The following is a 131,820-nucleotide window of genomic DNA, read 5'->3' on the forward strand; positions in this document are numbered from 1 at the left end:
ACCCGACATTATAAATTTGTCATTATATCGATTAGATAATTTTAGGAGGAGGCCGTGGAGTCTAGAAACAAAGATATAAAAAGTTTCGACTAAATCATACCCGAAAAAATCTCGTGTTTCAACAAACACAGACCTTATTAACCGTCTTCTTCTGAGCTCTGACCCTTTTATAACGGGACAGCGAACGTTACCAAACAATAACCAGTAAAGAAAGTCTTAAAGTCGGGCGGGGCCGACTTCATGATACCCTACACCATTTTGCATATTTAGAAGAGCATCACATAACAAATAAAGGTTTTTATGGGGAATTTGTGAGAATTAAATCATACCAACTATGATTATAGTAATAATTAAATGTCCAAAAGAACTAATGTATGGGAAGAATATCCTCCTCTGAATGGATTTCAACTAAATTTGTCGAGGCATTTGAGCCTTTTCAATTCGGGTTTGTATTATCCATTTGGTGCACAATCAACTTGAAATTAGATATATATATTTGATTTGGGCTAATATTACACGTTTGGTGCACAATAAAAGGCAAATCGGACGAAGATATATATTTGAGCCATATCCAAATATTAACAGATCTCGATAAAATTTAAAAAGGGTATTTCTGAGTTATATTTGATATATTCCCTCAAAAATTGTTGTTACAGAGTGCATATTACGGCTGCGGAGGACAAAAATAACACATCGGATGAACAATATATATGGGAGCTATATATAATCTGAACCGATTTCGATCAAATTTGGCATACTTATTTTCAGGTCCAAAAATCATACTATTTGGCTGATATTACAAGTTTAGTGCGCAATATAAGGCAAATTGGATGAATATATATGGGAGCTATACCTAAATTTTGACCGATTATCTCCATTTTCAATAGGGCCTTAAGTCAAACAAATTATTTGTGCAAAATGTAACTTTGATTTAATTTTACATTAAATTGTTATTTTATTTTGTTTACAAAAAATAATCAAATTTGGTCTTGATTTGTATAAAAAATGCTTCTATTTTTGGAGGTACCTTTACAGGGGACTCTATCTGAAGGCGGGCTGTTCCAAATAATTTTCAGTAATATTATTTTTTAACTCCATAGAACGTAAAATGTCAAATAATATTACAATCTAGTGTAAAAATGTGACAAGAATTGGTCAAATAGCCCTTATTCGGGAGGTACGTTGTAAGGGGACAATGCCAAAACATGCATCGACTATATGCATTTTGTCACATTTTTTATTTTTAACCCATCAAGGTACCATAACCAAAGATTCATATTGATATCTGCACTGAAAGTATTTTTGGCCGCTGTTCCCATACGACCTCGACCACTGTGCATGGTAGAAAAATACAGGTGGTCGCATCGATACAGCTGTTGGGACAATGAACTGTCAAACCGATTTTGGAATTGATAATGTTGAATGATCAACATTATCAAGTTTTTCCAGTGATAGGTATTTTTACCCCGGGAAACTATCTTTTTCTTGGAGACGGACCCGGGACCCCAGATTTTTGACCACAAAGTCCGGGTTCAAGACCCCGACTAGACCCGGATCCACTTATAGGTAAGAAAAGGAAAGCTTATGAAAATAGCTATCCAACAAGTGGTCACATGTTGGAGTAAGTGGCCACGGTTCGGAAGTTATAGTCAAATTATCAATTTTTTGGACCCAGATTTTTTATAAAACCCTCAGAAAGTCAAACGACACCTATATTGTATATATCGGTTAAGTGGATCCGGGTCTAGTCGGTATCTTGAACCCGGAGTTTGGCGTCAAAAATCTGGTGTTCTTAATCCCCCAAGAAATAAATAGTTTCCCGGAATCAGGATAAAAATGCCTACCTCCGAAAAAAAATTTCGAAAAAATCGAAGAGTTCTTACTAAACTAAAGTTGCTCCTTTTATTTTAAAATAATAAATTTTTTATTTTTAAATCAAATTTTGCACAAGTCATATGTTTGACCCAAAGACGAGCCCTATTGAAATTGGAGATATTCGGTCAAAATTTAGATATAGCTGCCATATATATCTTCGTCCGATTTGCCTTTTATTGTGCACCAAACGTGTATCTCCATCCCAAATAGCATGGAATTTTGCACATACGATCAAATAAAGCCTGCAAATAAGTATGTAAAATTTGATCGAAATCGGTTCAGATATAGCTATAGCTTCCATATATATTGTTCATTCGATTTGATATGATTGTCCTCCGCAGTTTGGGGAAATATATCAAATACAGCACATAAATGTCTTTTCCAAATTTGGATATAGCTCTCATGTATGTCTCCGTCCAATTTGCCTTTTATTGTGCGCCAAACGTGTAATATTAACCCAAATGGGATGGAATTTGGCATTTACGACTAAATTCTGCTTAGAAACAAGTATGTCAATTTTTTTTTTTTTTTTGAAAATCTGTTCAGATATAGCTATAGCTCCCATATATATTAATCATCCAATTTGTTATATATTTTTTCTACTAAATATACAAAGTGGTATAAGGTATCATAAAGTCTGCCCGCACGACTTTTAGTCTTCTTAACTGGTTTTGTTTTGATTTTGTGAAAGTCCTCCTCTTTCGACTCATTTTGGGTCCTTTTCAAGTAATATGTACTTAGTAAACTCTTTTTACTCATTATCAAAACCATGGCAAGATAAATTACAGAAAATGGTTCTTTCATATAACTTTAAAATCTTTATTTTACTATGAACAAAACATTATAAAAAGGTAATAATATAGTAATTAAAATACGGTTCCAAGAATATTTCGTACAAATTAATACAAAATATCAAGTACGAAGTTATTGTTTGTAATTTACAAAATGTCATAAAAATAAATTGAATTCCGTAGTATTTTGTTTTTGCAAAATAGTCATGATTAATCCCATTATTGTTGCAAAAAAACAAAAGTTGAACTCACGATGGAAGAATACAGATGTTATGCTTCTTTGATTACGAAAATTGATATGTAAAAAATATTTAAAAATTTCTGAAAAAATTAATGGATTGTCAAATGTTTTCTTTTACGATGCCGTTCAGAGGTTAATATGATATGTGATTTTCAAATTGAATAGTTTTTCATTCAAAATTTTTAGGTGAGAATACATAAAACGCATTTTTGACTGGCTTAAGTCATAGGTTGGCTATGTAAATGAACAAAGAAGTTTTAGGCTGTCATAGTTAAATTTTGGCCCATAATTTATACTTGTTCACTCTACGCTCCTTTGTTATTTCTTTTCATAGAACCAATCAAAAAGCATTTTATGTATTTTCACCATTTCACAATAAATCAAATAAATCTTTGGGTGAAAAATAATAATTTCTTCTGGCATAAGTTGAGTTTAGGGGCTATGCTTGGATTGACCTGAAATTTTTACCGCAGGTAGGTATTTGTAACCTGATTACGGCAATATAATTTTTTTGTGGGGGAAATACCCGGTTACCCGGTTATTCGACCCAAAAGTTCGAATACAACATCCGGTTTATATCCGGTTCTACGTAACCGATATCAATAAAATGGGTATCATTTGAAAGCTTATGAAAATACCTATCCAACAAGTGGTCATATGACGGGGTTGCTGGAACCGGTTTCGGAGAAATTTAGGAAAATGTGCATTTTTGTATGAGTAATTTTTGAAAAACCCATAAAAACTCGAAAATGGACCCATTATAGGGTCTTAAAATCTATACACAATATTATAGCTAACACTATTGCCTTTCCAAAATGGTCTCACATGTGTTGATATCTTTTGTAGTTCCGAAGATATTAACTTTTAAAGTCGTTACTTATGAAAGCAGTTTGAGTGAACCCAAGTTTTGTGTCGGGTTTAACGTTCTTGTTAATCTGCTTTGTTTTTAATTTGGTGTTGTTAGAATATTATGGATCGCGTAGTCGGTGTTGGACATATCCCAGAGGAGAAAATCTTAAGCCCCGGCCGAAGGCCGGCTGCTTACAAAAATTACAATTTTTAGAAAAACTATGGATCGCGTAGCCGGTGTTGGACATACCCCAGAGGAGAAAATCTTAAGCCCCGGCCGAAGGCCGGCTACTTTCGAAAACTACAGTTTTTAGGAAACTATTGATCGCGTAGCCGGTGTTGGACATACCCCAGAGGAGAAAATCTTAAGCCCCGGCCGAAGGCCGGCTACTTACAAAAATTACAATTTTTAGAAAAACTATGGATCGCGTAGCTGGTGTTGGACATACCCTAGAGGAGAAAATCTTAAGCCCCGGCCGAAGGCCGGCTACTTACAAAAATTACAATTTTTAGAAAAACTATGGATCGCGTAGCCGGTGTTGGACATACCCTAGAGGAGAAAATCTTAAGCCCCGGCCGAAGGCCGGCTACTTACAAAATGTACAATTTTTAGAAAAACTATGGATCGCGTAGCCGGTGTTGGACATACCCCAGAGGAGAAAATCTTAAGCCCCGGCCGAAGGCCGGTTGCTTAAAAAAGCTATAAAGGTCAAAGTCAAATGCATCTAGACTGGAGAAAAATATAATTTAATGAATTCTATCTCTTATATCCACGGAACCACAAAAGATATCAACACATATGACACCATTTTGGAAAGGCAATAGTGTTAGCTATAATATAGTGTATAGATTTTAAGACCCTATAATGGGTCCATTTTCGAGTTTTTATAGGTTTTTCAAAAAGTACTCATACAAAAATGCAAATTTTCCTAAATTTCTCCGAAACCGGTTCCAGCAACCCCGTCATATGACCACTTGTTGGATAGGTATTTTCATAAGCTTTCAAATGATACCCATTTTATTGATATCGGTTACGTAGAACCGGATACAAACCGGATGTTGTATTCGAACTTTTGGGTCGAATAACCGGGTAACCGGGTATTTCCCCCACAAAAAAATTACATTGTCGTAATCAGGTTACAAATATCTACCTACGGTAAAAATTTCAAAATGATCCGAGCATAGCCCCTAAACTCAACTTGCTCCTTTCTTCTATTCATATTAGTGAGAATTTCATATATTTTCGTATAAATTCCCCTTAAGACCAACAAACAAAATTTTTGAAAAAGGAATTAGTATGCAACAACGTGATTGAAGGTGCAATGAGAACATGGCATAACTGCAAAATTATTAACAGTCGACTATGAATAGTCGCGTACTCGGTTTTTACCCAAGTCCATAGTCGAGTTTGATAGCATTTGGAAAAACGATAGTAGCAGCTAGTTCCGCGCTCTTTAGTGAAGATGTTCAATTTTCTCATGTCTCATTCGTAAACAACAGAGTACCCGGAGTCTTTGCTTTCTGTTTATTTTTTATCAAGTATTGCTTTTTGGCCTTTATATTCGCTTCGTTGGGGCGTTTTTCATTTTTGTTTCCCACGCTCGCAACGAACTAGTTCCGGGCTCTTTTAGTGAAGATGTTCAATTTTCTCATGTCTCATTCGTAAACAACAGAGTACCCGGAGTCTTTGCTTTCTGTTTATTTTTTATCAAGTATTGCTTTTTGGCCTTTATATTCGCTTCGTTGGGGCGTTTTTCATTTTTGTTTCCCACGCTCGCACTTTTCGAAACTAGTCTACTCTACTGTCTACTACCATCGATTGGTTGTGTTTGTTGTCGGAGTGTCAAAAAGGTCGGTGGTCGTACTGAATCTGAAAATTAAAAGTTTGTAAATTATTGGTAAAATTTTGTGATTCATTGGGTAAAGGTGCTAAAGTGTTCAAAAACGACCTGTAGGCTACATAAAATCTGAGTGTACGTACCTTCTTTTATGATAACGTTAAATAAACATCTATTATCTATACTTTATATTTATAGTTAGCCCGATTTCTGATTTCAAAATATACGTCCTTGTAACAATTTCCTAATATTATTTCTTTCTATTTACATATGTAACATGTGTGCACATAAAATCATATGTGTATGTATGTGTAGATGTATATGTTCTTTCTGCTTTCGTTGCTTTGCACAGTATTTGCGGGACTAGATATATCTTTGTGCATAAAGTTGTGCAAGCAGTTTCAATTTTTTTTTTGTTAATTTTCAAATTAAAAAATCATTTAAAGATCTATAGGAAATATTTATCAGATGTTGTTTTAAAAGTTATAAATTGATTGTTCCATTGGTTTTATAATACATTCATTAATTTGTAAAATATTTTACTTTTACAGATTTTGCATATGTACTTTCTTTGTTTAAGGAACAAAGAACGACTCTTCATTACTGTTGCCATTACTCACGTTTCAAATAAAGAAGTTGAAATTTCCGCTTTTGGTAAATCAACATTTGGTAATAATTGCATTTAGTGAGGAAGTAATTACTTGTTGACTGAAAGACGCGAATAAAAACAAACGACGCAAAACAAAAGATGCCAGCTGATTCAATTTCAAGGTAATGACAAAGAGTTGAAGGGGTTTTTTGTAAGCTCATGTACAAGTTAACTTCACCACCTCTTCGCAAGCTCCCTGTATCGCATATGCATGTACATATTTTTTGTTTGAAGAGGAGTATATTTTCAAATCAATAAAGCATGTAGGTATTATATGCATATGTGTGTGCATTTTCATTGTTTGAAAGACGCAAAGCGGCGACGGTTGTGTTAATAAAGAAAAAGTTGAACGCAGTTATACTACGTAATTTGAATATCACTCTCTATTTGTTTTTTCAGAATGGATTCTAATGGCTCTAATGACAATGAAAAAAATATTCCACCACAAAACATTTTGGGTACATCGCCAGGAACATCAAGTTTACGCTCCCGCACGGACAGCGAATGCTCTGACAAGTAAGTACTTATTTTATTTCACGTTGTCCACCAATATTTTGCATTTTTCTCGTGGTGTAGACTAGCCAGATTCGTATTGCCCAGCATGGATGGCAGCCCACCAAAGGTGATGACGCTTGATGAAGTAACTAATGTAGTTAAAAACATACAAAATATGGAACTTGCCCATGAAATTGCATTAAATCCTGAGTTTAAATTACAACCCTATGAGCCACCTGAAAACAGGTTTGCTAAATTATCAATCATCAGTTACAATGAATCTATATGAGTTATTCCCATGTTTTATAGCCTTGAAAAACGTATAAAGGATTGCATGCACAAAGCGTTCTGGGACTTACTAAGGGAGCAGTTGAACTCTGACCCTCCTTCCTATGATTACGCTATACAATTGTTAAGTGAAATTAAGGAATGTTTTCCCCAGATTCTAACCCAAAATAATAAACTCATTCTGGATCAAATCAACGATATCTTAGACGAGTCGGTTATTCGCCAACAAGCTGAAAAAGGAGTTCTCGACTTTCAATCTTATGCAAATTTTATTATTAAAATCATGGGAAAATCGTGTGCACCAGCTAGAGATGACGACATTAAGAAACTCACACAAATCGAAGATGTTGTTGACATGTTCAAAGGTATTTTGGATACAATGGCTCTTATGAAATTGGACATGGCGAATTTCTTATTAGATTTTTCTCGTAACGCCATCATGGCAAACTCAGTCGAGTATGAGAAACAGAAATTTAATGAATATTTGGAATATTATAAATGTATGTATACAATTTATATTTTTTGGGAAATTTCTATAATCAATGAAAAATTAAATTTGGCTCATTTTAGTTGGTTTTCCCGCAACAGAAAATTGGCTTCAACGTAATCTCACCCAAACATCAAATGGCACGCTAATTACTGCAGATCAGGCTATGTCGAATGCTTATATGGAGCTCATGGATTGGAAGGAAGATGTTGATTTCCCTGAAATTCTTTCCACAGACAAGGAGCGTATTCTCAAGTTGGGCCAAAGAGCTAAGCGTTTGTGTGTCGGAGCATCTCTAATAGCCATTTGTTCCGCAGTACCTGTTATATCGCAACGTTCCGAAAATCGAATTGAGTTAGCAAAACAATTTGAAATACTGCTACACAGTATAACGAACGAAAAGTAAGGAACTATGCAAGAATAATGTTTTTTATGGAAATAATGCTATTCTCATTGCAGAGAGATATCAGTGGCTATAGATAATATTTGGGAACAAATAAAAACTGTAATCAATAAGTATTTGAAAAAGGAAAGTCAATCAACAATGGACACAGATGCACTGGACATGCTCCAAACGCAAATAAAGCAAATTGCTAATAGGGATGCTCCAGTTAGGCAACTTATGTGTAAGTAAATAAACCGACTCTTTAGAGCATTCGCATACCTAAAATGTTAATTTTTTAGGGAAACGATTGCAGACATATTTTCGACTAGCACTCCGTTCAAAAGGGGGGCTACCGCCTCCACCACCAGGATACGTTGATTTCAAAGATGAATTAGAATTCTACACCACTGCCCTTAAACGTGTGATAGCCTATAATCATTCTGTATTTGGAGAATATTTTTTGCAGATACTCACCCAGCGTCAAACTGAACCAAATAACGAGACCGTTTGTGCAAGTGAAGGTGCCTCCTCCGAAGCTGAAATGTTACCCTCGCAGCAATGAATTTCTATATCGATGTAGTAATTAATTAAGGAATTCACCCAGCAAACCAGAACCGCAGTTAAGGAAAGCCCATATACAAAACTGTGTTGTATTAGCATTGGCTAACATGAATGGAAATTTATGTAAGAGTATTACCGTATAAGTGATTGGAATATGAAGCACATGTGTAATTCTCAGAAAACTATTGTAAAGAACTTTCTAGACAAAATGTATCCAACTAAAGCACCTTTGTCGTCATTGCAGTACTGTTCAATTTTCAGTGAAAAACTTTTCTTGATGGTGCGAGTTTATGAACTTTCTAACTTTACCAAGGTGCGAAACTTATTAAGCATCAAAAATAAAAATTACCAATGAATATATGATTACTAAACCTTAAAACTAAGCTTAACATCATAACATATGGTGCTTACAAACAATAAACAAATTATACTGGAAAAAGCTTCTTGATTGTATACAAGGACAAAAGGTGGAAATCATGAAACATTCCTTCTCTTCCTTAACATTCATACTAAAGGGCTGCAAATGTGACAATTTTCTCTATTTATGCCATGGAGAGAAAATGCTCGTCATGTTGTGCCCTGTTTGATCAAACGCATAACAGTACATGACATCCAACCAATGGTTGGATGTCTCGTCATGTCGGTCACACTCAAACCCATCGTCATAACATGTAATGACCAATAAAAGGGAATGTTGAATAGTGTGTCATACAAAAATGTTCTATCAAAAAAACAACAACAATTATGAAACAATTGCCAATGAAAAAGCCAAACACGTGATGAAGGCAAAGCGCAATCGCTACCTGTTTTTCCGATATGTGAAATAAATTTTTTGTAATAAAGAATTTCATGGCGAATGCTAAAATATTAAAGGCACTTCCACACAAAACTTTCACATTTTGTGGTTATTGACGAAACAATCTGAAATGTTAATTCTTGTTACAAAACAATAATCCCTTGAAAAATGTTCTTATTTTGATTATAATTTCATAAATTTTTGCCTCCATTATTGAGGTGAAATAAGAATGAGTGCTACTGTAATTACTTCCATTGTTCAAATCTGTGCATATTCTGTTATTGAATGAGAGTCAAATCTCTGCCCACAAACTTTAATTTTAAAAGAACACTATATGTAGATAGAAAATAGACAAACAATATTAACCTCTTTTTTATGACAGTCACCAATAAATTGGGATTGTTCAGTATATATTTCATTTTTTCTATTCATTTGTTGATGTTTATGCACATTTTGTTATTGAACTCAATTTTCTATTTATGCGGTGTTTGTTACTTCAAAATTACAGCACACACAAAAACATATCCACACCGTCGAAAGTAACACACACACACACTCTCTCAATTTAAGCACACGTACACAAATGACACACAATTTGACTATGACACGGTTCGATGTCATCGTTGACACCCTGCATTTATGGAGAACACCATGCAAATATTCGAGTCAGCCATGCCACGATCGAACCTTAGACAATGGCACACATGAATCAAAATGCCTATCAAATACATAGCGCATGATTGAGTAGACAAAGTCAGTGTGTCGAAAAAAGCATAATTCATACAATTCGTCTTGTGCAGGCCTTTAATTCATACCCATTTCAAGGGAGTGCAGGTTGATTAAATTAACTTCAAATTTACTAATAACAAATGCAATAAATTGTTCTGTTTATTTGACGCTTTTCTTTCAATATTCACCTTTATTCTACTCCTCGAAGCCGTCGTCACTTTTAGGATAGCATCACTTGTTGTCGACGGCGAACTAATATGGAGGATATATTAAATTAGCATTTTAGTCCTCACAAAGTGCATGTTCTTGGTTAGCATAGGATTCTATGTCGGTTTAGTCATGTCGGTCCGTTGGTGAAAATCATTATAGTTTCTGAACGATATGAAGTGGTTTAAATTTTGTTGAGATGCATTTTAGGTTCGTAGAATTTGGTTTTGAAAATCGGTCATATAGGTCCACATTTTGATATATCCCCGTCAGATGTAAGATGTTTTAGTCGCCTTTTTGAACACTGTAAATTTGCAGTCTGCGTTCCCTATATGTGGGAAACATCTTTGCAAAGAACCATGGTTAGGGTGAGGGACGCACAGTTGCCTTTCGGTAACCGCTCCACTCGGAGACCTGCTGGTCAATTGTGTTCATCCTAATGAAGAAATTGGAAGAAAGAAGGATAGTGGAAAAAAGTGAATGTATTACTGATGGGATGTGTAGTTATACGGGTGACCCACGGCTAGAAATCTTGCCGTGTCGTCTTTAGCCACTTAAGTCTTCTGGCTAATTGAAGAATTACTGTATGGTCTGTGTTAGAGAACGAAGACAAATTATGTGACACTTTTTCCCCACAAACCTGTGTCTCACGTTAATGAGTGCTGGACAGTGGCAAAGCAAAAATTCGATCGTCTCAATTTCGGATTGACAGATTCTACAGTAGTCAATATCATCGCTTTTTCATTTCGAGGTCATTGCCTCACCTTGTAGTAACCTGTGAATATCCCACCACAAGTTTTAAGTCGGACTTCGACAAGGACAGTAGCGGCTTTTGCTCTTCTCCGAGAGTGTGGGCCAGAGGATTTTGGAGATGTTGCATCTCCTTTCGTCCAGCACAGGGGTGGTATGGCCGAGTTCTCAACTTAAATGGTAGTTGATTCGGACCCTAACCTAGCCAATTCGTCTGCAGTCTCGTTAATTGGAATATTGCAATGACCAGGAACCCAACAGAGCTTGATGGACAACCCATGCAGTCCAAAGCAACCTTAGACTTAATGGTAGATGAGTTTAGGGCCCTCAGCGCCGATTGAATATCGATGCATATAGTCACCGAACTGCTAACCTCGTTGTTGCCTGTGACCAACAGGGGTATGGCTTTCTTGACCGCGAAGATTTCCGTCTGGAATACGCTACTGTCGTTTCTAAGCTTGTAGGATTCGCGAACGTTAAGAGTGTCACAGAAGACACCAGGGCCTCATTTCTTGTTCTATCAAAATGTGAAATGAAAACTTTTATAAAGGAAAGAAATGTCAAATGAAAAAATTTATAAAGGAAATTGTTTTCATTTCATATTTTCATAGAACAAGAATGCAGCCCCAGCTCCCGTTCCCGTTCCGCATTCCATCTTTGAACCATCGGTATAGACAGCTATGCTGCAGAAAGGTGGATTGTTACGAGACCAGGTGTTCCTATGGAGTTCTTGCAGAAGTAGAGTGCAATCAAACCTTTCTTTGCTCGCTCCTCGGTGTTCCTCTACCAGCTTAGTTGGCGATCGAGGATAGTGCCGAGGTATTTAGCTTCAGAAGAATGGTTTAGCGTGACCCCATCTGGCATCGGTGGTATAAATGAATGGCATTTAAGTTTCTTCGTAAAGAGGACGAGCTCTGCCTTTGATGGGTTCACGCCTAGTCCATTGCGGCGTGCCAACCTTAATAAGGTGACTAGATCTCCCTGCATCAGACCAGAGATTGTTTGTAGGAATTCCTCAGCAATCAATAGGGCAACATCATCAGCATAAGCGACTACCTTTGTCCCGTTTTGCCCCAGATCTATGAGCATGTTGTTGATAACCAAAAGCCAGAGCAATGGTAATAGAACGCCCCTAGTGACGATTTCCTGACAGATATTTCCCCAATGGTTGAGTTGATAATTCTGCTACTAAGCATTGTATTAATCCAATACAATACAATACGTGTTGCGCCTCTTCAACAGATTTACCTGACACAGATTTACGTGCTGATGACTGTCGTGGGAAGTAGAGATCTGATTTCTATGTCTATCAGCCTGAGAGACTGATTGGTCTCTAGAGTCTAGAGACCAATCTAGAGTCTAGACCTTAGGAAGGGAGTGACTTGATTACCCAGCTTTTATTGTGTGATGGTAGAAGAATGGTAACAACATGTGTTGTTGTACTACAAACCTAACATACAAATTTGTTTTTGTACGTATCAATTTTTTTCTCTCAAAGATTTTCATTTTTGGAATTTGGATTATCAAATTTAAAATGATGAAAATAAAAATGATAGTTCTTGAAATATTTCATTTTAAACTATCATCTTCCCCTGAATGTACTGTTGCTAGCTGTATATTCCAAGCTATCAACACATCAAACAATCGCTAGAATAGCGTGGAAAAAACAACATCCCTTTCAAATTTAAACCAAACTGCATATACAAATAAAGTATTCTACATTTTACAATTTTAGGAAACATTTGGAAACATGGAACATACGACTTTATTATTTAATGTCATTTCGATGTGCATTATCACCATTGGGGGTTTGTTAATATAACAGGGATTTTTCTATTACTAGGTAAAAATATATTCACATTGTCCTGCAGTGAAATTTTGTATCAAAAAAAGTGAAAAGAAATGGAATTGAGTCACAAAACATCATGTAGAATTTGACACTAGTATTGCTGCTACCTGTAATAATTATACCGTGGGTTGTATGATTATTCTCACTTTAGAGCATGGCAGAAGAATATAGGTAGACGCGTCGGCACAGCTGCTGGGACAATGAACAATGTCAAACCAATTTTGGAATTGAAAATGTTGAATAAAAAATTATTTAAATTTTAAATGTTGAAAACTCGAATTAAAATAATGACATCGTATAAGAAAACATACAAAGATCTACTTATATTTGAAAAAAAACATTTAAATTTTTTTTGTCAAATCAATGTTCCCAAGCATGGCAGAAGAATACAGGAAGATGCATCAATATGTCAAAAAATTTAAATGTTTTTTAAAATATAAGTAGATTTTAATAAGTTTTCTTATACGACGTCATTCGGAGGTTATTATAATTCGTGCTTTCCAACAATTTTTACAAATTTATATAATTTTTCATTCAACATTTTCAATTCCAAAATTGGTTTGACAGTTCATTGTCCCAGCAGCTGTGCCGATGCGTCTACCTATATTCTTCTACCATGCTCCCAAGCGTAGATGCATCTACCTAAAGCAAATAGAGGAAAACCGAAACATTGGCAACCCAGCAATGCAAAAACAAAGGGTGTGGCAACTCTAAATGATTGACATTCTAAACCGTACACAAACGAAGTTGTCAGCACTGATAATGTTTATAAATTTGAAATTTTAATTTGAAGAATTGTGGTGTCAATTTATTATTTACTTGATTGAACTTTAAATGCTGCCTGTTTTAAATATTTAAAAGTGTGTAGAAGGCAAAATGTCTAACGCCAGTGATAATTGTGCTGTAAAAATAGCTGTGAGGGAAAGGCCTGTTCGGCAATCCTTAATAAACAGCAAGGAGTCCAGCGTCATTGGATACCACCCAAATCCAAACGTACGTAAAAAGTATATGAAAAAAGAGTGGTATAATAATAGATCCCTTTGTAGATTTTAATCGTTGAAGAGAGGCCCTTTACTTTCGACTATGTTTTGAGTCCTGAAGTAACCCAGACGCAAGTGTTTGAAGATTTAATAAAGCCTCTGGTGAAAAAATTGAAGCTGGGCTTCAACTGTACTGCGTTGGCATATGGGCAAACAGGTACAGGGAAATCGTATACGATGGGATTAGATTCGACGGTAAGTACAAAATAAAATATTAAATAAATGCTGGAACATTTCTAATGGAGTCTCACTATGCCATTTCAGAATTTTGAGGGCGAACATATCGGTGTTGTACCTCGCGTTTTAAAGGAAATATTTTCTGCCGAGACTCAAGATAAAGATAACACTGAGAACGAACCCGTGTTCAAAAGAGAAATATCAGCCTCGTTTATTGAGATTTACAATGAAAAGGTCTATGATTTATTGGCGGAAAATTCTAGCGAGCCAATTATTGCAAAAGGTAAGAAGTGAAATAAAATTATTTGTTTTATTTGTCAACCAATATTAAGGATTTTGATTTAGCTGACACGCTGTGTTTGCAGCCATTCACGTGCTCGCTACCATGGTTCCATACTTGCTACCATATTGCTTTTAGGCACATAGAGAAACATTTCATTCATGCAAAATGAGGAACAACTTTTACAAAATTTTCATAAGAAATAGTCTTAAAGAAAATATCTCTTTATTTTTTATTATTAACCGTGAATATAAATTAAAATTCCAAAAAAAATATTTCTACCGCATTCATATTAAGTAATTACTAAAATACATTCTTAGACATATATTTATAATAAGAAATAATATATTTTACAATTAATGTAGGTTTCAGGTACACTGGCGGGTCCCGCAAACCTTTAACCGACATAAATGAGTGTCACGCCATACTCACACAAGGTAGTAAAAATCGTCATGTTAGACCTACAAAAATGAATTCCCAAAGTTCCCGTTCTCATGCCATTTTTACTATACATCTACGTTGCATTTTGAGGAACACGAATGGCGAAGAGTCCATTATATCGTCTTGTATGAATCTTGTTGATCTAGCTGGATCTGAAGGCGTGAGACGAACCGGTCACCAGGGTGTAGCCATGTCAGAGGGTGTCAACATAAACCAGGGCTTACTATCCATAGGAAAAGTTTTACAAGCAATGACAATGGGAAGTAAGGTTATACCATACCGTGATAGTGTTCTAAGTTCCGTATTACAAGGTAAGATGATAATAAGCTTGGATATATAGTTGCTAGGACATACAATTGCATATAGGATCACTTTTATTTGTTTTATTAAAACAAAAAAAAAAAATGTATCGTTTTCAATATGTGTGCAAAATTGTGCTTTCGAATTTTATCTATTAGCGATCCTAAAAAATAATATAATAATTTTATTTATCGTAGATTCACTAAATTTGAACTCGTACTTAACATTGTTGGCGTGTATAAGTCCACACAGGGAGGATTTGAGCGAAACTCTCTCCACCCTAAGGTTCGCTCAAAATGCCAAGCAATTGAAAAATACTCCTCAAATCAATAGCATAATTGCAGATATAAAGGTAAGTATAGAGAATAAGCAAGTATAAATGTATGTTGTATTGAGTTTGAATGAAATTAAATGAGACCCCAATCGATGGTGTCGCAAACAACGCCCTTCATTCTTGCATGGAATATATCCGATTTAGCTCCTATAAATCCGGCTTCCATAGCATCAGTTGAATGTCCCAGAGTAACTTTTTCACTAAGTATTTCCAAATCGGGTACATCTTCCCCTTTCGTCGTTAAAATAGGCAACACAATCATTGCTAGAAGTAATCCTATAGCTCCTTTGGCTTTAAATTCTTTCTGAAAAGCCTTCTTCGAAAATATATTTTCAGGTTTCGAACCCAACCTGCAACAATGTTTTTCTTAGTATATGTGATAAGAACCAACCTATTGTCTTACTACATGCCTTTTTAAATGTTCACATGCCGATTCATGGTAAATGTCTAGCATTTCGTAAAAATACTGCGCTCGAAATTCTTTGGTAGTGGACGACATTAAGAAATACATAAGGTCAATAATGGGTGAAGCATATCTCATGATTTGCCAGTCAAGCAAACGAGCATCCGCAATCCCCGCATTCTGTAAAATAATATATTTTTAATTTCGTTTGAAAACTATTTCAATGGCGTACCTCCGTTTTATACATTATATTGTTTATCCAACAATCGCCATGGCATATTACAGAGAGCGGCTCGCTGGTTCTGGGCTCCAGTAACATAAGCATTAAGTTATAAAATGATCCTCGGCTGAAGTACGCATTTAGCTTTTCCCAGTAAAAGCTTTCTCGCTCTCTATCGAAGCAATCCAGAGCAGTCTTCTTAAGACTTTCAAAGTAATCATTTAATTGGGGGTCGTCCTTTCGTTGTTCAAAAATGTCAACTATACATTTAAGATCCTGAATCTTTTCGGGCGATTGATCCTTTATGGCAAGTGATGTTGCGTGCAATTTGCCATAAATACGCATTGTTAGTGCTACATGCTCACGAGTCAAGAGTTTAAAACGGTCATGCATGTAGAAACCTTCTTCTTGTATGTCGCTCATACAGATTGCTTCGTGAAATTCTTCACGTAAGCTGAAGTAAAAACGAGGATATTCAATAAACATTTCATTGGGTTTAATGCATTTAGATTTTTGAAAGTCATGAACTAGAGGAAGAAACTAATATAAAATGTAATATATATGTGACAAGTTTCTTAGATAAATGGTACGTACAATTCGATAGGCTAGTATCTCTCTTTGAAATCCAGGACCAGCAAAAAATTGTTGACGTCTTTGAGGATTTTGCGGTGGGACCTTCATTATGAGTTTAAGGTCATTTTTATTGTCACTGATAGCATCACTATGTACTGATACCGTAATACGGTACACAACACCCATGTAGTTATCTCCCTTTTTTGTAGCCAAATCAATATTATAGTTATACTTATGTTGACCGAATGTCTCATCCAAAAATGTTTTTAGTGTTGCAAGAGCACCTGATGATATTTCAGTGTCCTTTATTTCTAAATCCGACATATTTCTACAAAAGTACCAAAAATGCTTTACTTAATCGTTTTAGAAAAATGCAAAAATCAAACAAACCCCATACAAAATAAAACCACTGCAAAATAATATTGCCAATAGAGCTACACCCCTAAAGAGGACATACTCGGCCATAAACGGAATGCCTGTAAAGTCAGTCATTAAAAGTAATACCTTTTGCACGCCAAAGAAGCAGCGTGCTGAGGTGAATAGATGCAATCAAACAGAAATTACAAGCAGCAAAAGGTAAGCATGTGAGATGAATTTTTGTGGACTATACGTACATATACATTAAATTACTACAGGCCAAAATTGTCAAATGTTGCCATGAATCTGCCCAACATGGCACAGCTGGAATCTACTCACAATCGAGAATCTCTCTTCAATCGCAGTTCAGATTCTAATGGATCGCTTTTAAGCTTAAACATATCTTCTTCCACAGCCGTTGATGGACTAGTTAACAACAACCACAACAAAGGAAATACGAAGTAGGAACAATTCGATATGTCGAAGTTAAAAACTGTCTGTAATTATGTATTTTAGTTTCAGTCCGGTTATTCGCAAATATATGACAGAGTTAGAATCCGGTTTGGAGAAAAAATTCATTGACATCCTACAACGCAATTTACATGCCCTAATGCCACCACAAACTCCGGCTGCCGCCACGATGGCTCCACACCAAACACCATTGACGCAGAACATGCGCCAGGAAATTAAAAGCATAATGAAGGAAGTTCTTCAGGACAGTCCAATAAAAGCAAATGCCAAATGTCAGCTGGTAAGATATGTTATGTCCTTATCTTAGCTTTATTTAATATCTGGTGTTTGTCAATTTTGCAATTTAGTTCAATACGAGTGAAGATATGTTCAAAGTTCCTGAAGTACCACAAGGTGTATTGCATCCACCCAAAACCTCTAGCCCTAACATGAAAAGTGATGAAAGAGTCTCTTTCACGGAGACATTTTTCGCCGGTGTCAACACATCCGATAAAAAAGATTTGAATAAATCTATAAGACGCTCGAGACGTATTTCTGAACGCTTTGGCATTGCGCATTCTGTTATTGAAAATGAATTCCAGATTCCAAGTGAACCAATAAACGAAAGCAGCAACAACACTTCATACCTACGCAGAAGCTCGCGTCGTTCTGTTCTTCAAAGGTATGCGGAAAAACGGAATAATGGACGCCTGACAACACATAAAGAGCTCGATGAAATACCCGCCAAATCAGAAACATCAACAAAAACTCCGAATAACAAGAAAGCCAATAAGAGGCTAAAAGACAATAATAACAGTTTAATATCACAGATTTGCAACAGTTCCTCGACATCGACCAACGCCAAGTCAAGACTGAGTAAACACAGGAAAGGAGTTTTGGAACTACTCAACAAAGGTTCACTTAAAGAAATACAGATCTTACCAATGATCGGTCAAAAGAAAGCTTTTCAAATAATAACACAAAGGTGCGTAAATAGCGATACTTGTAATCGATGTTGTTATCTCGTCTTTAACCAAATTACTACTGGTTTCCACTGGTTGAATTGAGACCACAATAACTATTGCCAGTTATCTAAAAAACCTCTAAACGATATTCTATTTCAGTTGCAAGTCATTTTTTGTGGTTTTCTTTTTTGAGACCGCTTTGATTTTACTTTTTGCTATTTAAAACTTAAATGAACAGTATATTCGACAATTGAAAACACATTTAATAGCAAATGCAAAAATCTGATTGTTTCTTTGTTTTTAATCCGAAATACGAATTCTGGCGATATCATTATGACATAAGACGTGTTTGCTCTTGACAGTGATTTGCGACTCGTTACAAGTCGACATAAAACTGTATTATTAATTTATTCAAAGAAAATATAGAATATTTTTGCATGATTTTTTGGATCTACATATGCATAGCAATATAATGAGGTCTAATTATTTTCTTACTCATAGAACTCTTCACGGCAAATTCAAAACGTGGCATCAAGTCGAGAAACTCCCGGTATGGCGTGGCAATGAATGGCAGCGATTTTCAGAGGTATTCTTCTAGACGTTTTCAAAAGAATCTAAATAACATTAATTCTCTTTTTAGGCAAATTGTTTGGTGTGATTCTTAATAAAATTGAAAAGGCAATAAATATTTGCATTACATTTAATTTCTTTTTAATTCATTTGCTATATTTGCTATAGTGTGATATGTTAAGGTTTATAAAATTACTATAATTAAGAAATATTGTCTATATTAAAATCGTTTTGATTCATTTGTTAAAACATAATTTTTTCGACATAATTTAAATGTTAACTATCAATTTTATCAAATTTAAAATGTAGTGTAATAAACAATTGCGTCAGAAATAATAAACGTAACTTACATATCAGCATTGGAAAAATTTCTTGAATTTCCTTTGCACATACCTATGAAAACTTATTGCTTTTTAAGTAAAAATGGCGGAAGAAACGTACACACTGACGAATACCTCTTGTATGAACTGTATAGTAAGAATGTGTGAACATGTTTTGTACAATTCAAAACAAGCAACACATTATCTCTTCAATTCATATTCATAACATGGTTGAATTTTATGGCAGTAGATAGTTGTTGTTGGAGAATACAACGAATATTGGGAACAAAACAAAAAATCAAAAACAATAACAAATATAAAAAAACATACCAGAATAATAAAATATTTGTTGTGTGTATATATCACTCACACTACTTTGAAAAAAAAAAACATACGATCGACCGGCTTTTTCCACAATACAACAACACTGTGTTAAATCATCGCCAAGCTATTTGCATTGTTAAATGGATTGCATGTATTTGGTGGAGTGCTGAAGAAAGATGTGTGTAACCACGCCATGTGGTAGTGTTGGTTAGCTATACCTGCGCCAATTCAACGGTCGCGTATTAATTGATCTTCAAAAGCAAATCAAGCTCAGTTCAACATTGACTGTTTGACTGTGATCTGTGGCTGGTGAAGTACATTTTTAACGGTGAACCAATTTACTTTTAAAAGTTAGTGAAACGGAACTGGATATTTAAAACTGAAGAGTTAAAGAAATACTTAACCGGCGGAAAAAAGTCATCATGCCTATGCAACCTATTAAATTTTATTATGATGTTCTAAACCAATCTAGTCGTGCTTTATATATATTATTGGAAGCTTCGAAAATTCCCTTCGAACCTGTGCAAATTTCGCTTTTAAAAGGTATGTGATACGTAATATACATGTTCTTTGGTTTCTTTAAATCTATACTTTGCAAAATACAAAGAAATTTACAGCAAATATTTTGTCTAAACAACAAACTTCTTATTTTATACAAATGTATTTACTTGTAGACGGTTGTGATTAAGAATTTTTACGGTTCTAAAACATTGATGTTTCTGATATTTCTAAAAATCTTACTTTGAGTGCAAACATTCGATTGAACAAAATTTGAAATAAATAATTTTTCAAATTATTTGGTTTTAGTAGAAAATACCAGAGACATTGGGGTCTCGCAATGTTGGTAGGAAAGTATATATATTTGTGAAACGTCGTCATTTGACGTATAGGCAATGGAATTGACAGTTGAAATCCACTCCACTAACCCGAAAATACATAATCAATTATTGCTTAGGAAATTTAGTATTATTTATTAGCCGTTAAATTATATCAAAATGATCCATCAATTCTCACAGTTTCCCCCAACTTTTTGGTTTTGTTCAATCTTAAGGAATGTTTTAAAACAACTCGGAAAAGACATAGTCATTTATTGCTGAGGAAAAAAATGAGTGTTATTTTTTAACTGTTAAATTGTAGCAGAAAGGTTTGTCACTCTATTTTTTGTTTTTTTTTTCTTTTGTTTTCATACCCTCCACCATAGTATAGAGGGTATATTAAGTTTGTCATTCCGTTTGTAACACCTCGAAATATACATTTTAGACCCCACAAAGTACATATATCCTTGATCAGTATAAAATTCTATGTCGATTTAGCGATGTCCGTCCGTCTATCCGTCTGTGGAAATTACTTTAGCTTCCGAACAAAATGAAGTAGATTGATAAAATTTTACTTTTGGTATTGAAAATGGGCCATGTAGGTCCACGTTGTGGAATAGCCCCCATATAACGGTACCTCGCGATATTTGGTATTTTGATGATTTTAGCGACATTATTCACCTCACCGGAATTGTTTCAAATTTGGTATTTGAAGTTCGTAATGAAAAAGCCTAAGACAAAAATTGTCTGTGCAGGTCCACGTCTTCGTATAGCCCCCATATAACGGTACCTCCCGATTTTCGGTATTTTGATAATTTTAGCGACATTATCCACCGGAATTGTTTCAAATTTGGTATTTGAAGTTCGTAATGGATTCTACAGTCTAAGACAGAAAATTGTCTGTGCAGGTCCACGTCTTCGTATAGCCCCCATATAACGGTACCTCCCGATATTCGGTATTTTGATGATTTAAACTACATTATTCACCGATTTTTTTTTAAGTTTCGCATTAGAATATTGTAATTTCTTTTGACAAAAGTTACCTATGCAGGTCCATGTCGTCGTATAGACCCTAATATAACAGCTTCATTCTATGTTTTTAAGATTTTAACAGAATTTTTAACGAAGTTTATTGTTTTTTAGAATTGTCAAATTCGTTCTAAATGGTGGAGGGTATTCAAAGTTCGCCTGGCCGAACTTACAGCTTTTTTACTTGTTTTCATTATTTTTAACTCCAACTCTTTTTAATACGTATTCACTCGAAGAAGAGTAAGCAAAAGCATTTTACAAACTACGATTATAATTGCCATGTAGATTTAAGATTTTTAATAGTTATTCGTCTCCGTACTTTTAATGTTTCGCTCTTTTGCGAAGATTTTCACAAAAATTAAGGGAGCGCAGCAAATGTTTGTTACAGCCTACAAGCGAAACTGAGGCTTTCTCTTTTCTAGTTTGATTAGGCCCTTGAAGCAATTATTTTTTGAAGTATTGTGTTATATCCCAAATCTGAAGTGTGATCCTGTAACTCATTTTTTGAATTACCGACAAAAATCGGTAACTTTAAAATCCAAAAATTTGATTTGAAGTTAAAGTTGAAAACATTGGTATCTAACGGTAGGTCTTAGCGACTACTTTGATTTCGTCGCTAATTTATGGAAAAAATTCATTAATTATAAAAAAAATTCGTTAAAATATAATCGGTTATAGAATTCCACTACTAATTTGACATATGCATTGGATTTGAACATTGAATGTAAATGAATTTACAAAGGAATTTATGACGATATAGATATTTTAATATACTTACAAAAAAAAAACTTTTCTGATATTTGCTCTGTTCCGGAAACTACAAGAAGCTACTTGTATTGAAATTGTTTTTGATACCATTAAAGTAAAATCGGCTATCGTAGTAAAAATTTTCACATTCTTGCAGTTCTGAAACAAACCAATGTATTGAATAATGTTATAAATAAGACACAACAAAAAGATGATAATGCGTAAGAAAATGACAGCTGTTTTAAAATGTCTTTATGTTCGAAAAGAATTAAGAGCAGCCCAAGAAGAATGCTTCATTTTTTTAACAACGGTTTCCTAGCTTGCTTTATCAATTTCCATAAAACAGATACGACCTAGTTTTGGCACTTGTTTCATGAATCGTACAATATTTGATAATTTATGTATTTAGTTGTCGATTTAAAGTCGCTTAAACTTATACATTTTATTGTAATAAAAACTTTTAGCACTACACTGCTAATTTATGGATGTGTGATATATTAAGACACGCGTATTTTCAAATGGTAAACAAGTCCATTATTTATTTAATGCAAATTGCAATTATCAAAGTGTAAAAATTAGTTCAAAAATAGATTCGATTGAAAATTCACAAATGATTGTGAAAAACGAAGCTTTTTTCTTCAACAACATACAACACAGTTAATATTATAGAAATTTAATTAGGAAAAAATTCTGTTCTTCAACATTTTTAACGTAAAATATATTGAACATTGGTATTAACAATGCGTCGCCAGCTCTTCAAATGCACTTTGTCCCTAGTCCCCGTTCTGTTGCAACGGGTACAACTGATCGTCTTGTTTACTTTTTACAGTCCAAACTTGTTTTTACTGCATATTTTATTTTTCTTTCTTGTTTATTATTATTATTTTTTATTCCTATTTTTATCTTGTTTATGGTATTTCGAAATTCAACACACACCCCTTTGAATTTGCGTAGGCAACAACAATATAAATATAGCTTGCTGATCGAACTCTGTTTACATGTGAAACCGGCTTATCTTAAATACATACATACTTTCCACATAACAAAGACAAAGCAAGCAAACACACAAATAAAGACGAAGATAAAATCATATTTAATTTATACAGTTTCGAATGTCCTGTCAATCATCCTGTAGAACCAACTGAGAGTGAACTATATAATGCAGTTATAGTTAAAAAGAAATGTCGATTACAAACAATTTGGCCCAATTAAATAAGTTTCAATAGAAAAGGGTAAATAAAGGATATATCTGGTCTAAGTCAAACACAAATATCTACAACCACTAGGTATCAATTTGTTTTCAAAGCAAGCATATTTTGGTTTTATAAATGCAAATCACTAGCTATTATAAATGCATACACATATCGTAGTAAATGTAACTGACATGTTTAATATGACTGCATTTACCTTTTGCACATTTTATCACAAATCCAAACGTATTAGATAGAAATACCACGATATTATCTCCAACACAGTAACAAAGTCATACTTATGAAAAATGTAAATGTTTAAAAAAAAAAAAACAAGCAGAATGTAAATGTTGGCGCCTGTAGTAATGTGTGTTCACGTTCACCTTCAAGGCGTATATTGACATTAATGTTCAAAAGCAAAAAGTTCTTTGAACTTGCATAAATCAAATGTGTTTGCAACCAAATAACCGAATAGAAACTATGATTTCACTTACAGTTGCATGGTTGTATGTATGTAAAGCGCATTGATATTATGTGGATTAGAGGGTAACGGTTCCCTCCTAGCCAAACGAAATTAATTGATTTGGTTCAAACAAACGCACATATATTTTTGATAGCTTCTTTTTTGCAAAAGCTAGCAGACATATCACAAGATAAATTCGGTATGAAAGTGATTCTAATTTCGTATTTAGCTTCTTCAGAAAATGAAAATCGCAACATTTTTTGGATTTGAAACCACTTTTGTTTTCGCAAGTAAAATTGTATTTTTATGAAAACTTGTAACTTTAAACCAGTCTCAAAATACTTTTAAGTAATAATAAGTAAAAAAGCTGTAAGTTCGGCCGGGCCGAACTTTTAATACCCTCCACCATTTGGTACAAATTTGGCAATTTCCAAAAAAAAAAAACATAAATAATAATAATTAAATCCGTTAAGAATTCTGTAAAACCTTAAAAATACCGAATGCTTATACGACGACGTGGATCAGCATAGGCAACTTTTTTCATAAGTTATTACAATATTTACATGCGAAACTTGAAGAAAAATCTGTTTATAATGTAGCTAAAATCATCAAAATTCCGAATATGGGGGGTACCGTTATATGGGGCTACACGAAGACGTAGACCTGCACAGATAATTTTCTGTCTTACGCTGTAGTATCCCTTAAGAACTTCAAATGCCAAATTTGAAACAATTCCGGTGAATAATGTCGCTAAAATCAACAAAATACCGAATATCGGGAGGTACCATTATATGGGGGCTATATGATAACTTGGACCTACATGGCCCATTTACGAACTTAACCTGCCTACTGGCAAAATATACATGTGTGCAAAATTTTAACCTTCTATCTCAATTTGTTCGAAAGATAGCGTGATTACAACAGACAGACGGACAGACAGACAGACAGACGGACATGGCTAAATCGTCTTAGAATTTTACGCTGATCAAGAATATATATACTTTGTTGGGTCTGACATGAGTATTTCGAGGAGTTACAAACGGAATGACAAAATTAATATACCTTCCATAGTATGGTGGAGGGTATAAAAATGTTGTCTTAATGACAAATACACATTTTTAATATTTTTATTCAAAATAATTAGCAAATTTTAATGGTTTCTCAATTGACGAAGGCAATTGTTAACAAAGTGTTGCCACACCACTTTTTTCTTGAAAATCACTTTTTTCGTCAAACAAAAATTATTCATCTGCGAAAACCAAACAATGTGGAATTTTGAATAATAAACTGAAGCAAAGATAAAAAACAAAACAAAAAGAACACACAAAATATGTGAAATATGTATTGTGGAATCCTTTTTAATCAATTAATCATTAATTAATATTTTAGGGGCAGGCACAGGAATTTGGTCCGAAGCATCTCTGAATTCGTAGTTCACCAAATCGTACGAAATCCGAAGAAGGTAAAACAAAATCGTACGATTTTAAATTGCGAAATTCAAACTATTTCGATACGATTTTGTGACATGGCTGTATATTTAATAGTTCCACATTACATGCAATTAAAATCATAGAATTAAATATATTTTTACTATAAATGTGTGGAAAATTGCTTGGAGGCTAGCCGTAGCGACTAATTTAATGAATTTTGTCAAGCAGATTGTGTGCAGAACTGAATACATATAATACTGAACCGTACCGAACCGAAGCAATCCAAAACCACGGTTCGAGCCGTCTGAAAAACCATTTCGCTTTTTGAACCAAATCTTAATTGGACAATCGTAGTTACAATGAATTATTGGAAATATATGGGAGCTGAACAGATTTAGCCAGCATTTTGATATCTTGTGGCGAATGTAATTGTTATGCGGTTTTGTTTGTATTGCGGCTTTGGAGTAATGGAATATCAAATTGAATAAAACATTTATGTAGGAGCTATTGCTATGTCTGTCTCTCACTAAATGTCATTAGCTTGATTCGATTGTATGTGCCAATATACATCCATTTGGTCGAAAATATTTATATGGAGGTATAGCCATTATTTTATTAGTGCCACTTATTTCCATGGGTTTCGTTCTGGGGTCAAAGAAACGAACAGGGCAAAATTTCGCTTCAATCGAACAATAAATGGGATATGCAAATAACTTACAAAATTAGATCAATAGATACCGAAAGTAATTAGTTTATTTGCATGGTACAAACAAATGCCCAAAGAAATATTACCCTGCAGCACAGTGTGGCGCAGGGTATGAAATATATTCTCGATCGAGTAGAAAATCAGTTTAAAAAAATTATTATGTGAGTACTTATGGATAGATGTTATAATTGATAGTTCTATAAATTTTATCGCCAAGTTGTTTTTTTGCTAACAGGAATACATTAGTCATGCAAAAGGTTTGCTACAATAAATTATTGGTAGGTGGATGACTAAAAAGAATACGTTTTTAAACAATATGTATTATTTTTTTCTTTTAAGATAAACAAAAAATAGTATGCGCACACAAAATTCATATAACGTTAAGTACATGTATTATAATAATGGACATTGATGAAATTATCGACGTTATACATGTGTAATAGAAAAAGAATTTGCAAATAAATTAGCTGTTAAAGATGTAGAAACACGTATTTTCCAAAATGGTTGTTAGTTTTGAGAAATTCTGTATGGGGAATTATTACCCAATATAAATACAGTACAGACGTGTATCAATTTGCACAATAACAAAAGACAATCAGCGAGAAAATGGTAAAAAGTAGGCGGGGCCGACTATATGATACCCTCCCTACACCACTCCGCATATTTTGCAGAACTGACTGTGGGGGATTCATGTAAAGTAAATCATACCAATTATGGTTGTTGCCGAATGCGTTATACGGCTTCAGTTCGTTTTAAATTTGAAATCGGATGAAATATATATGTTTATGAGAGTCATATCTTGATAACAAGCATTGTCTTAAAATGTTCAATATTATAAAAATGTTGGAGGTCCCTATTAAATTCCGACATATGATTTCACATTGATATATACAGGACTGCAAACCACTTGTATAGCATTTAACATCTATTTTCAAAAAAATGTTGGAAACTATACACAAGTACCTTCATTATTTTTTTTTTGTATTTATAAACTTTCCTTGTACCAATATTAGTAATGTCGACCCTTTTTTAAATTCCCTGTTAAAATCTGTTGAGAAGTGGTGTAGGGTATGCATATAACGACATGCACATAAACATATATGTTTGTTTGTATGTATGATTTTATTTTCTTTCCAATGATTAGAAATTCCCGTTTTTGTGTGTCAACAACTTTTGACCAAAGTCTTCGGTACAAAAAGACGTTTGTAAGCGATTAAAACACATAAACAAAGAAATCAGTAATTAGTATTATTTTTCAGTTCTTATCAAAGTCTTCGGTACAAAAAGACGTTTGTAAGCGATTAAAACACACAAACAAAGAAATCTGTAATTAGTTTATTTTTCAGTTCTTATCAAATGCTGTATGTTTTTTATTTTTTTTTTAATTAAAAATAAAACAAAATTATCACAATTTTAAATACCCAGTACGACTAAGAAAACATGCTATATAAAATACATACATACATACACATGTGTACGTAAATTAAGAAATTTAAAATCTCTCCATTGTAACACCTCAAAGCATGATTTTGATTCGAATGAAGTTTAGAAACGATCAATGAAAGTATGGAATCATTCGAACACTTTTTTTCAATGAAAAACAAAGTGTATACATACACTCATATTTTATTGAACTTTTTTAAAACTAGGTTATTGTCCACTAGGTTAATAACCACTTAAGATTACGACAATTCAGTAGAGTGATACTTTAATAAATTATGTTGACGCAAATAACACAAGTCATGGAAATTATTACCATAAATTGTATACCGATTACCAATTGGTAATAGCGTGTTGAATACAAGATTTTTACTCAGGTCAACCGTGATAATTGAGCAATCAAAATTAATTTAACGAAAGTTTTTCTTAAATTTAATTATTTGTATGGTACCAAAATACAATAATCACAAGGTCTGGCAGACTGATTAATTGTGAAGAATATTACTTTGAACTGCATTTTGAATTTAATAATCCAAGTTCTAAAAATGTATATTTTTCAAATTTAAATAATATATTGAACATTTATTGTTTTGTTTACGTTTTTGGCATATATGGTCTGTTGAAGAACTACCAGAATGCCAAAAAATGTAACTACCATTTCCCTTTATGATATTGAAAGAAATTGCAATAGTAGATTCTTGCAGGCTCTGGAGCTAGAGCAATAGCCATTATTACTTACTAACATTGTTTACAATAATATATACCTATATTGTTGTTGTTGAATTGTATTTGTGGTAGTGTTGCTTCTACCTTTTAATGAGTTTCAGTTAAAACTTGTTAAAAAGTATCTGTCGGCACTGCCGACAGGTGTTTACCCTGAACCAGTGTTCAATTATTTAAATATATTTTGACTTCTGTTATAATTATTATTGACCCTCTATGGAGTGGGTTCTGAAGGAATGGGCCAATATTGTCCATTTCAAATCGGACCAGGTTTGGTCTATATTGGTAACTTCATCACAAAATCCATATTCATCCCAAGTTTCTGGTTGAGAGAAATATTTAGATATATTAAATTTTAAATAATCACTGATTTGTTTCGTAAGTTATGACAGATAAAGTATTGAAAATTGTGACCCTTTGTGAATGAGGTATAGCTGCGAACACCAGCTATATATCATCTTCACAACAGATCTAGGAAAAATGTTTGTATGTGTGAAATTTTTAGAGAGTTGAATGCTTATTTGGCTTACTTTGAGCGTTTGGTTTCTCAAAATCTTGAACCCAATGTGGGAGAGGTACCAGAAGAAATTGTCAGATCTCTACAATCTTTTTAACAGATCTTGTGTTGATGGAAATATTGACATGTGCCAAGTCTGAATGGAATCGGATGTTAATTTCGCGTTTTATGAGTTCCATGGATATTCAAAATGTTGACCCTTTGTGGGGGAGGTACAAGAAGGAGAGGACCGATATATCCAACAGATCTTGTGTTAGTAAAAATAATAGAATGTGTGAAATATAAAAGGAAACTGATTTATGTGGGAGGTACCAGAAGGAATGGTTCAATCTCTACCATCTTTATAAAAGATCCTGTGTTGATAGAAATATTCGGATGTGCCAAGTCTAAATGGAATTGGATATTCATTTCGCGTTTTATGAGCTTAATGAATATTAAAAATTTCGAATTTTTTGTGGGGGAGGTACCAGAAGAAGTGGGCCGATCTATTCCATCTTAATTTCAAATCTTGGGTTAATATAATTATTGGGATGTGTGAAATTAGAAGACAATCGGACTCTTACATCATATTTTATGAGAGTTGTAATTATTAAAAATTTTGACCATTTGTGAGGCGGTACTTGATGGAGTGGGCCAATATTGTCCATTTTTTACATCTGACCTAGCACTGACGCAAATATTACTATTTTCAAAGTTAGAGCAAAATTGGAGTATCCTTTCTTTTTCTGTGCAAGAAAATATATTTTTTGAAAATTTCGACATTTTGTGGGGGAGATACCAGAAGGAGTGGACCGATATTGTCCATTTTCGAACTCGATCTAAGTTTCACAAAAATATTACGATGTACCAAGTTTGGACCAAATCGGATACTCCGTTCGGGAGTTATCGTGCGCACCAGCCAGCCAGACAGGAGGACGGATGGACATTGCTAGAACGACTCAAAATGTTCTGAAACGGATTTGGTCCAAAGAGACCTAAGGTCTAAAACCGTTATTTATATATACCCTCTGTAGTCATATGGCTGAGGGTATAAAAAGGACAGTTTGACAAATGAAATTGTCACTCTAATTCGACTATATACTTTCCATTTATTTTAATTTACTTTTAGATTTGTAGGGCGAGATCATTAAGAAAATATGTATTTTGTAAACGTGATTTTTAGGTGGTACACTGTCAGCCGTTTAAACTGACCACCAAATAAACCAACAACATTTCGTCGCATGACAAGTTTACTCATCACGCCACGGTAGCGAGACTTTGATATCAATATTTTAAAATGTAGTGATAACAATGCGACTAACCGCCTTGATAAATAAACAAAAAAAAAAAAAAAAAAAAACAGGTTTAATTATAATTTTAATCACTTTCCGAAAATAAACAATAACATAATTAATAATTTGTTGCTTGCCAACTCTTTTATACCCTCAGCATTCTGCTTTTATAGAACATCCTTTGATACGACAGAATTGTTCATAGTTGAAATAATGGTTTCTGATCCGAAGTTCTTTCTTTTCAGTATAGTGATTATATCGGCACACCCCTTTTCGCACCTCCCCGCAAAAGGTCAACACTTGTTGCTGCAAGAATCCACTATTTTTGCAGTTTTTTTTTTTCGCTAGAAAAAAGTAACATTTTTTCAATTCTGGAACTGACCAACTATAAATAATAACTGGGATGAGTGTAAGATTAGAGTGCGACATTTAACAAACATCACAGATATCAATGTTTCTGTCAAAATTAGATATAGTGTGAAAATTGACTCCCTCTGGCACACCCTCCGTAAAGAGTCCTTCTAACAAAATGATAAACGACTGACTGTTTTTCTTTAAACTTAGATCAACTGCAAAAATTAAAAAATATTGTTTCTCCGATGTTCTTTAAACTTCACACTTCCCAAGCAATATCGATGAAGAGCCGATAAAAAATGTAAAAAGTGTGATTTCAATAACGTGCATTATTAAAATGTTGAAATTTAATACTGTACTTCCAACCACAAAATCGAAGAAGAAATTTGTATTAGCACTGGACTATTGTTATTGCTTAACGTAACCTACATTTGCAGTGATGCATGTTGAAATTTGAATTCGAAAATTATTACACAAACAATGTGATTTTTTAAAATAATATCAAATTACTATATCCGAATCACATGCCTTTTGCTTTACAAATCTGTCGATAAAAGCCATAACATAATTTATTTGTTATATTTTAGGTGAACATCTGACTGGCGAATACAGAGATAAAGTTACCCGCTTCAAACGGATTCCCGCCATTAACGACCATGGATTTCAATTATCTGAAAGTGTAGCCATATTCCGCCACTTGGTTAGGGAAAAAATTGTTCCAGAGCACTGGTATCCACGTAAAAATCTGGGTCGCAGTCGCATAGATGAATATTTAGAATGGCGCCAGCGTAACCTGGGCGTAGCCAGTACGGATTACTTCCAGCAAAAATGGCTCGTACCGTATTTACAGAAAACTCGAGCCAACGAGAGTTCAGTAAGTTATGAAATCCAGCCAAAAACAAAAAAGGCCATTATAAAATTGAAAACAAATGCAATAGTGTGCTTCACTAATGCATGCAAATTTAATAACGGAAGTGCCTTGACAGTGACATCGTTTTCAACTTTGGCCAAACCTCCAAGTTTTTTTTTACAAACGAGTTTTTGATTATCACTTTGTTTTGGTTCGTCTTTAACTGTTTTTTTCACGTATTTTTTGCTTTTGTTTGTAGGTAAACGGAGCTGCTAAACAACTTGAACGCAATTTGAACGATTTCGAAAATCTCTTTCTACAGTCGAACAAATTCATAATTGGAGATACTATTTCGTATGCAGATTTATTGGCCATATGTGAGGTGGACCAACCAAGTAAGTGCTAATAAAGCAAACGTTTTGATTATTAATTTTTATATATTATATTAAATACATACATGTTGTGCTGTTTGAATGACATCCTTTCGTACGAACACAGGGCATTTAGTAAATATTTACAGCCTCATTTTATCCAAAAAAAAAATACTCTCGCTCGAATCTTTCGTATTTAAAGTATCCATCGTACAGTTAAAGCAAGGTAACATCATTTTAAATACCAACCCATATCCAGATCTTTATTTTCTGTAATTTACCTTGTCAAACTTAACTTGATTTAAAACAGGTTGCCATATCTGATTTGGGTACATACTATGGACTTATGAATATACATTTTGTCAATTTGAAAAAAAAAACTTGAAACTTATGATTATACAAAGTTCCAAGTTTCAAATTTGATTTACATAAAACATTTGGGAGGCTAACGTGTCATCCCAAAAATCTTTGGCAGTCTTGCAATATGTTTAATTCTTTACATTCGATACTAGTTTGTTCCAATTTATTCTCATTTAAAACACAAAAAAAAAAAAAACAATAAACAACATTGACTTCATGGGTATCATGGCATCTTATTTTTAATGACTCTGGCAGTAGGCGGGCCTTTCTCCCGGACTGTATTTCAGTAGTTTTACGAACCTGATTTACCTTCTTTTTTATCATGGGGCGAAACTGTAACTCATCTGTAAACCAAAATTAAAATTTGTTTCACATTCTATTTTTAATTTTTTTTTCAGAATATATTGGTTATAATCCATTTATTAAACGCAACAAGCTCTCAAAATGGTACGATGCTGTTCGAGAGGAATTGGGACCATTCTACAAGGATGTTTCTGGAGAATTTGAAAGCAAATTACGAACGGCTGAGAAAGGTCATAACGAGGTCATTTCGATGAAGCAATAATTATGCTTATGCCCTCTATCTTTGATTTGTTATATGATTTCCCTCAAATTAAAATCTTAGTTTATAGAATGTAAAACCACATATCACACATTACACCCGTATATAAGGTGCCGAATTAGATATTAATGTTGTACTTAATTAATAAGAAATGTTTAACATATTTATATTAGTGTATATATATGTAAATAGAACCGAATAAATTATAAGAAGATCTATGTGTCCATAGTAAATCTTGGGCATTTTGCAATGGTTAATTAACTTGAAGGTAGAACCATGGGACAAGATTATCTAATAATAATTATTTGTTTCTTTTTATCCATAATCAAAGAGCTGCATTGAGTGTGGCTGAGTATGCTTAATAAAACCAAAGAAAAATTATAGGTATTGATTAAAAAAACTAATCCTCAGCAATTTTCGTGTACATTTCATCGATAATCAACAATATCCCTATAAAAAAATAGGGGGGTTACTATGTAATTCGATTCAAAAGTTAAATATTACGGATGCGAATTTTTTACCACCTAACTCGAATTCGCAATTACATTTCCTAGTTTCGAGTTGCCAGATATTGATAATCTCCTTTCGGATTTGCATTACTATGTATTTCGAATGTAGATGTCAAAGTCGCTCGAAATTCAATTTCAATTTTCTTTATTGAGACTTCTTTTTATCAGATATTACAATTTTATATTTAGTAACAAACAATAACATATGTTGATTTTAGTTCTGTAAACGTATTGAACTAATAAACTCTAACAGTGTTGACATCTTCAATTCGATACGAATTAATAGTTCTTATAAAATACATTTAATGTAATATAGTGACAGTATAAAAAACAATGTTTGCTCACGACATTTACGGTGTTGTACAGAGCTTGGTCTGATATTAACAATATTAAGGGAAACAACCTAACATAAAACAGGATAACAATAAATTTCCTGTAACAATAAAAACATGAAATTAACAATTAACAATAATCGTTTTTTTATAACAATGTAAATCGAAAGTACAATTACAGTATGTACATATACAAGTATAAACAGATAATAATCTTTATAATTTAGATTACGAAATTATAGCGTTCATATAATTGTATTATAAGCGTATATACAAAAAACATTAAAAACATATAATACTGGAGACGTAAGATTTTATCCTCGATGCGAACAAGGCACAGCCTTGATATAGAATTGAGGAGGTGAGGTTAGATTGACATTATTAAGATCTTCGTGAAGTATTCCTACTGACGATAGGTATGTAGACGAAGTCCATGTGGTATTGTGGTTTGCTTCAAAGATTTCGTTCATTAATGGATTTTCGTGATGCTCCAGTCTTTCGGCGAATTTTAGGTGTTGTTGCATCGCATAGTGACAGAGAGGTTTGATGGAAGCGTTGGTGTAAATGAATTCGTTCGAGTAACGTTTCGAGGGGCATTGGAAGTTTTTGTTCAAACATTTGCGTAAGACATTTCTCTCGAATATTTCCATGTTGTTGGCCACCACAGGAGAAATGGAGAACCAAATAGGGAAAGCGTAGATGAGCAGAGGTCGTATCGCTACCTTATAAATTAGAAGTTTTGTCTGTGATGGCAGATATTTACTCTTGAGGATACCAGCATACATTCCAGCAACTTTTTTTGCTTTGGTGGTGATAAGCCGACCATGCTGATTAAATCGAAATAGGTAACTAAAGGTTACACCTAGATACTTTAATGATGTTTTGAATGGAATTTGGATACCATCAAGCGGAAGAGAGAGGTTTTTACTTTGCGGCACCACCAGTCTATGACATTTGCCACTCGCATTGCGAATGCAAATAGCTTCAGATTTTGTGGGGTTTATTTTAATGCCCCATTTTTTGTAAAAGTTGTTAATGATGTTGAGATGTGTGGCAACTGCGTTACGAGCTTCGTCTGGAAATTGGTTGTGCGAATAGATAAGACAATCATCTGCATACAGGATAGCTTGCGAGTTTAAGTGGCGGTGTGGGAAATCATAAAGATATAAATTGAATAAGAGGGGCGCTAGGACGCTCCCTTGCGGGACTCCGCTTCTTACTTCTCCAAAATCCGAAATGGCATTTTGAATTTGGACACAAAATTTGCGGTCCTGAAAGTAGTTATGTAACAACTTAATGAGGAATGGATCAACATTAAGTTCAATTAGCTTGTAAATAATACCTTTATGCCAGGTCGAATCGAAGGCTTTCTGAATGTCTAATGATACTGCGACTGTTGAATTCTGCAATCTTAGGTTGTAGACAATATCCGAGTGTAGTTTAAGAAGTGCATGTTGCGTCGAATTTCCAGGCCTGAATCCAAACTGGTAGTATGAAAGAGGATTTATAACAAATTCATTTTCGATTTTTGATTTTAACACAACTTCAAAAAGTTTTCCGATATTAGAGAGCAGTGAAATAGGTCTGAAATCAGCCACATTTTCTAAGGAGTTTTTTTTTTAATGGGAATTATCTTTGAAATCTTCCACGATGGGGGGAAGTGCCCATTATTAAGACAGTTGTTGAAGACAATGACTAAGAGTTTTATGGCCGACTCAGGGATCTTTTTCAGTATGTAGTTCGAGATGTTATCAATGCTGCAGGATTTCTTGTTTTAGAAGCGGCGATTATGCTTTTAACAGACTCCGAATTTGTGAAGTGGTAAAGGTCTTCATTATCGAGGGATGTGAAATCATCATTAAAGGTATAAATTTGACGAGGAAGGTTTTCCAAACAACGACCAATCCTGGAATCTATGTTTTCCACAGGGCTATCTGGGGCTTGCTCGCTGAAAACTGATCCATAATAATTGTGAAATAGGGTACATTTATCTTCATCAATTGTAGCCGATATGTTATTATATGTAATACAGTGGCTATGTAATGATTGTCTCTTACCGATGACTCTGTTAATCTGCTTAAAAGCCGATGGACCGGGGGTAATTTGTTGCAGGAACTTCCCAAAGCTTTTAGCTTGCTCCAATCTGATTAAGTCATTGATAATTATTTTTAGCAAGGAGATCTGCTTTGACAGAATATTATATTCCGGAGAAGTTCGATTGCCATTCCGATGATAAATTCTCTTTAATTGTTTCTGGCACCTATGCTTTTGGCTTAGAAATAGTTTAATGTTTTCTGGCAGAGGCCAGTTGCCATTTTTTAGTTCGATTTTGGTGGAATGTCTATCAGCCATGTTTGCTAGGGTTTGAGAAAATTTGTCCACGATATTATCAATTTCGGGGTTGCTCAGATTCCTGTTGATAGGTGGCAAAAGGTCTGATGAGGCTGCATCAAGATCTCTTTTAAAATGAGACCAATTGGTATTCTTAAACGATTGGAATGAATTAGATGGTATTACATTGAATTCAAAGTCAGCTAATCGCAATTGTAACTTTAGTGGGTAGTGATCTGAAAACGAAGCTAAAGATGAAATTTCGTAATTAGGCGGGTTAAAGGAGATAAGATGCCTGCTAATTAGGAAGTGATCAAGGTATGAGCTCCCATTTGGGAATGAGGGATTCACATCACAGATTCTGTGTACGTCACTTACGTTGTCCTGAAGCCAATTCCAAAGAGAAACTCCATTCGGGTTTTGGATACGATCTCCCCAATAAGGGTTTTTTGAGTTTAAATCACCTCCAACAATCATACCATCATAATTATTAGCAAGGTTGAAAATTTTATCAAGACCTGAAATTATGTCCAATCTGGGGAAATTTGAAGGGATGTATAAAGATCCAATCATATACCTTTTCGCAGCACCGCCATGTTTAAGAATTATTTCGAGAAAAATTGTGTGAAACCGCACATCTTCCAATGCTACTCGTTTGAAAAAAGTGTTGTCCTTAATTAAAATTGCTACACCCAGAGGACTATCGTCAGAGATGAGTTTGTATCCTTTAATGTAAATTCGCCGTTTGTTTTTCAGATGAAGCTCTTGTAGGAGGCAAACATCAATTTTATTATAAAATAACATATTTTGTAATTCAATTTGCCGCATCTTGTCTACGAGCGAGCGCACGTTAAAAGTCATAATATTAAGAGCCTTATAGACCATTTTTAACTTTGTTTAAAATACGAAGAAACTCAGCCTTAGCTTCACTTTTTGGCATATGTCGGTATTCGTTCAAGAATCTCTCGATTTCTTGTTCTAAGGTCAGAACTTCGGGCTCCATAAAATATTTTGACAATTTTAAAAACTAGTCAATCAATGCATTTGATTGGGAAGTTGGTGGTGAAGAAAAACAACCGGAAAAGGACTTACCAGGAACAATCATTGCAGAAATCGACTTCTTAACTTGCTGGGCCGCTACCTCTCTCTGCTCTCTGGATTTTCTCAATAGATTTCTTCTATTTTCCATATATTTTTTATATGAGGAACAACCCCTCCAGCTGGCAGGATGACCGGCTTCACCGCAGTTTGAACACACAGGGACATTGGATTCGGCTTCTTTTAATGAGCAAGCACCTGGCTCATGACTGTCGCTGCACTTAACGCATTTAAACGGGTAATTACAATTTTTGGCAATGTGCCCCCAGTGTTGGCAGCGCCTGCACTGAATGACCTTTTCCTTGTTTTTGGGAACTTCCCAATAGACGGTTTGATGTAAAATTCTATTGATGTGAACAATATCGTTTTTGGTTTTGCTTGGGTGTAGCGTAACTAAAAAAAGCCCGGTGTCATAGTTGTTTTGTTTTGAGTGTTTTGTCACCAACTTCGAGACATGGGCTACAATGCCCGGCGCCTCAGAATCCAAAATGTCCTTAACCTCAATAACGGAGGAACCACAATGCAAACCACGCAGCACCAAGGAAATTTGTTTTAGTTCAGTAGGGGTAAAAGAGTATGATTTTACTTTATTTTCTCTAAGAATCGCCATCATTTCGCTATGCAGCGAAGCGTCGTTAAAGTACAGTTTACTTTTATGTTTGTTCACATTTTTTATTATGAAAGAGCCGGCTGGCACTCTCTCTTCCAGTTGCTTTGCCAACAAGTTTATATCTTGATCATAAATGAAGATGGGTGGACAAAACTTATTTTTTGGTTCCACGTTGTTGGGACTTTTCTTGGCGGGCCGTTCCTTACGGCTGTTGGCAGCTGGCTTACTTTCACTCAAATTGTTAGAATTACCTTGGCTAGATGTATCGACAAATTTAATTTTACTCAAAATTGAGAAGCGGTTTTGGTTGCTAACGTCATAGGAAGTCACATCAACCTCCTCGTCATCAAAAGCACACCGTTTCCTTGAGTTGCAAGCGCCTAACAGGGCGTTGTCACTAATGATTGTTTCTTTCATCCTGGATTCCTGAAAATTACTTACAGCCATAAAAAAAATGGCGTAAAAATTACCAGGAGGCACCACCGGTGAAAATTTCTTTTCAATTCAAAGTCGCTCGAAAGAAGACATTTGTATTCGTTTGATTTTTACCTAACGGATAGAGAAAAATAAAACAAAAAAGAATTATTACAATTCAAAAAAGGATACAAAGCTCTGAAAAATGTGAATATTTCATTAATTCATACGCATTTTTAGGTAAATATGACTTAAAGTAATTCTTATAGGGAATATAATACAAGAAATATCAAAAAGCCAATTTAAAATAATGGCTACTTAAAAGCTTTAGACGCCAAACAAGCCACCAATGATTTCTGGGTAAAAAAATAAATGCAGCCTCCTTTTAAGTTTTGGGTAGATCATAAGACACAATATCATAAGTTTGTTGTGCCAATCCAGCAATGCTGTCGTGACCGATTTGGTGTTGGTACCCACCTTGCCCAAGAAACTTAAGTGTAGCACCCAATTTGACTATTGAAGTTACACTAATAGACCTCAGCGATGTCGGCTGCTGTTGTCCAGCACGTAATTAAATGCTTCCTTGTTAATCCCAAGAAAGAAACTCATTGCAATATGTAGAAATTTACACCATATTTATATAATTGTTACTTACGTTGCATCCGTCAACTAAATTAAGTCTACACCATCGCGTTTGATTTACGCTCCAATCGCTCATCTTCATTTTGCAACCAAAGAGCAATCGAATCCATTTTATTTGAACACCGATGTAAAAATCCTTTATGCGGCGCGGAAAAATAAATATTTTTTGCTTACCTTTATTGGTATTGTTTTGACGTTTTACGAAATAAATGCTGCCAACTTTAAATAATACACTCGAAAGTACTGCCAAAAGAAATCCTATTAGTAGCGACACTTTTTAGTCGATCCGAAACTGTTACATAGTACCAGTTTAAATTCGGATGCAACTTTCGACTCATTCGAACTATCGAGTCGAGTTACATAGTAACCCCCAGATCTGTAGAATTACAACATTATGCTATGTCATGATGTGGTGATATAACATATTTTTCCACTTATCAAAACTGAGTAGGAATGTAATGAACTCAATGCAGCGGTGTGAAATAACTTGTCCATTCGAAAGTTCGAGACGAAGTAATGAATAAACATGGGTTGATTGAAATTTAATGTTCGAACAGCTGCGTAGTTGTTATGTTTATGAACATGTGTTTGATTATGTCTAGATTGCGTTTTTCTGCTTCGTGCTGGTAACGTGGGCAAAATCGGATACTAAATTCAATCCTTTGGGGTTCAGATGCAAACCTTTTGGTTGTAAACATAATAGTAAGTTATTTGTCAATTCTACACGTATTGGGTAGTTTCTACTTTCAGAATGGAAGTAAAACTGAATTAAATTCACTTTATGATACCGGCATTTGCATCTTTATGTGGTTTGGAATTGTCATTCTCCAGTAATAAGCTTGATACATGACAACCAGGGTGAGATAAAAAACTGCAATAAAGTCAAACGCCATAATTTGTTCAAATTTGTCACCCTTGGCACGAATTATGGCCTTCAAACACCCAATGAAACCGGCACATGCTGCCCGAATGTTGCTCTGTGGTATTTTGCTTGAGGTGATCGACACTTTGGTATTTTTTATATTTATTTTAATACTCCAGACGCAACAGTCCAACGGATTGGTATCCGGAGACTTTGGTGGCCATTGTGCTTTGGAAATGAAGCGAGGAACCTTATTTTGCAACCATTCTTGGCTGGCGCGTGCTGAGTGCGATGATGCTGAGTCCTGTTGGGATGTCAAAGGTCTGCGGCCAAAATATTTGCCTGCCCAAGGCTTTAAATCGCCCTCCAGAATATTTTTGCGAAAATATTCGGCATTTATTCTGATGCCACGGTCTATTAATACGAGCGGAGAGCGGCCATCGGCTTTTACTTTTGACTTTGTTGCAGTTTTTTTATCTCACCCTGTATACTATATATATTTTATACAACGTATACATGACTTCTTTAATATTAATCGCTTTCAGAATCCCAGTTGTATCTGAATTGGCAATAAAAGGACTTCTTCAGACATTTTCAAACCAGAAGAAAATAGCATACTGTTGATAATATCGATCATTGTTCCTTCACGACTCATTTTCTGGTGTACAGTTCACCGGGGTTCCGAAAGTCCTTATTTCTGAATTCGATGGCTGTCTCAGATCAGCCGATGACTTAAGCCAGTCAAAACAGCGTTTTATGTATTCTAAAATTAACAGCACCCTGAACTAATTCTTGCTCTGTCCAGAACTTTCAAGAATCGACCAGTTTTGCATTTTTTCCGATATCATAAAGGAAATATTGTTTATCGTAGTAAAAAGTTTCACATTCATGCAGTTTAAGTGAAGTTGGCTAAACAAAAACAATAAAAAAACGCCTAGCAACTCCATCGTTTATAGTTCGGCGTGATTTAGGCTTGTCAACAATAGTGTCCACTTTTTCCCTCTAAGCATGAATATTCTACTTTCGACCATTTCACAGGAACCAAGAACTGGCATTATTATATAAAAATTCCACCAACAACTGCATTTTATTTCAACTAAGCCCTAACAAAGAATCCTACGCCAAATTAATATATTTTCTAAAAATTGTTATAAATCCAAAAGTCGTCAGAAGTCGTAGCTTAAATATTGAACAAATAAAAATTAAAGCTCAACTCGACTACATTCCGTGCTAAACCCCCACTTCAATTAAATGTTCCGTTATTTAAGTTCGTTTCAAAGTTTTTTCAAGTTAATTTTTTTTTTATATGAGAACTTCTAGCAGAGATCGTATCATCAGTAGATGACAGCGCCATCTGTTGATGTTTTTGGATATGCAATTTCGTATATATCCAGCCTAAAAGTATACTAACAAACACAGCATAATATTACTCTTCTTGGAGATGTTTAATGCAAAAGATGAAAGTAATGGCACGATTGGCGTACGGCAAATATGGGTTGCTCCCGTGGTACTGTGGTGTTAGTTTTGTAGTAAAAATGTAATCAAGGTGAACATAGATAACAATAGATAATAAGTATATTTTTACCAATCTTACCGAAATATATCGAAAAGCCTCCTCGTACCATAATAATTGTATTAGGTGTGTCTGGTTACCCTAAAAATTTGTTACAATTGATGCAAATTGTAACTGGAAGAGCACTTCGAGAGAGATATTCTTTCACTCAGGATTTCAAATTCTAGCCGGACAAATTTCTTGCAGTCACTTCCCTCTTTTCTTCTACCCCTTCCGGTGATTTTCATTTTCGCAAGCAATGGAAATCGCAAGCCTAATTATATGTTTTCAGCTCATTTTTAATTTTTATGTGTTCCATTTCTTTTTATGGCGGCCAAATTGTTTTGACAAACCTGTTGATTGCTAACAAGTTTTTGTTTTTTTCCGTCGTTTTACTTTTAGATTTTTCTTGCAAAAAAGAATACAACTGCCTTAGTCTCCAAGAAAGAAGCTGTTAGACAATTCATGTTGGAAAAATAACCAGAAAACACCTATTGCGTCCAAAAGTCCCATCTTCCCACCATATTCAAGCAATTTATACGGCCATATTACCTAAATACGTCAGGACTATCTCCTTACCTGAGGGTGTTTGTCAGTTCACCTACCAGGCGCGTCCCCACTGGCGGATAGGGGGGTGGATGATCGCACTGTTTTGCTCGTAACAGGGCTCCTAGTGGCGAAATGGTATAGAGCGGAGCAGTGCGATCACCCGTTCCAGGGATTTTTTCCCGCGGACAAAAAACTGACTACGGGGATGTTCCCCTAAAACAAAAAACAAACATGGAGGAAGTTTTAGAAGAAGAAAAAGTTACGGTGCTGGGCCTAAATAACCCAGTACCGGCGGGTGTTTGTGATCCAGCCACGAGTCACACCCTGTCGTCATCCAACGATCGTGAGCAAAACTCTCCCGTAGATGTGGGTGCCTTGGCATCTGCGGTCGAAGGTACTGCTACAAGCACACATCCCTCGGGCAACAAGATAGACGAAGAGGCTGAGGAACTCAGGGGAAGCGTACCCTCAACCCAACCTTCAACGACAGACTCTGAGTCCGACAACAGCAGCGAATCCCAAATGAGGAGGAGGCGCACAGAACGAAAGAAGAAGTGAGCGACAGCCTAGCGAAGCTCACAACTAAGGCTAAAATGCTGTCTGGGGCTCAGCGGCGAAAGCTCAAGAGGCAACGGAACAGCAAAAACGCAAAGTAGCAGGACGCTCCGAAGGGAACCAAAAATACTCCCCCCACTCCGTTGGAGACAGGGAAGAGGATCAGGTCCCCTGAGGTACAGAATACTGCGAAGCCGGCGAAAAAGAGCTTCCCACCTACGGATGCTTCGGGTAAATCAAGGCAAGGAACCCCCAAGGGAGACTGTAACAGGAATCCTTTGTCCGAGGGTGACAAGGCCAGCCCCAGCACTGTAAAGGTGAGCCCGACCGTGAAATCGACTGTCAAGCCTGGGGTTTCTGAAAAGAAATCCCTCGCTCATCAGAAGAGAAAACGGGCCGGGGAAACGGATACGAAGCCGCCATCGTATGCTAAAGTCGCCAGGAAACACAACAGGGACGAAATGCAATACGCATTAATCGACACCAACAAAGGTTCAGGCAACCTATCAAAAGACCATATAGAAGAGATAGAGGAAATGGTCAACAGCAAAATCCTGGATCTCATCTTGGAAGGTGGAGATCCAATCCCTATCATGATCAGTGAGATTAAGAATAATAAAATGTTCTTTAATCTCGCTTCTCCTGCTAACACCGCCGCCTTAGAGGGGATTATCGAGAAGATAAAACCCCCTTGGGAAAACGGCAGCCTTAAGTTGGTGAGGTGGAGCGAGATTCCTCGCCTAACTAACTAAAACGACGGTGTACGTCAGAGGATACGGCAGCAGACTCGGGACGGAACGCATGCTCGAGATCTTTGGTAACTAAAATAAGACTTTGGACGTGAAGAGATGGGAAGTCTTTCACAGGGAAGAGAAGGAGGATAGGGATTGACGATCTCTCCATGGCTAGTCTGACAAAGACCAAGGGCATAGCTTTCTTCGTCTCGAACGCGGTCCGTTTCAAAAATAACAAGGTCAGCATCGGAGACGAAGGACCCAAGGGAGACAGCGAGGAGGAGAAAGAAAACCCCCCTAGCAACACAATACAGGGAGCCGACGATAAAATCACCGACTCTCAGGAAGCCCGCCTACTGGAGGACCAATGATTGAGGTCATCTAGATCAATCTTCATCGGAGCGAGACGGCAACAATAGCTCTGATGAAATTACTAAATACAAGTAAGATACACATTGGTTTAATTCAGGAACCCTGGACAGTTCAGAACGAGGTCTCTGGACTAAACCATATTAACTATCAACTGTTTTATGCTAACACAGGGTCTCGACCGAGAACTTGTATAATATGTCACAAAAATTTATGCTTTCTTTTCTCCCCAGAGATGTCATCATCGGACGCAACAGTACTGAGGCAGGGGAATGGCAACATATACCTGGCGTCGGTAAACCTACCGTTCGACGCGCCGACATTACCACCCACGTCGGAACTGCAGCGGCTGGTGAGTAAAACAAAACAAACATGTAACGAAGTACTAGTAGGTAGCGATGCTAACTCACATCACATTGCGTGGGGTAGTACTAACACTAACAAAAGGGGCCAGTCCCTACTAAATTATCTAAATATTAATGACCTAACAATTCTTAACATTGGGAATAAAGCGACCTTCGTAAACAAAATTAGGGAGGAGGTTTTAGACATCACTTTTTGTTCAGAGAATCTTATGAACGAGATCCAGAATTGGAGAGTCTCGGAAGAGCACTCTTTCTCGGATCACAGGTATATACGATTTGAACTAACACGGCCGCCGCCGAACCCAATACGTTTCCGGAACAAATCCAAGACTGACTGGATGAAGTATGGGAGACTAGTTAGATAAAGGCTAGGGCAGAGTAAAAATGAATGCCTAAGCATAGATGACATAGACAGAGATGTTAATAGCTTAACTGAGACCCTAGTAAAGTCTTTCGAGGAATTCTGTCCACTTCGAGAGAGGAAATCCGCCTATGAAAACCCCTGGATGACAGGGGATATTCGTAACAAAGGAAAGGAGGTCCGTAGGCTTTACAACAGAGCTCGACGTAAAAAATTGGCAGTATTCTGGGACAGCTACCATAATAAACTTAAAGAATACAACAAAGTAGTCAGAACAGCTAAACGAAATTCCTGGAAGCTTTTCTGTGAACAGGTTGAAAGCGTGAATGATGTCTCAAAAATAAAAAAGTTTCTTTCAAAAACCCATACACAAGCCGAGACAATAGTGGATGATATGGGTAACAAGATGGAAACAATAGAAGAAACCCTAGGGCTATTGATGAAAACACACTTCCCACCGAGCGTCACGACAAACGTGGATACATCGGAAGATAGAAGGAATGTGACGGAGGAAGCACCAAAAATTGACGAATCGATGGTAAAAGAAGCCATCAAAAGTTTCAAACCGTTTAAGACAGCGGGACCAGATATGGTCTTCCCGGCTCTGCTCCAAAAGGAAGTGGACGTTATTTCAACGCGTGCCTAAAGTTTGCGTCGAAGCGCTTTCAACAACGTCAGCACGGAGACACTAATCCAATCCTTAGATAGTTTTCAGGTCAACAAGGGCCTAAGGGACTAGATAAACCATATGCTAAGGAATAGATGGATAAGTTGTGGGCTATTACACGTTATCATAAGGGACAAAGTTGGTCAAGGGACTCCACAGGGAGGGATATTATCACCCCTCCTAAGGACTTTAACCAACGAAGGTTTTGAACCAGTCTGCTATGCAGACGATGTTATAATACTTCTGAGGGGAAAGAACCCTAACTTACTGTGCAGAAGGGCCGAGTCGGCTCTGAAACTTGCATACAACTGGGCTAGACCGAGAGGTCTCAACGTCTACCCGAAAAAACTGAGATATATCTATTTACCAGATCCTTTTTCTGGGTCTTCTCGAGGAACCGGTTTTCCTGAACAGGACAATCAATATTTCCAATAAGGTTAAATATCTGGGTGTGATTCTAGATAGAAAACTTAATTGGAGGGACCACATCCAGGAAAGAGCAAACAAAGCTCATAGATGTTGGGCAACGTGTAAAAGAGCTATAGGCTCTAAACGGGGCTTCAATCCAAACATGATACACTGACTATTCAAAAGCGTGATTAGACCTATTCTAACTTACGCTTCAATAGTCTGGTGGACAGCCATGGATAGAAAGTGTAATACTAAAATACTACTGAAAGTCCAAGGAATGTGCTGCTTAAGCATCTGCGGGGCAATGAGGACAACACCAACTAGGGCACAAGAGACATTACTATTTCTTCACCCGATAGACATTCAGATTCGGTATGAAGCAACCGTCGCGGCCTTAAGGCTTAGGGCGACGGACGAGTGAATAAGCAAAGGCCACGCTACATACCATCAAAGAATCTTACAGGTAACAACGGGAGAATCAATAGAAAACTTTGTATCGAACCGGATATCTGAATCTATTGTATCTGCCTATTGTGAAACATTAATCCCAAACAGAAACTTGTGGATCGATGGATTCCCATCACAGATGCCGACTGGTAATTGTTGTTACACAGATGGTTCAGTGTTGGGGGAGAGAGTAGGACTGGGTCTTTTTATCGAAGAAACGAATACCAAAATCTCTTTCCGCCTGACCGATCACAATACGATCCTACAAGCGAAGGTCCGGGCGATTACAGAGTGTCTGAACTGGTTAAATGCAAACACGAGACCGGCTATCGTAAACGTCCTAACGGACAGTAAGATAGCCATTAACGCTATAACATCCAAAACAGTAACTTCAAGAACTGTATTGGAATGTATAAACTCAATCAACAACTACTCTCAACACGGCTTAGTTCGCATTATATGGGTACCAGGTCATAACGGAGTTAGAGGTAACGAAATAGCAAACTCTCTCGCTAGAACAGGCAGGGAATTGGCAGCAGTAAGCTTAGACAATCCACTACAGCTAAAAGCGTCACGTCTAATGTTAAAGACATGGGCAAAAAACGCCCATATATCCTCATGGAACGAAGAGGGCGTAGGGAAAACCACCAAAATCCTGTGGGTTGACTCAAATGAGATAAAAACGAAGAATCTTTTATTGGTAGGCAAGAAGGAGATCAGTGAGGTGACAGGCATCCTTACGGGGCACCTGGGCCTACAAACTCATCTATACAAGATAGGTTGCACAGATAACAGCATATGCAGGGCGTGCAGGGAAGATGACGAAACATTGGAACATTTTCTCTGTATATGCCCAGCGTTTGCAAATATCAGGGCCCAATTCTTAGGGAGCGACACTATACCAGACCTAAGTCGGATCATGGTAAATGATATAAAACAGTTAAAGAATTTCATAAAGGCAACAGAATTTCAATTATAACAGACTGTTTAACTGCACGTCTTCCTCGGTAAAACCCCTCTGACTAGAGTGCACAACAGGCCTATACTGGCTTAAGTGTATGCCCAACAGGGCTTGCGGCGAATTGGTTCGCCCCTCTTTTTCGACCTAATCTAACCTTACCATATCTCCTTAAATCAATCATAGTAGAAAATGTTAAGGTGAGAACACATAAAACTTAGCATTGCTTATTCGTAAAAAAAACAAGGGAGCGTATGGTCAAAATCGAAGTAAGTCAAACTAAAACTCCTTTGTTCTTTTACGAAGACGCTAGCCGATGACTTAAGCCAGTCGAAAAACCCTTTCATGCATGGAAAACGTAGGCTAGGTTGTAAAATTTTGTAACTAAAAACGCCTATCTGAATGGATCGTAATGTCAGAATTACTATCAAAACAAATGCAACAACTTGGTTTTATTATCAAATAAACAAAACAACTTGTTGCATTGAATTTGAATACACAGGGTGAGATGAAAAAACTGCAACCACACTTCAGACTGTTGTCCACACTTCAGACTCGTCCGACAGATGTTAAAATTATTCCAGTGACAGTTCATTATATTGTTTACAAGCGTACAAAAACATTTTGGCGAGAATAGTCCAGAAAAAAAGTTATTCGTGATGGACTTCAAGCGTGATAGTGTGATTTCTTTATATTTGTCTGGAAAACCACAAGTGGCTATCGTTAGAGCAATCCAGCATTTAAACGTGAATAAATCTTTTGTGTCTCGTACCATCGCTCGTTACCACGATACTGGTAGCGTAGTTCGTAAAGGAAGTGGACGGAAGAAAACAGCAACATAAGCAGAAATGGTTCGAAAAGTAAAGAAGCGCCTTGGTGGAAGCCCACGTTGCAGTGGCCGAAAACTAGCTCGTGAGCTGGGTTAAAGCAATTGAAATTCCAAAAAGATCAAGAATTTACACCGCAACAGAAAGAAAATAGACTCAAAAGAGCTAAAGATTTGCTTCGCTTGGCCGAAAGTGGTGAACTGCCGAATTTGGTTTTCTCCGATGGAAAAAATTCGTTGTCCAGCAGTTTGTAAACAAACAAAGAAGTCAGCTGAAAATGTGCACCTTCGGTTGGCCACTAGAACTCAAGCGCCGGCCAAGATGATGGTGTGGGCCGCCATAACAGCCGATGGCCGCTCTCCGCTCGTACTAATAGACCGTACCATCAGAATAACACATACATTGGACATTCCGATACGACTCAGCACGCGGAAGCCAAGAGTGTTTACAAAATGAGGACCCTCGCTTCATTTCCAGCGCACAATGGCCACCAAAGTCTCCGGATACCAATCCGTTGGACTATTGTGTCTGGATTATTTTGGAAAGCAAGGTTGGCACTAAAAAATACCAAAATGTCGATCACCTCAAGCAAGCACTTCGCCGGAAATGGGCCAAAATACCACAGAGCAACATTCGGGCAGCATGTGACGGTTTCATTGGCCGTTTGAAGGCCATAATTCGTGCCAAAGGTGACCAATTCGAACAAATCTAAACTTATTCTAAAATTCGATGCTACTTCCGAAGATGTTTGCTTTCATTCAATCAAATTTAAAAAAAAAAGTCAAATTATGGCGTTTGACTTTGTTGCAGTTTTTCATCTCACCCTGTATATTTTAAATACTTGTTTTAGAACCATAAAAACGTTTAGCAATTGTACGTCTTTTTTATCTTTATTGAACGAAAGAAATAAAATATGTCAGTTATTACGGCTTTTTTTATTCATTTAAATAGAAAATTAAGATCGTATCATTGCATTAGAGTTTTTTTTTTTTTTTTGGATTGACAATATTTATAAAGATTTATTTGACGTATATGCATCTGAAATCCATTGGCTTTACCAAATTTGATGAACTTTAAACGTTCCATAAGATTGTTTCGATTCCAACAACAACAGAAAACACACATTTGATCATTTTATTTCATATATTAGCATTTATTTATTGTTTGATTTCTTATTTCTTAATTAAAACCTTAATGGAATTAAATTATTTTGGTTATTTATTATCTAGCTAGAATAATTTATAATTTCGCAATAAAATTATAACACTAATTTAAAAATTCGAGAAATTTGACGAAAGAATCTTAATACACACAATGAACATTTAAATAATTTCTATTTTGTTTTGTTTAATATTTGCTTCACAGGAAATCGGGCACATGATTACAGTAAGTGGTTTGCCTCGTAATAGATCAACCAACTATTGAAACGCGCAAGTTTCAGTTTTTTTGTATTATTGTATTAAAAAAATGTGATTTGATTACAGATTTGCTTATATATTTAAAGTTATTATTTAAAGCGTTACCTAAAATTCGACGTACCCAGTTGATGTTTTTCACCACACAAGTAAAAAACATGTACTCATATAAGTGCTTCCAAAATACGACGGGCGTACAAAATTTCAAAGTTGAACATTTTCAACACTGACAATTGAATTTTTTTTTTGTTTTTGTATTGGAATCAATTTTTACAACGTTAATTGGTGGTAGGTTTTAAGATATGGACCTGGAGTATTTGGGACGTACAAAACATTTTTTAGGTTACGCTGTTACAAATAAAATCGGGTAACAACAAAATAATATTAATAAAAATTAACGGTTTTGTTAGCAAATTCTTTAAAGTAGAATTCAAGAATTGAAGCTTTTGAAAATGAGTTGTGTTTGTTTTTGTTTCAGAGGGTCTCTGAATTAACTGCTCGGAAAAATACTTAATTATCACTTCCTACTCAACCACTTCGTTTAAATCTTTTGCTGGGTAATTAAATATCGACAAATGGGCTTGGCAACATATGATTCAATTACCTTGCATAAGCGACAACACAATAAAAAGAAAATGGCGCCCAATTAAATATGGGGAAGATCGTGTTGTGAAGAGCTTGCTGTGCTTTCTGTCTGTTTTTCTGGCTCATGTCACAAGGTTTTTAGCCCAGTGTTTTGAAAATGACTATATTTTTAAAAGCCCTTCTGCAGAATATTGGCATCTTTTTGCTTTGAAGCTTTGAACTGGGATCTATTTTGATGATTGCACTTGATATTACTCTTTAATATATATATATATATGTATATGCAATATTTATATTGTAATCGATGTAGCTTACATTTTAATTCTAACAGCAATAAAATGAACTTTCCTTATTTTGCTAATTTATGGCTCAATTAAATCTTTCCAATTACAATCTAGAATGTGAACTTGAATGGCTTCTGTATTTTGGTGTTGGCATATACATATGTACCTGTGTATAGTCAATGTATTACTTCGAAAAATATTATCATGTGCATATGTACTATCTATCAGAATGTCTGTGTACATTTGTGTATTCTAACAATTCCTTAATTATTCACAAGCGATTTGCATCTCAATTTGTTTTTGTCGTTTATCAAACATGTACATATTAACCATTCGTTCTTTGACCCGTCGGATCTATTCTTACTTTAGTGTAAACTATATAGAAAGTGTTTGTTTTGTTGTCATTTTTTTCATTCTATTGTGATGAAGGCACTGTCGTTTTACATTGTTTATGTGTTTTCTTGGTTTATCTCAATTTATATCATATGACATTTAATATTGACTAATTCTAACAAGGAATCAGTTGGCAAAGGCTGTAGTCGACCTACACCACAATGTTCCGTAAATGTGTTTTTTCTTTTGCTAACAGATCTGTATTCTAATTTAATTAATCAATTTACAGATTCAAAAAATCTGGAGGTATTAGAAACCAATATTTTCCAAAAACATTGAATCCAACAAATTCAATTCATTTCCAAGCTCGTCAGTGAAAATAATCGGTTTTGTTTCCTAAAACACACATTTTGAAGCGAACTTTGTAGAGTTGAATATAGAAATTGAAATCACATTAAATGATACAAACTGAGTTAATCCATTTCAGTAGTGAAGCGTGTATTGTATTGTGTCGATAACATGGTAGAAGAATACAGGTAGTCGCATCGACACAGCTGCTGGGAAAATGAACTGTTAAACTGATTTTGGAATTGAAAATCTTGAATGAAAAATTATTGAAATTTGTAAAAATTGTTGAAAAATACATATCATTACAACCTCCGATTTGCATCGTATTAGAAAACATATAAAAATCTACTAATTTTTGACAAAACACTTTAAAAATTTTGATATTTCAATGTTCCCAAGTGTTGATGCATCTACCTATATTCTTCTACCATGGTCGGTAATGTTTATAAGTATTGCGTGTGTTTGTGTGTCTTCATTTAAATCGTTTTTTTTTCAATATTGAATATCGTTTAATACTTGTTTAATACTGTAATGAAGAAAAGAACTGCTACACTAATGTATAAATTCATACATGCATACAAGTATGTATATGATACAAAGAATTATGCTATCATGTTTGAAAACATAAATGATGTGGCTTCAAAACAAAAAAAAAAAAAAAAAAAAAACTATCACTATTTACACTAACAGTTAAAGCATTCTCTTGTGTGAGATACGAAATGAGATTGAATCGATTGGTTCTACTATGCCACAGGTAAAGGTGGGAATACATAAAGCGCTTATCTGGCTGGCTTAAGTCATCGGCTGACTTCTTCTGAAATGAACAAAGAAGCCTAGGGCCAAAATTGAACTAAGTCAACCTAAAACTTATTTGTTCATCTACGAAGAAGCCAGCCGATTACTCAAGCCAGCCAAATATGTGATTTATGTATTTCCACCATAATTTCATCAGGCTATGCTCAAACAAATCTTGTTTTGCAATAATCTAAAATAAATTTGAAACTTGGCATATTCACATAGCATAAAAGTGTTTCCGTACATACGACACGGATCTTAACTGTCAATTCCTAAAATGGATTTCATTTGACGTATACGTTTATAGATTGACATTCGGAATCCACTGGATGTCGTATAAGTACATGTAACTAATATACATGCAACTATATACATGACATTACATTAATACTGGGAATTGGCAATAGTCTAATTTATAGATAAAGATGACTTTTCCAGTGGGAGATTTTAGTATACAAGGTTATGTGATACCCAATTTTAATTTACTTAGAATGCCATACATTATCCATCATCTGTTGGGTAATTTTTAATTAAATCACAACACAATTACTGGATTGCTGGATTTTTTATTGGACCGAAATTGGTATACGTCCTGGTAAAGAATTACACAATTGCTTAAATAAATTTTCATTGTAGTGTGGTACAGTAAAAAGTATTGCAAATATACCTGCGGAATATAATTATTTGCCAATTTTTCAATTTAGTTTTAATTAATTAATTAATTTTTTAATTAATTCAATTAAGAAGAAATGGTTGGGGTCGGAATTATGAATTATAAATTTATGTCGCAATGTAAACAACGCATTTTTTAGTAGTTCCATGGTAGAAGAATGCACACAGCTGCTGGGACAATGAACTGTCAAACCAATTTTGAAATAGAACATTTTGAATGAAAAATTATTCAAATTTGTAAAAAATGTTTAAAAATGGATATCTTAACAACCTCTGATAGGCGTTGTATAAGAAACATATATAAACCTACATATTTTTTTAAAATCATTCAAAATTTTAGAAATATGAATGTTCCCAAGAGTTGATGTCTGTATTCTTATACCATGATTAGTTCCTTATAGCATACAAATTTAGATACAACAGAAATGCATATTTTCCATGCTCCACAAAATGTTTAATTCGGAGATAAAACAACATTGTCCCCCTATCTGGTACAGACTTGCATTTTTCCTAGAGTCTTTGAATTTTAGCAACCTTTCTTATTGAGCCAAGAATACACACACAATCTATGTAAATATTTTGACCAAAGGAATAAAATTGTACTTAGAAGATATCTTTGTCCTACTTTCTGTAATTATGCCATGGTATGAACCACTGAACCGATTTGTTTACAGCACTGCTTTACATTCGTGCTTTAGAAATCGGGATGAGTAAATCCATTATTTCTGCACTTATGACCTCCAAAAAGAATATAAAGAGCGGCAAAAATTTCGTCCTGCTATTTTGGGGTTTATGTGGACGTTAAATGAAAATTAAGTTTGTTTATCATATTTTTAAAATAACAATATACATTGTTTATTGCAGTGACATTGGGAAAAGTTAATATTGGAATTATTATTGACCAACTACGTGGTCAAAAAATCTGCTTACAAATTTTAAAATCCTACCTGCCATTCGCAAATTCTGTATCAACATATTTGGCTTTTTTTCATTAATAATATAATTTTTTTTTAATGTTTCTTTTTTGTTTTAGTCTCTTATGGGGTTCCCAACACAATAAGTTGGCAAACATTGCGGCAAATTCTTGAATAAATAATCAGTTTATAACAATGTAGTACTAGTCTGAACAATTACGATTTCTTTCTTCGATTTAAAAAAAAGTCGATACATCTCTTCATATCGTTTAAAAACGTTGATCGTCGTAATAGCAAATTTTAAATTAAAGTGAATTCAAAATGGGCAGGAGTTTTTCAAATGGTATACCAATTCTATTCTTGTACGAACGAAAACTCCAAATCAGAGGTGGGCGGATAATACAGTCGTTACAAGGCGCACCAGTAGTGTAATTCTTTAACTAATTTTTTGTGTTATCGGTAAAATTCGGTAACTAACGAAAATTTTCGGCTAATTAGCAACCAAAATAAAGTAGTCGCTAAGTCCTGCCGATAGTGACAGTTCTGTCTCGCTACAGGTAGATTCAATTTTTAAGAATCAATATTGTTGCCACTGAGGTTGAATATTTTTTTTTTTTAAACAAATTGCATAAAATTTGCCATGCCATGGTAGCTCTGCCTTGCCTTGCCCTCATCGATGTAAAGCTTATCTATAATTTCACCCAGGAGGCGAATTTAGACCAAGACAAAAGCTATATCGCAATAAATCCACCAAAAAATTGAAAAAAACATCGAAAATCGTTCCGTTTCGTTGTCTGCTCCAAATATTACATTAAAGCTAATTTCGTTGAACCAGAAACTATATTTAATCAAATAAAATTTTTATAGACAATAATGCTATGTTCTCATTACACTTTCAATCACGTTGTTCGCTCTCAGAATTAGGTACACGAATTAACCCGTTCATACGGCACGATTCGTAATTCATAGTAAAATAATTCCTTTTTTCACAAATTTTGTTTGTTGATTTGAATGGGAATTTATACAAAAATACATGAAATTCTCACTAATATTAATATAAGAAATTATTGTTTTTCTTCCAAATAATAATTATATCATTAATTTTACAATTTTTATTCATGTTTTCAAGTTTTTGTGTAAATATTGACATTTTGAACATATTTTTGTATTTTTTAATTTTAAATTCTGCTGGAGAGACACTTGTCAAAAATTTTTTTCTGCCGATACAAACATTTTGAAAATATTGCTCTTTTGTTTGCAGTTTTCTGTGGAAATTTCAACTCGTGGACAAAATGTGTACCTCGAATGAAAGAGAAAACAAAATGTACTTTCGTTTGAATGTACATACGCCATTCAACATTGTAGTTTTCATTCATAATTTTCAGTCTTCCCAAAAAAATTTTAAAATTTCATTAAATTTTTCTAGTTTTAATTTTTGAATGTCAAAAATTATTTTTTCGATAAATGCTCTCATTTGTTAGGGATGGGACATATTTTTTCGTTGTTCGGAGAGTGATTTGATTTGAACAATGTACAAATATAAGTGTTCGCTCAGGAAATTTTGTGTGAAGAATTAAGTAGTTTTTTTCATAGTTAAGGGTCGAACAAAGAATAGAGAGCGAATCAAGTGTAGTGGAAACGCCACATAAGTCTGTTCCAGAACTGCAAGATAACCGATTTTTGCTTTATGATATCGAAGAAAATTGCAGGTTCTGGAACACACCAAATATGATCACGAGTAAAATTTTTTATGTAAGTCTTTCCCCTAATCCTAAACCAATCAAACCGTTCCATCCTGAAAAGAAATCTTATAGCAGATGAGCTCATTCCAGAGCACGGTCGACGAAGTGCTTCGGCTGTTCACACATATACGTCCCAAATGCACACGACAAGCATAAAACAAATGTTTTGGACTTTGTGTTGAATCGTTTTGAATAACTTTACAAGTCACTCCCCTGCATGCATTTTTATGTGAGCTTTGTCGTATCTCCATTTTAGTATCTAATTTTCTGTAAAAATAACACAGATGGGCATTACGTATAAACAATATAAACAATTAAGCAAAGGCTATTGTCGTACGGGGCCGACCATGTAATACCCTACGACACTACAATATGTCGCAAGCGCCCTTTTTTGGTCCATTTGAACCCCTAAATGTACATCTTCAAATACAATAGGCTCTTGAGGATCGGATGATAATTGCGACCTGTATAATACCCTCAATAATTAGTGTCGCGGAGTGTAGAAAAACTTTAAAAGATGTGTAATTAAAATTGTAAAAATATGACAAAAATTGAAAAAGTGTAAGAAAAATATTCACTTTTTTTTTGGCACATTTTTACGCGATTTTCTTAGGTCTTATCCTTTTCTGGCAAGATACCATTCCGAATTTATGAGAATTGTGAAAATCAGTCCAGCGATTCTTGACTTTTAAGCAGAATGACTAATATATTTATTTTACATATACAGGGTAAGATGAAAAAACTGCAACCAACTTTAGACTGCTGTCATTTCTAAGCCACTCGTCCGACATCTGTTATTCCAGTGACAGCTCACTTATTGTTTACAAGCGTATAAAAGCATTTTGGTGAGAATTTTCCAGAAAAAAGTTATTCGTGATGGAATTCAAGCGTGATAGTGTGATTTCTTTATATTTGTCTGGAAAAACACAAGTGGCTATCGCTAAAGCACCAGAATTTAAATGTGAATAAATCTTTTGTGTCTCGTACTATCGCTCGTTACCGTGACACTGGTAGCGTAGCCCGACTTCAAAGAAGTGGACGGAAGAAAACAGCAACATCAGCAGAAATGGTTCGAAAAGTAAAGAAGCGATTTATTTCTTGAGGATCGGGCCACAATTTCGACCTGTAAGGTGATTGCAAATTAACATGTACAGATCTGTGCTAAAATGTTGCACAGATTAATATTTTATCTGCAGGCAGATCAAGCTCGGAGATGGGCTATATCGGTCCAGGATATCGTTAAGCCCACATATAAGGGTACAACCCCCCCCCCCCCCTATTTCGGTATTTTGATGATTGTTGCCTAACTTTTCAATTAAATTGTCTGAAAATCCACAAGAGCTATATATAGCTATAGCTATATTTTTCAATGGCCCACATACAAAGGTATCCCCGACATTCGATATTTTGACAATTTCGTATTTAGAATTTTTATGTGTACTACAGCCTATGAGAAAAAATTGCTTATGCTTCCGTATAGCCTCCATATAACGGTCCCCCCCCCAATATGCAGAACTTCGTATTTAGAGTTCGTAATGGGAACTACAGCTTATGACAGAAAATTGTCTATGCAGGCCCAGGTCTTCGTATATGTCAGTACCTTCCTATATTCGGCATTTCGACGACCGAAATTGTTTGAAATTTCGTATTTGAAGTTCCTAATAGGTACTACAGCTTGTGACAGAAAATTGTCTATGCAGGTTCAGGTCTTCGTATATCCTGATATAACGGTACCTCCCTACATTCTGTATTTTGATGATTTTAGCTACATTATTCACCGGATCTTATTTTTCAAGTTTCGTATTTGAATATTTTAATGGCTTATGACAAAAGTTTTCTATGCAGGTCCACGCTTTGGTATAGATCCCAATATAACGGATGTATTAGGTATTTTTAAGATTTATCGGAATTTTTAAGGGATTTTATTTTTTTTTTAATTTCCAAATTCTTTCCAAATGTGGAGGGTATTCAAAGTTCAGCCCGGCCGAACTTACTGCTTTTTTTACTTGTTCATTCGTAATCAAGTTACTTTTTGGATACTCATTTGTTCTCTCTCTCTCTTTTTGGTCGACCGTGATCTGGAGTATTTTGAGTTTGTCGCTCATGTAGCTACGTAGCCAAATGGAGAGCCAATTTGCTCATATTCATAATTCTGCACGTGAAGAGAATCTAAAAACCATGCATCTACAATAATTTATTTTAAAACATAGAAGTGTGACTATTATTATTCATTTTGGACCTTATGGTGTGCTATTATTCAAGAGCCTTATTCGACGTGGTTGACAGACGCATTAAGCCTAGGTTTCCATTTCCGCATTTTGCTCGGCCTCTTGATCCTCGTCGTGTTCATTCAACAGAGGACTGTCATCGTCCATGTAGCTGGGAGGTAACGGTGTTGCTGGAGTTGTTGGAGCAGATCTTGAGATCCAACCTTTGCGTTGTCGGTTGCCACGGCTCGTAAAGAAGTTCGAATTTACTACGCTGGTCACGGGACTCTTCAGGATGGTACAGCGGCTGCCCGATGGTACCTGATTCGTGGCCATCATAGGAATGTACATGGCCTTGTTGGGCGGTTTCGATGTATAGAAGCGTTTTTTGCTATGTTGGAGCGTTGATGGTCGTTTCGATGACGAAGAAAAGATAAAACTACTGTTAGGGACCGCTGAACTACCGCTGCCATTTAGCGATGTTTTGCTAATCGTGAGTTTGCTGGATGGCTGCGTCCCCACCAGGACTGACGAGGTTGACGGTACTGAGGTGAGTGAGTTAGTGGGAGAGTTATTTGCCACCGACGACTTAACTAAGACGTTTACCTTGGCGGCTTCAGCTAATGATTGTTGTTCGGGCATGGTGGAGATGCGTTGAAGCTTTCCGCCAACATTTGCAGTTTGCGCCGCATTTCTATTTGCCGACGGGGCCGGTGAAGACAAAGTGTGGTGTAGAATTGGTCGACCAACAGCCCGGAAAGCTAAGTCCTCCTCGTATTTTGTAACGCCCTCTTGCAGTTGTCGAATTTGATCGAGAATCTCCTTTACTTCGCCCGTGGGGCTGGTAGCTTGAGGCGGGGAACTTGGCGTGCCTATATTGGCTAGACTACTGACGCCAGAACATGTTCCCGAGGTCACATAGCTACGTAGGAGACCCTCGTCTATGTACTTCTTGGCCAGCTCGTTCATGCGGAGAGGAGATTCGCCCAAAGCGAAATTGCCCGAAGGAAGCTTTTGCTGTTGTTGCAGGAGTTGACAGCAAGTTTCCAAGCTCCTTCTCAAGAGTTGCAAGTCTCTAATTTCGTTGTCATTGCAAAGAACTGACGAATCTTCGATTCCAGTAGGAACTGTTATTGAAATACCACCTATTGAGTTGTTCGACTGATACAGTACTGTCTCCCTGTTCGATGAGGGGTCCACATGAAATTGGGTAGGGTTTGTGCTGGCTCGATGCAGTGGAATGGGTTTTATACATCCATTGCTGTAGATCACAGGTGTCCCGCCTGTCTGGGGATGCACGACCGCACCAGCGCCGGACACGGAGCCCACTATAGACGAATTCTCCGACCTGTTGACTCTACTCGAACCTCCGCCTCCAATTCCCGCTGCACAACTGTTGTTTACAAAAATATCACTAATGCTGCTGTTGCTGTTCGTTATGTATCGGAAATGCTGATCACTTTGCGATTGCGCGAATCCGCTGCTATTGGGCAACACGCGTATGTCGTTGCTACTACTACTACAATTTATCACATTGGCATTAATATTATCGTTTGTGCGTTCGTCGTTCTCAGTCGCATCATCGTAGGACAGGCTGCTCTCAAAATCGTGCTGATTTCCATTGAAATTGGTAGTTCTCTCCCGACTGCGATCGCCAGTCGTACTGTTGGCGGCCATACGGTTCACAGTTGCATTGACCGTAACGGTGGCGTAATGTGTGCTGGTCGAACGGCCACTATACATCTGAGAACTATTGCTCAATTCAAATTGGCCATTCCCACTGGCCGCAGTTGCGGTTGCATTGCCGGGGGCCCCTATAAAATTTCCATTATTGACATTTTGGCACACCAGCTGGGATGCGGAGCGCGGCATCATATACTGCTGCTGAAAGTGTGAACTGAAACCAATCTCAGGACTGGCTGCCCTCGAATACGGCGGCGGTACAAGCGTATTTGCTTCGTTAATGTTGCATATAAAACTAGAGCTAAGCGAATCTACTGTGCTGGCCGCCGACAGGGATCCGGCCGGACGCACTATGTAATTGCGAAAATATTGTACCATTAGATAGCTGGAACCATTTTTACCATTATCACTATTGCAGGTGAACACCAACGGGTAGAGATCTGGTTTCGATGTCACCTGAAATGAAAATAATAAAGAATGTTATTTTATTTTTTTTTTTTTAAATTATGAGTTGTTCATTGTTGGAAAGACATAAAGTTGTTTTGAATAAATGTGCTCAGTTATCGTTATTAATATGAACATTGTCGTGATCAAAACTGGGAATAAGAAAAAAAAAACGATTACCACTGTTTTGTGTAGAAGTCAAATTAGTCTCCTTTTTCAGGGCATACTCTGTATACATGTTGTATACATAGGCATGGATTAATGGTATAAATTTATGGAATATACAATTTTAATTAATGTAGAGAGTTTTTTTTACTTTTTTTTTATACTGAGAACTCGCAAAATGTAGTTGTGTCAAAACAATTTTATGACATTTGGTTAAAACATGTTTCAATTCCCATAAAAAAATGTAATGAATGTTTAACAATCATATGCAGTGTTCTAGAACCTCATTAATGATATAACGGTTATCATTGTAAACTTTTTACATTCTTGTAGGATCTGGAACAGAACATATGTCTCCTTTAATGGCAGAATATAGGGTAATATTGTCAGTTACGTTAATATGGTCACACAGGAGGCGAATTCCGAGTTCAGTATTCTTTTCCTGTCAAAAATTGTTCTGCGTAGAATCCATCAAAATGGAAGAAAACTCAAGACAATATTTTAGCAATTTTAGATCTCAATATTGTACGTGTATATTTTGATCAAAAAAAAAACTTTACATTTTTTTTAAATTTGAAAAATTTGTGTTTTGACATCAGCTTGCCTTACCGTGTCCTCTTGTAAATACACCTTGGGTAACAGCATGGTACAATGAAAAAAAGGTAACCACTTTTCAAATAAGCATTCCCAGATCTGCATTTTCTGTAATTTAACTTGCCAAATTTCATTGCATAAAAAATCATTTCCCATCTCTGATTTTATGTTTATACAAAGGATTTATGAATATATATTTTGACAATGAGATGTTGTCAAATGTATAAATTTGGAAAAATTGTAAGCATATGATTGCTTGGCTTTACATTTTTAGTTCTTACATGGGTAACAACATGGCCCAATTATAAGGTCGACAAGTAAGACCAACTGATACCCACATTTGCTGTCAACATAATTCGAATTTGCTTTATTATTTGTTAAATATTTCAAAAATATAAATTTGTAAAATTGCAAATTCAAAACGAAATTAAGGAATTGTGATTTACTCTATTTTGTGGTTTTTCTCGCTCAGTTGCGCAAGAGCTTTATACCATCTCATTGTCTTAATTGTCACTCAATTCCTATCCAAACACCAATCCAATCCAATTATTATATACAAAAAGGTGAAGACGGGTTTGTAATCTGTGGGGTTCTGTAAGACACAAATATAACGATGAAATCAAGACCAAAATCGAAATCGATCCATAAGAGACCTTTAACCTGACTAGTTTTTTTTTTTTTTTGTTTATATTTCGCACAAAAATATTTTTTTTTATTGTCAAAAAACATATTCCCCGCTATGTCGAGACGGATTGTAGATTAGATTTTAAATAAATTATTTTCATTTCCAAAAAAAAAAAAAAAATACTTTTAGTTACCAGATGCAGGTACGAATCTCGCAACACTTTTTCCTTTAGGAGTGTAAACATATAAATCGATGGGTCACGTGAACATTCCACGTACAGCTGACCATGAGAACGGCAGGAACATGCTAAATTTAGTCCGCATACACGAAGAGTTTGACTTGGAATTTATAAATTGTCACAGCAATTGTGAATTGTATAGGAAACTGCAATCTTACAAGTTAAACTGCATTTTTGTGGCTATTGGAGGGATTCGCACTACATACTTCCCCATAATATTCGTAGCCTCAATTATGTTGTTATGTAGTTTTTTTACTTTTAGTCTAGTTAGAACTCCATTACAAATTCCAAACTTCTTTGAAATTTGACATACATAGCGTGTTGATGCATCAAATACATAGGCGAAATCTGTTTCAGATTTCAATATAAATTCAAAAATTTATGTTCGGCGCATCAAATTATGTTTGGTGCATCAAATACGTAAACTCAACCAACAAAATATATATAAGAGCTATATCCATACGTCAACCGATTTCAATATATAAAAATTTATATGGTCTAAAGTGTATATTTCGAGGTGTTACAAACGGAATGACAAACTTAATATACAATTGCACAATTACAGAAGGTAGAACAAAGCTACCCCCTAAATACAACTCATTGTACGACTTTGGGATAAAATTGTATTTTCCTACTATTTTAGATTCAATGTTGTGGATTAAACCCAACATTTCATTCTTGTTCGAGGGTCTCTCCCAATATACGAATTTTGTTAAAAAAAAAAATAAAAAATAAACAAAACCAACTTTTATATATTTAAAAGTCTATTTGAAGTTGAGCATCCTTTCTTATTGAACCATGCTCCACACTATGTTGGAGGGTATAATTTGGTATAGAGGATTTTTGTGGATATTAAATCACAAAATCTAAAGGTGAGGATACATAAGCTGCTTAGTTTCATCGCATGGAATAATTTTGACATTAGTATTCCATGCAACTATGCCAAGCTGCTGTATCCTTCATTAGTTTTGATAATTTTAAATTAATCAAGCTAAAATGCATATTTCGAATGATTTTTTTCGATACCTCTATCTATTTCCCAGATCGGTATTGTCGTACATAAACAGTCCTACCAAGGCCTATATAAGATCGGAAATGCCCGCTTCCTGTCAGACACATTCAAAATTATATACAACAAGATGTTTTCATTTTTTTCATATTTTCCTCATTTTTAAAATGAGTTAAAATGGCGCAAGAAATGAATGAAATACCCGGATTTTCTCTAAAAAATATGATCCAAACTTTTCAATATTTCAATTTTATGCCTAAACTGGTTAAAAGCTTTAATGTGCGAACCATAATGTACGTGTGTTCCAATCATTGGTTTTGAAAAATTTTTTTTTTACACAAAAGTCGGGCACACTTAGAAAAAAATTGTAATCAGCTGGTACTTTTTTATTGTACCATGAGATCGGCAAAGAAGACTACATTTGACAACAATTTGATAATAAACTTAGCAGTTTTTGCACAATTGTGAGCCAAATTAAATATTTGAATTTCAAATCACAATATGTCATTTGACAGCAAACTTAGTTGTCAGATTGACTGACTGGCCTTCCAAGCTTATATGCCCTCTCTTTTATTTCACTTTTGATGGGCTCCTCTCAAACAAAACTTTTGACAGCCACAATTTGTGTCATAAGTGACCTGATAAAGTATACCTAGCTGTAAACACTTAAGTAATTAAACGAAGACGTTCGAATTCGATAAATAACTGAATCCAATTTGTTGTGATTTTGTAAAAATGCAAAATTTTTTCAAACTACCGCCACTTGACAACGCTTTGAAGCGTTGTTAACACAACCACCTCCAATATTTCAACATTCGTTTTGGATAATGCATCTACGTACATATGTATGAGGGTATGTATGTTATTCAGTTATTTTGTTGTTACGAATGAATAATTTCCCTGCTAATGGCTACACTTGATCTGGTCCTTTGAACTGCAGTGCATTCAGGTGGGCATGCGAGTAACGAGCATTTGTTTGTCTTCCAGCAACACCTTGACTATTTATGAGCACTTACCTCGGTATAGGGTGGCGGGGGATGATGGAAAGAATTACAACGGCTGTACTGCGGAGGAGCGTAACACGAGCCAGCCGAGTCTCCTTCAGATTGTGCATGGTGTTCATTGAAGCCCCAGCCGCAAAGTGTTCGACGCTTTTTCCACAGAGAGTAGGCACAGAGGATGGCTAAAATAATTGCTACCACAACACACCTGCAATTATATATGCAATGAATTAGAAACATTGTTTTCGTCTGTACGTAGGAATGTATGTGTATGTTTGTGTTTATGCATCAAGATATGAATATGAGGTTGTGTATCTGTGCGGTCATGCATAAGTAATTAAAATCTAATAAAAATCAATCGCGCATCTATCTGTAATGTAATGTTATCTATTTACTGTTCTCCTTCGAATTTCTGATGCTCAATTAAAAACCCCATCACGGCACGACCAGCCAGCCTGATGGTCGTCTGCACTCGTCCGAATTTCAGCCTAAACTAAATACATGGCAAGAAAGCATTCGCGCCAAGTACCCATGGAATTGTAACAGTATATCTTAGAGCGTTTGCAAATGTGAAGGCAAACGAAAGGATGGCGTACATTGGCGTGGGTTCAAGAGTTGGAATTGCCAAAAACCACAGTGAGAAAGCGCCAATTCTGAGACAACGACGAACCAATACTCATTGGATTCTTTTCGGTTGTTTATTGGATTTTTATTGCACAAAAATGAAATTTGCAAACAGAAATCAATTTTTAAATTATTATTCGTTATTATCTGTTTTTATACCCTCCACCAAAAAAGGTATGGAGGGTATATTAACTTTGTCATTCCGTTTGTAACTCATCGAAATAATCATTTTAGACCCAACAAAGTATATATATTCTTGATCAGCGTAAAATTCTAAGACGATTTAGCCCTGTCCGTCCGTCTGTCCGTCTGTCCGTCTGTCCGTCTGTCCGTCTGTCCGTCTGTTGTAATCACGCTACAGTCTAAACGAATTAAGATAGGAAGCTAATATTTTGCACAGATCTCTCTTTTGTCTGCAGGCAGGTCAAGTTCGAAGATGGGCTATATCGGTCCACGATATCGTATAGCCCCCATATAACGGTACCCCCCGATATTCGGTATTTTGATGATTTTACCCACATTTTTCAACGGAATTGTCTGAAAATCCACACAAGGAGTTCCTTGTGGGTACTTTATACCTCGGCAGAGAATTATCTATATAGGTCCACGATATCGTATAGCCCCCATGTAACGGTACCCCACGATATTCGGTATTTTGAAGATTTTACCCACATTTTTCAACGGAATTGTCTGAAAATCCACACAAGGAGTTCTTTGTGGGTACTTTATACCTCGGCAGAGAATTGTCCATATAGGTCCACGATATCGTATAGCCCCCATGTAACGGTACCCCCCGATATTCGGTATTTTGATGATTTTACCCACATTTTTGAACGGAATTGTCTGAAAATCCACACAAGGAGTTCCTTGATGGTACTTTATACCTCGGCAGAGAATTATCTATATAGGTCCACGATATCGTATAGCCCCCATGTAACGGTACCCCCCGATATTCGGTATTTTGATGATTTTACCCACATTTTTCAACGGAATTGTCTGAAAATCCACACAAGGAGTTCCTTGTGGGTACTTTATACCTCGGCAGAGAATTATCTATATAGGTCCACGATATCGTATAGCCCCCATGTAACGGTACCCCACGATATTCGGTATTTTGATGATTTTACCCACATTTTTGAACGGAATTGTCTGAAAATCCACACAAGGAGTTCCTTGTGGGTACTTTATACCTTGGCAGAGAATTATCTATATAGGTCCTATATAGCCCCCATATAACGATACCCCCGATATTCGGTATTTTGCTGATTTTACACACATTTTTCAACGGAATTGTCTGAAAATCCACACAAGGAGTTACTTGTGGGTACTTTATACCTCGGCAGAGAATTATCTATATATGTCCACAATATCGTATAGCCCCCATATAACGGTACCCCCCCCCCCGGCATTCGGCATTTTGATGATTTTAGCCACATTTTTTAACGGAATTGTGTGAAAATCCACACAAGGAGTTCTTTATGGGTACTTTATACTTTAGCAGAGAATTATGTACATAGATCCACGATATCGTATAGACCCCATATAATGGTACCCCCGATATTTTGTTTTTTGATGATTTTATCCACATTTTTCAATGGAATTGTCTGAAATTCCACAAAAGGAGTCCCTTGTGGGCATATTACCCCCTCAAAAAGAATTATCTATATAGGTCCACGATATCGTAAATTCCCCATATAACGGTACCCCCCGATATTCGGTATTTTGAGGATTTTTGCCACATTTTTCAATAGAATTGTCTGAAAATTCACACAAGGAGTTCCTTATGTGTACTTTATTCCTTGAAAAAAAATTATCTTTATAGGTCCACGATATCGTATAGCCCCCATATAACGGTATCCTCAGATATTCGGTATTTTGATGATTTTAGCCACATTTTTAATGGAATAGTTTGAAATTCTACACAAGAAGTTGTTTGTGAGTACTTTACCCCCTGAAAGAGAGTTGTCTATATAGGTCCACGATATCGTATATCCCCCATATAACGATACTGCTCGATATTCGGTATTTTGATGATTTTAGCTACATTTTTTAAAAGGATTTGTCTGAAATTCTACACGAGGAGCTCATTGTGAGTACTTTACCCCCTGAAAGAGGGTTGTCTATATAGGTCACGATATTGTATATCTCCCATATAACGTACCCCCCGATATTCGGTATTTTTATGATTTAGCCACATTTTTCAATAGAATCATCTGAAATTCTACACAAGGAGTTCTTTGTGAGTACTTTACCCCCTAAAAGAGAATTATTCACAATATCGTATATTCCCCATATAACGGCACCTTCCGATATTCGTTATTTTGATGATTTTTCCCACACTTTTCAATGGAATTGTGTGAAAATCCACACAAGGATTTCATTGTGAGTACATAACGCCCTAAAAAATAATATATATATATATATATATATATATATATATATATATATATATATATATATATATATATATATATATATATATATATATATATATATATATATATATATATATATATACCGTTACCCTCCGATATTCGGTATTTTGATGATTTCAGCCACATTTTTCAATGGAATTGTCTGAAATTCTACGCAAGGAATTCTTTGTGAGTACTTCACTCCCAGAAATAGAATTGTCTATATAGGTCCACAATATCGAATAGCCCCCAGATCATGGTACCCCCGATATTCGCTATTTTTATGATTTAGCCACATTTTTCAATAGAATCATCTGAAATTCTACACAGGGAGTTCTTTGTGAGTACTTTACCCCCTAAAGGAGAATTATCTACATAGGTCGACAATATCGTATATACCCCATAGAAGGCACCTTCCGATATTCGGTATTTGATGGTTTTACATGATTTTTACATTTTTCAATGGAATTGTGTGAAAATTCTCACAAGGAGTTTATTGTGAGTACATTACCCCCTGGAAAAGAATTGTCTATAAAGTTCCACGTTATCGTATAGCCCCCATATAACGGTACCCCCCGATATTCGCTATTTTCATGATTTTAGCCACATTTTTCAATGGAATTGTGTGAAATTCTACACAAGGAATTCTTTGTGAGTACTTTACCCACTGAAAGAGGATTATGTATATAGGTCCACGATATCGTATAGTCCCCATATATCGGTACCCTCATATATTCGGTATTTGATTGATTTTAGCCACTTTTATTATTGGAATTATTATTTTACACAAAGAGTTCTTTACAAGTCTTTTACCCCCTGGAAGGCACTTTTCTATATAGGTGTACGATACCGTAATCAGCCCGATAACTGTACCCGCGGATATTCGTTATTTTGATGATTTTAACCACATTTTCAATGGAATTATGTGAACCCACACAAATTGGAAAATTTTGTGTATATTAGTCTACGATATCGTATGTCACCAACATATTGTAGCTAAGTGGAATCCAATGGAATTGTCGGAAAATGCACACAATGTGTTTCTTCTGAGTACTTTAACCCCTAAAATATAATTGTCTAAATAGGTCCACGTATAGCGCCCATATAACAATACCCCCCAGATATTCCATATTTTTTATGATTTTAACTACATTATTAACGGAATTGTCTGCAATTTTTCGTTGCATTACAAAGTTGATCCATATTATACCGCTCATAAAGCGATACTCCCTAATCTCCGGTATTTGAATGATTTTAGCCACATTTTTCAAAAGAATCATCTTCATCTGTGGGATATCTTGGTAGTGTAGGAAATCATATAGTTGGCCCTTCCCGACTTTAGATCGCTCTCGTTTAGGTTTTTTTTAAGAATTGACCATAATGATGTACTTGAAGCTCGTAATTAGTACCCAGAATTATGACAGAATTTTGCTTAAATATACAATTTTTAGAACGGTTTGATATTCTGCAGTTTGATGTTATAAGTGTTGATTTATCTGGATATTAAAAAATAAATATCAAAATGCCCTACCTCTTGATATTATATTCTGCCAAATTTTGAAAATAAATTAAAATGGTTTATACATTGTTTACTTGGTTTACTATTCCTTGCAGAGAAGTACATATAACCCCAGGTAGTGTAACTTCAATTATTGCACGGGAGATTAAAATATTCTGCAAGGTAAATTTGCAAATATTTATTTCATAAAGGGCTCATTTTATTACGTTGTTTGTTTCAATAAATACACTTTTATTACCTTGTTTGTTCCAATAAATACACTTTTATTACCTTGTTTGTTCCAATAAATATGCTTTTATTACCTGTTTGATTATATGAAAATATTTAACTTGTTACACTATTTTATAATAATGATTGTTTTCCTAAAAGGTATATTCTACCTGAATATTGCACCTTGATGTTTATTCTAAATATCAATATAGAAAAAACAGGTAGCAATATATTAAATATAGTATTCCATAGGTAGACAAAATATGTAATTGGTATGTGGATGGTTCGCTTAAATATCAGTACTTCTCAGTCACTTGAAAAGAACGGTTCTATAATCGCGCACTAAAAGTTATTATTATTAATTTTAAGAATAAGAATTAATAGTGTGTGAACAGTGTTTAAATAAATTTAGTCGAAGAAACAGTGATATGCCTAGACTACGCAAACAATCTGCTCAGCAGCGTCAACGATTGACTGCATCTCGTGTTAATAGCTATCGTGAACGAAATCCCATGGATCTGCTAAGAAACGCAAGTGCATTGTCTACAAGAAGACAGAATGTAGACTTTCGGGAAGAAGAGCGTTCGAGGGATAGAGTGTATCATCGAGAAAGGAGGAGGTCTTCATTCAATAGAAGAGTCGAACAATTACGTAACACTTCCCAACATGCAGTTCGTCGGCAGGATGAAAATTACCGGCAATTCGAAAGAGAAAGGGATTCCTTAAGTCACCAACAGCATAGAGAAGACGAAGCCTATAGATTGATGGAACAAGGAAGAAACACGCTTCAGCACGCCATTCGCAGACAGGACGATAATTACCGGAGTTTGGAACGAGAGCGTGATGCAGTAAGTCATCAACAACATAGAGAGGATGAATCCTACCGAATGGTAGAACAAGAAAGAAACACTCTTGAGCACTCCATTCGGCGACAGGATGAAAATTACCGACATTTGGAACGAGAGCGTGATGCACTTAGTCACCAACAACATAGAGAGGATGAAGCGTACCGATTGATGGAACAACAAAGGAATACACAGGAACACTCGATTCGGCGACAAGATGAAAATTACCGACATTTGGAACGAGAGCGTGATGCAGCTAGTCACCAACAACATAGAGAGGATGAAGCGTACCGATTGATGGAACAACAAAGGAATACACAGGAACACTCGATTCGGCGACAAGATGACAATTACAGGCATTTGGAACGAGAGCGTGATGCAGTTAGTCACCAACAACATAGAGAGGATGAAGCGTACCGATTGATGGAACAACAAAGGAATACACAGGAACACTCGATTCGGCGACAAGATGACAATTACAGGCATTTGGAACGGGAGCGCGATGCAATACGTCATCAGCAACATAGAGAGGATGAATCTTACCGATTGATAGAACGACAACGAAACGCAATAGAGCACTCCATTCGGCGACAGGATGAAAATTATCGGTATATTGAACGGCAGCGCGATGCGTTAAGTCACCAACAACATCGAGAGAATGAAAACTACCGAATGCAAGAACAACAGCGCAACACGCTTGAACATTCTCATCGCCGGCAGGACGATAACTACAGGTATTTAGAGCAACAAAGGAATACTATACGAAGATCGCACCAAAGACGTACATCACGTATTCAATCAAGTCAGCAAATACATGTTAGAAACTGTCGTGTGCTTATTCACCGAATGAATCCGGTTAATCGCCAAAATGAAAATGCTCGGCAAGCAGAGAGGATCGCCAATGTGAGACGACAACTTTCCCCTGAATCACGAATAAATGTTTTGGAAATGGATCGCGCACGTCATCGCTCAAGAGTATTCGGTGAGTTTTTTAAAGTTATTAAACATGGTCCAACGGAAGTTTGCATTTGTTGTGGGGGACTTTGGTTTCCAAGCCAAATTAAACTAATTCTAAAAAGTGCCTTCTTAAGAAAATTTCCCAATCTAAGAGAAGTATTTTATCTCTCTGATAAATTTCCCTCCGCTAATGATAAGTACAAATTCTGTAATACTTGTCATAAGATTGTTAGTGGCGGTAAAATTCCAACCATTTGTCTTTCAAAAGGCTTATCTTTTCCAGACATCCCACATGATTTAAGTGGTTTGACACCATTAGAAGAAAGATTTGTTTCCCCAAGAATTCCATTTATGAGAATTGTTTCTCTCGGGTACAACCGCCAATGTGCCGTAAGAGGTGCTGTGGTCAATGTGCCTATTCACTTGGCAACAACTGTTAATGTTCTTCCACGATCAACGGATCAGACTGAAGTGGTTCAGGTATATCTGAAGCGAAGAATTGCCTATGAACACAGTTTTATGACAGAAACAATCCGCCCGGCCAAAATTTTTCAGGCAGCTTCATACCTAGTGAATACGGAATTGTATAGAAAACATAACATTCAAATTTCAAGTGAATGGCTAAGTAATATGAGTTCAACTGAGCAGATTCATTTTGTTTCAAATGTAAATGATCAGGACTTGGTTTCTCAGTTGATAAATAATAATGTTTTAGAGGATGAAGTTCAAGAGCTAAATCCACAAGAAACATTATTAGATAATCAAGCTGCGGAAAATATACCCTTACAACGTATTTCAATAGCCCCTGGTGAAGGACAAAGACCCTTAGACATGCTGCTTGATGAGGATTCCGAAGAACTTTCTTACCCTACCATTTACTGTGGTATCAAAAGGAATTGCACTGCCACTGTTGGGAAAGTAATAAAGTCTGAGGTTCGACGATTTGATAGGCGTTGCGCACGCGTGGATAAAGTTTTGTATTCATATAAAAAACTAGAATTTTCACGTATTAAGAATAGCATATCAACGTGTTTGAGAAAAAAAATGGGAGCCAGACAATTTACAGCTGCAGATGTATTAGACGAGCGGTTTGTTCAAAATTTAGTGCAACATGATGACGGGTATCACGTCCTGAAGGGCATTCGGTCTTCACCAGCTCACTGGGAAAGTGAAAAGAAAAAAGTTTTGTCAATGATTAGGCAATTTGGATTACCTACGTTTTTCATAACATTGTCTGCTGCGGAATCTCAATGGCCAGAATTAATTGTAATTCTTGTAAAAATTTTAGAAGGTACAGAGATTTCGGAGGAAGAAGCCAATTCCTATTCTACACAAAGAAAGTATGATCTCATACGGGAGGACCCTATCACATGCTCTCGATATTTTGATCAGCGAATTAGGCACTTATTCAAACATTTCAAATCTTATGGTGGTATATTCGATGAGTATAACGTTATTAAATATTATTGGAGAATAGAGTTTCAGCAGCGAGGATCTCCACATTTGCACGGCATATATTGGCTGAACAATGCACCTCAGTTAAATATATCAGATACTACATCTTTCCCACCCGTTATAGAGTTTGTGGATAAATTCATTTCAACAGATTCTAATATCAGTGATGTCGAAGGTATTATTAACGTCCAACGTCACAATCACACAAGATCATGTCAACGAGAAATAAGGGGTCAAAAGTTTTGTCGTTTCCACATTCCACACCCTCCAATGCCAGCCACAGACTTACTGTTTCCACTGCCCGAAGACACAGATCTCGACATACTGAAGATACACAAAGATAATTTTGACAAAATTCATACATTGCTCAACGCAAATCTTTCAGATGAAGATATTAATGAACTTCAGCAATTTGACAGTTTCTTATCTGACAGAAGAATTAATTTAAATAGGGACGAATACATTTTAGCACTAAGATCTTCAATTAAAAAGCCTCAAATATTTCTGAAAAGAACATTCAAAGACAGATCCATCAATGCATTCAATCCAAGAATCCTAACAATGCAAAAATCGAATATGGACATACAATTCGTTCTAGATGCATATGCATGTGTCACTTATATTGTAAATTATATAAATAAGTCCAATAGGGGTGTTTCCCGATTACTGCAAGAAACTATGCATGAAATACGAGAGGGAAATTATTCTGTCAAAGAGAGACTTCAGCATATAGGACACAAATTTATTAACGCCTCCGAAGTGTCCGCTCAAGAGGCATCTTACAATATACTGGGTATGAGTATGTCGCAATGTAGTACTACAGAGGTTTATGTGAATACTTTCCCACCCGAAAAACGAGTTCGGATGCTAAAATCAAGGCAAGAACTGCAAAACCTCGAAAGGGAATCAACTGATATTTTCAAAGCGAACATTCTGGATCATTACATACAACGTCCAGATATATTAGAAAATATATGTTTGGCTTATTTTGCATCGTATTACACATATTCACGAAGATTGAGAAAATCTCGTTCCAATGAAGAGGAAGAAGATGATTTTTTTGAGAACGATGACACAAATTTAGATCAAGTTGGCGCTCCCCTTCGACTAAAAAATAATTCGGGATACGTATATAAAAGAAACAATGCGGCTATTGTAAGATTTCCAAAGTTCAATGTCGATGCAAACAGAGAAGATTACTTTCGTTCATTGGTAATGCTGTATTTGCCCTGGAGAAATGAAGCAGATGATTTGTTACAGAACGACAATGAAAGTACATGTCTTGCTTTAAAGGAAACTATAGAATTAAATAGGCAACAATTTGAGTTATACACGGAAGGTGAACTTGACGAAATCTTATTACAAATACAAGATGAACACAACGCCACATTTAACGTAAACGATAACAATGCAGCAACTCAAATGCTTGATGAAGAATTTCGTGCTTTGGCTGTACCAGAAATAAACCCCGAAGAAAATATATTTGGTTTCGAAAATAATGATCCTGACACAAGAAACGATGTAAGAGTTATAAAGTTACCCTCTTTAATAAGTGAAAACAATCTTCTGAATGACATAAGGACTCTAAATTCTAAGCAACGAAAGTATTTGCATCATATTCTGCAGAATGTTGTGGAAAATAAAATATTTTATGAGTATATTGGTGGTGGTGCTGGTGTTGGAAAAAGTCGTTTAATCAAAGCAATTTATCAATCAATTACACACAGAATAAATAGTATTCCTGGAGTAAATCCCGACTTACCAAAGGTCTTATTAACAGCTCCAACTGGAAAAGCGGCATTTGGCATTGGAGGATATACTTTACATGCATTGTTTTCACTGCCTGTTAATCAGTACTCAGGCGAACTGCGCCCTCTAAGCAGCGATAGCGTCAATTCAATATTGACAAAATTAAGCGATATAAAGCTTATAATTATCGATGAAATTTCAATGGTTGGTTCTAGAATGATGGGATATTTGGATGCTCGTCTCAAGCAGATTTTTAAAACAACCAGTGCGTTTGGTGGCATTTCTATTTTGGCATTTGGTGATTTTAAACAACTTCCACCAGTTGGCGATAGGTGGATTTTTAGTGACAATTCTGCAAACCCGTATGGAATTATAGTAGGTTCAACATTATGGGATTTATTCCATTTCTATGAACTGACAGAAATAATGCGACAAAGAGAAGATTTGAGGTTCGCTCAAGCCCTAAGCAGAATGTCTGATGGAATAATGACAAAGGAAGACGTCGATATAATGAAATCCAGAATTAAAAGCGACACAAGTGATATACCAATGGATGCAATACATTTGTTTGTATCAAACGAAGAAGCAAATAACTACAATGCGCAGAAGTTGCACCAAATACCTACTGAAGCATTCGCATCAAGAGCGCGCGACGTTGTTAAATGTGATTCATTAAATCCTGCACAAACCGTAAACATCTTAAACCAAGTTACAAAATTGAAAACTTCAGAGACTCAAGGACTATGCCGGGAGCTGACATTAAAACAATCAGCAAAGTATATGATGACAATAAACATTAACACATCGGACGGCTTAGTCAATGGAGCTAGTGGAGTTCTAATGGAGATAGAATTTGAACGGGAATCATCCAACCCAAAACTTCTTTGGTTGTTGTTTTCAGATGAAACTGTTGGTAGAGAAACACGGCGAAGGAAGCCTCATCGTTCCGAACAACTTTGGACACCAGTTGAGAAGTGTAGTAGATCATTTCAATTTAAACGAAATGATAAAATCTGTATTGAACGATGTCAATTTCCTTTGGTTGTAGCAGAAGGAATCACTATTCACAAGAGTCAAGGTGCCACATACGCAAAGGTTGCTGTGCACACACAAAGTAGGATGACCAGAGCCGCCCTTTATGTTGCCTGTAGTCGAGCAACAAATGCATCTGGCCTATACATAGTAGGACCGTTTATTCCACCGAAATCGTTTCAGGATTCCGACCCAGTTAAAATAGAACTAGATAAGTTAAGGAACACCAAACAATTAAATCTTCATTTTGAGTTTCTCGAATTGGTTGAGAAAGATTTCAAAATATTTTTCCAAAACATTCAAAGTTTTCACGCTCATAAAGAAGATATTTGTACAGATTATACAATTACGAATTCTAATTTTATTTTTTTGGTGGAAACATGGTCCTTCCCAAACGAAAGCTGCAACTTAATGGGATTTTCTGAAATTGCCAGAATTGACTGCGTAAAAGACCCTCAAGAAAGAACCAGAAATAAGAGAGGTATCATAACATTAAGTCGATCTAATATTGTAAATGATATCAGCGTTCTTATGAAAAGGGATCTTTCCGAAGCATGTAAGACTTTGCAGTACATCGTTTTGAAATACAAAGGTATATGTCTAATGATAGTGTATAGAAATGCAAATTTTGCAGAGAGTTCCTTTCGTCAAATTCTTGCTGAAACCATAGAAGAATTGTTGCTACAAAATAACGACAAAATTATTATAGTTGGCGATTTCAACATTTGTCGTCGGAGTACTCAGAATTTAACGGAAACTCTGTTAGTAAGCAAAGGATTTTTTCCACTTTTGGATAGAAATTCTGGCACAACTAAGCACGGAACTCATATAGATTGGGCATTTACTAACATAGCGCCACATGGGATTATCTGTAAAAGTTATTCCACTATACATAGTCATCATGATGGTATAATAATCACGCGATGATAATTTATACGTATGTCGTTGATATTATAATCATTATCGATTCACATACAACAAATATTTATCCTCAATTATTTATCTTAAACTTCATATACATTTTTATGTTTCTTCATAATATAATGCAATTATGAATTGTTTAGATTTTTTTTTATATTGTATATATTCGATATAATAAATTATATTGAAATGCATATATGTTCGGTTTATGTTAATTGGCTAATTTTATTTTAGATAAAATCTTATACCTTAATTATCATAAACTACTCCATCAAGGAATAAGCCTTGGCGTGGCGATGGAGCTAAGTACTTTTGAAATCGAAAGGAAACTAATTATTCCATTTTAATTTTACATTTTTCATGGTGGAGGGTATTAAAAGTTCGGCCAGGCCGAACTTAACTACTTTTTTACTTGTTTTTTTTCAAATTATTCAGGTTATGGTTTCCTAAAATGTAAGGTATCAGCAAGTCTTGTTATAGAACAATTTGAAAGAAAAACAACATGGTATAATTATTACAGGTAGCAGCAAACCCCAGCAGATTGGACTCTATAGTAAGACTAGTGTCAAATTCGATATGACGTTTTGTGATTTAATTTCTTGATAATATTGATAGAATTTTTCGATACAAAATATTACTGCAGGACAACGTGAGAATGTTTTATTGAATAATGAAAAAAAAAACACTTTTATAATTGCAGTAGCCGCAATGGCGCTGAAACTATTTTCATGGTAAAGGAAAAGCGACACTACATTATGTATATTGCAAAATGTAGAATACTTTATATATATATGCAATTTGAAGGGGATGTTGCTTTTTTCCACGATATGGACCTGGATACCTTTCTGTCAATACCTTTCTGTTAGCACTTGCAGTTACCTTGTTATTATTACACAAAGCACAAATTTCAACGGCATATTTATTTATGTCATGAACTGATCTGGGTGTAGATGGTATTTATCGATCCACTCCTTCTGGTACCTCCCCCGCAAAGGGGTTGAAATTTTGAATAACAAAACGCTCATGAAATGCAAAATTAATATTCGAATCTCCTCCAATCCCACACATATTTTTTTAACAGAAAATATGGTGTGTACATGATAGATATCGGCCTACCCCTTCTGGTACCTCCCCCAACAAAGGATCACAATGTTCAATACTTATATCTCTCATAACTAGCGAAACATGTCAGTGAATCTGTTCAAACTTGGAATATCTAATTATATCTCCCAACCATTGAAATGTGCAAAATTTAAGGAAAGTCGAAAATTTTTGTGGAGAAAGTACGAGAAGGACTTTACATGTTAGCCAGTTCTGTTAAAATCTCCCAAGGTAATGTTTATGCAGTATTTGGAAGAAGTGGCATAAAGGTGGCTTCACTGAGGTCTCAATCTCTAGATCTTCTGACGCAGATCCGCGTCTGGCCAATTCATCAGCCGATTCATTGCCAGATATGTTGCAGTGTCCAAGGACCCAAGAGAGTTTGACAAACGTCTTAACCTTTTCCAGAGCATTCCTGCAATCCAGAACTGTCATAGATTTGATTGTAAAAGAATTAAATAAATTTTGCTGTTGTTGTCATATTATCAATAAAAATATGGCAATATGAATTCAGTAAACTTTATGTTAAAAGATAAAGGGAAGATGGTCTGACCTTTTGCTTATCGGACAGTTTAAGCTCAAATGAAACTTGTAATTACGAAAAACGATTTATGTGTCCGACAACATCGCTTTTTTATCTATCCGCAAGATGTAATAACCGGCCATAATGTTCAAGTCAAATTTAAAGCTACTTTAAGGCGCTTCACACAATTTGTTATCCGTAAGAAAAGTCATAGTATAAATTTTATATATGCTTAGTACACAGCATTGTACATCATATGATATAGCGTTTGGAAAAGGTTAAATAATTGTTAGACGCATTGAAAAGTCTCCTACAAATATGTTAAATATAAAATGTTAAAAATCGCTTTACATCGGTTTATGATTATGAAATTCCTCTCCAGTTAAAATTTTACTCAATGTAAGCAATACAGTGTATAAGAGCGATTGCTAGACAATTCTATTGAACAGTTTTAAATTTCAAACTTTTCAAGCTCGCGAATCGGAAGACAAATATTTTAAAAAAACAATGTCAAACTATTTAACTCTAGGGTGTACAGACCGTTCCATGCACCGTTCCTGCTTTAATGTGCCTCAACCTTCTAATCAGCCTGGATCTAATTTATAGCTGAATTCAGTCGAAACAACCGCAAGTTGCCAATACTAGTCAAATGGAATCAAGAGAAGGTATAAACACAATCCTCGTCGCAACCCTGCTCTGTCGAATGCCCCCCCGAACCCACTGACCCATTATGATTTTGAGTACACATTGTTCTGTGTTATTATTTGTTGGCGACATGAAAAGTTTTGACCGGCGCTACTAGATAGGGTCTTTAATGAGTGATGTTTCGCCATGTGATTGGTCGATTTTTTCCATGGTCCATATCTTGCGGCAACAAGATCTTGCTGAACTGAGCATTGTCATTGGCACATCCAAAATGTTATTAGTATTTTAAAGTCTATGTACACTTTTAAATTATAAAATATGGCAGTAAATTATCGCAAAACATAATTAAGGTTGTCCGAGAAGCCATAGAAATATGAACTCAAGCAGTAAGCATTACCTAAAATTCGACCTCGGTCTGATACACCACACAATTTAAACAACAGTTTTTATATGAATGTTACCGAAATACGTTCAGCTAATATGATGAGGGTAATTAAAATTTATAAATTATAATGATTTTTTTATCGATGATATTCCAAAACACGTCAACAAGCGGCTAAGTGTGTCCGGCCCAAACTTTCAATATCCATCATTTGGAAAAAAACTTGCACAATATAAAAATTCTTCCGTTAAAAATTTCGGATTGTCTTTTCGGAATGTATCTAAAATCATCAAAATACCGAATATAGGGAGGTACCGTCGTCATATGAGAGTTATACGAAGGCGTGGATCTGTACAGGAAATGGTCTATCATAGGAGGTAGTACCTATTATGGACTCCAAATACCAAATTTGAAAAATTGCGATGAAAAATATGTCACCAATGATCAAAATACTGAATATCTGGAGGTACGGTTATATGGGGACTATATCAAAACTTGGACCTATATGGACAGTTATATGCAAGGATGTTTCCTCATACAGGGAAGTCATAACAACACTTTATCTTATATTATCGATAATGTTAACAAGTAGAAACACGTTAAGTTCGACCGGGGCGAACACTCAATACCCATCCCAATGGATGAAGAAAAGCTTTAAATTAAGCTTCATTTTAAACGGAAAATCCCAGCGAACTCGGTTGGAAAATTTGCTACAAATTCCAGGGCAATGTTAAATGAAGATATATAGACAATTTTCTGCTACAGGGGTTGGTATAGATTGTGAGATTTTATAGAAGCGAATTTGAAACAATTATATTGAAAATGTGGCAAAAATCATGAATATTCCCGATATCGCGAAGTACCGTTACCATATCGGGAAGTACCGTATTTTGAACAAATCCTTTACAAAAATTGTTTAAAATCCTGTAAATACCGCATATTGGGAGGTGCTGTTATATGGGGGCTATAGGTTGATATCTATTGCGAACATCAACAATCAAATTTGAAGCAATGCCGTTGAACATGTGGCTTATATCTTTGAAATACTGAGCACCATGAAGTACGGTGATATGGAGGCTATATAAAAACGTGGATCTATATAGACAATGTTCTATCACAGGATGTAGAATGTATTACCATCTCTCGAACATCGGGAGGTATCTTCCTAATGTTTGGTCCTAGATATGATATGCCAACCAGCGAACGAAAACTAACGAAACGATGCAATCTAAAATATATATTTGAAGGTGCTACAAACGGATTAACAAACTTAATGTACCCTTGATACTTTGGTGGAGGGTATAAAAATGTGTAACTGTATGCAAAAAGTTTTTAGGTTTTTTTCCACGAGTCATAAGTATTGAAACCATTTTAATGTCCACAGATGTATGTGTCACTATATTTACATGCACATACTTGGCTTGATACGTTCCTCTTTGTCCATGTGAGACCAAGTTACACATATTTATAAATACAATTGTTGTTCGTTAAAGCCCCCTCTATGAAATTGTGGACATATTCATTTTGTAATTTTGTTTGTAACTCCTTGAGATGTTCACTGAAGACAGAATGAAAACAAATATTTTTATTAGGGTGAATACATGGGCAAAAGTCAGTATGGTATGTGTGTTGTTATACCCAATTCCAATTAGTTGCATTCCAACATCTTGACAAATGTCAAAATGGGTATAAGTCAATTGTGTGTGACTACAACAGAATTGGTGTGTACATTTTTATTGCAGAACTTGTAGTCATCCGCTTGCCTCACAAGAAAAATATAATTTTGCTATGATTACCAATTTCAGTTTTCTGATATCGAAAAAAATGCAAAAATAGTGGACTCTTGCAGGTTCTGGAACAGAGCATCGAAAATTGTTTTCTTTCTCATTCTACTCTCTTGTAAATTGCTTCGCTTAATCTCAAGAAATGTAAAAAACTGTCTTTGTTTAGTTAATTTTTAATAGTTATTACCTCATTGGCTCTTACAAATTGGACAATGTAGATTCATTCGTTGATCTTGGCGTAATTTTAGACAACAAATTGCGTTCTTGTTTACATACTGCTTCATGTGTAAATAAAGCCAGGACACTGCTGGGTTATATAAAACTATAGTCTAAAGAATTTGACGATCCTTATATGACTAAGCGTTTATTTATTAGTCTGGTTCGGCTCCCTCTAGAATACGGTTGTGAATTGTGGAATATTTTTATAAAACATATTCTATTAAAGTGGAATCAGTACAAACCCAATTCCTTTTATTCGATCTCAGAGTATTAGGATGGGATGTAAATGAAACACTTCCACCATACGAAGTGTTTATGAGAATAGAATCCATCTCCCTCTTGGATTGTCAATTCTATGTGTTGGGGGTATTATAAGTTTGATTGGGCCAGAATTTATGTAACACCTCGAAATATTGGTTTCCCATATAGGAAAGTATATATGGATCCTCCTAGCTCGCCGAGCTGAGTCGATCTAGCTATGTATGTCCGTCCGTCCGTCAGTCTGTCCATGTTAATTTGTAATCACGCTACAGGTCGCAATTATGGCCCGATCCTAACGAAATTTTGCAAGAAGGTGGGGTTAGGGTCAGAATAGAAGCCTATTTCTTTTGGAGATGATTGCCAAATGTTAAGGGTTTGAAATGGACCAAATACTGAAAAAATGTCGGAATTTGCAGTAGCTATACAGGTCGCAATTATAGACCAATCGACACGGAATTTCGCATGTAGTTAGAGTTTAGGGCCTAGGGAGGAAGCCTACCAATTTGGGTGGTCATCGGATAATATTTAGCGGATAAAATAGACCATATCTTTTGTGTTGATAAAATTAACAATTTTTCATTAAACCGCGAATATTTTAAATCCCGGCGAACTCACAAAGCCATGACAAGGTTACTTCTGATCTTTACATTGATGTTAACATCCAACAAATCGGATATATAGCAAAATATGTGCGATATATATGTCTATCAAAGAAGATATGCTTGAAAGATCTCTTATATGTCGAGAACGGCTGATGATTCTCATTAATTCAGAATGGCCTCTTGGCAGGAAAGAAAAAACGTCTAAAAAAATCGCATAAAAATGTCTCTCTAAAGATGAAAATATTGGTTTTGTAACATTTTCTCATATGTTTTCAATTTTGTCATATTTTTGGCATATTTTCATTTTGAATTAAATATTTCGTAATATTTCTACAGCTAACAAAACTAAGTAGTGAAGATATCAGCATATCATATACAGATCGCATTTATGACCCGATCCTTACGAAATTTTGCATGGGGATAAGATGAGGGTCAGAATAGAAGCCTACTCTTTTTGGAGATGATCGCCATATATTTAGGGGTTGAAATGGACCAAAAAACTGCAAAATTGTCAGCAGTTCGATCCTCACGCACATTTGAATGGGGGTTACCGGACATTGCAAAAGCCAAGCAGTTTTGGATGGCCATCCAAAAATATTCAATGTGTGAAGGAGTTTACCAACTTTTGTAGACAAAATACGAAAATGTCCATTCCAGTGACTTTTTGGAGAATTCACAAATACAGGAAAGACGCACTTCTGACTATTTCGGTAACGCTGATTTCGTTGAAGAATATAGTCAAATGTCTTTATCTCATATAGATGCGTTTCAGTCAAACACCAATAATAAATGTTAATCGTTTATTATAGTGTTGTAGGGTATTCAACGGTCGGCCCCGCTCGACTGTAGCCTTTGCTTACTTGTTAATGATGTGAATAGAGTCCAATCTCCCTCTTCGATTGTCAACTCTATTTTCTATTCGATTCGACTGGAGCAATGTAGAGTGAGAAAAGAAACACGGCCGAATAGTTTGGCTGTTGAATCAGTTCTCGATCCGGCTCAAAGCACCAAATGTTTAAGCGAGAAGAGAAATACAACCGAATAATTTGGCTGTTGATTCAATTCTAGTTTTTTAATATACTACTGAATGTATGTACTACTGAAACTAATCTAACTTAACATAATCGCAACCACACAATTATTCTTATCTATATATCTAAAAATCAATTATTGTTCGTTGGTAATGTTCTTCATACCCCGAGTTAGGTTTTTAAAGAAAAAAAATATTGACCACACCTACTTTTACGCCAACTATTTCCATTTATCGCTAAAAAATGAAGATATCAGTTTGAAAATTGTAACACGATATACTGTTGACTTTTCCTCCAACCCTAATTATTTATTTGGGGGCTGAGGAACTGACCACGCCTACTTTTTAATCTGTATATATATAAACCGATTGTTGTTCGTTGGCGATTGAATCTGTTGAGAACTGCTGGAATAATTTGGATAATATTGTTTTAATATCCGTTAGGTTTTTATGCAAAAAAAGTGACACCGCCCAATATTACGCCAATTGTTTTCGAAGATATATGTTCTACAGTTAGTATACGACGTAATCTATTTGGGGTCAGGGGAACTGGCCACACCAACTTCTTTAAATCTATGTGTAAAAAAATTGAAAAAGTATAGTAACACATCGGTTGATTAATGTAATCGGTTGATTAATGTAATCGGTTGATTAATGTAATCGGTTGATTAATGTAATCGGTTGATTTTGTAATTACAGTGGAAACGTTTTCATGAAAGAAAATTTTGAGAAAAGACTCCAAAAAATCGCGGAACTAAAAATTTGATTGTTTTATTTTGATATGAAATATTGTGTAGAATTGTTCCAGAATGCCTTTTGGATATTTTCCATATTGCCGTTATATGGTTGCCATACCAAAATTTTCAATTTTGTTTAAAAAATACTTCTCGAAGCATCAAAACACTTAAAATCTCAACGTACTTTTAAATTAAGGCTTTGCCTAATGGAGAACCAATAGTAAACAGTTATAGTCGATATTGATTTCACAATACTGAAAAATTTTATTGCCAAATTTCAGTTCATTCGGTAGAAATTTTAACAAAAACATGCAAAAGGACGAATTTTCAGTGGTATTATTATACCTAAACGAAACGGATATATTTTTCTTTATAATGCTGATAACTGAGGTTTGCATTTTTTTAAATACGATGATAAAACGATTATAAAGAGGTACTGGGGAATAGAAAATACATCATAACACTTTTGTTGTATTTATTTTGTCAAATACCTCAAATCGGCCAAATTAGAGCACATTTGATCGACGAATTTTTAGGAGATAATATTATATGAGGGATATATGTAAATTTATATCTTTTGTAACATCAATCATGCTAAGAATAATATAAAAGTCTGTGCAAAGTTTGAAAGACGCATATTAAATTTGGTGATCTCTATCGCAATTGCAAATTGTGACGGAGAGGCTCACAGACTTAACTTTTATAAACGATGAAACGTTAGTTATGATAGTTAAATTAATGTCATATTGCCAGGATTTCAATCGATTCTGTAGTCCAAAACTCCAACAAATTGACTAGATATGGAAATAATCAATCCAATGAGAGCTCAAAATGCAAAATTCATTGGGACTGAAATCAGTGAAATACCGAATATGAAGAGGCACTGTAATATGCGGACTGCACTAAATGGTGAAGCGAATTGAAAATTTGGTAAGAAAAGGATTCGAATTTTCTTAAGTACCCTTAAATGTAACCTTAAATTTCGGGTAACGTTATACGGGGACTATGAGCTATCGTCAGTAATTACACTGGGGATGGGAAATTTTTCGGTTAGTAGATAAAAATCCCAAAGGGGGGATTTCCGGGTCAAACTTTTTAGTGTCCATTTTTTTTAGCTTAACCATACAAAAAGGGCCTTAAATATTTTGCTCTATGCTCCTCAAAAGTTATGATAGTTTTAAATTTGAAACAGTCCTAGGGATTACATGAAGAATCATTTGTACAAAATATGTATCAGGTCGGTCTACATTGTGTTATGATAGCCCCTTTCAAATTCCTCAAATGTTGGTAATTAGAGATTTTATATTGTATAGGACCATGCTTTGGTATAACCCTTATATGAAGGTCTTGGTCACACTTTTCAATTGATTTTGCCCTTGTTTGGCATCTTAGCTTTTTCAATGTCAATGTCTCGGAGCGTCCATAGAAAAGTACCTCCTGATTTTACCTATTTCGAGGGTATTGAATATATTTTCGAATCGATTTGACTTAAAATGTGTGTTTAGGCTACTAGACCATCTTACATGGAGCTATTGTAAACATTTGATGTATACTTTTTAATATATGTGCTATATTATTTAGGATTTTCAACTCTCAAATTAAAACCTCGGGCTGAAAAATAGGATCAGGTTTTTTGAAACAATATAAATCGCCCGGTACATAAACGTGTATTGATACGCGATGCGTATTTATATCTATTTAGTCGAGTCATCATTAATACTAAAAATTGTGCCACTTATGTAAGCCAGATCTGAGAATTGTTATGATTTAAAAACTATGCATTAAAAACTATACTGCCGGCAACGAGGACTGGGACAGCTAGTCTATTCTAAAATTGAATGGAGAACATTGCAGGACTGCTTGTCATTTCATTCAAGTGGTCAGAAGCTAGATTTCCCCAACGCCTCGACCGCACTCAAAAGTATGTACAAAGTATTTTGTACACGAAGATCGCCTAAAACTTATTGATCTAGCGACACTGGAAAAGAGACGTTTAATGTTTAGAGCTCAGTTTCTAACCGGTGAATTGAATTTTAATATTCCTTCTCATAACACTCGAAATTACATACCACTTATACTTTCTTAGGCTAAATCGAATGGTAAAAGAATACAGGTAGATGCATCAACGCTTGGTAACATTGAAATGTCAAAACATTTCAAACGTTTTTTTTTGCAAATATAAGAACATTTTAATATGTTTTCTTATACCACGTCATTTGGAGGTTATTGTAATTCGCGTTTTGAGCAATTTTTACAAATTTATATAATGTTCCATTCAACATTTTCAATTCCAAAATTAGTTTGACAGTTCATTGTCCAAGCATCTGTGGCGATGCGACTACCTATATTTTTCTACCATGTATGAATCGCATTTGTGCAAAAATTATATTTTTCCAGATTTGGTTTGTTTTTCGAAATACAGTGTAGATCTAGATATAGTATGTTACTAGCCCTTGATGTAAAAGAAGACTATGTCGAAAAATGTTTAGTTTGGACATATTACGCATAAAATGTTACGAATTTTAAGGACAGCCTTCTTATAACATCTGTTGTTAACTCAATGTCGTCCAGACTGATTCCTCTCAATGTATAGTTGTTAGCCGTAGGTCCAAATCTCTCAACATTTCAAGCATTCGCTAGAAAATAGTGTAAAATACAACACCCCTTTAAAACTGGAGCCAAACTGCATGTATACATTAAGTTTTCTACATATAATATATAATTTTATTTTTTTTTACTTTTTGGCCTAATATGTCAACTTTATTTGTTTATGTGTATATTCATTCCAACCATAAAAAAGTCTTCAGAAAATATTCAAATTCCGGTGTTTTCAAAATGCTTATTGCAACGTATGCATCGACAAAATCTATTGTTTTTGTAGCGAAATAAACCTTTAAAGATATAAAGAACATGATTTTGAAATTTTGACCTTTCATTCAGTTTTTGCGGTTTTTAATTATTTATTCAAAATCAGTGCAACAAGTAGTTTGGTTTTGGGGGAGGTACCAGAAGGAGTGGAACATATCCCATCCAGTGTGGCCATTTTTTAGCATTTTTGCAGCTAAATTTAGCATTTTCTTAGCTTTTTGAAATTATTAGTTTAGTGTTCTTCTATTTTAGTACTTTCTTATAAATCCATTTTTTTTTTAAATTTAAAAAATTAAATTACATGAACATTTTGAACGAAATTACTATTTTAGAAAGCAATGGCAAAAGCTAAGTACATATGAATGGACAAACATAAACTCAACGATTTAGTTTTGAATATGTATATAAGAATTTAAAAATGCTTTAAATGAGAACCCGTTCAAGGAATTGTCTTCTTTTGTTATGAAGTGTATAGTTTTACATTTTAGTAACGCAGAAGTTGGAAGGGGTTTCAGTGGCATGAACCTTATAAAAGAAGAAATTAGAAATAGAATGTTATTATACACTATGAATTCTAATCATCATTCGGTTAATTCTAATTTTCAAGTAGCAGGACTTAAAACATTTTAATAAAAGCATATTAAATTTAAAAACAGATGTTTTTAAACATTTTTTTCAAAAACCTCTCATCTCTATAAAATTTCATGGTTTGGAAGGAAATAATGCATATTCTTATAGAATTTGCCCTATATTAAAGCTAAGGAAAAGAGAGTCATGTCAATGGCTATTCAGAACAATAAATTAAGTTTTCTCTATATGAATTGTTTTAAAAATATCAGAAGTGGAAGCCTGGAATTCACTTTCAAAATTTAGGTGGAATAGACATTTTGGTATTTTTCCCACAAAAATTGCGACCCACTTTTCCGCTAACTGTTATGCCATCCAAAATGCTTGGCAGGGCCAATACCGAACCCCCACATAAAATTTCCTGAGGATCGGGCGATAATTATGACATATCATAAAACTTTCAGTTTTTGGTCCATTTGAACCCCAAATATTTTGCGATCATCTCCAAAAACATCAGGCTTCTATTCTGACATTACTCCACCTCCATCCAACATTTCGTGAGGATCGGCACATAAATGTGCCCTGTATATAATATCCTAACTATATAGTGTTGTAAGGAGGAAAAATATTACAAAATGTTAAATTCAATATTGTAAGTAAAAACCAGTAAAGAAAGTCTTAAAGTCGGGCGGGGCCGACTTTATGATACCCTACACCACTTTGCTAATTAAGTAGAGCTCCACATAACAATTAAAAGTTTTTATGGGAGAATTCAATCATACACGCTATGATTATAATTATAATTTAAAGTTCAAAGGACTAAATATGCCGAAGCATTTGTATCTTTTAAATTCGGAATTGTATTGCCCATTTGGTGCACAATATTTCCCTGAATATCGTTGTTACGGAGTGCATATTACGGCTGTGGGTAACAAATATAACAAATCGGATGAATAATTTATATGGAAGCTATAGCTATATCTGAACCGATCTTCACCAAATTTGGCATACAGATAAGATATATATGGGAGCTATATCTAAATTTTGACCGATTATCTCCAATTTCAATAGGGTTCGTCCTTATGCCAAACAAAAGATCTTTGCAAAATTTCATCTGGATCGGGCAATAAATGCGACCTGTACTTTGTTTACAAAAATACATGGACAGACGGACGGACAGACAGACGGACAGACGGACGGGCGGACATGCATAAATCGACTCAGAATGTGATTCTATGCAGATCATCAAAAGGAACTATGGGTCTATCTCGTTTCCTTCTGCCTGTTACAAACAAATGCACAAAGACATAATACCCTGACCACCTTGTGGTGTAGGGTATAATGAAAATATCGCATGCGACAAAAATGTGACAAAATGGAAAAAAAGAAAGTATCACAAAATCAATATTATCATCTTTATTGGAATATTTTCATGCGTTTTTGTCTAGATTTTTTTCTTTCCTGTCAAGAGGGCATTCTGAATTGACAAGATTTGGCAAAATCAGTCCAGCTTTTTTTGAGATGTATGCATTCTAGCCAATATATGTCGCTATATATATCCGTATATATATTTTCACTATCGGCATCTGCCTAACGGTCAGAATTGGCCTTTTCGTCTATTTGTAATTTCACCGGGATTAAGAATATTTGCGGTTGATTGAGAAATTTGTTTTTTTTTTAACACAATACTTATGGTCTATTTCACCCGATATTATTCGATGACCATCCAAATTGGAAAGCTTCTACCCAGTCCTAAGATCTAGCCCCATGCTAAATTCCGCGTCGATTGGTCTATAATTGTGACCTGTAGCGTGATTGCAAATTAACATAGGCTCAGCTTAGTGAGAGTGGAAGATCAATAAATACTTTCCCATGTGGGAAGCCAAAATTTCGAAGAGTTACATTATTTTTGGCTCAATCAAACTTATAATACCCCCCATAGTGTTGCAGGGTTTACAAAAAGGTATTTATATTTTGCATTATTTTTGGCATTTTAATTTTTTTTGTTTGGCATTTTTTAGCATTATTTTTATGCTGTTTTAGCTGCAACACTATTTTAGATCTGGTCACACTAGTTCCACCTTAACACCAGACCTTGGGTTAACATAAATATTGGGATGTGTGAAATTTGAAGACAATCGCACTCTTACATCTCATTTTATAGGAGTTGTAATTATTCAAAATGTTAACCCTTTGTGGGGGAGGTACTTTATGGAGTCGACCGATATTGTCCATTTTCTCGACTGACATAGCACTGACACAAATATTAGGATTTGCAAAGTTGGAGTAAATTCGGATCATCCTTTCTCTTTCTGTGCAAAAAATATATTTTTTGAAAATTTCGACCTTTTGTGGGGGAGGTACCAGAAAGAGTGGACCGATAATTCCATCTCCGAACTCGTTTGACAAAAATATTACGATATACCAAGTTTGAACCAAATAAGATAACCCCTTCGGCAGACAGACAGACAGACGGACGAACGGACAGACATACCGACAGACGAATACTGTTAGGTCGACCGTTAAATCGATAAATAACATATTATGCTAGTCATGGCGTTGGATATGAAATTGAAAGGTGATGAAACTAAGCACAAACGCTCAACTCAAGTGTTTTAAAAATAGAATTATTATTTTTCGAAATTGGGGCCAATTTCGTAAGTTATTATTTCCTGCGACATGTTCATATTAAAATAAGGAGCTTGTAGGCAGTATTGTAAGTAATGGCATAATTTACTTAATAAGTTCAATGTTTGGAAATGAGTGTTTTCAACAATATGAAGAAATGACAATATTTTTCTAGTCCGCGGCCCTTAAAATTTAACAACTTTTAATTAATGATAACCACTAGTTTTGGACTTCACCAGATGCTCAATATGCCTTATATGAGATATAGGTTTTTCTTTGCAGAAATTAAAATGATGCACTGTAATTTAAATTAAAGAAGTTAACTCACCAGAAGAACCAGTGGCTGATGAAAAACAGGTTAAGCACATGTTCCGATGGTGGTGGCAATTGACGAGGTCCACTTTGATACGGCGGGCAACAACCTTGTGTACAGCATTCTCTAGGTAAGGAACAAATGTGTCCGCCTTCACAGAAACGAGCGGCAACCTTAAATGAGAAATATTACATCTTTAAAATGGAATCTAAATACGCATACATAACTATAACTACGAGGATTTTTGTATAGAAGGGGTTGGATGATTTTCGTCACCGGGGAAGTGAATGTAATGCATGTTAATTATTGCTCTGTTACAGAAAATTTTAGATCTGCAGAAATCTTCGAGTTTTGAAATTTTCTTCGATCTCATAGAGGAAAAAAACGATTATAGTGGCAAAAACTTTTACCTTCTGCATTCAAGCAGTTCTGGAACAGAGCTTATATAAATGTTTACGTATAAAGAATAAAAGAACAAAGAAGTTGAGTTCACTCAGTTCAAAGTCTTTTGTTATTTTATGAAAATGCCAACGATGACTCATGTCATTACTTAAAGGTAGTATGGATATCAATTTGAAGCTCTTACAGACCTGTAGTGCGATTCTCTAACTCCTTTTTTTGAGTGACCTACAAAAATCGGTAACTTTGAAACTTAAAATTTTGACATAAAAAAGAAGTTGGTATCATTGGTATCTATAGGTGTTCTTACAGACTACTTTGATTTCGCCGCTAACTTACCGGTAACTCAAAAAATGGCTTAGAGAATTCCACTACTGATTACATGTGAAAGTTCTTAATGCCCGGCCGAAAGCCACCTCCCAACGATAACTAAAATTTTTAAAAAGTTATTTTGTTGACCTCCTTTGTAAAAAAACATAACGGGTGAGATGATGAAACTGCAACCAACTTCAGACTGCTGTCATATCCAAGCCACTCGTTCGAAAGCTGTTAAAATTATTCCAGTGACAGCTCATTATATTGTTTACAGGAGTACAACAGAATTTTCCAGAAAAAAAGTTATTCGTGATGGAATTAAAGCGTGATAGTGTGATTTCTTTATATTTGGCTGGAAAACCACAAGTGACTATCGTTAAAGCACTCAGCATTTAAATGTGAATAAATCTTTTGTGTCTCGTACCATCGCTCGTTACCACCATACTGGTAGCGTAGCCCGGCGCCAGGAAGTGGACGGAAGAAAAGAGCAAAATCAGCAGAAATGGTTTGAAAGTAAAGAGCTGAACATAACGTAATATTCCATTCGGCAAATATTGAAAGCTCAGCGTAAAGCCATTGAAATTCCAAAAAGTGCAAGAACTTAACTTAGATTAAAAAGAGCTAAAGAGTTGCTATTTTTGTCCCTTTTATTTCATTTATTCTTCCCAGCTGCCACTGCCCCCTGTTGTCTTGAGACCAAATCGCTTTTACACTTATTTGAGCTTCTGCTTCGCCTCATCGAAAATTATACTTCAGGTTGATGAACTTCGGTTGAATTCTTACATTTTAATGATACGTCCCGTCTGAAATGCTATTGAAATAATACATATCACCGATTTCCCTAATGAATTCATCATTACCTTAAGAGTTCGGTCTGGAAATTTGTCCTTAATTCACGTGATTTCTATTTTTTCTGAAAGAAAACAATTTCTTTTTGACAATTTCTACAAAAAATCAAAGCAAAGACTTGAAATAAAATTCTCCAGCAGTGTTAAAAAGTTGTTGTAACAAACTATTTTTATAGCCTCAGCCATATGACTACAAGGGATAGATATAATTTGCTACGGCCAAAATGTATCTCATCGAAATAACGGTTTTAGACCTTCCGTTGGCTGGTGCGCACGACAACTCTCGAAGGGAGTTTCCGATATAGTCCGAACTGGGTACATAGTAATATGTTTTTATGAACCTAACAAAATTAAAAATGATTTTCCTCATAGAACAAAAAAGGATCATTCGATTTTGTGCTAACATTGAAAAATCCTAATACTTGGTTTGTTCCAGAACTGCAGGAATTTAAAACTTTATACTACGATAACCGATTTTCGCTTTATGATATCCAAAACAATTACAAAACTAGTAGCAAGCAATTATTATCAATGCAAGGTCATGTAAAAAAATTGACCATATCAGCCCACTTAATCATCTCCCACAAAGGGTCATCATTTTGAAGAACGAACCACTCCTTCTGATAAACTTGGGTTATTTAAATATTTCTGATGTGAATATGGAATTTATCGGCCTACTCTTTCTGGTGCCTCCCCCCAAATGTTAACATTTTGATTAACAATTATTCGCTACAATTGGAAATAGATTTTTGATATTCTTTAAAATTTGCACATCGCAATACTTTTAGGGTTATATATAGGTATAAATAAGCCAAAATTGACCTAAGTCAATCTTTACTCCTTCCATGACCAATATGGTATCCCTTTTCTGACTAATTCGACCTTTTCCTTTTTTTTATAGCTGAAATATCTACGTATGACATGTGACAGATTTTACAGATTTTTTTTTCTGGCGTTCCTTGAAACATAAAATCAGTTTTATGTTCCATATCTTAGAAACAGTTTATTTATCTTTTCTTGGGCTTTAGTATATAAAGATAGAGATTTAGTTTAGATAGATACATGCAAAGTTTCTCCATCAGAGATACAGGAAGAGTTTGTCCTTCGACTTATTAATTTTATAGAAACTGCAATCTTTTGAAGTTGAGTGCCATTTCTATTGCTATTAGGGAATTCGGGGTAGCAACATACTTCCCCGTTATAAAATTGTTGTGTTGTGTACTGTTAGCCAATACCAATGAAAACGCGTTGTGGGACAAATCATATCACCTATAATTTGGCTAAATATATTTTTGGACCAAATTCCGTCACTCCTTCCACATTTAATTGAAATTGGAGATACATAGTGTATTTGGTGTATCAAATATACGAAATTGGTTCAATACAATTTATCTGAACCGATTTCAATATAATTTAGAAAATTAATTTTTACACAAAATTGCACTACACATATATAAATGCATGGAATCAGACGAAATATATATGTGGAAAGTATATCCAAATTTCTACTGATTTCAATATATATATATATATATATATATATATATATATATATATATATATATATATATATATATATATATATATATATAATTGCGATATATATATATATATATATATATATATATATATATATATATATATATATCGCAATTATCAAATCCAAAAACTAAAACTCTCACTGCCTGCTGTGCTCTGACGATTCACAGCCAATTCAATTTGGGTGGCGATTTCACGACATTCCAGACATTCCCAAACGTTACACCCCAATAAATACATTTGTTTGTAAACAACATATTGTTACATATACATACATACCCACATATAGCGTACATTTCTCTTATATACTTACAAATTTAGACATTTGTATTGAAATGCCAAATATGAGAGCTACAAACAATAGCATTTTCAATGCAGCAATGCTGTGACAATAAAAATAATGTCCTTTATGTTTTTGATCGTTTCACGAATTTGCACTCACTCGGCTCTGAGGCATGCAACGTTGTTTGCTTGGATGGATGATGATTAGCAGCGGAACGACTTCATTCAGATATCTGACACTGACATAGAGCAATGCTGCCTTCGCCGTAGCAATAGCAATAGCAGTACGACGATGGTCCGTTCGCTGTCCTTGGAATTGAAACACAATGCAATTGCGAGCATTTATCCTTATGCACACAAACACATCAAACGCACACACACATCTAGTGTTTTCACATTTCTCACTTTTATTTGTTTATTTTTATTGTGTTTTCTTTGCTTTCGAATGGTGCTTTATGTGCACAACGAGCGAGCACATACAACGCAGCTTTTAGTCAATTTATATTTTGTGTGTATGTATGCCTGTAGTACAGGTCTTGTCCACGTGCAAACGCGCGTGTATGTGTATATGTGGAGGCGAGAGTGTGGGACAATTTGTTTGTGTTTTTAATTATTTTATGCACTACGTATGTACGTATGTATACGGCTGTGTTACCCGAGAGTTCTTATTTTCTTGTTTTAATTTTAATAAATGCCCCTCAGTCGCTTGGTTGGCTCTTTAATTGTAATTTACTGCAACCGTTTGTTTAACTCAAGAAAGGACCTTCTCTTACACTTTGTAACAATTGTAGGAATTTAAATGCGCAAAAAACTGCTGTCAGTCCAAGAGACGCCTGGTGTGTGTGTGTGTTTTGTATAGGAAAGGTATGAGCAAATTCTCTTAAGAGGGCAATGATGTGCTGTTTTCCTCTCGCCTGCGTGTATTTGTGGCTGAGTAACGACGCCCAAAAGTATGCAAACTATTTCGAATTGTCTTTGTTGCAAATGTTTACGAATTAAATTAGATTTTATGCGTCTTTTTAACAGGATTTATTGTTGAACTTCTAATCAGATACCGAGACGTTCTTTAAGTTTTTTCTGCACATTCAACAAAGAGATGTCATCATCTTTGAAAACAAACATTTTTTGATATATAGATATATTAATGTCCATCGAAGGCACAACCACCACCTTGTCGCAAAATACGCAATTGTATTGTCGATATAGTGAATAACGAATTTCAATTTTGCTATTTTCACATTTTTTTTATTTCAGTCGTTATTGTTCGCAAATCTAATAACACGAATTTTGAGTTAGGATATTTTTATTGAATAATCGTAAAAAAGTTTTTCTTCGTTGTCTCACACACAATGACTAAAGCAATATTTGATTTCTCTCCTTTCTTTCTTTGTTCTTTTCATTTTCAGAGAAAGGAGATGAAATTACAGCGATGGCATTGCCATGTCAAAGGCTAGAGACAGCACTGCAAGAAGAGAAAAACAATGCTACGCAGTGTTGACAACGCTAAGGAATATAATCGTGTTGTGGACATGAACGTTAATCAACTCACAAACGTGCACTAAAAAAAGTTAAGTCCATATTACAAGTTTAGTGAGAATCGTGGAAGAATTAAAAAATTGGTCTCATATAACAAATTAGTAATGGCAACATTTTTTTAATAAGAAATCGTCTATCATTTTTAATTAATATTTAAAATTAGTTCTGTAACTATTGACTCTAAACGAGTGGCATATTTTTTGTATAATTTAAAAATAAATCGGTTGAAGGAAACATTCTTAGTTTTTAACATATGCATGTGTCTATTGATGCAAGTCTTTAACACCTTCGATAGTAACCAACACAAATCTGCAAAAAATGTCGGAAAAAGCATCAAATTTTAGAATAAGTTTAAATTTGTTCGAATTGGTCACCTTTGGCACGAATTATGGCCTTTAAACGGCCAATGAAACCGTCACACGTTTCCCGAAAGTTGCTCTGCGGTATTTTGGCCCATTCCCGGCGAAGCATTTCCTTGAGGTGATCGATACTTTGGTACTTTTTAGTGCCAACCTTGCTTTCCAAAATTCACACAATAGTACAACGGATTGGTATCCGGAGATTTTGGTGGCCATTGTGCACTGGAAATGAAGCGAAGAACCTCATTTTGTGACCATTCTTGGGTGGCGCGTGCTGAGTGCCATGGTACTGAGTCTTGTTGGAATGTCCAAGTTCTGCGGCCAAAATTTTTGCGTGCCCAAGGCTTTAATACACCCTCCAGACTGTTACGGTGGCCCACACCATCACCATGACCGGCGCTTGAGTTCTGGTGACCAACCGAAGGTGCACATTTTCAGCTGACCTCTTTGGAAAGTAAACACGATCATTTTGTTTGCTTTCAAACTGCTGGACAACTGATGTTTTCTCATTAGAGAAAACCAAATTAGCCAGTTCACCACTTTCGGCCAAGCGAAGCAACTCTATAGATCTTTTGAGTCTGTTTTCTTTCTTTGCCGAATGGAATATTGCGATATGTTCAGCTTTTCGGCCACTGCGACGCGAGTTTTGATCAAGTCGCTTCTTTACTTTTCGAACCATTTCTGCTGATGTTGCTGTTTTCTTCCGTTCACTTCCTTGACGTCGGGCTACGCTACCAGTATCACGGTAACGAGCGATGGTAGGAGACACAAAAGATTTATTCACGATGGTGGTTTTCCAGCAAAATATAAAGAAATCACACTATCACGCTTTAAATCCATCACGAATAATTTTTAAAAAACCTTTTGATTTTAGTACAGTGTTAGTACTTCAATTCGAAACCTGCATTCTTATAGCATGGGTATCCCCATGGGTGCCGAATTAACCGTGATAACTGACCAATAAAAAAAACATTCGTAGTCTTTTGTCATGTGGTTTCAATCACAATAGTGTATTTTGACATTCAATTTGGTAGTAATCGGGACCCATGGAAAAAGAATACATATAGATGCAACGATTTGATTTTTGTTTAAAAATAAAAAAATATATAAGTTTATTTTTATACGACACCAATCGGAGGTTGTTACTCACAATTTTTACAAAATTGAATAATTTTTCATTCAAAATTTTCAATTTTGGTATTGGTCGAGTACTCGGTGAATAGTCGAGTACTCGGTTTTCACCCAAGTCCATAGTCGAGTACGAGTTTCAGAACTTTGAGTACTAAAAGTCGATTATTTGATTAATCGGAAGTCGCCTTACCTGTCCCTATGACGTTGCACTCGGTTTCGGTTCTTTGAGACACAATGAAGGCACATTCTACCGTTTTTCTTCTGAGCCTCCTGTGCCTAACTGGTGTCCTTGGATGGGATACCGAGGAGCTGGAAATATTTGATTTAGTTGAGGAAATAAAAACAAACTTCTACGAGTTTATGGGTATCGGTCAAGTAGGTAAATTTAATGTCCATAGATATGAACACTTGCTTATTTCTTTAAATTTTAGAATGCGTCCAGCCAAGAAATCAAGAGGGCTTTCCGTGGTCTTTCAATACAGCTACATCCTGACAAAAACCCTTCTGAAGATGCGAATATTCAATTCCGAAATTTGGTTTCGATATACGAAGTCTTAAAGGAGCCAACAAAGCGTGAAAAATATGACAAGGTGTTAAAGGATGGATTACCCAACTGGAAGTCCGCCCTATATTATTACCGTCGTATGCGCAAAATTGGTCTTTACGAGGGAGCCGGAATTCTATTCCTCATCATTACAATTGGCCAATATCTTTTTGCATGGGCTGCTTACTTGGAAAAGAGATATACGGCAGAACAGGTACTAGGTTCAAAACTTAAAAAGCTGCAAAAAAAGAACAAAAGCATTGATATGGATACAATATTGAACGAGATTCCAGCGCCTTCTTTAAAGGTGAGTCTTTCATTAGTAGTAAAAAGCGTTTGTCATTCATCCTTTTACATTTCAGAACACATTACCGGTACAAATACCTTTGTTTGTATGGAATTTGCCCAAGACAATAAAGGGAGCCTTTAATAAAGCTAATGAATTAAAGGAGATGGCGCTAGAGAAAAGAAGACAGTGAGATGAATGGATTATACTTCAATCATTTACATTTTAATAGCATTCTTCACTTAAAGGGAAATAGAGGAGGCGAAGCGATTGGAGGATCAGGAAAGGGAAGCTGAAGAGTTAGTCCGTCTGCGAAAGGAGCAAAAAGAAAATTTACGAAAACGCAAACAAAATATGAAGGCTCCTGAGAAAACTGACGAAGAATTAAAGGGTTACTCGCAAATACAGGCAAGAGAGTTGACAGAAAATGATGCAGTGAAACCAGTCACACAAAAGGTACGTGAGTTGCCCTTATGTTAGGTAGTCGACAAACCGATAAAATATTGTGTAAAACACGATAAGGTTTCTTGTTCTGCAATATGTATTCACGCCGGCATTAATTGTTAATGTTTTGTAGTCCAGGAATACTACCGGAATACTACCGGTTGTAAGGAATTAATTTTATATAACAGCCAAGCGGATTTGTTGACATTAAGGGTCAAAAATGTTTAATATCTACCCTATTCCAGAACCACCAAAAATCTGATAGTTTAAACAATCTAACCGAATTGGATATGTTAGACAAAAAAGAGAGGGGTTTTTCGCTGTTTTTTTATTGTTAGAATAATTGTTACTATGGACAACATAACAACGACATACATATCATATAATTTAGTTTAGTAATTTCGTCCTTGTAATTTGTGCTCTATTCATTATTTTTAGACAACACTGAGTGGCGGCTTTTGGACTGATGAAGATTTGACGGAACTCATACGTTTGGTGAAAAAATACCCAGCCGGTATGAGCAATCGATGGGTTGTTATTAGTGAAGCAATGAATAGAACTGTGCAGGAAGTTACATATATGGCAGCGAAAATGAAAGAGAATGGGTATCGATTGCCCGGCCAGACTGAAAGTGTCGCTGAAACCATTATCCAGGAAACACAACAAATAGTCAAAAAAGAAAAAACCAAACAAGACAAAAGCATTGTGATACCAGAAACAAATTGGACACAGGATCAGCAAAAAGCTTTGGAGGCAGCTATTGTAAAATATAGAAAAACTGTTGGTAGTGACAGATGGCAAAAAATTGCCAATAGTGTTCCCGGCAAAACAAAGGAGGAATGTTTGGTTCGCTACAAATACCTGTGTGAGTTGGTTAAGTCACAGAAAAAATCCGAGGAGTCTGAAACAGGAATAGAAAATGATGTAGCTGACGGAGAAAAAGAACAGACTAAACCGAAAGCTGAGGAAAGGCTCGAAGAAATATCATCACCCGTCACTGCCGAGGATTTAGCTGAAGAGTTTTCGGGGAAAGGCAAAAAGAGAAATAAACGCAAAGAACGAAGAAGGCGAGATTTATCAAGCGACGAAGACTCGGACGACGCATACATGTATGAACAAAATTAAGTTACTTCTTTGTTTTACTTAAGTACTAGTTTAAGCAACTGTCGCCACCATAACACTTCAGTTATTTCCACTAGCTTAATTTCTCACTGCTGAGACGGATGAATAGACCATTTCAATCTATAATACAACTGCGACAACATTTATAATAAAAAAAAACAGGTGTACGGATTTGGTGCTGCATTGGATTACATGCTCAACGTAATGTTTTTATTTTTATCAAAAGGAAAATAAATATTGGACAAATTATTACGAAACAGCTGATTCTTTACTAATATCCAGCATCGAGTTTTGTGACATTTCAATTTCATCATCATCATCTTCAATCTCCATTTCGAATATTATCATTTTCTTTCGATTATCCGATAGAAGTGAAGCCACCTATGGAAAAAATTAAGACTTTTTTGATTAAACATTTTTACTAGGATGCTTAACGAACCTTTCGACAGCCGGAAACTGAGAGATGCGTGCAAAGGCTATCCATTCCCTTGAAACAACTACTGTCAATTGTATCAAAAATACTATGTACTGCCGAAAAGTCACTAATGTTCAAATGTTCTTGAGGCAACGTATGTAATGAACTGTTTGATTTGACTTGGTCCAATGGGAATTGTACAAAATAACTTTGTGACTTTTCTTCACTTCGGCTAACAAGCAACAGGGAGATAACATCATCGTTGTAAAACTGTAAATCAGCAAATGATAAACTGTCCAAACCATTCGACAATCCTTTTGTAAAAGGTCCGGGTAGACTTTGTAAACGGAACATTTGCATTTGTGTAAAATTGTTATCGAATCCCAAAATTAAACACTCTTGCCTGCCAACGGTAATTGCTACGAGGTCAAGTTTTTTGGTTTCACATGCAATATATGACATTTTTACAAATTCGTAGTTATCTTCCGGAGTGCCACTCAATTGTCGACATACAAAAGTTCCGTCCAGTTTAAATCCTAAACTTATGCTCTCGTTTGGCTTTTCGAAGACTTTATCAATAGAAGCGAACAGTTTGTCTCTCTGTTGGATTAATGATAAATTCTTTTCGTGCGGATAGACTAAAATGGAATCACTCAGACATTCATGTTCATCGAGTAGTTTTTGCCACATGTGATGGATATCTGTCTTTAAAACCTGTTGCAAAGGTTTATCCTCTAAATATTGACCCACTTTTTCCAGGTTAAATTTGCGCTTTGTTACGGTACCATCACCTGAAAAAAAACTTAATTGCAATTGTTTCAACGCTGACATTTCAAATCGACTTACTGTTTTCGACAACACTATCTTCAAAACTATTTAAGTACTCGGCTAAATATATTGTATCCTCCATTGATAACTGGGCCATATCTTCTGCAACGTCCTGTTGATGCAGACGCACGATAACCACACAGAGCCAGGAGAAGAAAAGTTTCATGTCACTAACAGATTGATCAATTACTTGTTGTGTTTCCAAAATTTTCATTATGAATGCACCACACTGACGAACGGCAGATTCAGTAGATGTTTGAACCAACAGAGGCTGTTCCAAAGAAAATTAAGACTTAAGAATTATTCTTCTATAGTGTATTTCAAATATGTTTAAAATATACTTCAAAAAAATGAGATATCCTCGCTAAACCTTTAATTGTATTCAAAAAATAAAACATATTTATCGAGGCCATTTGTAATGGTTTAGAGACCAGACTTTGTATAGTAGAGTAACTAAGTTCCACAGAATTTTGAAGTTTTTTTACCCCCTTCTCCGTCAGGTCTCTAAAAATGAATGAAGAATAATAACTGTTATAGCTTCTGGCAACTCATGAAATGCTTACTGTGTTAGGAATTCTTCTATTTCATTGGTAGCATAACCAAACACTAGTAGTTCCATAAAATCGGCAGACAGAAATCCCTCCATTTGTTTGTTGGCATAATTTGTAAGTTTATTATCCATTTCCAAGAGAACAGTCTCCCATGCTTCAAGCATGCATTGCAGGCTATTATTTAGGTAGCTATGGACAAGCCAATTTCAACCTTAGTCAAAAATTTAACCTATTTTTATTCCGTATGCTTACTTCTTCGTTTCCAATATGTTAGCACAGTACTGGGCTAGTTTCATCATTGGTGACATATATTCCTTAAAAACAGGATTCTGGAAGTGTAACACATTTAACTCCTGTCCATGACGCACCAAAGCGTAAATCGCATCGAAATTTCCACTGAGTCGAACATCATAGACTTCTAGTTCTTCAGGAAAAAGGACATGCTTCGATAAATCAATACAACCCGCCTTTAATGCGCCTAAAAGCAACAGATGAACTTGACCATTTTTCAAAAGTACAACCAAGAAACTGGGTGTTCCTTTAGAAAAAGATTTGTGTTCTTGAACTTTTGATGACACTCCCAGGCTGTTTAGATGTGGTAAGGCCGGTAGGAAGAAATCGTGCGTTACCTGTAAACATTAAAGTGCATTCATTACTTCCTAAAAAAGGGAAGCCATCACAGTTCATACTTCTGTACTGTTTCGATAAGGTTGACGGTAGTCTGATGCATTAATAGGTTTGCTAAAGTAAATATTTTTTATTTCATCGTCGTAGCGCAGGTTCGAAACACATTCTTCCCGTTCAACATCTAATAATGAAACTTGGCCATTGCTGTACCCTTTTCAAAATAAAATAAAACTGAATATTGCAATTTAAACTGAATGAGCCAAGTTGCGAACCTACCTACTGCGACTATTGTTTCATCATGTTGCCAACTTAGTCCCTTAACTTTTATGTCATCACCAGGTGAAGGAAACGTTACTATCTTTTGCCAGTTCAGTCTCTGGATAATTACTTCTCCTACAAAGGGTGGACAATGAAATATGAAATTGAAATGTTTAATGTTTGAATGGAATATACTACCTTTTTCAGTCCCGTAAGCAATTAAATCCATCTTATTGCTCCATTCCATTATGTCCACGGCACAACTCATGTGCCGCGCTCCAATTTGCTTCATTGACATAGACTGTGCCATTTCATCAAGGATTAACACAACAGAACTTTAAACAAATATAGAACTTTTTTTATAAATTAGGAGTGACCCTAAGAGCTTCAAGGATTTATAAAAAAGAAATTTTTTCTAGCTTAGCAATACGTTTCTTGGAGCACGTCGTTTGAAGGAGCACGTCCCAACGAAGCGAATATAAAGAATATAAAGGCCAAAAAGCAATACTTGATAAAAAATAAACAGAAAGCAAAGACTCGGGGTACTCTGTTGTTTACGAATGAGTGTAATGCATAACGCTCTGTTGTTTACGAATGAGACATGAGAAAATTGAACATCTTCACTAAAAGAGCCCGGAACTAGTTCGTTGCGAGCGTTGGAAACAAAAATGAAAAACGTCCCAACGAAGCGAATATAAAGACCAAAAAGCAATACTTGATAAAAAAATAAACTGAAAGCAAAGACTCGGGGTACTCTGTTGTTTACGAATGAGACATGAGAAAATTGAACATCTTCACTAAAAGAGCCCGGAACTAGTTCGTTGCGAGCGTTGGAAACAAAAATGAAAAACGTCCCAACGAAGCGAATATAAAGACCAAAAAGCAATACTTGATAAAAAAATAAACTGAAAGCAAAGACTCGGGGTACTCTGTTGTTTACGAATGAGACATGAGAAAATTGAACATCTTCACTAAAAGAGCCCGGAACTAGTTCGTTGCGAGCGTTGGAAACAAAAATGAAAAACGTCCCAACGAAGCGAATATAAAGACCAAAAAGCAATACTTGATAAAAAAATAAACTGAAAGCAAAGACTCGGGGTACTCTGTTGTTTACGAATGAGACATGAGAAAATTGAACATCTTCACTAAAGAGCGCGGAACTAGCTGCTACTATCGTTTTTCCAAATGCTATCAAACTCGACTATGGACTTGGGTGAAAACCGAGTACTCCACTATTTATAGTCGATTGTTCGACTTACGCTATGTTCTCATTGCAATTTCAATCATGTTGTTCGCTCTCATAATTAGGTAAACAAATTAACCCGTTCATACGGCACGATTCGTAATTCATAGTAAAATAATTACTTCTGTCAAAAATTTTGTTGGTTGATTTTTATGGGAATTTATACGAAAATGCATGAAATTCTCACTAATATGAATGGAAGAAATTATTGTTTTCCTCCCAAAGATTTATTATATCATTAATTTTACAATCTTCATTCACGTTTGTGGAAATGTGGACATTTTGAACATATTTTTGTGTTTTTCCATTTTTAAATTCTGCTGGAGAGACACTTGTCAAACATTTTTTCCGCCGATAGAAATATTTTGAAAATATTGCCGTTTTTGTTTGCAGTTTTCTGTAGATATTTTAACTCGTGGACCAAATGCGTACCTCGAATGAGAGAGAAAACAAAATTTACTTTCGTTTCAATGTACATACGCCATTCAACATTGTAGTTTTCATTCATAATTTTCAGCCTTCCCAAAAATTTTTAAAATTTCATCAAATTTTTCTATTTTTAATTTTTAAATGTCATAATTTATTTTTTCGATAAATGCTCTCATTTGTAAGGGATGGGTCATATTTTTTCGTTGTTCTGAGAGTGATTTGATTTTGGAAATTTTGTGTGAAGAATTAGGTAGTTTTTTCATAGTTAAGGGTCAAACAACGAATAGAGAGCGAATCAAGTGCAGTGGAAACACCACATTAGGACGTTTAAAATAAAGTCATGATATGATTACAAATTTTTTCCAAATTATTCATTTGACAACGTTTCACTGACAAAGTTTATATTTACAAATCCATTGTATACACACAAATCAGAGATGGGAAACTGTTTTTATGCAGTGAAATTTGAAAAGGTAAGTTACAGAAAATGCAGAGATGGGAATGCTTATTTGAAATGACTACCTTCTTAGTTTTACCATGGTTTACCCGTAGACTAGTTTGTCGTTTTATCCAGGTGACTCTCATCATGTTTTGCATAGTCAACACGCTGATTAACGCGGTCGACCTACTCCACTTCGAAAACACATTTCATCGTTTTTCAAGAATTTCTCTTGATTACTCCCGCATTTTTCGATGTTAATACTTAATTTTCATTTATCTTTTATTATGAAATAATTTTCAACAGACAAATATCCTATACTTTATGATTTTTTTAACATTTTAGAATTGAGTGACTTCAATATTCTCACTCAAACCCTGAAACCATATAGATGACTCCTGCTGGTCCGAATTTTTTCGAAGATAAACACAGAGCATTTTTTCGTCCATAGTTTCATGAGTCTATGCTTATATATTCAACGGACAATTTATTTCACTATTTCTGATAGTCAACAGATATATGGCCATTTTAGAATTCACCATGGTACAATAAAAAGGTAAGGTAGAGCTCCCAGCTGATTACAATTTTTTTCTAAGTGTGCCCGACTTCTGCCAATTTTGTGTATGTATTTTTATTTTTTGTTTTGAAAAATAAAAACAGAATATTTTCAAAATCAATGATTGGAAGAAACTTAAATTGCGGGGCGCGCATTAATAATATTACCCAGATTTGCCTTGGGATTGAAAGATTGAATACTTAGGATCATATTTTTGAGAGAACATTCAGACATTTCATTCATCTTTCGCGCTATTTGACTCATTTTAGAAATTAACAAAAAATATCAAATAAATGAAAACAACTTTTTGGATATAATTTAGAATATATCTGACAGGAAGCGGGCATAGCCTCAGAGCTGTATTTTTGTAGTTTTACGAAGCTGTTCTACCTCCTTATTGTACCATGTATTCTACCTACTTATTGTACCATGGTGATGCTACTTTCAGGTGATGCTATAACATATCAGGAAATTTTCAATATTCAAGATATAATTATTTTATGCCCCGCCAGAGTTTTTAATATATATTTTTTTTCATCCGAAAAACAACAGAATTTAAAATCTTGGCATAAACACATTTTTTTTATTGGTGCCCTTATTCTGTCAAAATATATACACATTTTGTGAATGTGTTTGTATTGTTTTGAATAAAAAATACAATAATTTGAAATTATTTCAAATTTGTTTGCAAAATAAATAAATAACAGAACATTAAAGAATAAGAAGTGGCACAGTTAGAAAAAATAATTAAACAGCTGGTGGAGCAACCACATTTTACATTTTTATTGTACCGTATTACCCAAATATGCCAGATCTTTATCTTCAAATTTTCCTAATAATAATGTTGTTAAAATTTATATTTTTCAATTGTTCTATTTTCCACTCATAAACCTCAAACACACAGTTCTGTGGTGTTGAAATTGTTCAACTTTTGTAGGAATTTCGGTAACATTCATATAAATTCATGTGTTTCGACCGAGTACATCGAATTTTAGGTAACAATGATAATTGATTGGTACCTGTGACCTACCATGATTTCGTTAAACCCTGCGGTGTACACCTTCTCATACGACTAGCGATGTTCCGCTTTTATCCTAACGTACAAGTCGATCTACATATCCCTGGACTGGAAGACATTTGGACCGGCGCAATTTTCCAACGCCAACTACAATTTGTTGCAATTCTATCAACTCCAGTGTTGTACCTTGTCGTACTTTGGGCAAAAGTTTAAAATAAATATATTTGTTTTTTATTAAAACAATAATACAATCGGCTGGCAGTGGTCTTTTCGGCACATCCAATCGTCCCGCGTCGATTACCACATGTAGTTAAACACTTATACAAGCGTGCAAATTTATTTCCACAACACAGCAACACTGCCTGGAAAGTGGAGGCAACTCTGAACATAGTGTAGAAAAAATACTAGCAGCAAAGAAAAAATTTTTTCACACACTACGGACTGAATTGATTTTTGTCTGCGATTAACTCTGGTGGAAAAAAATCTTATAATGGCAAAGGTGAGTGTATAATTTTATTAAATATTGAAAGAATAGCCAATTTGCAATTAGCTCGTGAAGCAGATGTCCGTTTTTGCCGAAATTAATAAAATTCTTGATTGCAAAAGTTGTGTAAAGAAAAATTCTCGACCACCACGAGCTTAGTTCGCAATGTAGTTGTGAGACCAAAATGTGTGTGTGAGTTTGTTGAAAAGTACGATCTTTGCCTTCCACTAGGGGCAATGTAAAAATAATTGTCGTAAAGTAAAATTTTGTGAAGTTTGCATTTTTATTTGTTCAATAAATCTTTGAGCAAAAAGGTAATCATTTACACGAAAAAGTATGCATCGAAGGGCATGAAGAAGCGTCGTTGCATGGGAGAAGGTGGAAAATTGTGTTCAAGGACACAACGGGCCCCAGCAAAGTGTGTGCGTACGTTTGTGTGCGCCCCTTTTCGTTCTCAGCCGTTTCATTCGTTTGCATTTCACTCGAGAGATTATAATAATATACTACGAATGTTCTGTCTGTCTGGTGGCTCTCTGTCCATGCATCACTCGTGTCAAACAAAAATGATAATTGTTACGGGAGTAGGGCACAAAGAGGTAATGGGGTCGTAAGAGGATTTAAGCCCGTTTCCCCGTTTGTATAGCAGTAGCAAATCTGGTGTGTGTTCTTATTTTTGTTCTTCGTTGGTAGATTACAGACATTGTCGTGTGCATCTGCATGGTATATTCTACATGATGTTTTTACGATTTCAAACAAAAAGTTGTCAATTGCATTGGCCATGACAAGGTAGAATCTGTTTCCCTAGCTGACAAATTAAAAAAAAAATGAACTATTTATTAAAGATATTTAAGGATTTGCCCTACCCACTATATAAAGCGAATTATCGACAGAGCGGACTTCTGAGTAGTGTATCGGTAATTGGTTGGCTTGAGTATTCTATATATTCCACTGGATATGCGGCTTTTACGTTCCGAAAAACATAGGCAGTCGCAGACATAAGACAACCTACGAGAAGTTTTTGTAAACATAAACTCAAGCATGTGCACAAAATCTTACGGCGTTCAACTATGCGCTTCTATGAGCCTTCATTCTCTGGGAATTATGATTATTTCCATTTCAAAATAGGTTTGCTCGAAGATACGGATTGGAATGGAGGAAATTAACCTATGGATCAAAGAAAGGCAATGTGGTAATTACTCTTTGATGATTATATAATTTATGGGGAAATTAGAGTGCAGCCTTTTAGGCATTACGATTGAATATTTAAAATGTTCGTTGGACGTCAAATGTCTCTTTTCATTGTTGAAATTCGTTACCATATATTACACATTATATCCTGCTAAATGATAAATTTCTATACAGCAACAGCTATACAGCTAATGTTCACCTAGAGGCTGATTTTCAAATGGCATCATGTTGCACCTAGATACTGATTTTAAAAACGCATAAAGGCGTTAAATGAACCATATTAACACCATATTTCGCTTTATATATCGAAACATATCTTATTGCTTGAAAAAGAAATTTCGTTTACCAATTTATCATGTATTCAATTCCTTTCCGTTGTTCGAATGGGTAATGTTGGACAATGTAGCCATGTGGCCATATGGAGAAATGGCAGTATAATGTGGTATTCTGGCTACTTATTATTCAGAGTTCACTTATTGTTATAGAATGGACTGGGGTCTAGGACTAGGGTGTTTTTAGAACTTCGGTTCTTTTTCCGAATTTTACATTTATACGATGTTTTACATAGAACTTCCAGAAATATTAAACAAAGTATGCTTTGCGAAATATGGGACATCCGAAGCCTATCGTAATAAAAAAGTTTTGGTATTAAAAAATATTAGGCAGAACATTCTGTGTCGCAATACGATGCTAAATCAGGGTTTAAAGCTAGGTTTCAACAATTTGCAAGCAAAGCTAAAGGAAAGGTTAGTGAATTTGTGGAATTTGAAGGCTAAAAATCCATTTTGATTTTTTTCTAGGGAATAAACTATAAAAAATGCCATACCGTTAATAAAGTATAATAATAGCGAATTTCATTTTTTCCTATCCCTTATAATCTCGAGTTTCAACCTTTGGCTTAGCTATAACATTCCATATATTCGCCAAAGAATTACTTCAGTTTACCTGTACTTTATAATATGAAACCTAGTTCGCATACATATGAAATATCATAAAAATAAAATATCGAATGTTCCCAGCACTAATCTTTCCTAAACCAATCGGTTTGAGTTTAGGACAGGGCAAGTACTACCAATTTGGATGGTAATCGAATAATAGTAAGCAGATAAAAGAAAATTAAAAAATTAATGAAAGTCACTTCCCACCTACATGAAAGGTAACTTCTGACCTACGCTTGCATGGCTATGTGAATTAATTTCAAGAATGAAACAAACTAACATAGACATGCACAAATTCAGAAAGGGTTCCCGATCTACAGAAACGTTATCGCAAATTATAGTGGTGTAGAACATCACATGTTCGGTCCAGCTCGACTAACCGGTTCTAAACCGAGCAATCATGTGATAAATCAAGAATAATAAAACATATAGAGCTGTAAATTGCTGTGGTTGAGATAACTCAGTGAACTGTCATTTTCTCATTTTGCTGTCATTGACATAGCCTCTATGGTTGTACAATTCTAATAATTTTGTAATATTAATCCTTTATATTTTTCTTGCAGAGTCTGTAAAAAGGGGACGGAATAAAAAGTGATATATGCTTTTCAAAAGAGTGTGGAGAACAAAATCTTTCGACAAGATCAGAAGACGTGTCTTTCAGCAAGCCAAAAGTAATCATCAAGCATAAATAACAGCACAGTTTAGTCAACATATTTGCGAGTAGGAATAAGTTTATCCTCCAGTGAAGTGGACTGCGCTAAGCGAGAGGCTTAATTGTTTTGCAAGACCTAAAGCAACGATAACGAACAGAAGAAAACGGGTCTTACTTGATTATCAGTCAATACAATAAATAATTGTTTAATGAACTATAAAGTTATTCAACCAAAAAGTATATTTGCCTTTTAACAACTTTGGTACAACTAATAATTAACATTTTGGCAATTCTTGAAACGTTTTTCATCAAAGGCTATAAAGGCGAAGTTAAATTAAAGAAGTACAAACATCTACCGAAAACTAGTAAAAGTTCTCCCCATAATATAAACACACAGAATATTTTGGCGTTCGACTAATTGTTGCTAAACTTCATCATCTCTTTAACGAAGACCAGCACTAAACTCAGTTTAGACATACAAAAATAAAACGTCTACGATCTCTTGTACCTATCTGATTGAATTATTCTGTGTCACGTTTTAAAGAGGCTTCATATATGGCAACTATAGAGGATTTTGTGCCACATATCTTAAAAAGCACCACCGTCACTCCCAATCCTTCGTCTGTGGCACCAATCATTGCCAACACCGCCGACGCTAATAACTGCACTTTTACCTCTGTCTTGGAATCGTCTTCTATAACGGCTGTTGCTAAAGCGTTGGAGGCATCAAGCTTTATCACCTCCTCTTCTAGTGCTTCCACTGTGGATTCTATCGTTGACAAACTTGTCAATTCGTTGGATTTGAACGACTCTTTAATATCCAACAGCTGTAACCCAATAGCAAAGGATTTGAAGAGCATTTCGTCCCGTTCGTCCTCAGTTGCCGGCAGCTTGTCGTTAGGCGGGCTGGGCGGTGGCAATATGTTTAGTGAGGTCTTCGAAAGTAACGTGGGCTCTGAGCTGGAATCGGGCTCGTTAGAGGACTCGTCAGGCTCCTTAGGTGACGGCGATGTCGACAAGAATTGTAAGATTTGCAGGTACAGTATTTTTTGTTGAGTTTTATAAAGCCTTAAATTAAACGTGTGTATTTGTTTTTGTTATTTCTTCAGTTCCCGTTTGCAATCACCTCGTGTTCTCTCTTGCCTTCATGTCTTTTGCGAGTCTTGCCTGAACAAGTTGTTGAATGAAGACTCGTCGGGAGGAAACCTTTCATCATCATCTTCGACATCTTCGGTTGGGGGCGATCTTGTACCACTTCATAACTGTTCTGGAAAATCGCAAATTAGATGTCCAATATGCAAGCAGATAACTATGGTAAGTAAGATTATGTGTGATATTTTTGGCATTAGAAATTGCTAATTTACTCAATACATTGTTAGCTATGAAAAAATAATGTTCTATTACAAAACATTGTTGTAATGATGATTAAACTTATGCATATGCCTTTGTTTAAATTTATGATTTTTAAAAATTCGTTCTAAGAAATCTTAGTTTTTAGACATTTTCTGTTTTTTAGTCTGAATCGGTGTTTAATAAACACTGTTTATTAGCGATGAAAAAATCATAGCAGGTTACAAAGCATCGAAACATTTTTAAAGCCTCAAACTTTTATTAACTTGTTTCTTGGTCTAAACAAGACAAAGCCTTTAATGTGCTTGCGTAAATGTTCTTCGGCCACACTTTGTCGATATCACGAACCGCTATATAAAGTATATTATACACAATAATGAAAACTCTCTATTGTCCCCAGTGTAATGAAGACTAAAAATATTATTTTTTAGAGAAGACATTATTAAATTTTGCTGAAACAAACAAATCAATTCATGCGGATTATTTACGTATAAAGATCTAGGCCAAATAATATGAAGACATAAAATAAAAGTTAAATTTTATTTGACGGCCCTTTTATACACTAAAATACTTGTGAGTGTTATTACTAAATATGTCTTCTTTTCGATTCCATTATAGGTTGGACCTAATGGCGTGCAATCTTTGACATGTGATTACATACTTACCAATATTTTGGACTTGGCCACTATTGAGTCGGAACAATTGTATTGTACTTCTTGTAAGAGCAAGGAGAATGCAATTTCCCGTTGCAATGATTGTGCCAATTTCTTGTGCAGCGGTTGTGACAACGCTCACAAATATATGCGTTGTTTTGAAAACCACGAAGTTGTCAAGTTGGAGGACTTGCAAAAGACTTCGGACGGCGACAAACCATTGATTATACACAAACCCTTGTACTGCAATGTACATACATCGGAGAATCTCAAGTATTATTGCTTTAATTGTCAAATACCGGTATGCAATGACTGTTTGATTGCCGACCACAAAGGCAGCGAGCATCACTATGATATTATTGCGTTGGCTGAAAAATCGGTGCGCGGTGATGTTGAGAACCTAATAAAGGAGGCCAAATCAAAGGTATGTCTTAGAACCTTTCAAACCAATGCTTTTGTTTCTTCGGATTTATGTGTGTGTTTTCGTTATCGTTTTCACGCAGGTGCAATATTGCGATGACGCAGACGCAAATTTATCTAGCGCTCTCAATGAGCTACAATCTCAACATGATTCGGCACGCGACCTCATCCAAGAAACTTATGAGAATTACAAGAAAATCATTGAGAAATGTCGCGACCAAGCTTTGGTGGAACTGAAAAAAACTGCATTCCGAACGAGTTTTGAAGATAATGGATTTAATGCAGAATATACAGAATACTATGGGCAAGATTGACAACACTTGTAAATTTACCAACCGCGTTCTGGAGCAAGCAAATGCAGCAGAATTTCTGTCGATGAAAAAACTAATTGCAACTCAATTTATCAATATGATTAATACAACTCCAAAATGCGATATAAATTATTCCTTGACATTCGATACTAAACCGGAAAAGTTTGAACAACTAGCTCAAGAAACTTTTGGCAAATTTCGTACCGAGTCGACACCCCCATCGCCAAAGGAAAGCACACCTCCACCTACCTTACCTGGTATGCCACCGAACATGATGAATGGTCGTGTTGGTAGTGGTGGAAACGGTAGCATGAATTGCTCCAACAGCTCACAGAGTCAGTTGACAAGCTCCGTTACAGCTAGCAGCCCCATTTCTTTGCCGACTTCCATGCAAAGTTCATTTGATGGCGATATCTATGCCAATGCCTTGGGCAATGGTTTTATGATGTCCAATGTACTTACACCAGACTCTCCACCACAAGGTCAATCCGCATTATCTCATCATCATCATCAACTGCAACACCAGAATAGCACTTCCTCTCACCACAGCAGTGTTAATGGGTTTAATAGTATGGGATCCATTGGGCCTGGTAATGGAAATAGTCTAAACAACAATTTAGCTAATTCCTCACCCGGCTTCAATGGATCTCTTGGCAACAGTCAGTTGGGCGCAGGACCAGGAGCTTCGCTGATCGGCCCTCAAGGACTCAACGGCTTAAATAACACTGTTCCTTCAAATGGACTAAGTGCCCTAAACAATCCTCTCAACAATAGTCTTTCAGCTGCTCTTGGTGGTCCTTTGGGTGGAAATACTGGAGTCGCCGCAGTCCCACCACCAGGGGGTTACAACAGTATTCTCGAATACAATTTATCACGTCTTGCCAGCCTCACTGAAAATACGCCGGATTCTCTAACGGATGCCCTGGTTGGCTCTTCAAGTGGACCTACTGCCCAATCAGTAGTGCCAGCAGCTAATGCACAGAATCAACCAATTACCCTAGCCGATATTCTCTCTGGCGATCAGCGCGCTTTCAATAATTTGCAAGCTCTTGCGAAACTGGGCTTAAATAACAACGGTAAGTATTGACAAAAATACATTAGATCATCTATGCCATTCCCAGTCAGTAATCCTTATGTCGTGTATCTTCTTTTTTTATTATTTTTTATTTACGAGACTTATATTAAATAAGTTTATAATCAATGTTTAAAGTATGATATTCTTCAGGGGGGCATGCCTTAGCTCTCCTAAATTAAATACATATCTTTATTTTTATATGCATCGATGATGTTAGAATTCTAGTTTGTCTCTTATATATACCTTCCAGTTACAAGGAATTCTGGGGCTAAATCCACATATGATTTAGTTTTTGTTGTTTTTGTTTTACCTCAATTCTTCCTTTGAGGGTGTTTTCATAGTTGAAACAAATCGCAAAAGTGGCAGCTATGTTGCGTATGAATGCTCGGTAGAAAAAATTTAATAGGTTTTGAATTGATTCCATTTACCTATAGTGCTATACCGTAAATAGCTAACGACGTAATTGCCGACAGCTAAACATTGAAATTTTATCTAATTAACCGCAATTGTGGGAACTGTAAATGCAAGAATTAACTAATTTTGCAATAGTTTTCGAAATCATTTAGGCAAAATCATTTTTCGTAGTAAACATTTTTTTACATTCTTGCAGTTCTGAAACAGAACACATGTCTATAATAAAAAAAACAAGGGGGTAAGGCCTTTATAACTAGTTTCCCATTTTTTAACATTTTGTATTATTTTATTTAATTTAATTTTTATTTTAATCCTTTCTTTCTTTCGTTCTTTTTTATTTTCTATTTTTTAACCATACAAAAACCAATATACCCCACCAACATCCATGATCCACCACCACCATCACTACCGTTCCAAATACTTGCTGTCGTTATAAAAACGTACAATTTCAACATATTTTCTTCTACACGTTTGCACTAATATCGTGTGGCGGATAAATACTTATTTCCCACCAAAATGCCACTGGCTAACAATATACTACATACAAACTTATTGTACACAACAATTATATTGTGATAAATATAAAACGTATAACTGATTGTTTGTTAATGTTGTTGCTGATGGCACGCGTGTTAATCAATAATTGCGATTTTGTTATGAATAAATGAATATTGTTGTTGGCATATTACAAGTAGATTTTCACACAGACATGACAAGCAATCAGCTATTAACGAGTGGACCCTCACCAACTGGATTTGATTGTTTATTACCAGATTACTGCCTACCCACAGCACCGTCGCCAAGTTTACCAAATTTGCCTCCATTGTGTCCAGGCGCTGGGGCTGGTGGTTCCGTCGATGATATGAGCATAACTAGCTTCCATGCCCCGCAACAACCTCAACCAACGGCTACAAGTATAATAACGGGTCGCAACAAGGCAACCCCAATGCAGATACGTTGCAAGTTTGGCTCATTGGGAACGTCCAAAGGACAATTTAATTCTCCACACGGTTTTTGCTTGGGCGTTGATGAGGAAATTATTGTAGCCGATACCAACAATCATCGCATCGAGATCTTTGATAAATCTGGCAATTTGAAGTTTTACTTCGGAGTGCCCGGTAAAGAGGAGGGGCAGTTATGGTATCCCCGAAAAGTTGCTGTTATGCATACTAACGGCAAATTTGTGGTGTGCGACCGTGGCAATGAGCGATCTCGGATGCAGATATTCTCGAAAAGTGGTCATTTCATGAGGAAAATTGCCATAAGGTATGTCGTTTGCACAGTTAACAAATTATGCACATGCAAATATGTTTTGGTTTTTCCCCATTAGATACATCGATATTGTTGCCGGTCTGGCCGTCACTTCTAAAGGCCACATTGTCGCCGTTGACAGTGTTTCCCCCACGGTGTTCGTAATTTCGGAGGATGGAGAATTGGTACGCTGGTTTGATTGTAGCGATTATATGCGCGAACCTTCAGATATCGCAATCAGAGGTAATTATATCTGCCCATTCATTTAGGAATCTACAGCAAGACGGAATTCTAATCGTGTACATTTTGTTCCAGACAATGACTTTTACGTGTGTGACTTCAAGGGCCATTGTGTTGCGGTCTTCCATGAAGATGGTACATTCCAGTATCGTATAGGCAATGAAAAAGTTACCTGTTTTCCGAACGGAATTGATATTTCTAATGCTGGCGATATTTTGATTGGCGATTCTCATGGAAATCGATTCCATGTTGCTTGTTATTCACGTGATGGTGTTCTTCAGTCAGAATTCGAGTGTCCACATGTTAAGGTAATTACAAAATTATATATCTATATAACAATACAAACAATATTTTATCGTGTACAAAAGGTTTTTTTCATTTTGATTAACATCATTTAATTGACTCGATTTCTTGAGAACTGAAATTGCAGGCGGGTTACAATGAAGTGTAGTACCGAATTATGTGGCGGCGAAACTGAATAGATGATGTCGAAATAATTTAACGCGGTCACACCAAACTTAAAGGATAATTACTTTTTTAAAATCCCTAAAAAACACGAAAAAATTAAAATTGCAAAAATTATAAAATCGGGAAAAAATCGAGAACATTTTTTTCAATGGAAACGAATTTCAAAATAGTAGTACATTCTATTGACAAACTTCGTAACGACCTTGAAACATTTGCTGTAGAAAATCAGCGAACAAGTTGAAGTTTTTTTCTTTTTTCCTTTTGTTTTTCTTCTTTTGTCAATTTTATATAATACACGATTTTTTTTTTTCAATTTGGCTTATCATGTTGAATACAATGTGAACAAAACAAAGAATTATTTTCACCATATAAAATAAAGTTATGTTAGTTACTATGCTTATAACTCAAGAACGGCTTGCCGGATTTTAACAAATTCGTATGAAATGAAAATATGCCATTAAAAATGTGATTGAAAACAATTTTTTGGCTTGAAATTTTTTCTATTTGACATACTATATTGAAGTGTACATTTTTTATTGTTTTGAATTGTGAATAAATAAAAAAATGGCATCTAGCTTTAAACTCCAGTACCTACATCGTGCTTCAGCTGGAAGAGGCGAACACATTTAAACAAACAAAAGTGACCGACAAAGCGTTATGGGGCTCATTTCAAAACGTAGACCTACTTCTCTCATATGACAATAATCCGTCCAATGAGAACTCAAAATGCAAAATTCATTAGGACTGAACTGGACATTTAGTAAGAAAAGGATTTCTATCTCTCCAGAAATTCATCCTAAACTTTCAAGATACCTTAACTCGCATTTTCAGGTCATGATATGGGTCATAACCCCCGAACTCGTTTTCTTGCACGTTTCACATTTTAACCATATTTTTCATACTAATTTCCGAAAATGTTGGCAATTTGAGAAGAAACCATCCTTACAAAATTTTTTAACGTTTTGTACAACCATCATATGATTTAAGTTATTTTCGGACTCTTGAAGAATTTTTTTCTATTTTTTGATCCCTTATTTGACAACTTGGTTTCTCAGGGGGTAGAAAACCTCTTCGCATACAATATGACATAAACTCCGCAACTCATTCAGTTGGAAATTGTGGCAGAAACATGAAAAAATTGCGAATATTTGAAAGTAGCACGGGACCGAACATTTGTTTAATCATCGTTGAATTATTCTATGATGAAATATGAACTTCAGGGGTCTCCTACGCATAAGACAGAAAAATGAATTCCCATCTTACGGTAATGGGTGTAAAAGAGTAATTATCTTTGACTATTCTGAAATCATTTTGCCTTAATTATGAGGTGGACAAAACTAATTACCACGCAGTACGGTGTTCTAAACATTGGAAAAAATAAATTCCAAATTACAGCTCATTTGAATGAAAAATGTTGCTAAGCTCTTTGCAATAAAAAACATTGAGCTGTGTTTTGACATAGGGCTATTATATGTGTTCTATATCATATAGGCTTTTAACACTCAAAGCCTATGGCTGAAAAATAAGGTCAGGCTATTCAAAATATCTAAAACCGACGGTTTTATAATTTTTGCATTGAATATTTATTTCTATTTAGAAATTACTATGGAGTCATTATTTATAATAAAAATTGTGTCAGCTAGTAGAATATATATAAGAGTACTACCTTAATATAGTGTACAACCTAAGATATACAATGGAAGATCAGAACGCGAAAACTGTTCCGTTACGAAGATATAAGCAGTGTGTGTTTTTTAATCACATATTTTTAACATATTTTGGCATATTTAAAAAAATGGCTACAGACCTTCTTTTCATTATACCGATCGACTCGTTCTCTGGGGCCCGAATAGACGGTTGTTATTGAATTTTCATCGGAAACATACAAATGATAAAAATCAGGAATACCTGGATTCACATTTACGATGACGTGGGATATTTGAAGTCAAACGATATAATTTTTAAATTTTTTGTAATTCTATTGAATGAAAGCAGAAAATGTCGGAAATATTATGGCCTTCAAACGGCCAATGAAACTGCGGTATTTTGGCCCGTTCCCGGCGAAGCGCTTGCTTGAGGTGATCGACAATTTTGTATTTTTTAGTGCCAACCTGCTTTTCAAAATACTCTAGACCCAATTGTACAACGGATTGGTATCCGGAGATTTTGGTGGCCATTGTGCGCTGGAAATGAAGCGAGGAACCTCATTTTGTAACCATTCTTGGGTGGCGCGTGTGGAGTGCGATGGTGCTGAGTCCTGTTGGAATGTCCAAGGTCTGCGGCTAAAATGTTTGCGTGCCCAAGGCTTTAATACAGCCTCCAGAGTATTTTCGCGATAATATTCGGCATTTATTCTAATGTCACGGTCGATTAATACGAGCGGAGAGCGACCATCATCTATTATGGCGGCTCACACCATCACCATGGCCGGCGCTTGAGTTCTGATGGCCAACGGAAGTTGCACATTTTCAGCTGACCTCTTTGGTCTCATTGACCTCATTTTGTTTGTCTACAAACTAATGTTTTCTCATCGGAGAAAACCAAATTCGGCAGTTCACCACTTTCGGTCAAGTGAAGCAAAACTTTGGCTCTTTTAAGTCTATTTTATTTCTGTTGCGGTGTAAGTTCTTGCACTTCTTGGAATTTCAATGGCTTAATACCGATCTTATTTTTCAAAATTTACCGAATGGAATATTGCGATATGTTCAGCTCACAAGCCATTTTTCGGACACTGCGACGCGGGTTATGCTATGTCAAGTTGCTTCTTTACTTTTCGAACCATTTCTGCTGATGTTGCTGTTTTCTTCCGTCCACTTCCTTGACGTCGGGCTACGCTATCACATTTCCACCCAAATATAAAGAAATCACACTATCACGCTTGAATTCCATCACGAATAACTTTTTTTCTGGAGAATTTTTACCAAAAGGCTTATGTACGCTTGTAAACAATATATTGAACTGTCACAGGAATAATTTCAACAGCAAATGACAGCAGTCTGAAGTTGGTTGCAGCTTTTTCATCTCACCCTGTGTAGCTGAGTGCTACCGGACGCGTCCACATGTTACGAATTAAATAAGCAGTATCGGGCACCTCAGCGGTTTCCGGGGAGAGTCTGGGATTTAATTCCTGAGTGCCCATGATCCCAGGAATCGATGAGGCGAAGCCACTGGCGCCGCCTAACTAACCAGTGAACAGAATGGTCCACCGCAAACCGAATCCCAAACGCTGGGGTGTGCCCTTCAGTGTTCCAAGGTTTGCAGTCAGGGTACCCACTATTTTTAATTAGAATTCCATCAAAAGCCAAAAAGCAAAAGACTATTTAGATCGCTCTACATCTGGCCCAAAATGACTTTTTTGGGGAACACCAGATTGAAAGACATTGATCGATTTAGATTGACAAGTTTCAAATATATCTTTCAGGGATCAAAAGGGTGAGCTCCATAAAACCCGAGTTCTATTGAAGCTATGTCTTAAAATCTTTTACGAAAAATTAATTCTCGAATAACTTTGGAATGACACTCAAATTGGGTAAATCCTCTATAATTGAAAACATGCTAAGCTATCATATTTTTAGGGACTCCATTCAAATGAAAATTAATACATGTAGGGGAATAATTATACAAAAGTGTTTAAAGGCCTGACCGGGAAAACCATCCGGACCCGAACTTTTTTTAATGCTTTTCAACCACGCAAACTAAAAACTAATTCAGGGTTTTCATTGTCGAAATATGTATTACATATTTTCAACTTGAAATACACATGGTTTAGAGAATGTTATCCCTTTGAACTAGATTTAAACTGATGTACTGATTTTGCAGAACAATTGATAGTTGTTAATATTCGCGGTATTAATTTTCTTTTAAACGGATGAATATTTGATATTTTGGACATACAAATCTGTTCAGTATTTCTTTTTATTTTAATATATTCACTTGTTTATCGCATCTGCCATATAGGTGTATGACAATAACAAATCTGCCGGAACAGACTATTTGCAGGTGCATTGATGTTATATTAAGGTCGCAGAAGATGTTTTATGTACCAAGGTCCAGCTATAATAGATCGAAATCGTCTTTACTTGTGTTAGAGGCATTAGGCGTGATGTAGCATTAGAGAGATGTATGCAAAATCTTAAGTAAATATATACCCAAACGAAATTAAAACACGTAGCTTCAATTTGTCGACTTAAAAATAAAAAAAAAAACAAAAGTTTCAGGTCTGGATATGGTACGTTCTTGAGTCTCGTATGCCTTATAATGATAATCTAGACAAAGTGAGCATAAACTTCAGCCAAGTTCTTTTCGTTAACTTATTCAAAAATCATTTCACGCATATGAGATAACTCAGTCAAAACAAGTACTTATCCCACAACCATGATGATGAAGCTTGGAAATGTACCATATATTGGTTTCCTCTGGTGCCTCTTTCTCCTGAAAATGTAATGTTGAAAATGTAAATAAAATATATGCATCTAAATTAAAAATTAAAACCTTGCACATCGTAATATGTATAATTCATATTTGGTAAAATGTACAGGGTGAGATAAAAAAACTGCAACAAAGTCAAACGCCATCATTTTTACATTTTTTTTAATTTAATTGAATAAAAGCAAAACATGTCGGAAATAGCATCAAATTTTAGAATAAGTTTAGATTTGTTCGAATTGGTCACCTTTGGCACGAATTATGGCGATCATTTTGTTTGTTTAAAAACTGCTGGACAGCGAAAGTTTTCTCATCGGAGAAAACCAAATTCGGCAGTTCACCACTTTCGGCCAAGCGAAACAACTCTTTAGCTCTTTTGAGTCTATTTTATTTCATTTGCGGTGTAAGTTCTTGCACTTCTTTTGTGAATTTCAATGGCTTTACCCCGAGCTCATTTTTTAATATTTGCCGAATGGAATATTGCGATATGTTCAGCTCACGAGCCATTTTTCGGCCACTGCGACGCGGGTTTCGATCGAGTCGCTTTCGTACTTTTGTATCAGTATCACGGTAACGAGCGATGGTACGCGTCACATAAGATTTATGCACATTTAACGAAAGTTTTCTCATCGGAGAAAACCAAAATCGGCAGTTCACCACTTTCGGCCAAGCGAAGCAACTCATTAACTCTTTTGAGTCTATTTTCTTTCATTTGCCGTGTAAGTTCTTGCACTTCTTTTGTGAATTTCAATGGCTTTACCCCGAGCTCATTTTTTTGCCGAATGGAATATTGCGATATGTTCAGCTCACGAGCCATTTTTCGGCCACTGAGACGCGGGTTTCGATCAAGTCGAGCGATGCTACGTGTCACATAAGATTTATTCACATTTAAATGCTGAAATGCTCTAAAGATAACCACTTGTGGTTTTCCAGCCCAAAATAAAGAAATCACACTATCACGCTTGAATTCCAATACGAATAACTTTTTTTCTGGAAAATTCTCACCAAAATGCTTTTGTACGCTTGTAAACAATATAATGAACTCTCACTGGAATAATTTTAACAGCTGTCGGACGAGTGGCTTAGAAATGACAGCAGTCTGAAGTTGATTGGTTTTTTCATCTCACCCTGTATTTGTGATATTATTGTTAGATTCCATAACAGCTTGCCAAGTTAAAGATCGATCCGTATTTTTATAAGTTATTACAGATATAACAAATTTTATATATTGTCCCCAATAAAGCAAACGTATGGACGTCATCGCCTCAAACCCATTGTCATAACATGCAATGGCCAACAAATGTGGATGTTGAAATTTTATCAACCTACTTCATTTCGTCCGGAAGTAAGAGTGATTTTCACAGACGGGTGGACATCGAATTTTGTGCCGACCAAGAATATATGTGGTTGTGGTCTCTAAAGTTTATGTCCATCTACGGCTGTTTCTTCAAAATTAGGAATTTGTGATATTAATGGTGTGAACCACTGAACCGAACCAACCCAAACCGACAAGTGGTTCACAATGCCAAGATCTTCCCCAAAGCTTATGCAGTTGTAAGTCTATTAAAAGTCCACTTTCCGATGTTATACCTTACATAATTTTTAGTCATTTTTTCAAAACATCTGCATTCTCTGGAGAAGAAAAAAATACTTTTTACAATTCCGTCGTTTAATTATATAGGAATAATCAGGGATTATTCCGTGGTTGTTTTAGTTTTTCCTAAAACATGATTCATTCATTAGTGAAATAGTGATCTAAACACATTCTAGTCAACTAAGAGGAAAGGATGATGGATAGGCATAATGTGATTTGTACTATTTTTCTTGTTCAGTGTTCTAACCTTCAGCTCATTATTGTTTTGTTTTTCATAGGTATCACGTTGCTGTGGCCTAAAAATAACTTCTGAAGGATATGTTGTGACACTCGCTAAAAATAATCATCATGTTTTGGTGCTTAACACCCTGTACGTTCAGTGATTGCAAAAAAAGAAAACTCTCAATACGAGATCTGATTTGTTAAACTTTGGAAAAACTGCAACTGTAAGTAGACCACACCAGCAGCATCAACATCAAAATCCGCAGTCGCAGTCGCAGACGCAACCACAACATCATCATCATCAACAGCAACAGCAGTTGCGTTCCGTTTTTCCTACAATGCATGGCAATCATGGCATTAGTAACACATCATCAGCGGTCACAGTCCCAACGGATCCGAAAGTACCAACAACAGCAGCATCAGTATCAACAAACGCAGCACTAAATTTCAATATGCCTTTAATTAGCAAGCATCAGCTTTATAAAATTAATACTGAAAATAGTGATAATGGTGAACAAAAAAAATTACAACTTATAGATTATGATGAAATTTAAGGCAATAATATTTTTGTATTATTTTCATTTTCATGAAAACCAACAAAGAAAGAATAACTAAAACAAAATTACACCCACATAAAAATATTTAATGATAAAACAACGCCTCCAAAGATACGACGAAATTCTGAATTTACGCCGCCAAAAGCCAAAAAGAATCGTAAAATCAATATAATTTATTTTTTTTACACCTCTTCGTACCACTTACTACTACTATTACTACTACTTCTAATATTTTATTATAAATTATTATATTCTACATCGTTTTACACTTTACAATTTTTAATGTAGTTAAACAAACAAACAAACAAATTAAAACAAAACAAAAGGCCGTTTTTATATACAAAACAAATATTTTAGCTTATATGAGAGATTTTTTAAATATATATGTAATATTTTAAATAGTTTCCTTCCTTTTTCTACAACACTTAAGAGACTTTCTAATGAGGAGGAGTGAAAAGGCTAATTTTTCTGAGTATACATAAAGATTTATTTTTGTATACATAGAAAATTGCCCTTTTGAACATGAAAAACATGAATTTATAACTCCCAATGAATTAATGAAGGAAAACATGTCTGATTTAAAAAAAGTTGATTCTTTTCGAAACAAATCTCAAATCCACATACATACAAATATAATATTTTGATCTCTTTCTATTCAATTTTATGTTTTTTAATTGCCAAAAACCAAACATGAATCATAATTACAATGTAGAAAAATGAATGAAATTTTGAAAAGTAAATAACATATTTTTATTTCACCTTTGCAAAAAAAAAAAAAAAAAAAACCAAAACGGAAATAGAAAACAAGTTGCAATGGTTTACAAAAAAAAAAACTAATCACAATTTATACAAAAGAACTATTACAACCATAACAACTTAAATGAATATTGTTACATAAATTACATTATTTTTATTATTTTTGTTACGTTTTCTTTTTATTTTAAATCAACTACAAAACAATAAAATGTATTTACAAAACGTCGATGGGAGCATAAGTATATAAGGCATACTTTTGTTTCCATTGAAATTGTATTTCACGTTTTTATTTACAAACAAAACAAAAAGAAAAGAAAAAACATATTCCTTTTTACATACAATTAAATTAATTTCCCCACGTTATTTTTTTTTAATAAGGCTGGTTTTCCAAGACATTATTTTACATAATTTACTCAATCACCTTTGTGTGTTATATATATATATATATCTATAAATATATTTTTTTTAATAACATTGTTAACTCTTTTAAATTATTAATTAATTACATATACAAACTATTTACATTTACAAGAACAAAAACAAATATGTTTTAGTATATATGTTATATTAAATACACTGTAACACGAAACAAATTTTAAACTTGAAACAAAAGAAAAATAATCCTATAATTTTTATTATAAAATGTTTAATTTAATTTTGATTTAACTTTGTGTTTCAAATACTTTCTTGTCATTTTTTGTATTTAATTTTATTTTACTTTTTATATTTATTTTTTTGTTTTCTTTTTTATTAGAGAGAAAAAATATATGATTTTCAAATGTATTTTTTATATATTGTTTTCAAGATTTCTAGCTGTTCTTATGTAAAACATAAAAGTTAAAAAACGAAGAAAGATAACAAAAAAGATTGGAATAAGAAAAAAAAAAACAAAAAAAAAAAAAAAAAGAAAAAGAAATTATCATATATTGTGCGTGAGGCTGTAGTTTTAATTGAAAAAAAAAAAAAAGAAAAACAATACCAATCATACCTTTTTACTACTATATAAGCATTAACAACGATTACAAGAATTACCCAAAAGCAATCCTTTATAAAATACATATTTAATTTTAAGTAGTACCAAATGTAGAGTTTCTCTTCGAAAACACTCACACATCAGACTTATTCAAATTTCAAACCGTCATTGACAAAAACCAAACTGTATAAGATATTTTTGTAAACATATTTTTTAAGTATACACACATATGTATTTTGTTGTCGTTTTTCAGTGCAAAAACAGTCCCACAAGAAAGTGTTTAGTCTCTCTCCGCAAAAGGCAATTTGAATACACATACATATGTAATGTTTGGCTGTTTAGAGGATTTAGCGTTCTTTTATAACTTTATTTTCTTAATGTAACATCGTTTTTCGTTCGTTCGTTTTTTTTTCTCTTTTATTTTTTGATCGAAAGTCCGGATGAGCCTGTGTGCTCTCGTCCCGATTTCCGCTAATTTCGTCTTGTTTGTGTTTTCCTTAAGAGCATTTTTCTAGCTATAATAACACATTTATTGTATACAAAAATTGAATTGATGCAATTTTTTTGTCGAGTTTAATTAGAAAGTATATACATACAATACGTTTTACATGCTCATTATTTTATAAACAAATATTTTTTTGTTTTAAAGTAACGAAATATATTGCAAAAAAAAAAAAAAAGATAATACCCACAAAAAAATTAAAAAAAAAAAAACAAATGTAATTCCATAAGCTTTACTTTTTATTGAAATATTTTTTGTTGTAAGTTTTTTAAATCTATTTACAAGGTTTTGTTAAACAAAACTTAAAAAGTCTACAAAAGATTATTTTTCTTTTTTTTAATTAAAGTTTTTTTTAATTATTATTACTTTTATACACAACGTATACACACACAGACATATGTAGGCATAGTAGGTGTTACAACATGTTGTGGAACTAGTTATAGGGCTATGTTTCCTGCATCATAGAGGTTTTACAACTGATTGCCAACACATCCCCATTTCAACGCATATACAAACAACTGACATTTGATATTATTAATAGAGTGTTTTAGATTAGAAAATGAATTTATGTTGTATTTTTTCTTGTTATAGTTTATTTCCAATAATCCGCTTAAATTAATGATATTAAAAAAAGAATATAATTGTTTATGTCAGTTATTTTATTTTTTTTTTTTTTTTTGTATTTGTAACTAAGACGCCCTCTTAGCGTTTTCCTTACATTTTAACTTTAAGTCAAGACGTACAGTAGTGCAGAAAGACTAAATACATTTTCGCTATATTATAATTGTTTAAAAAAAAACACGCAGGTTGTATTAAATTAAAACCAAATGCATTTTACGAAGTACTCCAATATTTTTTATTATTATTTTATAAGTATTTGTTTACAATATTTTAGTAGAGAAAACCTTCAAATTGCCTTTTTTAGACTTTTGTTTTCAAAAATATGTCGTCTACCAAATTATTTTAATTGGCCATATAAATGTTTTATAACAACTATGTATTTTTATACATACACTCCATTAATACATGATATGATGCAACACTAGTCATATACATATGTCTATTAACATGTGTATATTTTTAAACTATATAATTTTATTGACCCACTACTATTGTTTACCTCTATCTTTTTATTAATAAATCTACACTACTGTACGCTTCTGTTTTACACGCTTAAAAAATTAACTAGATAAAGATAGAGAGAGAAAGAGAGAATATGTTGTTATTGTTAACGTTTTCCACCTTCTTTTATGTTTCTTATTTAATTTAATTTTATTTTAATTTTATTTCTTTAGTTTTTTTTTATTATTATTATCTTCGAATTATTAATTCAAAGCATTATTTTAATTATTATTTTTGTGATTTTTAAACTATACACCTATAAATTTTCAATAAAACTTAATTAAAGCGTTTTTATCTATATATTTATATGTGTATGTATATGGTTTTTGAAAGTGAAAAAGAAAAAAAAAACTGCACAGAAATCAACTACTAAAAATATTTCAGCAATAATATAGAAAAATATTTCAGCAACGTTATTCCGGTTCCGGTAAAATGCACGATGCGATTCAGAAACGGTTTGAACAACTAAAAAATAGTATAATTCAAAATCTACTTGGTGGTGAAAAAGAAATATTTTTATTGCATTCGCACTTTTCCGATTTCGTACTTTCAAAATGGAAATCGCATTGTTTTTGTTTTTTCACGCGGAGTATTCGGGTACACAAATATTTTTAGTTCGACGGCAAATGAATTGAAAACGTTCAACTGAAGTATGTTAATTTTGTTCATAATTTGGTTTGTTTATCCCTTTACACGAATAAGCAAATCAACAATCTCGGTACAATAACATGAATGGTAGTGATTCTGTTTTTTTAATTTTCTTTTTAATAAAAATAGGGCTCAATTTGTAAAACGATAAAGTAATTTCAACACGTACACACACATATAAAGGTAATACTAATCTCCCCTTGACTTGCTTATGAAGAAATGTGAGGTTAGAAAAGTATATGTATTTCACGAATCCAAAGTTTTTTTATGTTGTATTGTATTTAACATATTTTAAATTAATATAAATAAATTTACCTACATTTTACATATATTTTATGTATAAAACAAATATATACATATATGTATGAGAAATATACATATGTTTATAAACGACCTTTAAATGTACATCATGTATATGGGTAAAACAAAATGAAATAACAATCTAGTATATGTCAATTTTTGATGATATTTACGCCTTATGAAAATTATTAAAACATATATATTAAATAAAATAAAAAAACAAAAGATAAACAAACAAACCAAATTCCCCCCAATATTTGCAATAACGTTTTAGGAACACTTATACAAATCCAGTTATAAACCATTAATGTAATATTAGTAATGATTAAGAATGATTTAAGCTAAACACTTTTATTTTTTATATTCAGCTAAAAATTGAACATGAAACGAAATATGAAAATCAAAAACCACATTGGTAAATGCATTCACAACAAGAACCATAAAGGATAATATATATATATGTATGAGTGATGAATTTTCAATTAATAAATAGCAGGCCGAATCAAAAATAAAATGAAACAAACAACATCCTAATACATCAAACATTCAGAATTAAAGTTTTAAAACAACACAATAGTTGACGAAGTCGTTAAAATAATCGTAATGTTCATAAAACCAATTGATAAATAAATATATACAAAAAAAAAAAAAAAAAAAAACAATTTCAAATTTAAAAAAAAAAACAACAAAAAATGCGTATATAAAGACACCAACAACACACGTACGTATTTTGTATTTATATGGCGCCTAAAATGTTTGAATATAAATTGTATTCTCTATCTCTATTCTCTTAGCATATACATATATACAAATGTAAACTTAATTATAACAACACAGCAAATTGCTTTACCTGGTGGTGTATAAGTTCCTCAAATACAAAATTTTATAATTAATTTGTTATGATTTGAATTTATTTTTCACTGTTGTGTTCGAACTGTTTTTTTTAATTTTATTTGGGCTCGAAACCTAATATTTTATCTAATTTGTATTTATTTACTTTCTTATTTCAATAAAGTTTTTATTCAAATGTATACACAATATGATTTTCTTTGTTTTGTTTACCATTACCATTTTAACCCTGTGCAAGACGCAAAGAAATGACTAAAATTTTATTGAAGTTACCATATTCCACATACGAATGTTGTGTACATAAATGTAACACAGTATGATTAAAAAGGAATAATGTATTCCCAAAGGAATATATTCTTTCCAGATTTTATTCTTTAAAGCTTGTAATGCATTGCACAGGGTAATTAAACGATTTTCGCACTACTGGACGGTAGAGAAACCATTTCTCACTCTTTTGTCATCAATGGCTTAAATGATCGATAGTGACATGTTTCACTTTGTGTTTCAAAAACTAACCAATTAACGGAAGGGATATGTCAAAGGATAAAAGTAAACAACATATCAAACATAAAACAGCGAATATTTTTTAGTCATGTCATACTATGTTTCTCTTTATGTTGTGTTTCATTCAACAAAAAAACAAAAAAAAAAAAAAGAAGAAATCCAGTAATAATAAAAACTGTAGCAGTGCCATTAAAGACAACTACTCATATAATTAATTCGACATTCCTAAGAAACAAAAAACAAACTAAATATACATTTTATATAACATAAACTACACCCATGGAAATGTGACAGTTTATTTTTTTAAATCATTTAACGTTAAGAGGACAAACAAAAACAATAACAATAATAATAATTTTAAACTTACACTACTCGAAATCATGAAGTATTGTAAATCTGAAACAACAGCAACAAATGAAAGAACAACCAAACCACATTCTTCCTATATTTTCTCAGTGTCCACAATATACATACATTCATAAATACTTAATAAATAATAATAAATTATAATTAGTTATATGAATGCGGTACGTATGTAGTGTAGTCTGCAAACGGAAACATGTATAACTATATTGTGTTTTGTTTCCTCTCTACATATAAAAAAATAAAATAAAATAATTTCTGCAACATGAAATGAAAAGTAAAAATCACAAACGTTGGACAGGCTCTAATCTTGTTCGGCTTCGGTATGCTATCCCTAACATATAGCTCAGTGAATTTGACGAGAAAAAAAAAATAATTAGCTGTACTCTCTGAAAACAATTCTAAGCTGGGTTAATTCTGGGTATATATGTATACTTAAAGTCAAATATCGAAGACGACCTACATTCAAGCCTACCTGACAAACTTTATAGGTTGTTACTATATGTATATTTCAAAAAAAAGACAAAATCTTGTATCGAAACTATTTTTTTGTTTATATAGAATTTTAATATTATCCATAAGTAAAGGCAAACAAAAAATGCAATTCTTGATAGATGGGTCTGGTGTCAGAAAATATCTATATCAATGCCCGTTAATTCAATATTAGATATGGGAGAACGCAACGAACAACAAGCAAGAGACGACAACCATTGTCTATTAGCCTGCTATATGTATATTGTTCGATACAGATCTTGGCCGCTATCGTCATATAACACAAATAAAAAGTGATGCTGTCCGTTTTCTTTGACAATGTGTACAAAACATCCTAAAAAATATCGTAACTAGATCTATATTTTTGTTTGTTTTTTCTAAGCCACAAAAAAAAAAAAAAAATAAAAAAAATGAGGCCTGTCTATTTCTTATATAATGATGCTAAACAAAAGAAGGAAAACAAAAACAAGAAACAATTTACAATAGCATATACGACCTAATACATATTTATTAGTATATATATACATAGATAATAATTAGAATAAAATAATATTATCTACATTTGTTCCAAGACAAAAAAAAAAAACGACAACAAGAAAACCCAAAGACCAATATTAAATGTATTTTATTTATTTTCACAATGAATGAAAAATTGTAATAATCAAAAATATACACATACATAAAAATGATAACACATACATAAACAATTAATAACATATTTAATGAGGTGTAAGAAAAATATCCTTATCCACGAAAATATGCAATTTACGAATGTATATGAAATGTATTACAAAGAAAAGACGAATGTATATGAATTATCTCTGAATACTCAGCTTCAGAGCTAAGTAGACGAGAAGAATATAGTAGTAATAAGTAAATCCAACAACAATTTCATGACAGGGCCTAACAAAAAAAAAAAAAATCGTTTTGAAAAAGCAATAACACTTGATACGGTTTTTAAAACATTTATTTAAACACAAGACAATGTTAATATAATTTCAATGCAATTGTTTATTATTTACAAATACATATACATATATACATAAATTTATATATATACACACACATATTTATATCCATTAACTTCTTATATACAAACTATTTAAGCAAAATGAGAGAGTTAAGTAAGAGAAGACATGTTGTGACATTGTATTGTAAAAATTGCCAACTTTATTTTAACAAAAATCAAAGACATATTTTTTTGAAAATCAACAAATCGACTACTATTTATTATTAAAATTATGAAATATTAAAACTAAAATCACAAAAAAAAATGTTTATATACAAATACAAATATATACACACTCTGATCTTTGAAAGGACTCTACTTCCATGATAAAAGAAACAAAACAAAAAAAAAACTTTCAATGATATATGTTAAAAAAATAACTAGAAAATAATGCCGCATAAGTCTATGCGTTTATAGAAAAAATGCTTTAAACCAACCTAAAAATGCAGATACCGAGAGAGACCAAGACCTCGTTGCATTATCAAAAAATAGTAATAATAATCGAATTATGCTAAAATTATTACTACTGTTAAACAATCTGGGCCAAAATTCCATGTCAGTTCAATTTCCCAGTCACAAGACACAAGACACAGTTTAATGGACCGACTTTCTTTTTATTTTAAGAAAATTGGATGTTTGCAGTACCCCGTTTCTGATATAATAAAGATTTCATTTCATTTCTTATTTCAAAAATGTCATTCTCATATACGTTCCCATGTGGTAAAATATTATTTTCATTCCAGCTGAATTTCATAGTAGTAAGGACTAAGTTTGCTGTCGAAAGGCATAATTGTGTTTTGATATTCAAACGCCAGTCAAATCACAATGGTAAAAAAACTACTAAGTTCATTGCCAAGTTGTTGTCAAAGGTAGTTTTCTTGGTCGACCTTATATAGGCCATGGTTCTGACAAAATGTAACTAAGTGACCAAGTGTAACAATTTGATATTCTATTCTTTGGGTTTTGTAGAGAGCTTAGGATTAATGAAAACTTTATTAGAATAAAAAATTGAAAAATATCAAAATCGTGGACTGCCGTTCTGAAAACTTTTACTTTACTTTACATAGCATATTACACGGCAATGTAAACAATTAACTTTGGCTTTACTATCAGGTTAAAAATAATGGATTATTACTATAAAAAGTCACACACAGCAAAATACCTTGTTTTCCTCATTACCAAGTAATGTCTAAGGGCAGTACGTGTCCGACCACAAATTTACTTGGAAACTAAAGGTGAGAATACATAAAAGTCTCTTTTGACTGGCTTAAGTCATCGGCTGGCTTTTTCGGAAAAAACGAAGTCAACCTAAAACTCCTTTGTTCCTCTACGAAGAAGCACACCGATGACTTAAGACAGCAGTCCAAAAAAAGCCTTTTATGTGCTCTCACCTTAAGTAGTATGGGCATTAGCTTCAGATTCAATGCAAATATGAGGGATGAACATATCAAAAAAATTGCTATCTTATTCAAACTGAAAATCATTTGCTGTTTTTTGTCTACTGGGTGTTCAGCTAACTATATCCCAAAAACCGAGTGTAAATTAAACTGACCGAGTGTAAATTAAACTTTTCATGTGGGAGATAGTTTCTTGCATAAATTCGATAATTTTATCTATAAAAATTACCAATAAAGAAAATGAATTAAGTAGAAATGTCCAATCAAAATTGAATATAAAATGAAGAAAACCATAAACTTAAGATAGAGTTCCGTGTGTTAGTTTTGTGTTGTGTTAAATGTTTAATGTTTCATATTAATAAGAGTAAATTAAAATCCCAACACATTCTAATTAATTCATTTTTGTGAAAAAAAAATTATAATGAATAAAAGCTGCCTCAATTTAAATAAAAAAACAAACAAAAAAGAAAAACCAATATAAACAAAAAATTATAATAGACACATATACATACATATATTTAGCCATTTTTTGGCAGCATATATAATATATATAAAGAAAAAAAAATGAACAGTTTTTTCGAAAACATTAAACAAACACCAATAACATACAACTTTATTCTCCAATTCTTAAATTTTAACAAACCAAAAACTATTTACAGAACAAAGTAAGAACATTTGTGTAGTTAATTAAAAAAAAAACAAAAAATACAAACTAAAAGAATAATGATAATATTACCACTAAAAACATTTTGCTGACTGTATTCCTTAGGCTTTTTACACCATTTATTGTAATACATATGCGTATATATACGATCTATACATATACTTATATGTATATTGTATCTGTATATACTATATATGTACATGTAAGTCAAATCTGAATTTTACATATTTATAAGTCAACAAATCCTGCAAATTTATACATATTTTATTATGATTATTACTATACCAAGTGACAAACCAACAAATAAAAGACAAATATTATCGAATTGAATTACAAATATTTAAACAAAACGAAACAAAGCAAGATTGATTATCCCGTATTTTATAATTTGACGTTTTTATTTTATTTTTTGGTTGAGATATTTGGTTATTCCCACCTGTGATAGAGAATTTGATTTTTTGGTTAAAATTTGTAGATTTTTTGTACAAGGCTAAAACTATACAACATTTATTATTATTAGTTATACTCATTTATTGCCCAGTTGACAATATTGCGCTGTTGTTTTTTGATGTAAACCGACCATTGAAATCATCAGAACTCATATGCCTTTACATATCTAATTTTTGGATTTATTTATTAAAAAACAATATATTGTTCTTTATTTTGCTCTATTGCCAAAGTTTTGAGAGAAAAGCAAAACATTTACAATTCATTGAAATTGCTTACTTTTTATGAGAAGTGGTTCGGTATATTTTGAAATTTGTAAAGCTTTAGTTTTTTAAATTAAAATCGATTAAAATTATGGTTAAAACCTATTGTTTACTAATCGGTCCCGTGATTTATTTTTAAAATAATTCCCCCTGAAATGTGATGGATAAGTAAGTTCCATATTAAAAGTTTTTATTAATAAAGATAACCTCAGTAACATACAGGGTGAGATAAGAAAAACTGCAACAAATCAAATGCCATAATTTTTATTTTTTTTTTTAAATTTATTTAATCAAAGCAAAAAATGTCGAAAATAGCATCAAATTTTAGAATAAGTTTAGATTTGTTCGAATCGGTCACTTTTGGCACCAATTATGGCCTTCAACCGCTGCCCGAATTTTGCTCTGCGGTATTTTGGCGAAGCGCTTCCTTGAGGTGATCGACACTTTGGTGCTTTTAGTGCCAACCTTGCTTTCTAAAATACTTCAGACACAATAGTCCATCGGATTGGTATTCGGAGATTTTGGTGGCCATTTGGCGCTGGAAATGAAGCGCGTGCTGAGTGCGATGGCGCTGAGTCTGTTGGAATGCCCAAGGTCTGCGGCCAAAAAGTTTGCGTGCCCAAGCTTTAATACACCCTCCAGAATATTTTCGCGATAATATTCGGCATTTATTCTGATGCACGGTCGATTAATACGAGCGGAGAGCGACCATCACCGTGGCCGGCGCTTGAGTTCTGGTGGCCAACAGAAGGTGCTTATTTTCAGCTGACCTCTTTGGCAAGTACACACGATCATTTTCTTTGTTACAACTGCTGGAAACGAAAGTTTTATCTTTATTGCCTATAGAGTTTCGTGTTTCATAGTGAACGACCTTTTTCTTTTTTGACACATCACGCTGGGTAACTGAACACTTCTTGTAAATTTTTAAGCTATTCAAAATTAAGAACATTGTGATAAAAAAACAACCTTTGTGCCCCAATTGGCCTGTGTATTCTACGTTAAGGCAGGATCATAAAGACAATATTATCGAAAAAGTAGCATAGAAAGCAATGTAGACATTGACCGAATGTTAATAAATTAGGTTTACACAATCCATCCAATACAATTTTTTGAAATTTTTTATGATTCTTATTTACTTAGCAAATATAAACGAGACAAAAAAAAAAAAACAAATTTAGCCACTATTCTACCAAAAACAAATTGCCAGAAATTTATTTAAAAAAAGAGCTACCAGCTCGAATTTCTATGACAAAGAAATCCACAAAAAATCAATAGAACAATAAATAACAACAGAAAGATAAGAATTGAAACCCCAAATTAAGAAAAATATATCCATATATATACATGAAATACATTTTCAAATTAAAATAAATACAACTGTAGAAAGCAAAAATAAGATTAAACATTTTAAATAATAATCAATAATATTTATACGTATATAATACATATATAGTTAATATTGTATACACAGCAATATTATACATGTTTGATTCTTACTGTTCTAAGGAAATAACAAATAAAGCAAAAACAAACATATTACAAAAAAGAAGCACCAGTTAAGAAAGAATTTTACGAATATTGATATATATGAGAACTATTGAAATCCGACATGCTTTAATTTTACTTTTTTTGTAAAATGTTTATCAAATATTAACATTTACACACATCAAATACGTCTCTCACAAATTTTATGTCTTCCCAAAACTTAATGAAAATTTACAAAAATTTCCAGAACGAAACACAGAAATGCTCTGTTCACGACACCACACATACTCTACATACACAATGTACAAGGAATGCCTTAATTTTTCAATTGGAACCCATTGGAATTAATGAATACTCCTTGAATTTCGCAAACAAAGCTTACAGTACGTTTATATATATGAGGGTTACCCACCGGATTTGGGTTTTAAATTGTCATATCCATTACTTTTACTTCAATAAATCCTCTCAAAGTAGGTTAACCCTACAAAAAGTTCTAACGTAAACATGGCATTAGACGCTTTCCAACGTTGATGAGCGATTTTAATGTTTTTCATATACCTACTTGCAAAAGAAGAGAGACAGAGAGAGAGAACGTATGAAAACGTAGATAATGTTATCAAGATGAGGGGTTTTTGTGATTGAAAATCATCCGTCAAACCTCTATGCATATAAAAATGAGAATGTTTCAAACGACTTTTTGTTATGCTCACACCTCCATATGCATTTGGCAAATCCTTTGGGAAAAGTCGCGCTAGAATCGAAAATGTTCGTATGGTTCGCACGAATGACAATTTATCAATCACAATAAAATAGGCGTATTGTGATTGGTCAATAATCAGGATTGAGTCGGAAAAATATTTTATTTTATTAAACGTTTACAGTATTAAAGTTAAACCCAGCGGTTAATATTTCTGGGAGGTTTGAGCTTATGTGGCTACATACAGGATGAGATGAAAACTGCAACAAAATCAAACGCCATAATTTTTACATTTTTCGGAAATAGCATCAAATTAGAATAATTTTAGATTTGTTCGAATTGGTCCTTTGGCACGAATTATTGCCCTCAAACGGCGAATGAAACCGTCACAAACGCTATCCGAATGTTGCTGTGCGGTATTTGGGGCCCATTCCCGGCGAAGCGTTTGCTTGAGGTGATCGACACTTTGGTATTTTTAGTGCCAACATTGCTTTCCAAAATACCCAGACACAATAGTCCAACAGATTGGTATC

At 34.6% G+C, this 131,820-nt stretch overlaps 8 protein-coding genes across 12 annotated transcripts; 4 read left to right on the forward strand and 4 right to left on the reverse strand.

Moving 5' to 3' along the window:
- The first annotated feature begins 5,396 nt into the window (after positions 1-5,396).
- LOC131800494 (uncharacterized) lies at positions 5,397-19,021 on the forward strand. Its single transcript, XM_059127196.1, has 20 exons — positions 5,397-5,729; positions 6,146-6,365; positions 6,643-6,759; positions 6,820-6,984; positions 7,048-7,526; positions 7,597-7,915; positions 7,973-8,139; positions 8,198-8,458; positions 12,184-12,226; positions 13,648-13,783; positions 13,837-14,025; positions 14,095-14,290; positions 14,653-15,039; positions 15,226-15,380; positions 16,926-17,134; positions 17,194-17,376; positions 17,432-17,666; positions 17,734-18,350; positions 18,832-18,916; positions 18,971-19,021. Exons 2-20 carry the CDS (start codon positions 6,343-6,345, stop codon positions 18,986-18,988), a joined length of 3,984 nt encoding a protein of 1,327 aa, XP_058983179.1. The 5' UTR covers positions 5,397-5,729; positions 6,146-6,342; the 3' UTR covers positions 18,989-19,021.
- On the reverse strand, positions 15,064-19,416 carry LOC131800389 (uncharacterized). Of its 2 annotated transcripts, none has more exons than XM_059127214.1 (6): positions 19,294-19,416; positions 16,580-16,886; positions 15,998-16,525; positions 15,773-15,945; positions 15,249-15,712; positions 15,064-15,191 (listed from the first exon to the last, which is right to left on the reverse strand). In XM_059127214.1, the coding sequence occupies exons 2-5, from the start codon at positions 16,880-16,882 to the stop codon at positions 15,436-15,438; spliced, it is 1,281 nt and encodes a 426-aa protein (XP_058983197.1). In that variant the 5' UTR covers positions 16,883-16,886; positions 19,294-19,416; the 3' UTR covers positions 15,064-15,191; positions 15,249-15,435. The 2 variants fall into 2 exon arrangements, with proteins under 2 accessions (XP_058983197.1, XP_058983196.1); XM_059127213.1 differs by lacking the exon at positions 19,294-19,416 and adding an exon at positions 18,308-18,515.
- A 388-nt stretch (positions 19,417-19,804) lies between these two features.
- On the forward strand, positions 19,805-32,605 carry LOC131804377 (glutathione S-transferase theta-1-like). Its single transcript, XM_059127215.1, has 4 exons — positions 19,805-20,087; positions 30,817-31,103; positions 31,339-31,474; positions 32,209-32,605. Exons 1-4 carry the CDS (start codon positions 19,967-19,969, stop codon positions 32,373-32,375), a joined length of 711 nt encoding a protein of 236 aa, XP_058983198.1. The 5' UTR covers positions 19,805-19,966; the 3' UTR covers positions 32,376-32,605.
- Positions 32,606-34,819: 2,214 nt separating this feature from the next.
- LOC131804375 (uncharacterized) lies at positions 34,820-38,478 on the reverse strand. 3 transcript variants are annotated; one of them, XM_059127211.1, is made up of 4 exons: positions 38,322-38,477; positions 36,637-37,801; positions 35,271-35,792; positions 34,820-35,168 (listed from the first exon to the last, which is right to left on the reverse strand). In XM_059127211.1, exons 2-4 carry the CDS (start codon positions 37,697-37,699, stop codon positions 34,942-34,944), a joined length of 1,812 nt encoding a protein of 603 aa, XP_058983194.1. In that variant the 5' UTR covers positions 37,700-37,801; positions 38,322-38,477; the 3' UTR covers positions 34,820-34,941. The 3 variants fall into 3 exon arrangements, with proteins under 3 accessions (XP_058983194.1, XP_058983192.1, XP_058983193.1); XM_059127209.1 differs by having other exon boundaries at positions 34,820-35,792; positions 38,322-38,478; XM_059127210.1 differs by lacking the exon at positions 38,322-38,477 and having other exon boundaries at positions 34,820-35,792; positions 36,637-37,815.
- A 17,734-nt stretch (positions 38,479-56,212) lies between these two features.
- On the reverse strand, positions 56,213-92,204 carry LOC131800422 (uncharacterized). 2 transcript variants are annotated; one of them, XM_059127277.1, is made up of 4 exons: positions 90,820-92,204; positions 87,421-87,578; positions 62,035-62,227; positions 56,213-58,399 (listed from the first exon to the last, which is right to left on the reverse strand). In XM_059127277.1, the coding sequence occupies exons 1-4, from the start codon at positions 90,871-90,873 to the stop codon at positions 56,351-56,353; spliced, it is 2,454 nt and encodes an 817-aa protein (XP_058983260.1). In that variant the 5' UTR covers positions 90,874-92,204; the 3' UTR covers positions 56,213-56,350. The 2 variants fall into 2 exon arrangements, with proteins under 2 accessions (XP_058983260.1, XP_058983261.1); XM_059127278.1 differs by lacking the exons at positions 87,421-87,578; positions 90,820-92,204 and adding an exon at positions 62,415-62,519.
- A 1,777-nt stretch (positions 92,205-93,981) lies between these two features.
- LOC101897139 (uncharacterized protein F54F2.9) lies at positions 93,982-96,467 on the forward strand. Its single transcript, XM_005191494.4, has 5 exons — positions 93,982-94,189; positions 94,246-94,665; positions 94,721-94,833; positions 94,893-95,100; positions 95,527-96,467. Exons 1-5 carry the CDS (start codon positions 94,049-94,051, stop codon positions 96,211-96,213), a joined length of 1,569 nt encoding a protein of 522 aa, XP_005191551.2. The 5' UTR covers positions 93,982-94,048; the 3' UTR covers positions 96,214-96,467.
- LOC101897321 (anaphase-promoting complex subunit 4) lies at positions 96,382-99,443 on the reverse strand. Its single transcript, XM_005191495.4, has 9 exons — positions 99,088-99,443; positions 98,908-99,024; positions 98,694-98,842; positions 98,257-98,633; positions 98,017-98,193; positions 97,795-97,957; positions 97,472-97,724; positions 96,650-97,416; positions 96,382-96,591 (listed from the first exon to the last, which is right to left on the reverse strand). Exons 1-9 carry the CDS (start codon positions 99,197-99,199, stop codon positions 96,460-96,462), a joined length of 2,247 nt encoding a protein of 748 aa, XP_005191552.1. The 5' UTR covers positions 99,200-99,443; the 3' UTR covers positions 96,382-96,459.
- Positions 99,444-102,704: 3,261 nt separating this feature from the next.
- Positions 102,705-121,095, forward strand: LOC101896964 (uncharacterized). The gene is given in 10 exon segments (XM_011297574.3): positions 102,705-103,073; positions 105,748-106,873; positions 106,946-107,150; positions 107,805-108,263; positions 108,343-108,495; positions 108,497-109,646; positions 110,755-111,325; positions 111,390-111,553; positions 111,626-111,858; positions 118,316-121,095. Coding segments are annotated over 9 exon segments (3,522 nt in total). The 5' UTR covers positions 102,705-103,073; positions 105,748-106,391; the 3' UTR covers positions 118,421-121,095.
- The last annotated feature ends 10,725 nt before the right edge of the window (positions 121,096-131,820 follow it).

The sequence above is a fragment of the Musca domestica genome, unplaced genomic scaffold (genome assembly GCF_030504385.1).
Source record: "Musca domestica strain aabys unplaced genomic scaffold, Musca_domestica.polishedcontigs.V.1.1 43, whole genome shotgun sequence".
In the NCBI taxonomy this organism is placed as follows: domain Eukaryota; kingdom Metazoa; phylum Arthropoda; class Insecta; order Diptera; family Muscidae; genus Musca; species Musca domestica.

Bases quoted from the DNA above. Each gene is read 5' to 3' on its own strand.
- LOC131804377 (XM_059127215.1), top strand. From the start codon at position 19,967: ATGCCTATGCAACCTATTAAATTTTATTATGATGTTCTAAACCAATCT. The intron at 20,088-30,816 runs GTATGTGATACG...GTTATATTTTAG, and splicing joins GCAAATTTCGCTTTTAAAAG to GTGAACATCTGACTGGCGAA. The intron at 31,475-32,208 runs GTAAGTGCTAAT...TTTTTTTTTCAG, and splicing joins ATGTGAGGTGGACCAACCAA to AATATATTGGTTATAATCCA.
- LOC131800494 (XM_059127196.1), top strand. From the start codon at position 6,343: ATGCCAGCTGATTCAATTTCAAG. The intron at 14,291-14,652 runs GTAAGAAGTGAA...CAATTAATGTAG, and splicing joins CGAGCCAATTATTGCAAAAG to GTTTCAGGTACACTGGCGGG. The intron at 18,351-18,831 runs GTGCGTAAATAG...TCTTACTCATAG, and splicing joins TTTCAAATAATAACACAAAG to AACTCTTCACGGCAAATTCA.
- LOC131804375 (XM_059127209.1), bottom strand. From the start codon at position 37,699: ATGGCTGTAAGTAATTTTCAGGAATCCAGGATGAAAGAAACAATCATT. The intron at 35,793-36,636 runs GTAAGTCCTTTT...TTTCATCTTTAG, and splicing joins TTCTGCAATGATTGTTCCTG to CTTCGTTTTCAGATCACTAC.
- LOC131800422 (XM_059127277.1), bottom strand. From the start codon at position 90,873: ATGCTATTGTTTGTAGCTCTCATATTTGGCATTTCAATACAAATGTCT. The intron at 87,579-90,819 runs GTAAGTATATAA...TTCTCATTTAAG, and splicing joins CAATACAAATGTCTAAATTT to GTTGCCGCTCGTTTCTGTGA. The intron at 62,228-87,420 runs GTGAGTTAACTT...ATATAATTGCAG, and splicing joins ATCAGCCACTGGTTCTTCTG to GTGTGTTGTGGTAGCAATTA.
- LOC101897139 (XM_005191494.4), top strand. From the start codon at position 94,049: ATGAAGGCACATTCTACCGTTTTTCTTCTGAGCCTCCTGTGCCTAACT. The intron at 94,190-94,245 runs GTAGGTAAATTT...TTTAAATTTTAG, and splicing joins AGTTTATGGGTATCGGTCAA to AATGCGTCCAGCCAAGAAAT. The intron at 95,101-95,526 runs GTACGTGAGTTG...CATTATTTTTAG, and splicing joins TGAAACCAGTCACACAAAAG to ACAACACTGAGTGGCGGCTT.
- LOC131800389 (XM_059127214.1), bottom strand. From the start codon at position 16,882: ATGTCGGATTTAGAAATAAAGGACACTGAAATATCATCAGGTGCTCTT. The intron at 16,526-16,579 runs GTACGTACCATT...ATTTTATATTAG, and splicing joins AGATACTAGCCTATCGAATT to TTTCTTCCTCTAGTTCATGA. The intron at 15,713-15,772 runs GCATGTAGTAAG...ACATTGTTGCAG, and splicing joins GCATGTGAACATTTAAAAAG to GTTGGGTTCGAAACCTGAAA.
- LOC101897321 (XM_005191495.4), bottom strand. From the start codon at position 99,199: ATGGCACAGTCTATGTCAATGAAGCAAATTGGAGCGCGGCACATGAGT. The intron at 98,843-98,907 runs GTAGGTTCGCAA...TATTTTGAAAAG, and splicing joins TGAAACAATAGTCGCAGTAG to GGTACAGCAATGGCCAAGTT. The intron at 97,417-97,471 runs GTAAGTCGATTT...GTTTTTTTTCAG, and splicing joins AGATAGTGTTGTCGAAAACA to GTGATGGTACCGTAACAAAG.